This window comes from Salvelinus fontinalis, chromosome 33 (genome assembly GCF_029448725.1).
Source record: "Salvelinus fontinalis isolate EN_2023a chromosome 33, ASM2944872v1, whole genome shotgun sequence".
NCBI lineage: Eukaryota > Metazoa > Chordata > Actinopteri > Salmoniformes > Salmonidae > Salvelinus > Salvelinus fontinalis.
Genome location: NC_074697.1, coordinates 32,894,362 through 33,011,819, shown reverse-complemented (window position 1 = coordinate 33,011,819; position 117,458 = coordinate 32,894,362). Strand labels below are relative to the sequence as shown.

The 117,458-nt window shown below is 44.0% G+C and overlaps 5 protein-coding genes, 1 long non-coding RNA gene and 1 other non-coding gene across 12 annotated transcripts; 4 read left to right on the top strand and 3 right to left on the bottom strand.

The window, feature by feature from the left end:
- The first annotated feature begins 5,671 nt into the window (after positions 1-5,671).
- Positions 5,672-14,982, top strand: LOC129832075 (solute carrier family 13 member 2-like). 5 transcript variants are annotated; one of them, XM_055895819.1, is made up of 13 exons: positions 5,672-5,777; positions 7,837-7,965; positions 8,291-8,427; positions 8,838-9,085; positions 9,364-9,417; positions 9,905-10,085; positions 10,542-10,664; positions 11,013-11,222; positions 11,530-11,624; positions 13,701-13,816; positions 13,926-14,087; positions 14,332-14,469; positions 14,805-14,982. In XM_055895819.1, the coding sequence occupies exons 1-13, from the start codon at positions 5,676-5,678 to the stop codon at positions 14,937-14,939; spliced, it is 1,830 nt and encodes a 609-aa protein (XP_055751794.1). In that variant the 5' UTR covers positions 5,672-5,675; the 3' UTR covers positions 14,940-14,982. The 5 variants fall into 5 exon arrangements, 4 of the variants coding, with proteins under 4 accessions (XP_055751794.1, XP_055751795.1, XP_055751797.1 ...); XR_008755866.1 differs by lacking the exon at positions 14,805-14,982 and having other exon boundaries at positions 13,701-13,829; positions 14,332-14,420; XM_055895820.1 differs by lacking the exon at positions 9,364-9,417.
- A 27,592-nt stretch (positions 14,983-42,574) lies between these two features.
- LOC129831579 (forkhead box protein N1-like) lies at positions 42,575-50,281 on the top strand. The gene is made up of 9 exons (XM_055894933.1): positions 42,575-42,712; positions 43,379-43,747; positions 44,067-44,162; positions 44,908-45,038; positions 47,098-47,194; positions 48,538-48,745; positions 49,177-49,641; positions 49,831-50,097; positions 50,220-50,281. The coding sequence occupies exons 1-9, from the start codon at positions 42,575-42,577 to the stop codon at positions 50,279-50,281; spliced, it is 1,833 nt and encodes a 610-aa protein (XP_055750908.1).
- A 1,090-nt stretch (positions 50,282-51,371) lies between these two features.
- LOC129832073 (protein unc-119 homolog A-like) lies at positions 51,372-84,716 on the bottom strand. Its single transcript, XM_055895815.1, has 5 exons — positions 84,096-84,716; positions 56,713-56,826; positions 56,068-56,161; positions 54,604-54,776; positions 51,372-54,455 (listed from the first exon to the last, which is right to left on the bottom strand). Exons 1-5 carry the CDS (start codon positions 84,382-84,384, stop codon positions 54,343-54,345), a joined length of 783 nt encoding a protein of 260 aa, XP_055751790.1. The 5' UTR covers positions 84,385-84,716; the 3' UTR covers positions 51,372-54,342.
- Positions 84,717-87,735: 3,019 nt separating this feature from the next.
- Positions 87,736-93,520, bottom strand: crybb1l3 (crystallin, beta B1, like 3). Its single transcript, XM_055895814.1, has 6 exons — positions 93,451-93,520; positions 92,338-92,411; positions 92,028-92,146; positions 89,971-90,103; positions 89,611-89,753; positions 87,736-89,500 (listed from the first exon to the last, which is right to left on the bottom strand). The coding sequence occupies exons 2-6, from the start codon at positions 92,401-92,403 to the stop codon at positions 89,332-89,334; spliced, it is 630 nt and encodes a 209-aa protein (XP_055751789.1). The 5' UTR covers positions 92,404-92,411; positions 93,451-93,520; the 3' UTR covers positions 87,736-89,331.
- A 1,774-nt stretch (positions 93,521-95,294) lies between these two features.
- Positions 95,295-95,349, top strand: LOC129832583 (U7 small nuclear RNA). The gene has a single exon (XR_008755967.1). It is a non-coding gene; the product is annotated as a U7 small nuclear RNA (small nuclear RNA).
- A 2,870-nt stretch (positions 95,350-98,219) lies between these two features.
- Positions 98,220-102,779, top strand: LOC129831539 (beta-crystallin A1-2-like). 2 transcript variants are annotated; one of them, XM_055894901.1, is made up of 6 exons: positions 98,220-98,457; positions 99,450-99,513; positions 99,729-99,847; positions 100,394-100,535; positions 101,014-101,156; positions 102,224-102,779. In XM_055894901.1, the coding sequence occupies exons 2-6, from the start codon at positions 99,475-99,477 to the stop codon at positions 102,369-102,371; spliced, it is 591 nt and encodes a 196-aa protein (XP_055750876.1). In that variant the 5' UTR covers positions 98,220-98,457; positions 99,450-99,474; the 3' UTR covers positions 102,372-102,779. The 2 variants fall into 2 exon arrangements, with proteins under 2 accessions (XP_055750876.1, XP_055750877.1); XM_055894902.1 differs by lacking the exon at positions 98,220-98,457 and having other exon boundaries at positions 99,225-99,513.
- Positions 102,780-105,857: 3,078 nt separating this feature from the next.
- LOC129832071 (uncharacterized) lies at positions 105,858-109,828 on the bottom strand. The gene is made up of 3 exons (XR_008755864.1): positions 108,818-109,828; positions 106,302-108,548; positions 105,858-106,180 (listed from the first exon to the last, which is right to left on the bottom strand). It is a non-coding gene; the product is annotated as an uncharacterized LOC129832071 (long non-coding RNA).
- Between the last annotated feature and the right edge of the window lie 7,630 nt (positions 109,829-117,458).

Genomic DNA, 117,458 nt, shown 5'->3' with positions numbered 1-117,458 from the left:
CACACACTATCTGGGAATCTGAGTTATGGAGTTATGGGTGGCATAGAGGATTATTCCTTCATGTTTCTAAACAGTGATGTGGGCACTTTACCCAGAGATGATGTAATGACACCATGTATTGACAGTGGTTAAAGCCATGTAATGACAGTGGTTAAACCCATGTAATGACAGTGGTTAAAGCCATGTAATGGCAGTGGTTAAAGCACCAAACATGCTTAGAAGCTTACATTTTCTAGTCTAATGTGATGTATTCACTTGGAAAACATAGTGGCCTAGGGTTGTTCCAACAACTATTATTCTACTGTACAGCAGACCACCGTTGTTATGGCACAATAAACTGGCATCAACAGAAAAGTGCCATAAAACACAAATTGTTTTTTTAGTTTCCTTGGTTACGGTTATGGATAATAGTCTGTCACTAATCAGATTTATGTCCAACATGTATTATTTTGTACGTGCAGTTTTCCTCCTGTCCAAGATGGATACAATGAAGGACAAGGATGAGCTGTAATTAGATGAATAAACAGTTCTATCTCAGTTTAACTCAGAGAGTATATTTACCTTAAGATCATTTTCATTGGTTTAAATGGAACACACCCACCCACATTCAGTCCTTGAACTGAGCTGCCAAGAGGTGAGAATTCTTGTCTCATCTCATATCTGTTTACACTTTGTATTTTAAAGTATTCACACACATGCACGCCCACACACACTGTCTCTGTCACTCTCTCTCTGGTGAATGTATAGACACCAGTTAGAAAAGGGAAAGATGCAGGGAAATGTCTGTGCCTGCTGCAGTCGGTGATTCATACATATTACATTGAGTAGCTTTATAACGTCTGCTTCCAACTCACACTCTCAAACACGTAGATCCCCTGAACGCAGCTCACTTTCCAGCCCACTTTCCAGCCCACACTCTCAAACACCTAGATCCCCTGAACGCAGCTCACTCTCCAGATCCCAATCACCTGAATTCTGATCACCTGTTCACACACCTATATGTCATTATCACACACTATTTAGTTCAGTTCTTTGCACCCTATCATTGTGAGGTATTGTTTGTTTTGTGACACACTTCTATTCTGAGCTCTGTTTTTCCCATAATCTAATCATCCCGTGTATGATAGTTTTTGCCTGCCTCACTAACTCATGACACCTTTTCCCTGCCTGTACTTTAGCCTATTGGATTTCCTGTTATCTACCTATTGCCTGATCTCCCGGACGATGTTACTAGCCTTTTCCCTGCCTGTACTGTTGCCCTTTTGGACCCCCTCTGTATGACCTTCTGCCTGCCCCTGGACCCAGCTACCTGCCTCCTCCTGTGGTCCTTTTCCCCAGAAACACCTGCTGCACCCTGCGCTTGAAACCAGCTCTCTGTCTCCCATTGTGTTCATTACAAGCTTACAGTTATAGTTGGCTTGCTTAATGTTTAAGTAATGCAAGGTAATACAAAGCCATTTCAGGGGTTACATTTTCATTTGGCTCAACATTTGTTTTGCTTTGGGATCAATCCTTTATAATCTCTTCAAAGAGAGTGAATAGTTTCAAAACATCCAAACCTATCAGAAAAAGTTCATGGTATTTCAAAATCTGTAATTGGCTCTGTCAGAAAAAACGTTTTGTGAGGGGAGGGGTGCTCTTACATGACATTTAAATTATTTATTTTTTTACAATCGCTAGAACCCATTTCTCAATACTTAGGTCACTTTTTCAAAACTCTTCACACAGTGAGCACAACAGCAGTCTATGTGGGCTAAACTGTGTATTATTTTTCATTGCTTTGGCACAAAATGCATTCAATGACTACATCTTTCAAATTTCATGAATTCTTTTCTCACTCAGACACAACCACCACCAAAACTCTATGTACCTACAGGCCAATTTGCACATGTTTGCATACTCTTTTCAAAACTGTTAAACTTAAGTTCAAAACCGAACATAACACACACTTGAATAAGACAGTGATTTGCTACATTTCTGAAGTAATACCGTATTGAAATATATTCCAAATCTAAAAAATGAAATACTATCAAAACAATTAGACCAACCACAGCTGATTCCCATTGTAGCTGAACACTTACCCAGGTGTTAGTCTTTCAATTTCATTACCATCCATACAAAAGGGGACATCTTAGGAATAATGCTGTACTGTAATGTAAACATGGACCCAGACAGAGGGGGAGAAGTGGCTAACAGAGGAAGAAGAGTGGCTGGGAGAGGGAGAGGAGTAAGTATGCGTGGTGGAAGAAGACTGAGAGGACGATCAAGAGCTGTAGTCTCAGATGAGATAAGGGCCACTATAATTGATCATGTAATAAATCATGGTCTATCAATGAGAGAGGCTGGTCTGAGAGTGCAGCCAAATCTGCAACGCTCAACAGTGGCATCTATTATGAGAAATTCCGGCAAAACAACAGGTAATATGTGCATTCTGCAGGGCATCTGATTGAACTGTACATTACAGAAGTAAATTGAGCAAAGCCTCCAAACCGACTTGTGTGTAATTGTTTTTGAATTTCTGCTTAGGACCCAACGGTTACCTCCCACAGGCGGGAGAGGTAGAATTTTCACTGCTGTGCAGGAAACTGCAATTGTTGATATGGTCATCAGAATCTATGGCATAAAACTCACAGAGATTCGGGACAGTGTTGGCAGACAACATTACATTTGGAAATATTCACAATGTAAGCATAACTATTTCTAGAGTCCTGAAACAACATCAAGTCAGGATGAAGTGGTTGTACACTGTCCCCTTTGAGAGGAACTCTGAACGAGTCAAGCAACCCAGGAACCAATACGTCCAGGTAAGATGACTATAAAATACAGAACTGGTTTTGAACAAAACCAAACAGGGCAGCGGCACACAATGGCATATTTTTAGGTATAATGTAAACTACCGAAATAGACTAACTCTTATGTTGCCTTGTGGATTTATTTTAGAGAGTCATGGAGATTGAAGCCAGGCAAACACCCCACATATTCATCTTTGTGGATGAGGCTGGTTTCAACTTGGCCAAAACACGGCGGTGAGGAAGGAATGTGACTGGGAAAAGAGTCACAGTGGATGTCCCGGGCCGGAGGGGTGCCAACATCACAATGTGTGCAGCAACATCCTCTGATGGATTGCTGTTAGACAAACCGCTAATTGGGCCATACAACACCGAGCGTCTCATTTCATTCCTGGATTACCTATATGGAAGGGTTATGCCATGTGAGGAAAGGGTTGCAGTGAGGCAAAATCAGCCAATGTTTTTAATTGTATGGGACAGTGTGGCATTTCCCCACTCCCATGCAGTCACAAAGTGTTTTGCAGCCCGTCCCAGGATGGTGTCACCTTTCCTCCCACCTTACTCTCCATTCCTAAACCCCATAGAGGAATTATTTTCCTCATGGAGGTGGAAGGTTTATGACCACCATTCACATGATCAAATGTCCCTCCTGGGCGCAATGAATGCTGGATGCCTGGACATATCTGCAGAAGATTGCCAGGGATGGACCAGGCATGCCAAAAGATTCTTTCGTACAGTAGCTGTATTGCCCAAGACAACATAAGATGTGATGTGAATGAGAACCTGTGGCCAAATGCAGAAGACAGGGTTGACTAGCATTGCTACTGTATCTGTATCGGTAGATGGTGTATATACAAATTCTTGTATTTTGGAATGACTCAATGCCAAAAAATGACATTAAACATATTGAAGCTGTCACGGCCGTCAAAGGAAGGAGACCAAGGCGCAGCGTGATTTGAATACATTCGTCTTTTATTAACGAAGAACACTTAAACAACCTAACAAAATAACAAAACGAACGTGACGCTAATCAAACGAGTGCTGACATGCAACTACACATAGACAACTACCCACCAATACAGGTGGGAAAAGGCAACCTAATTATGGTTCTCAATCAGAGACAACGATAGACAGCCGCCTCTGATTGAGAACCACACCCGGCCAAACACACAGAAATACAAATCATAGAAAAAGGAACATAGAATGCCCACCCAAATCACACCCTGACCAAACCAAAATAGAGACATAAAAAGATTTCTACGGTCAGGGCGTGGCAATGACGTAATTATGCCAACTCATTGCTGGCCCAGCTACAGTTAATATCCTGCAGACACAACCTCCCTTGACCTCTCCATCGTGGTTACAAAAAGTTACAAAAAAAGGAAAATAAATAAACATAAATATGGGTTGTACTTACAATGGTGTTTGTTCTTCACTGGTTGCCCTTTTCTTGTGGCAACAGATCATAAATATTGCTGCTGTGATGGCACACTGTGGTATTTCACCCAGTAGATATGGGAGTTTATCAAAATTGGGTATGTTTTGTTGAATTCTTTGTGGATCTGTGTAATCTGAGGGAAATTTGTGTCTCTAATATGGGCATGCATTTGGCAGGAGGTTAGGAAGTGCAGCTCAGTTTCCACCTCATTTTGTGGGCAGTGTGCACCTAGCCTGTCTTCTCTTGAGAGCCAGGTCTACCTACTGCAGCCTTTCTCAATAGCAAGGCTATGCTCACTGAGTCTGTACATAGTCAAAGCTTTCCTTAAGTTTAGTCAGTCACAGTGGTCAGGTGTTCTGCCACTGTGTACTCTCTGTTTGTTAATTATTTCCAATGTGTCAAGTAATTATCTTTCTGTTTTCTCATGATTTGGTTGGGTCTAATTGTGCTGCTGTCCTGGGGCTCTGTGGGGTCAGTTTGTGTTTGTGAACAGAGCCCGAGGACCAGCTTGCTTTGGGGACTCTTCTCCAGGTTCATCTCTCTGTAGGTGATGGCTTTCTTAAAGAAAGTTTGCGAATCGTTTCCTTTTAAGTGGTTGTAGAATTTAACGGTTCTTTTCTGGATTTTGATAATTAGCAGGTATCGGCCTAATTCTGCTCTGCATGCATTATTTGATGTTTGACGTTGTACACAGAGGATATTTTTGCAGAATTCTGCATGCAGAGTCTCAATTTGGCATTTGTCCCATTTTGTGAATTCTTGGTTGGTGAGCGGACCCCAGACCTTTTTAACCAGATCCTAATTGGTATGTCGAATTTTATGTTCCTTTTGATGGTATAGAAGGCCCTTCTTGCCTTCTCTCTCTCCTCTCCCTTTCCTCTCTCTCTCTCTCTCTCTCTCTCTCTCTCTCTCTCTCTCTCTCTCTCTCTCTCTCTCTCTCTCTCTCTCGCTCTGCTGGGATGGGGGGCGGGTCATTTCATTTAGCCTTTTCATGCTTTTTCTATCAATCTTAAATATGTTTGGACAAAATAACAGTACACAATATTTCCCAGGATTGTAGAGATTTGTACACTCACACTTTAGAAAACCATGCTCATCCTTATACAGTATATCATGCAATAGGAATCTGTCATTTCAAACTTACACTGGTAAGGTGATCTCACTCACTCACTCACTCACTCACTCACTCACTCACTCACTCACTCACTCACTCACTCACTCACTCACTCACTCACTCAGCCCAGTCACCTCACTCCAAAGTTAATATTTAATTCTCTCTGTGTGATATATATACTGCAACTTTATCTCCTGTTCTCTCTTTTAACAGTGTGGTAGTGTCCTCATTTATCTCGTAACATCTTCCCCGCATTCCAATTAGATTTTCTATTTAATATATCCATTTCTCTTCTCTGTGTACCTGTGCTACTCTCTGGATATCTGGACCAGCCATGGTGGTGTGTCTGACTGGACTATGGAGGTATCGGAATTACCTGATCATATTCCTCATCCCTCTGTTGATTCTACCTTTACCCCTAATAGTTGGGGGACCGGTAAGAGTGTGTGTGTATGCGTGTGTTTGTGTGTATGTGTCTGTTTGTTTGTTTGTGTCTAACTGTGCAGAGGCTGTGGTTTGTTTGCTTTAAACCTCTTGAAAGTTCAGAAGTTATTCTGCAGCATTTCAAGTCCTGGTTGTACACAAATGTAATGCTGAAATTCCTTGAAAACTCTATATGTTTATTGATGCTTCACTGCATGCTTTGGTTACACATCTGTGTGTATTTCCTGATGTGATATTTCTATTGTATTTGTGACATTTTTAATTATTTCAGAATATCCATGAATCTACTGTAGACTGGTAATTTAGTGTGTGTAGACACTGTAGATAAGAATTTCATCAGCCATGCACATCTTTTATCACCAAGGGCTTACCATGTATCATAAATATATTTATAGAAAATCCAAGCCTGTTTTTTCCCTCTAAGAATGTATTTGTTTTATCAAAATGGATATTAAAAGGGCAATCTGCAGTTCATACAACTACCCCCCGTCACTGATTAAAAGCTTTGGTAAACAGCTGAGGGATGGGGCTGGAGAAGTATAACCACTCTCAAATTCATAGACAGAGCTAGGGATGCAAGGACTGACCGTCCACGATATAACAATTCTAAGTTTAACCATGTTTTGAGGCTATACAGTGTTTGTTTACAATGACATTGTTTAGAAACCATGGAGTGAAACAAGCTTATATTTTGGGTTCTGATGGGGTACGACAGTTAAACTAAGCTCATGAGGTAAGTTATATTCTTCAAAAATCAACAGGTACATAATTAATACATAATCCCAAAAAATGGATGTAGCAACTGAGGATTCTAGCTTTAATTGGTTAACTGAAGGGCATCGTAACTAAATGACTGTCACGTTCGTCGCAACGATGAGACCAAGGCGCAGCGTGATTGGAATACATTCTTCTTTATTAAACGAAGAACACTCAAAAAAACTAACAAAATAACAAAACGAACGTGAAACTATAAACAACTAGTGCTGACATGCAACTACACATAGACAACTACCCACCAATACAGGTGGGAAAAGGCAACCTAAGTATGGTTCTCAATCAGAGACAACGATAGACAGCTGCCTCTGATTGAGAACCACACCCGGCCAAACACAAAGAAATACAAATCATAGAAAAAGGAACATAGAATGCCCACCCAAATCACACCCTGACCAAACCAAAATAGAGACATAAAAAGATTTCTACGGTCAGGGCGTGGCAATGACGTAATTATGCCAACTCATTGCTGGCCCAGCTACAGTTAATATCCTGCAGACACAACCTCCCTTGACCTCTCCATCGTGGTTAAAGATTAGGCCTACAACAAAGTGATAATGTTAAGTTACAAGGGAGATACTATGGCCATGGAGAACTGGAGAGAACTGGAGAGAACTAGAGAGAACTAGAGAGAACTAGAGAGAACTGGAGAGAACTGGAGAGAACTAGAGAGAACTGGAGAGAACTGGAGAGAACTAGAGAGAACTAGAGAGAACTAGAGAGAACTGGAGAGAACTGGAGAGAACTGGAGAGAACTAGAGAGAACTGGAGAGAACTAGAGAGAACTGGAGAGAACTAGAGAGAACTAGAGAGAACTAGAGAGAACTAGAGAGAACTAGAGAGAACTAGATAGAACTGGAGAGAACTGGAGAGAACTAGAGAGAACTAGAGAGAACTGGAGAGAACTAGAGAGAACTAGAGAGAACTAGAGAGAACTGGAGAGAACTGGAGAGAACTGGAGAGAACCGGAGAGAACTGGAGCACCTTTAGAAATGACAGTAGTATGAATTTGGGTAGACATGATATTTGTTTTAATTGATTGTTATTAACTATGCATTGCAAGAACTATAACTGACTTATTGAATAGATTTATTGAATTGCACACAAGGACACTTCTTCATGTTCTAAAATCGTTATACAGCTTGTCTGTGCTTTGATGCTGTTAGCTGTTGTCTCAGATGATTGTTTACTAAGAACAAATTGGTCCTGAGAGAGGAATGACTATCCTACCTCAACAACACTCTCACAGTCCCTGTCTATCTCATGTGTGTGTACAGGAGGCTAGTTGTGGCTTTGTAATCATCCTGATGGCCCTGTACTGGTGTACAGAGTGTATGCCTCTGGCTGTGACCGGTCTGCTGCCTGTCATCCTCTTCCCTATGATGGGCATCATGGAGTCAAGCGAGGTACCAACACTGCTACCCTCTCCCCTCTCTACTCAACCACCTCCATACCTAATGACTGGATCTTACCCACCCATTAGACTCAGTAATGGAGACAACAACATTCTGTTTTATGATCAAGATAAACAGGTCAACAGTTGACTAAAATGTGAAATGTAAATCTTTGTTTAGTAGATACAGTGTTGAGGACGTATGAATAAAGTACCTAAGTACTGTTGATAAACTTCTTTCTGTTGATCCCATTATTAGTACATTATGGTAGTTCTAAGCAGAACCTGTCTCAGGCCAGTACACTCGTTCAGAACCCCCCTGTCTGTCTCTCATCCAGGTGTGTAACCAGTACATGAAGGACTCTAACATGCTGTTCATCGGAGGGCTGTTGGTGGCTATAGCTGTGGAATACTGGAACCTTCACAAACGCATCGCCCTCAGAGTACTGCTCCTAGTAGGGGTGAGGCCTGCTCTGTAAGAGACCTGTTTTAATGATTCTATTACAGAGCTGTTTGGTCTAGTGTTCTGATAGCCCAATGTTGTATTCATATTAAGTATTTTATATGTTTCATTTTTAAATGTTTTTTTATCTCCCTCTCTATCCTCCTCACTCTTGCTTTTCCACTCTCCATTCTCTTTCCCTCCCTCCCTCCCTCCCTCCCTCCCTCCCTCCCTCCCTCCCTCGCTCCCTCCCTTCCTCCCTCCCTCCCTCCCTCCCTCCCTCCCTCCCTCCCTCCCTCCCTCCCTCCCTCCCTCCCTCCCTCCCTCCCTCCCTCTCTCTCTCTCTCTATCCCCCCTCTCTCTTTCTCTCTTTCTCTCTCTCTCTCTCTCTCTCTCTCTCTCTCTCTCTCTCTCTCTCTCTCTATTCCCCACTGTCTCTCCAGTCTGATGATGGGCTTCATGGGCACCACAGCCTTCCTGTCCATGTGGATCAGTAACACAGCCTCCACTGCCATGATGCTGCCCATCGCTAACGCCGTGCTGAAGCAGCTGTGTGACACTGAGGCCCAGGCAGAGGAGAGGGAGATGGACCTGATGGCCATCAGGGGGGGCGGGACTGGGACTGGGGTACCTAAGGGCCAGGAAAACCAGGCCTTTGAGATGGGTGACAAGGAAAAAAGTATTACCATAGGTGTGTGTTGTTAGGAGAAAGTGGTGTGTGTGTGTGGGGGGGGGGGGGGGGGGGGGGGGGGGGGGGCATGTGTGTGTGTGTGAGCATTTGTTTTGTGTCCATTAGCCCCAACACCATCCGTCCTAGGTTTCTCAAGCCATTCTCAAACGGGAATACAGCCTGGTACCACAAGATTATGTGTCCATTAGTTTGACCATGAGCTTTCACAATCACAAGCTATTCCACATCTTTCTGTTTTTGTAATAAATTATATCTCTCTTATTTGGCAGATGATGGAGTTGCTGCTAAATATACAAAGGATGTCAAGCCCAGGGAGAATGGGGTCAAGTTAGGTAAGTAGAATACAGTGTGTGTTCTCTCAACATCAGTGTTCCTCAGTCATGGTCCTTGAAACCCACAGGGTGGACAGGCTTTTGTTCCAGCCCAGGAATAACACACCTCATTCATACACCTGTTGTGGGTTCCCTGAAACACCCTTCTGTCAATTATTCAACCATTCATCTTAGTAGAGGAACACAGTTAAGTAAGAGATATGGATAAGTTATTGATATGATAATTCAGGATGTGACCTTATTGATTTTGTCTGTTCGAGACAAGATTGTTTGGACTTATCTGGCTGAGATAGAATACAAAGTACACGGACGCATTGAACATCATGTTCAATATCACCACCAGATACTCTCAATCCCTGCAGACTCCCTGAAAACAAGGTGAAAAATCTTTGCCCTAAACCCTTAGTTACCCTTAGGAAAACTTCTGATAGACTGACCTCTAACCCTGAACATTTTGATTGGCTGACCCATGGTTCTCTCCCTCCAGAGCCCGAGCCAGAGGTGGAGGAGTGCCTGGAGGTAAGGGAGAGGAGGCTGAAGAGGGAGGCTAAGTACCTGAACCTGGATAAAGGTATGAGTCTCAGTGTGTGTTACGCTGCCAGCATCGGAGGAACAGCCACCCTCACTGGCACCACCCCGAACCTCATCCTCAAGGGACAGGTCGACGAGTACGTTTATATGTCTGTTTATAAATGCTTACTATGCGTGAGTAGTATTACAAGTAAATACAGTAAGATACCCATCTGAGTAGCTCTCATTAAACGCTTATTGTGTGTGGATACAGTATTGCAAACCGGTTAAGCAACGGTTCATCTCTGGGAGAACTGTAACTGTAGTCTTCTTTACTTACAGCAGCTAAAGCACAAGGCTGGATACACTGACTGTACAGTAGCTCCTTTGATCATGTTTCCATTCCCTTCCCTGGCTTGGGAGTTAGCTAACATCTTTGTCACTTCCTCCATAGAATTAGAATTCCCTGCTCATTCCCGTTCAAAGCAGTTTTTTGTGGCGAGTGCACCGGCCCGGCGGCCATATTGGGTGTACCTACAGTTGAGTACCCTTTAGAATGTTCATGTAACTAATGCTAGTTCTAATTCTATCATTCTATCATTCCTTCCCCACAGGCTGTTCCCAGGAAATGGAGACATCATCAACTTTGCCAGCTGGTTTGGTTTCTCCTTCCCCAACATGGTTCTGATGCTGATCATCTCCTGGCTGTGGCTGCAGTTTATGTACCTGGGCTGCAAGTGAGTCATTCTTTCCTGTTATGTTTTATCTACAGCCAATAATATTCATAACACCGTCTCGTGGCAGGAAGCCGAAGCAATATGATTGTGTGCCTGCAATCCATGTTGAAAGGTGACACATTCACAAACATTCATAAAAATGCAATATAATGACTATGCATAGTAAAACAATAGAAGGTAATGGTTTATGCTCATGTTTCACTTATATAGATACTTCATTGTCCATTTATGCAAGACATTGCCATATAGACAAAGTAGATAGACGCCTATATAAGACCCAGAGACCTATATGACACAATATAGAGATCTCTGATATGTCTCCGATCTATTTGGCCCATTCACCCACAGCATGAAGAAGTCGTTTGGCTGCGGGATGAATAAAGATGGTGACAAGGAGGCGTACGGGGTGATGAAGAATGAGTATAAGAAGCTGGGCAGTATGTGCTTCGCTGAGGGCTGTGTTCTGGTGCTGTTTGTTCTGCTGGTCCTGCTCTGGTTCACCAGAGAACCAGGCTTCATGCCCGGCTGGGCCACTGTGCTCTTCAACAAGGACAGACCGTGAGTGATAGATGTCAGTACGTTCTGTGTTGTAACTTCTGGGTATTGTGTCTACTAGTCACTCCCTGGGCTTCTTCCTGGTTCTCCCTCACTTTTTATATCTGATAGTTTTCAGCTGTGTATCCCAGTCTTTGCTCTTTCCCACTTTCTTACTCTCATGTAAGTTAACAATTTAGCTATACATATAATGTGGACATAAACTGTAATTACACAGTACATGTCCATGTAACTACCATATCAATACACAGGGACACACTGAGAAATGGGACCAAGAGACATTGTTAATATGCAGATGTCTATGTCCCAGGTACGTCACCGATGGCACGGTGGCCATCCTGATGTCAACACTGTTCTTTATGATCCCAGCCCAACTACCCAGATGTGGCGGGTACTCTGAGGATGGTATGTGTGTGTGTGCACGTTTGTGCATGTATGTGTTTTGTCAATATATCTATGAGTGGTGAGAGTACATAGGTGTGTGATCGAGTGTGTGATCGAGAGAGACGTTGTGTGTGTGTCTACCTGTCTGTCTGTGATACTATTGTATAGAGCAGCCTTTCGAACATGTTAATGGTGGCTCGTGACATCATTTTTGGGGGGGAACTGAGTCTGGGTCTCAACTTACTGTTGAGAGTTAGAATAGTAGAATACACAAGGTGCAATTTTGAAATTTGGTTGTCCATCAGCAGTTTCTCTTGTTGTCAGAATTTTTTTGTTGTACATTTTAGTCATTAACCAGATGCTCTTATCCAGAGCGACTTATAGTAGTGAGTGTATACATTTTCATACTGGTCCCCCATGGGAATCAAACCCACAACACTGCCGTTGCAAGTGCCATGCTCTACCAACTGAGCCACATGGGACAACAGTCTCTGACAGTCACTCAATTAGCCATGTCAGCTAACAATTTTTAGATTAGTAAATTAGTCTAGCCAGCTATCTAAACTTGTAGTAGTCATGGTCGAATACCGACCGGCCAAGCAGGGCACATGCCCAAGGGCCCTGACCTCCACAGGGCCGCCATCACTCTCGCTCAGATATCATATTAACATTGCATAAGTCATGGCAAAATGTGTAGAATTGCAGGAAATTAGCTTTAAAACTTTTCTCTCCGCCGCCAGGAGGGGGGCTATACATTTTTTGCTTGCGAGGAGGGGAGGCCCGTCAAACAAATCTCACTTAGGGCCCCCAAAAGGGGGCATGTTTTCATGAGCTTGGGTCCCAGGAATGACTTATTTTGGTCCCAGGCTGAAAAAGTTTAAGAACCCCTGGTATAGAGATATAATCTTCAGGACTCAGTGCTTTGTTATCGTCCTGATAGCACCCTTACTTCTCAGGGCTCGCACACACACACATGCACACATGCACACACACACACACACACACATGCACACACACACACACACACACACACACACACACACACACACACACACACACACACACACACACACACACACACACACACACACACACACACACACACACACACACACACACACACACACACACACACACACACACACACACACACACACACACTCTCACTCGAGACACATCAGAGGGCTGCATCGTGATAGCGCCAGCCTCAAGGTCAGCCCTGCCCTACACGGCCCTATTCTCTGTTCTGCCCTTTCCCCGAAACGAATAGCTTTCAAATCACTGAATGACTGGCGGACATTTATAAAGGGATATAATTATTTTTTGGATAACCTTATTTTCTATTTATTATGTATAGATTTTTTTATATAAAACATTTAATTCACTCTTTATGCGAACTGCAGAGAACACCGGAACAACAAGAATCACTGAATTTTCACAGTGAATTATTGTAATGTTTGTTTGTTAATTAATGCCATAAGAGATGGGTTGCCAACTGGCGATTTGACACCAAAATAAGATTTCATTCATTCATTCATATAAATACATATGAACTGTTTCTCCCTCTGTAACCTAAACTGAGTTTGGTGTTCTTACTCCTGATAAGGTCCAAAGTCAAAACAAAGTGCTCCAGTAATGCAGCTCCTACCTCAAAACGGCAGCAGCTTAATGTGTTTGGTAAATACATGGGTGTCACAATGATTAAAGGCACTTAGTGAAGAGTTTGAGTTTGGAGTGCGAGGCAGCAGAGTTTGCGAGGCAGACTTTGAGGTGCCTTGTCATGGCTCCTTGACTTCTGGTTTTCCATTCCTGGCATAGAGTGTTTTTGTGGTCATGTTAGTGTCTTGGAGTTATCAATGGCCTTTGCTCCCTGAGATCATAACAGTATAATCTCTGCCCATATAGATTTGGACAGAGATACTGTACACTTTAATAACACTGTACCTTCCTAACTACCATGTAAATACACAGATCTTCGGGACTGTAGTCTTGAGTTACCATACTACCAAGTTCCTGCAGGAGTGCCTGGAATCAAGGCTGTAAGGACCGTGATGGTAAACCTGGTGTCATTCTCCTGTGTGTGTCTTGTCCCTATAGGAAAGCCACTGAAGGCCCCTCCCACCCTGCTGAACTGGGACGTGGTCCAAGAGAAGATGCCGTGGAACATTCTCCTGCTACTGGGAGGAGGCTTCGCTCTGGCCCGGGGAAGCGAGGTACCGTCTGTCTGTAGGTTGGTCAGTCTGTCCGAATCGGTCGGTCTGTGTTTTCTTTTTTTTTTGTTGAAATGATGACAATTGTGGATATGTTTTTCTCTGTGTGCAGGTGTCTGGTCTGTCTCAGTGGCTAGGAGAAAGTCTGGCCCCCCTGCAGTCCATCCCTCCCTTTGCCATTTCCTTCCTCCTGTGTCTACTCACCGCCACATTCACTGAGTGCTCCAGTAATGTAGCTACTACCACACTGTTCCTGCCTATACTGGCCTCTATGGTAAGACAGAATCCCTTAGAAATGTACATACACACACCCAGGCAACACACATGGTAACACACATGTCCACTTAGAAAACCCAGATTAATAATTTTAAGTGGTGCTCCTTTTGGGACTATTCCATTGGTTCCATTTTACCGGGAAAACTAAAGGCCTGCGAGCGGTTTGGTCAGCATATTAGGCATACACTATATGTTAATTTCACTTCTTTGACTCATGTGTGACCCTGTCTGTCTGTTCCCAGGCCGTAGCCATTAAGCTCCACCCACTGTACGTCATGCTGCCCTGCACCATCTGTGCCTCGCTGGCCTTCATGTTGCCGGTGGCCACGCCCCCTAATGCCATCGCCTTCTCTTATGGCAACCTCAAAGTCATGGACATGGTACGACCTATGAACCTTCACCCCTCACCCCTCACCCCTCTCCATACAGTACTTTGTGTAGAGAGTGAAATACTATCCTGGATCCAAACTGAATTGTTCTGTTTCACTGTTTCAGTCTGGGCATCTATTCATTGTAAAAAACACTTTGTGACAATTGCTGATATAAAAATAGTTTTATTCTGTAAATACAGTAAATGTGATTCATTGATTGAATCATTGAAACCAGAAGTGAAACGGAGCAATTCACTTTGGATCTAGGCTAGTAGAATACATGGTTGTGAATCATTCCGTCTCTGACCCATGTTTCTACCTGTTTTTCACCGCGCTGACAACAGGCGAAGGCTGGATTTGTTCTGAACATTGTTGGTGTCATCACCATCAACATCGCACTGAACACCTGGGGAGCAGCCATGTTCAATCTCAACACCTTCCCTGACTGGGCCAATGTTACCACCATACACACTCCCTGATCTGGAGACACTGGCAAGGAAGGAGGGAAGGAGGGAAGGAGGGAAGGAAGGAAGGAGGGAAGGAGGGAAGGAGGGAAGGAAGGAAGGAAGGGGAGAACAAAAAGGAGAGGAGGAAGAGAGCGGAGGGAAGGGAAGAGGGGAGAGATACTGTATGTACACGTCTATCTGGGACAGGCTGTGAACAGAAGACAGTGCTGATGGTCAACCCACTCAGGGTGTTCTAGACTACTACTGTATACACACTCCATATAACAACACAGTATCTGTTTACCGGTCGGACTGGTACTCCTCCTACACTCTGTCTAAGTTTAGATTGATTTGAATTAAATTAATTTAGATTAATCAATGGTTTTTGTACAGCTAAAACATGCAGGTTGTATTTGATCCTTTTTCGGATTGTCAAATCTGTTTAAGCTTAGAGGATCGGACACAAGAGGGAGATCTATGATTACGTTATTATATCATAAACAACAACAAACAAACAAACATCTATTTAATGTGAAAGGCAATCTGTGTTGGAATACAAATGTTATTTTTGGAAAACCATCAGTGGCATATTATTATGAAATGTTGTGCTGTTGGTCCTTAAAGCTGCTGCACAAATGTATATTTTCACTATTGTTTCAGTGTTTATGTATCATGTCTACTGTATTAAATACTGCACACAGAAAAAACTCAACCCCTCGAAATAGGAGAATCTTTTCAAGTGTCCAATCACAGGCCATCTCAAATGAAATCAAAATGTCATTTGGGGGATGTTTTATTATTTGTGTTGGTTATAATTGTATTATAGTTCATGTATGATGATGACATTACTATTTGGTTTGCACATTGATTTCTTGGGTTCATACATTTTGTGGCACTGCTCCCTTCATACCCACTTCCTGTAGGATTGCAGAATATGAATTTGGGCAAAATGATGGGCTCAAATCCCATTGACATCCATAGGATTATGCCCACTGGCGGAGACCTCACCGGGTTTGAACGGAGACAAGGGTACAGAAGGAAAATCTTTTCTATTTCAATGTTATTATTGTTGTTTTCAATTATATAGCTTTCAGATAATTCCGAGTCCTTTCAAAGCAGTAGGTAAAAAATAAAGGAAAATACAGTACAAAATAATAATTGAGGGTAAAGAAGGAAATTAATCAAATTAAATTACAATTTATAGAATTAATTTTGGCATGGGTCCGTGTTCATTAGACAGTAGGACAGGATGACCTTTGGATGACCTTTCCATGACCTAGGGTCATCAGGGCGGCCGGTAATAAAATTAGATTTGGGTTATAATCTGGGTACCATTCTCCCGTGATCATTCCATGGTAATGTCACTCAAAGGCAAACAAACAAGAGAAAGACTCAGTGGTTCCATGCATAATTGGTTGGTAGGGTGGTTCCATGCATAGTCGGGTGGTAGGGTGGCACCATGCATAGTCGGGTGGTAGGGTAGTTCCATGCATAGTCAGGTGGTAGGGTGGTTCCTTGCATAGTCAGGTGGTAGGGTAGTTCCATGCATAGTTGGTTGGTAGGATGGTTCCATGCATAGTCAGGTGGTAGGGTAGTTCCATGCATAGTCAGGTGGTAGGATGGTTCCATGCAAAGTTGGGAGGTAGGATGGTTCCATGCATAGTCGGGTGGTAGGGTGGTTCCATGCATAGTCAGGTGGTAGGGTAGTTCCATGCATAGTCAGGTGGTAGGGTGGTTCCATGCATAGTCAGGTGGTAGGGTGGTTCCATGCATAGTCGGGTGGTAGGGTGGTTCCATGCATAGTCGGGTGGTAGGGTGGTTCCATGCATAGTCGGGTGGTAGGGCGGCACCATGCATAGTCAGGTGGTAGGGTGGTTCCATGCATAGTCGGGTGGTAGGGTGGTTCCATGCATAGTCAGGTGGTAGGGTTGTTCCATGCATAGTCAGGTGGTAGGGTAGTTCCATGCATAGTTGGGTGGTAGGGTGGTTCCATGCATAGTTGGGTGGTAGGGTGGTTCCATGCATAGTCGGGTGGTAGGATGGTTCCATGCATAGTTGGGTGGTAGGGTGGTCCCATGCATAGTCGGGTGGTGGGGTGGTCCCATTTATAGTCAGGTGGTAGGGTGGTTCCATGCATAGTCGGGTGGTAGGGTGGTTCCATGCATAGTCGGGTGGTAGGGCGTCACCATGCATAGTCAGGTGGTAGGGTGGTTCCATGCATAGTCGGGTGGTAGGGTGGTTCCATGCATAGTCAGGTGGTAGGGTTGTTCCATGCATAGTCAGGTGGTAGGGTAGTTCCATGCATAGTCGGGTGGTAGGATGGTTCCATGCATAGTCGGGTGGTAGGATGGTTCCATGCATAGTCGGGTGGTAGGGTGGTTCCTTGCATAGTCGGGTGGTAGGGTGGTTCCATGCATAGTCGGGTAGTAGGGTGGTTCCATGCATAGTCAGGTGGTAGGGTGGTTCCATGCATAGTCGGGTGGTAGGGTAGTTCCATGCATAGTCAGGTGGTAGGGTGGTTCCATGCATAGTCAGGTGGGAGGATGGTTCCATGCATAGTCAGGTGGTAGGGTGGTTCCATGCATAGTCAGGTGGTAGTCAGGTGGTAGGGTAGTTCCATGCATAGTCGGGTGGTAGGGTAGTTCCATGCATAGTCAGGTGGTAGGGTAGTTCCATGCATAGTCAGGTGGTAGGGTAGTTCCATGCATAGTCAGGTGGTAGGGTGGTTCCATGCATAGTCAGGTGGTAGGGTGGTTCCATGCATAGTCAGGTGGTAGGGTGGTTCCATGCATAGTCGGGTGGTAGGATGGTTCCATGCATAGTCGGGTGGTAGGGTGGTTCCTTGCATAGTCGGGTGGTAGGGCGGTTCCATGCATAGTCGGGTAGTAGGGTGGTTCCATGCATAGTCAGGTGGTAGGGTGGTTCCATGCATAGTCGGGTGGTAGGGTAGTTCCATGCATAGTCAGGTGGTAGGGTGGTCCCATGCATAGTCAAGTGGTAGGGTGGTTCCATGCATAGTCGGGTGGTAGGGTGGTTCCATGCATAGTCAGGTGGTAGGGTGGTTCCATGCATAGTCAGGTGGTAGGCTGGTTCCATGCATAGTCAGGTGGTAGGCTGGTTCCATGCATAGTCAGGTGGTAGGCTGGTTCCATGCATAGTCAGGTGGTAGGGTGGTTCCATGCATAGTCAGGTAGTAGGGTGGTTCCATGCATAGTCTGGTGGTAGGATAGTTCCATGCATAGTCAGGTGGTAGATTAGTTCCATGCATAGTCAGGTGGTAGGGTGGTTCCATGCATAGTCAGGTGGGAGGATGGTTCCATGCATAGTCAGGTGGTAGGGTAGTTCCATGCATAGTCAGGTGGTAGGGTGGTTCCATGCATAGTCAGGTGGTAGGGTAGTTCCATGCATAGTCGGGTGGTAGGGTGGTTCCATGCATAGTCTGGTGGTAGGATAGTTCCATGCATAGTCAGGTGGTAGATTAGTTCCATGCATAGTCAGGTGGTAGGGTGGTTCCATGCATAGTCAAGTGGTAGGGTAGTTCCATGCATAGTCAGGTAGTAGGGTGGTTCCATGCATAGTCTGGTGGTAGGATAGTTCCATGCATAGTCAGGTGGTAGATTAGTTCCATGCATAGTCAGGTGGTAGGGTGGTTCCATGCATAGTCAGGTGGGAGGATGGTTCCGTGCATAGTCAGGTGGTAGGGTAGTTCCATGCATAGTCAGGTGGTAGGGTGGTTCCATGCATAGTCAGGTGGTAGGGTAGTTCCATGCATAGTCGGGTGGTAGGGTGGTTCCATGCATAGTCTGGTGGTAGGATAGTTCCATGCATAGTCAGGTGGTAGATTAGTTCCATGCATAGTCAGGTGGTAGGGTGGTTCCATGCATAGTCAAGTGGTAGGGTAGTTCCATGCATAGTCGGGTGGTAGGGCGGCACCATGCATAGTCAGGTGGTAGATTAGTTCCATGCATAGTCGGGTGGTAGGGTGGTTCCATGCACAGTCAGGGGGTAGGGTAGTTCCATGCATAGTCGGGGGGTAGGGTGGTTCCATGCATAGTCAGGTGGTAGGGTGGTTCCATGCATAGTCAGGTGGAAGGGTAGTTCCATGCATAGTCAGGTGGTAGGCTGGTTCCATGCATAGTCAGGTGGTAGGGTAGTTCCATGCATAGTCAGGTGGTAGGGTGGTTCCATGCATAGTTGGGTGGTAGGGTAGTTCCATGCATAGTTGGGTGGTAGGGTGGTTCCATGCATTGTCGGGTGGTAGGGTGGTTCCATGCATAGTCAGGTGGTAGGGTAGTTCCATGCATAGTTGGGTGGTAGGGTGGTTCCATGCATAGTCGGGTGGTAGGGTGGTTCCATGCATAGTCAGGTGGTAGGGTAGTTCCATGCATAGTCGGGTGGTAGGGTGGTCCCATGCATAGTTGGGTGGTAGGGTGGTTCCATGCATCGTTGGGTGGTAGAGTGGTTCCATGCATAGGTGGGTGGTCGTGTGGTTCCATGCATAGTTGGGTGGTAGGGTGGTTCCATGCATAGTCGGGTGGTAGGGTAGTTCCATTCATAGTCGGGTGGTAGGGTAGTTCCATGCATAGTTGTGTAGTAGGGTGGTTCCATGCATAGTCAGGTGGTAGGGTAGTTCCATGCATAGTCAGGTGGTAGGGTAGTTCCATGCATAGTCGGGTGGTAGGGTGGTTCCATGCATAGTCAGGTGGTAGGGTAGTTCTATGCATAGTCGGGTGGTAGGGTGGTTCCATGCATAGTTGGGTGGTAGGGTGGTTCCATGCATAGTTGGGTGGTAGGGTGGTTCCAGGCATAGTCAGGTGGTAGAGTGGTTCCATGCATAGGTGGGTGGTAGGGTGGTTCCATGCATAGTCGGGTGGTAGGGTGGTTCCATGCATAGTCGGGTGGGAGGATGGTTCCATGCATAGTCAGGTGGTAGGGTAGTTCCATGCATAGTCAGGTGGTAGGGTGGTTCCATGCATAGTCAGGTGGTAGGGTAGTTCCATGCATAGTCGGGTGGTAGGGTGGTTCCATGCATAGTCTGGTGGTAGGATAGTTCCATGCATAGTCAGGTGGTAGATTAGTTCCATGCATAGTCAGGTGGTAGGGTGGTTCCATGCATAGTCAAGTGGTAGGGTAGTTCCATGCATAGTCGGGTGGTAGGGCGGCACCATGCATAGTCAGGTGGTAGATTAGTTCCATGCATAGTCGGGTGGTAGGGTGGTTCCATGCACAGTCAGGGGGTAGGGTAGTTCCATGCATAGTCGGGGGGTAGGGTGGTTCCATGCATAGTCAGGTGGTAGGGTGGTTCCATGCATAGTCAGGTGGAAGGGTAGTTCCATGCATAGTCAGGTGGTAGGCTGGTTCCATGCATAGTCAGGTGGTAGGGTAGTTCCATGCATAGTCAGGTGGTAGGGTGGTTCCATGCATAGTTGGGTGGTAGGGTAGTTCCATGCATAGTTGGGTGGTAGGGTGGTTCCATGCATTGTCGGGTGGTAGGGTGGTTCCATGCATAGTCAGGTGGTAGGGTAGTTCCATGCATAGTTGGGTGGTAGGGTGGTTCCATGCATAGTCGGGTGGTAGGGTGGTTCCATGCATAGTCAGGTGGTAGGGTAGTTCCATGCATAGTCGGGTGGTAGGGTGGTCCCATGCATAGTTGGGTGGTAGGGTGGTTCCATGCATCGTTGGGTGGTAGAGTGGTTCCATGCATAGGTGGGTGGTCGTGTGGTTCCATGCATAGTTGGGTGGTAGGGTGGTTCCATGCATAGTCGGGTGGTAGGGTAGTTCCATTCATAGTCGGGTGGTAGGGTAGTTCCATGCATAGTTGTGTAGTAGGGTGGTTCCATGCATAGTCAGGTGGTAGGGTAGTTCCATGCATAGTCAGGTGGTAGGGTAGTTCCATGCATAGTCGGGTGGTAGGGTGGTTCCATGCATAGTCAGGTGGTAGGGTAGTTCTATGCATAGTCGGGTGGTAGGGTGGTTCCATGCATAGTTGGGTGGTAGGGTGGTTCCATGCATAGTTGGGTGGTAGGGTGGTTCCAGGCATAGTCAGGTGGTAGAGTGGTTCCATGCATAGGTGGGTGGTAGGGTGGTTCCATGCATAGTCGGGTGGTAGGGTGGTTCCATGCATAGTCGGGTGGTAGGGTAGTTCCATGCATAGTCGGGTGGTAGGGTAGTTCCATGCATAGTTGTGTAGTAGGGTGGTTCCATGCATAGTTGGGTGGTAGGGTAGTTCCATGCATAGTTGTGTAGTAGGGTGGTTCCATGCATAGTCAGGTGGTAGGGTAGTTCCATGCATAGTCAGGTGGTAGGGTAGTTCCATGCATAGTCAGGTGGTAGGGTAGTTCCATGCATAGTCAGGTGGTAGGGTAGTTCCATGCATAGTTGTGTAGTAGGGTGGTTCCATGCATAGTTGACCGGTAGGGTAGTTCCATGCATAGTTGTGTAGTAGGGTAGTTCCATGCATAGTCAGGTGGTAGGGTAGTTCCATGCATAGTTGGGTGGTAGGGTAGTTCCATGCATAGTCAGGTGGTAGGGTGGTTCCATGCATAGTCAGGTGGTAGGGTAGTTCCATGCATAGTTGGGTGGTAGGGTGGTTCCATGCATTGTCGGGTGGTAGGGTGGTTCCATGCATAGTCAGGTGGTAGGGTAGTTCCATGCATAGTTGTGTAGTAGGGTGGTTCCATGCATAGTTGGGTGGTAGGGTAGTTCCATGCATAGTTGTGTAGTAGGGTGGTTCCATGCATAGTCAGGTGGTAGGGTAGTTCCATGCATAGTCAGGTGGTAGGGTAGTTCCATGCATAGTTGTGTAGTAGGGTGGTTCCATGCATACTTGGTCTGGTAGGGTAGTTCCATGCATATTTGGGTGGTAGGGTAGTTCCATGCATAGTCAGGTGGTAGGGTAGTTCCATGCATAGTCAGGTGGTAGGGTGGTTCCATGCATAGTCAGGTGGTAGGGTAGTTCCATGCATAGTTGGGTGGTAGGGTGGTTCCATGCATTGTCGGGTGGTAGGGTGGTTCCATGCATAGTCAGGTGGTAGGGTAGTTTCATGCATAGTTGGGTGGTAGGGTGGTTCCATGCATAGTCGGGTGGTAGGGTGGTTCCATGCATAGTCAGGTGGTAGGGTAGTTCCATGCATAGTCAGGTGGTAGGGTAGTTCCATGCATAGTCAGGTGGTAGGGTAGTTCCATGCATAGTCAGGTGGTAGGGTAGTTCCATGCATAGTTGGGTGGTAGGGTGGTTCCATGCATAGTTGGGTGGTAGGGTGGTGCCATGCATAGTCAGGTGGTAGAGTGGTTCCATGCATAGGTGGGTGGTAGGGTGGTTCCATGCATAGTTGGGTGGTAGGGTGGTTCCATGCATAGTCGGGTGGTAGGGTAGTTCCATGCATAGTCGGGTGGTAGGGTAGTTCCATGCATAGTTGGGTGGTAGGGTAGTTCCATGCATAGTTGTGTAGTAGGGTAGTTCCATATATAGTCAGGTGGTAGGGTAGTTCCATGCATAGTCAGGTGGTAGGGTAGTTCCATGCATAGTTGGGTGGTAGGGTAGTTCCATGCATAGTCAGGTGGTAGGGTAGTTCCATGCAAAGTTGGGTGGTAGGGTGGTTCCATGCATAGTCGGGTGGTAGGGTAGTTCCATGCATAGTCGGGTGGTAGGGTAGTTCCATTCATAGTCGGGTGGTAGGGTAGTTCCATGCATAGTCGGGTGGTAGGGTAGTTCCATTCATAGTCGGGTGGTAGGGTAGTTCCATGCATAGTTGTGTAGTAGGGTGGTTCCATGCATAGTCAGGTGGTAGGGTAGTTCCATGCATAGTCAGGTGGTAGGGTAGTTCCATGCATAGTCGGGTGGTAGGGTGGTTCCATGCATAGTCAGGTGGTAGGGTAGTTCCATGCATAGTCGGGTGGTAGGGTAGTTCCATGCATAGTTGTGTAGTAGGGTGGTTCCATGCATAGTCAGGTGGTAGGGTAGTTCCATGCATAGTCAGGTGGTAGGGTAGTTCCATGCATAGTCAGGTGGTAGGGTAGTTCCATGCATAGTCAGGTGGTAGGGTAGTTCCATGCATAGTTGTGTAGTAGGGTGGTTCCATGCATAGTTCGTCTGGTAGGGTAGTTCCATGCATAGTTGTGTAGTAGGGTAGTTCCATGCATAGTCAGGTGGTAGGGTAGTTCCATGCATAGTTGGGTGGTAGGGTAGTTCCATGCATAGTCAGGTGGTAGGGTGGTTCCATGCATAGTCAGGTGGTAGGGTAGTTCCATGCATAGTTGGGTGGTAGGGTGGTTCCATGCATTGTCGGGTGGTAGGGTGGTTCCATGCATAGTCAGGTGGTAGGGTAGTTCCATGCATAGTTGTGTAGTAGGGTGGTTCCATGCATAGTTGGGTGGTAGGGTAGTTCCATGCATAGTTGTGTAGTAGGGTAGTTCCATGCATAGTCAGGTGGTAGGGTAGTTCCATGCATAGTTGTGTAGTAGGGTGGTTCCATGCATAGTTGGTCTGGTAGGGTAGTTCCATGCATATTTGGGTGGTAGGGTAGTTCCATGCATAGTCAGGTGGTAGGGTAGTTCCATGCATAGTCGGGTGGTAGGGTAGTTCCATGCATAGTTGTGTAGTAGGGTGGTTCCATGCATAGTTGGGTGGTAGGGTAGTTCCATGCATAGTTGTGTAGTAGGGTGGTTCCATGCATAGTCAGGTGGTAGGGTAGTTCCATGCATAGTCAGGTGGTAGGGTAGTTCCATGCATAGTCAGGTGGTAGGGTAGTTCCATGAATAGTCAGGTGGTAGGGTAGTTCCATGCATAGTTGTGTAGTAGGGTGGTTCCATGCATAGTTGGTCTGGTAGGGTAGTTCCATGCATAGTTGTGTAGTAGGGTAGTTCCATGCATAGTCAGGTGGTAGGGTAGTTCCATGCATAATTGGGTGGTAGGGTAGTTCCATGCATAGTCAGGTGGTAGGGTGGTTCCATGCATAGTCAGGTGGTAGGGTAGTTCCATGCATAGTTGGGTGGTAGGGTGGTTCCATGCATTGTCGGGTGGTAGGGTGGTTCCATGCATAGTCAGGTGGTAGGGTAGTTCCATGCATAGTTGTGTAGTAGGGTGGTTCCATGCATAGTTGGGTGGTAGGGTAGTTCCATGCATAGTTGTGTAGTAGGGTGGTTCCATGCATAGTCAGGTGGTAGGGTAGTTCCATGCATAGTCAGGTGGTAGGGTAGTTCCATGCATAGTTGTGTAGTAGGGTGGTTCCATGCATAGTTGGTCTGGTAGGGTAGTTCCATGCATATTTGGGTGGTAGGGTAGTTCCATGCATAGTCAGGTGGTAGGGTAGTTCCATGCATAGTCAGGTGGTAGGGTGGTTCCATGCATAGTCAGGTGGTAGGGTAGTTCCATGCATAGTTGGGTGGTAGGGTGGTTCCATGCATTGTCGGGTGGTAGGGTGGTTCCATGCATAGTCAGGTGGTAGGGTAGTTTCATGCATAGTTGGGTGGTAGGGTGGTTCCATGCATAGTCGGTTGGTAGGGTGGTTCCATGCATAGTCAGGTGGTAGGGTAGTTCCATGCATAGTCAGGTGGTAGGGTAGTTCCATGCATAGTCAGGTGGTAGGGTAGTTCCATGCATAGTCAGGTGGTAGGGTAGTTCCATGCATAGTTGGGTGGTAGGGTGGTTCCATGCATAGTTGGGTGGTAGGGTGGTGCCATGCATAGTCAGGTGGTAGAGTGGTTCCATGCATAGGTGGGTGGTAGGGTAGTTCCATGCATAGTTGGGTGGTAGGGTGGTTCCATGCATAGTCGGGTGGTAGGGTAGTTCCATGCATAGTCGGGTGGTAGGGTAGTTCCATGCATAGTTGGGCTGTAGGGTAGTTCCATGCATAGTTGTGTAGTAGGGTAGTTCCATATATAGTCAGGTGGTAGGGTAGGTCCATGCATAGTCAGGTGGTAGGGTAGTTCCATGCATAGTTGGGTGGTAGGGTAGTTCCATGCATAGTCAGGTTGTAGGGTAGTTCCATGCAAAGTTGGGTGGTAGGGTGGTTCCATGCATAGTCGGGTGGTAGGGTGGTTCCATGCATAGTCAGGTGGTAGGGTAGTTCCATGCATAGTCGGGTGGTAGGGTAGTTCCATGCATAGTCAGGTGGTAGGGTAGTTCCATGCATAGTTGGGTGGTAGGGTGGTTCCATGCATAGTCAGGTGGTAGGGTGGTTCCACGCATAGTCGGGTGGTAGGGTAGTTCCATGCATAGTTGGGTGGTAGGGTAGTTCCATGCATAGTCAGGTGGTAGGGTGGTTCCATGCATAGTCAGGTGGTAGGGTAGTTCCATGCATAGTCAGGTGGTAGGGTGGTTCCATGCATAGTTGGGTGGTAGGGTAGTTCCATGCATAGTCAGGTGGTAGGATGGTTCCATGCATAGTCAGGTGGTAGGCTGGTTCCATGCATAGTCAGGTGGTAGGGTGGTTCCATGCATAGTCAGGTGGTAGTCAGGTGGTAGGGTAGTTCCATGCATAGTCAGGTGGTAGGGTTGTTCCATGCATAGTCAGGTGGTAGGGTGGTTCCATGCATAGTTGGGTGGTAGGGTAGTTCCATGCATAGTCAGGTGGTAGGGTGGTTCCATGCATAGTCAGGTGGTAGGCTGGTTCCATGCATAGTCAGGTGGTAGGGTGGTTCCTTTGCATAGTCAGGTGGTATGGTGGTTCCATGCATAGTCAGGTGGTAGGCTGGTTCCATGCATAGTTGGGTGGTAGGGTAGTTCCATGCATAGTTGGGTGGTAGGGTAGTTCCATGCATAGATGGGTGGTACTGTAGTTCCATGCATAGTTGGGTGGTAGGGTAGTTCCATGCATATTTGGGTGGTAGGGTAGTTCCATGCATATTTGGGTGGTTCCTTCCAGCAACTCTGTCTTGCGGAGAATTGAGGAGTGTGACGGACGACTAACTACCACAGTTCCCATAACGGGTGAGTCATCATCATAGTCTTTCAGACTCTTTTAGCAGATCTCTCTCTCTCCCTCCTTGTCTCTCTCTCTCTCTCCTTTTCTCTCTCTCTCTCTTTCTCTCTCTCTTTCTCTCTCAATAGATCTCCTACTTTGTTTCCAAAGAGGGGCACTTTGGGTTTATTTCTATACTTTTTGGTCAGTCAGGCCACTAGTAGGCTGGATTACGGTACTTGAAAATGACTTTGTGACAACTGCGGATGTAGAAAGGGCTGTATACATTTGATTGATTGATTCATTTATTCATAAATGAACAAAATATACATTTTAGTTTTAGGTCCACCACACCCCCTTCTGAGTGATGTTTAACTAGCCCTATACTCCTATATGTTTGCAATATATGCAATATATTTTCTCCCTGTCATCTCAGACAGTGCAGGTGTTACTGGAAAGAGCTTATGAAATTAGTCATTGATTGTGGATTGATGATGATTATTGATGGGGTGGCAGGTACCCTAGCTAGAGCATTGTGACAGTAACCGAAAGGTTGCTGGATCGAATCCCCGAGCTGACAAGGTAAAAATCTGTTATTTTCCCCCTGAACAAGGTAGTTAACCCACTTTGTTCTTAACTGACTTTACGGTGTGTTTTTATGCCCAGTTTTCTTTTCAAAGAGAGAGGTAAAATACGAAACCTGCATAATATTGTTCTAATATGTCTGCTGGGTAGACAGCTGCTGTTTAATAGCATATTGTATCTGTCCCAAATGGCACCCTATTTGCTACATTGTACACTCGTTTTGATAGGGCCCAGATCAAAAAGCACATAGGGTGCCACTTTGGATGTTCCCAATGAATCACTGGGAGGGTAAATAAATATATAATTTATATTCCTTTACCATGAGCCAAGAGTGGAATCACTAAGTTATACATCTGTATAGGTTGCCCTGTGGGCTGAGTATGTTCTCTCCAGAGTTTAAAGTCATAAATCATAATATATAAGGACACAATAACTGGAATCTGGAATATGATTTTTCCTCTCTTTCTGAGTAAAGCAGGTCATTAACATGTTGCCTCTCTCACCTGCCTCTCACATTAGCATCAAACATCATCAAGCTACCAATACAGTACCCACAGTCTTGTTCTATAAGAAACATGATGTTTTACATGGATTCTAAACATCACTTTGTAATAACAGTATTGGCAGTTTTCACAACTTTAGCTTCCAGCTCTCTGCCAGGTCACTGGCATCAGGATTGTCTGTAGGCAAGCTACCCTGCCTGACCTGGCTGTGTGTGGCATCTTCACCGAGCATCTCTTACCTAGGTTACCAGCCTAGTGAGAGCAGAGATCTGATTGGCAGCTCTGTATTGTTTCCAGGGCAGCTGTTGTCAGGTTTTCTCAGGTAAGCAGGTGTGTCCTGCACCCCTGTCAGCACCTGAGCCAAATAACCAAAGCAAAAACTCACAGCAATAGAGTCTGTGATTGATTGAAATTTCTCATTCACCCTAGAGAGATGGATATGTAAACATACTGTTCAAAAGTTTGGGGTCACTTAGAAATGTCCTTGTTTTCCATGAAAACATACATGAGTTGCAAAATGAATAGGAAATATAAGGTTATAAATAATGATTTTTAATTGAAATAATAATTGTGTCCTTCATTTGCAGCAATTACAGCCTTGCAGACCTTTGGCATTCTAGTTGTCAATTTGTTGAGGTAATCTGAGGAGATTTCACCCCATGCATCCTGAAGCACCTCCCACAAGTTGGATTGGCTTGATGGGCACTTCTTGCATACCATACAGTCAAGCTGCTCCCACAACAGCTCAATAGGGTTGAGATCTGGTGACTGTGCTGGCCATTCCATTATAGAGAGAATACCAGCTGACTGCTTCTTCCCTAAATAGTTATTGTGTAGTTTGGAGCTGTGCTTTGGGTCATTGTCCTGTTCTAGGTGGAAATTGGCTCCAATTAAGCGCCGTCCACAGGGTATGGCATGGCGTTGCAAAATGGAGTGATAGCTTACCTTCTTCAAGATTCCTTTTACCCTGTAGAAATCTCCCACTTTACCACCACCAAAGCACCCCCAGACATCACATTGCCTCCACCATGCTTCACAGATGGCATCAAGCACTCCTCCAGCATCTTTTTATTTTTTCTGCATTTCATGAATGTTCTTCTTTGAGATCCGAACACCTCAAACTTAGATTTGTCTGTCCATAACAGTTTATTCCAATCTTCCTCTGTCCAGTGTCTGTGTTCTTTTGCCCATCTTAATATTTTATTTTTATTGGCCAGTCTGAGATATGGCTTTCACTTTGCAACTCTGCCTAGAAGGCCAGCATCCCGGAGTCGCCTCTTCACTGTTGACGTTGAGACTGGTGTTTTGCGGGTACTATTTAATGAAGCTGCCAGTTGAGGACTTGTGAGGCACCTGTTTCTCATACTAGACACTCTAATGCACTTGTCCTCTTGCTCAGTTGTGCTCAGTGGGCCTCCCATTTCTCTTTCTATTCTGGTTAGTTTGCGCTGTTCTGTGAATGGAGTTGTACACAGTGTTGAATGAGATCTTCAGTTTCTTGGCAATTTCTCGCATGGAATAGCCTTCATTTATCAGAACAAGAATAGACTGAGTTTCAGAAGAGAGTTATTTGCTTCTGGCCATTTTGAGACTGTAATCGAACCCACAAATGCTGATGCTCCAGATATTCAACTAGTCTAAAGAAGGCCAGTTTTATTGCTTCTTTAATCAGAACAACAGTTTTCAGCTGCGCTAACATAATTGCAAAAGGGTTTTCTAATGATCAATTAGCCTTTTAAATGATGAACTTGGATTATCTAACACAACATGCCATTGGAACACAGGAGTGATGGTTGCTGATAATGTCACGTTCCTGACCTATTTCTGTTAGTTTGTTGTATGTGTTAGTTGGTCAGGACGTGAGTTTGGGTGGGCATTCTATGTTTTCTGCTTCTATGTTGGTTTATGGGTGCCTGGTATGGCTCTTAATTAGAGGCAGGTGTTTGGCGTTCCTCTAATTGAGAGTCATATTTAGGTAGGTTGTTTCACAGTGTTCGTTGTGGGTGGTTGTCTCCTGTGTCAGTGTTTGTCGCACCATACGGGACTGTTCAGTTTGTTTTTGTACATCGTCATTTTGTGTAGTCAATTTTCCCTGTTCGTGCGTTCTTCGTGTTTTATGTTAGTTCCATGTCCAGGTCTGTCTATTCCGTTTTGTTATTTTGTTAATCATCCAAGTGTATTTCGTTTCGTGTTTTTTCCATCTTGTTTATTAAAATTATGTATTCACAACCCGCTGCGCCTTGGTTCCATCACTACTCCTCCTTTTCGGTTGAAGAGGAGGAGGACCACCGTTACAGAACCACCCACCAAATCTCCAGAACCAAGCAGCGGATGTTGGAGCAGGATTATACACAGGACTACTGGACTTGGGAGGACGAGCTGGATGGAAAAGGTCCTTGGGCTCAACCAGGGGAATATCGCCGCCCCAAAGCTGAGCTGGAGGCAGCGAGAGCAGAGAGGCGGCGATATGAGGAGGCAGCAAGGAAGCAAGGCTGGAGACCGGAGAATCAAGCCCATAACCGGCGTTATGAGGGGACGCGTCTTGCACGGAAGCCCGAAAAGCCCGTGAGTACCACCCAAAAATTTCTTGGGGGGGGGGGTGGCTAAGAGGTAGTGGGCCATGGGCAGGTAGGAGACCTGCGCCCACTTACCAGGCTAACCGTGGAGAGCGGGAGTACGGGCAGACACCGTGTTACGCAGTAGAGCGCACGGTGTCCCCTGTACGTGTGCATAGCCCAGTGCGGGTTATTCCACCTCCCCGCACTGGTAGGGCTAGATTGGGCATTGAGCGAAATGTCATGAAGCCGGCTCTACATATCTGTCCACCAGTACGTCTCCTTGGGCCGGCTTACATGGCACCAGCCTTACGCATGGTGTCCCCGGTTCGCCTACATAGCCCGGTGCGGGTTATTCCACCTCCCCGCACTGGTCGGGCGACGGGGAGCATTCAACCAGGTAAGGTTGGGCAGGCTCGGTGCTCAAGGGAGCCAGTACGCCTGCACGGTCCGGTATTTACGGCACTACCTCCCCGCCCCAGCCCAGTACCACCAGTGCCTACACTACGCACCAGGTTTCCAGTGCGTTTTCAGAGCCCTGTTCCTCCTCCACGCACTCTCCCTATGGTGCGTGTCTCCAGCCCAGTGCCTCCAGTTCCGGCACCACGCACTAAGCCACATGTGCGTCTCCAGAGCCCTGTACACACTGTTCCTTCTCCTCGTACTCGTCTTGAGGTGCGTGCACTCAGTCCGGTGCCACCAGTGCCGGTACCACGCACCAGGCATATAGTACGTTTTGAGAATCCAGTGTGCCCTGTCCCTGCTCCCCGCATTAGGCTTGAAGTGCGTGTCCCCAGTCCGGTGCCTCCAGTTCCGGCACCACGCACCAAGCCTACAGTGCGTATCAGCCGGCCAGAGTCTGCCGTCTGCCCAACGGTGCCTGAACTGTCCGTCTGCCAAGCGCCGCATGAACTGCCCGTCTGCCATGAGCCTACAGAGCCTTCCGCCAGACAGGAGCAGCCAAAGCCTTCCGCCAGACAGGAGCAGCCAAAGCCATCCGTCTCCCCAGCGCCGTCTGAGCCATCCGTCTCCCCAGCGCCGTCTGAGCCATCCGTCTCCCCAGCGCCGTCTGAGCCATCCGTCTCCCCAGCGCCGTCTGAGCCATCCGTCTCCCCAGCGCCGTCTGAGCCATCCGTCTCCTCAGCGCCGTCTGAGCCATCCGTCTCCCCAGCGCCGTCTGAGCCATCCGTCTGCCCAGTGCCGTCTGAGTCATCCGTCTGTCCCGAGCCATTAGAGCCGCCCGTCTGTCCCGAGCCGTCAGAGCCGTTAGTCAGTCAGGATCTGCCAGAGCCGCCAACCAGACAGGATCTGCCAGAGCCGCCAACCAGACAGGATCTGCCAGAGCCGCCAACCAGACAGGATCTGCCAGAGCCGCCAACCAGACAGGATCTGCCAGAGCCGCCAACCAGACAGGATCTGCCAGAGCCACCAACCAGACAGGATCTGCCAGAGCCGCCAACCAGACAGGATCTGCCAGAGCCGCCAACCAGACAGGATCTGCCAGAGCCGCCAGCCAGCCATGAGCGTCCAGAGCCGCCAGCCAGCCATGAGCGTCCAGAGCCGTCAGCCAGCCATGAGCGTCCAGAGCCGTCAGCCAGCCATGAGCGTCCAGAGCCGTCAGCCAGCCATGAGCGTCCAGAGCCGTCAGCCAGTCATGAGCTGTCCCTCAGCCCAGAGCGGCTATTTATCCAGAACTGCCCCTCAGTCCAGAGCTGTCTCTCTGTCCGGAGCTGCCTTTAAGTCCGGAGTTGCCCCTCTATCCTGAGCTACCTCTCTATCCTGAGCTACCTCTCTATCCTGAGCTATCCCTCTGTCCTGAGCTATCCCTCTGTCCTGAGCTATCCCTCTATCCCGGTGCTGCCCCTTGTGTCGATGTTACCCAAAAGATTAAGTGGGGGTAATATGAGGGTGGTCATTTGTAGGGGGAGAGGTAAGCTGGGATTGACTATGGTGGGGTGGGGACCTCGCCCTGAGCCTGAGCCACCACCGTGGTCAGATGCCCACCCAGACCCTCCGCTAGACTTTGTGCTGGTGCGCCCGGAGTTCGCACCTTATGGGGGGGGTTATGTCACGTTCCTGACCTATTTCTGTTAGTTTGTTGTATGTGTTAGTTGGTCAGGACGTGAGTTTGGGTGGGCATTCTATGTTTTCTGTTTCTATGTTGGTTTATGGGTTGCCTGGTATGGCTCTTAATTAGAGGCAGGTGTTTGGCGTTCCTCTAATTGAGAGTCATATTTAGGTAGGTTGTTTCACAGTGTTCGTGGTGGGTGGTTGTCTCCTGTGTCAGTGTTTGTCGCACCATACGGGACTGTTCGGTTTGTTTTTGTACATCGTCATTTATGTGTAGGCTATTTTCCCTGTTCGTGCGTTCTTCGTGTTTTATTGCAAGTTCGTATGTCCAGGTCTGTCTACTCCGTTTGTTATTTTGTTTATTAGTCAAGTGTATTTCGTTTTCGTGTTTTCGGTCTTTTCTTTAATAAATATCATGTTTTCACAGTCCGCTGCATTTTGGTTCTGCATTTCGGATGAAGAGGAGGAGGACAACCGTTACAGATAATACGCCTATGTAGATATTCCCTAAAAAATCTGCTGTTTCCAGCTACAATAGTCATTTACAACATTAACAATGTCTACACTGTATTTCTGATCAGTTTGATGTTATTTTAATGGACAAAAAATGTGCTTTTCTTTCAATAACAAGGACATTTCTAAGTGACACAAATCTTTTGAACGGTAGTGTATGTGTGTCTTTTGGAGCGGTTGGGTTAAAAGCGGAAGTCAGATTTTGGTTGGACCTGGTGTGAACCTAAAATGCTCAAGTGATCTTAATAGGGAATTATGAAAATGATCTATGCAGAGCCTCAACCAAACTGGTTTGTTGAACTGATTACACATAAGAGTTCCAGAGGCAGGATGAGTCATTCTGATGACATAGCCCACTTATTCCAACCAATCTCTGTTGCAGAGGCAGCAACCAAGCAACACAACAAGAGATTTAGGTCCCAGTAAGTTCGTCTGTTGTCATTTATCTCCTGTGGGGACAACCATCTGATGGTTTCCTTTCTCTTGTCATGTTCAAGTGGTGTTTGTTGGTATAGCTTGATTTCATCATTGGCACCGACACTACATTGAGAAACATAAAGTGTGGGATACAAAGGAACTATGTGCTGTAGGGATGACATGGAAATGACACAGGCAGGGAAATGTAAACACACATCATTTCAGAGTTAACTGGCAAAACGTTACCCTCAGTAGCCCCTATACCTCTGTAACATACTGTAGATATGTAACACAAGTGGAATCCCATGGTTGATAGAATCCTGATCTAAGGATCTTAGTTGTCTAGGATCTGGTTGATACAATTGTAACAAGGAACAGGGTATAATTCACTTCACAGACATGTCTGTTTCTCTTTAGCACCCACTACACTCTGTTACCATGTAATAACATAACACTTACACATAGGTATATGGAAATTGCAAATTTTGTTACACATTTTGCAACATGAATCATTTCAGAGATTTGCAGGGTCAGTTTGTTTTGATGAGCCTGTCTGGAGCATGTGCCAGGGTGGCTGTCAACGGAGAATGATACAAGACTTGAATTCACTCCACCCCCCCTTCCATTGCCCGAAAAGAGACCATTCTAGTAAAACAACAGCAAACAAGGACACCTCAGTGCTCCAGGACATTTCTTTTACCCAGATGGTAGTGGGTTTTGGTGTCATTTCAATAAAGTGCACTTCAGAACATTTCCCCACATTACACCTCTTCAGAAACCCCTGTTTCTGTCAGGAGGCTCCACCTGCGGCTACTTGACTGTGTTGAGAGGTTGGCTGAGACCTCCCACTGTAACCTAAGAGATTATTCATCAGTAATTTATCCCTCTGTCTATCTATCATTCACCTCAGCCTTGCCCTCCTGATGAGGACATGGTTTGAATAATAAGGTAGCTGAGAGGAGAGGGAGAGAGAGAGAGAGAGAGAGGGAGGGTGCTACTTTCCTGGTTCACTTGAAGGGTAGGATAGGAATTTACCTGTATTGACATACCTCTTCCACTCCTCTCTCTTACTTTCTCTCTCTCTCCCTCTCCCCACCTCTCTCCAGCTCCCTCCCCCCTCCCCCCTCCTCCCCCTCTTTCCCTCTCTAGGCTCAGGTGTGGATCTTGGTCCATCTGTCAGTATAAAAGTTTGGAAGAGGTCTTCAGCGGTTCAGTCCATCATTTCCTTTCTCATTGAGAGGTCTTCTGTCAATGAGAGGCTCAAAGGGTCGACACCTCTCCTCTACCCAGAGCCACTCAGTCTATCTAACCCTTGGCATGTGACCGGCCTCACAGTGTGACACACCTGGCACTTCTTTCTCTGACCCTGTGCCGTCTGCTCAGCACCTGACTGCCTGGCACCTCGTCCGCGACACATCTGGACACACCTGGGTACGTCTAATCCAGTGGTTTCATTACTTAGCTAATGATATTTTATGCAGGTGATAATTTCTTTTATGCAGGTGCATCAAACTGTCAAAAATGTTAAATCTGCAAAAAAAGGATATCAAATAATAATATTTTGCCGTAGAAAATGAGAGCCCTGATGCATTCAAAGAACAGAAGTTAGTGTCAATAGACCAAACTAGCTAATTTAACTAATGTGCTATACAGGCTCTTATGATTGATGCAATTACACAGAGTGAACCAGATCCGATCCTACTGGTCCTCTTGCCGTGGGCGAGCTCTGAAACCAGGGCTGAGTACCAACTCTCTGCCAGTGGATAGGGGATGTGATAAAAGTGTATTTGATGTCCCATTCACACACGTCCCCTTCTTTGAGTCAGGTAAAGAAAGAGAGAAGGAGAGAGAAACAGAAGTGGTGACTTCAGCAGTACAGTAGCTAGGCCTTTGGAACCTGTTGTGACAGGTTTCCTTCTATGTATCTCATAGCGCTCTGCTGGGCTGCCATGGGTTGGCTGAGGGCCAGACAGAAAGAGAGAAAAAGAGAGAGACAGTTAAAGAAGAGAGAGAATGAGCATGAGATTAATGCTCTGAAGGCTGGAACCAGCCCTTCAGCTCTGCTTCCTACTACCACACTCTTCTGACTCAATATCACATCAACAGTATTCTTCAACAGAAGAATCGTTCTGCTGGAAGGTGTTCCAAGTGTATAGGCTAAGCCAGGTGAATTTAATAAATTCTTCTTCTTCATCAGACTGGACTGGAATGATTGATTGACATTACGAGATTTAAAGAAGATACTGTGGCCTACTGTATAAGGCAGAACAAGATTGTTGTCGAGTCAACGAGGGTGAGTTGAGCATCTCTAAATGGTCAAGAATGTGAAAAGGTTGGAAACTTTGGAGCAAGTATGGCGAACCTATGGCATTACACCTGTCTGTGCTTCTAAGCAGCTATTGCTTCTTTATTAAATGTGACATGCCTGTGAAATTACACTGAAAAACCTAATGTACAGCATGTTAAGGCCCACAAGGAGGGGACCTTGTGTGGTGGTTGTGTGTTTGCTGGGGTAACACTAGTGTCAAAAGAAAAGCTGTGTCGTTGAACAACGATGAGTCTTGCCTTCTTACCTGCATCTCTGATGTTTAACGGTTGAAAGGACACTGACTTTTGACTTTAAACGTGCTTTAGTGGCCCACTGGCCCTGTGTCAGCCACAATGGACTGAGTAACTATCCCTACTGTATGATCAACTAACTCATGATAAAATATTTAACAGATATAAGTCATTGCTGTCATCTGTGATTTTCAAATATATGGATTAGGTGTTGTAGAGCCAAATGCTAAATGATAAGCTCTTGTAAGCAAATATATGTATCATGTCAGGGTTAGGGATATATTAACCTCTGCTCCCAGGCTCTGCTACCGATGGTGAGGGGAAAGCCTGTGACAGAGGCTAGGGTTATATAGCATAACAAAGTTAGAGGCAAGGTAATCTAGGTCAGAGGGAGGCGCAGAGACAATCAGGTAATCTAGAGAAGTCCTGAGAGGTTAGAATTGTTAGCATGACAGCTGTCAATAAATCTCCAAGGGGGAAAGGCTATAATGACATCTTTACGACAGATTCCATAATGACATAATGACATAATGACATGGTGCCTGGGAACTGAAGGTTTCTGTAGTTTACAGAGAATAAACATATTTATTATTTTGAAACACTTACATAACATTAATCTTGAGCCTGAAAATGTAATTGGCAAGTAATGTTATGGATGCTTTTTTAGCGGTGAAAATAAGAAATAACAAAAGGTAAGAATACAAACATAAAGCAAATAGCTCAGTAGAATAAAAATTGTAGCATCCTGAAGTGAGGGACATCAAGGAGATTAACATTCAAAAGCTTGTTCATGAGGGAAAATTTGATCATCACAGGAGTTTACAGGTTGTTTATACACAGGACAGGAGTTTACAGGCTGTTTATACACAGGACAGGAGTTTACAGGTTGTTTATACACAGGACAGGAGTTTACAGGCTGTTTATACACAGGACAGGAGTTTACAGGTTGTTTATACACAGGACAGGAGTTTACAGGTTGTTTATACACAGGACAGGAGTTTACAGGCTGTTTATACACAGGACAGGAGTTTACAGGTTGTTTAAACACAGGACAGGATTTTACAGGCTGTTTATACACAGGACAGGAGTTTACAGGTTGTTTATACACAGGACAGGAGTTGAGGTTTTTGTTCCAGCCTTATTCAGCTTATTGTGGTCTAAATTGTAGACGATGAATAGTTGGGGGCAGGAATAAAAACTTGCACACCGTGCAGTACCCTGGGGCAGAAATCACCCACGTCTGTATTTTAGAATGACCGTCATATATTACAATGAGCTGACAATTTTGCATGATAGAGAACAATGTGTGGATCTACTTCTAACATAGTAATGTTGCACACTGCTGAATAAATTCCTGACTAAAGTCCTGTGATAGGGTGATTTTCCTGATGGACGGGAGGTTTCCAAGTTCTTTCCATCTGTCTAGGTGATGGGGTGGGATGTGCTTCAACCTGAGGAGAACAGAGCAGAAACATAAAGCCAAGGGAGGATACATTAACCTCACTGCTCAAATTTCAGTGCTGGTTCAAGTTGCTGAGAACCACAACTACCTTTTTTAATGGGCAATTGCTTTGTAAACAGTGTTACATATTCATAAGCTTGATCAAGATGTCACCGATTTACTGTTAATTTATCATATCATTATTCCACATACATTTTCTTTATATGCAATGGTGAAACACAAGGGGAGGGGAAAGTGACAAGAAGAAAGTTATCTAGCTAGCTAACGTTAGGGAACAGACACTACATGTATGTATTGACTGATCATGTAAGGATGCACAAATAGAATTGGAACTGGAACATTTTCCACCAAGCGGGGACTTCAGTCCGCCATTAATTCAGACGTTTTTGTCATTTTCGCTGTGTCGCAAGGTGTTATGGGATAGCCTCCCTGGCGAAAAGAGCAAAAAAGTATGCTCTCATGTGTACTTTGTTTTCCAGACCTCCCAAGTATGCTCATAGAACTTCCGGTAAACTTAGCACATACTTGTCTTTTCACGTTCTTATGTTTGGAATCGCACTTGAGAAATGACTTCCGTATGATTTCCGTACTCGCTATACGCTCTAGATAGAACACAAGTATGCATTTTGGAACACTGCCAGTGTTTGTTTGACTAAATATTAGTCAAATAAAGACCTAACAGGAGCACTGTGATTTGCATATATTACTGTATCACATGGTTGACAACAGCCCAGCCAGCACATTCACATGCAGGCATAAGAGCCTGTACAGAGAGGAGAGGCTATGGGATTATGTTTTTGCCCGGTTTCATGATCCTACCCAATGGTATGTTTCAATAATGACACTAATTCAGTGATAGGGTTTACCCAGGAAAAACTTTCCCAAAAGGACTAATGCATGGTAAACAGGTTGGAGGAGCACCTTACATATATATACTGTATGTAATGTATATCTGATTCCTCAAGAAAAGCATACAGTTAAGGGGCAGGAAACAGTAGCCAAAGTATTTGCAGGCTTAGGTTCCAGCACAGCTCTAACACACCTGATTCAACAGATCAACTAATCATGATCTTCACCCATGTCTTACTGTCTGTGACATGACATATAGGAGCATAGAGATAATGCACATAAGCTTATAACGTCTGTGATGGAGGACTTCGAATGTCAACAGGTCACAAAACTGTAAGTAAAGTGAACGAGGGTTAAGTCCCTAGTATTTGTTCTTTGAGATAATATTAGCTTTCTCCCCTCATCTCACTGCTGGCACTCTGGGCTTTAGTTATAACAACACAGGAACCGACAGAGCAAAGGATAAGAAAAGAAGGAGATGAAAAGAAGTACTTCCTAATTACATGATGGATGAAAGTGAAAAGGTAGACATTCTTGGTCCATTAGAACTGCCAATCAAATGGTGTAAAGGTGAGGGTTAGTTATGGCAACACCTCAGGACTGGGACCGCAGAAACATGCTCAGAAACAAGCACACCTGGGTTCAAATACTATTTAAAACCTTTGAAATACATTGAGCGTTTGCTCTAGCTTGCCTTGAGTGCCAGATGGGTGGGTTTTGCAGTTTTGGAACTATTCTATTGGTCCATTAAACCAGGCATACTCAATCAAACACAGATAAAGTACCAGTAATTATGCCAAATACTATTTGAACCCAGGTATGTCAGAAACCAACACACCATTCAGCTTTAGAGGAGCTTTAAAGAGGAACTGGACACTTAGAGGAAAACCAACACCACTAAACATTGGTGTATCAAATTATTCACATATATCTTTCTGTCTTTAAATCAGATGGGAACCATTCATTCATACATTTTGGCTTGTAAATTGTGGGAATATCCCCAGGACAAACTGTGGACATTTTAATATCTGATTTTTAAATGGGTAGTTTTTTGTAGAGTTATGATAACATGGCAGAGTTGGCAGACTGGTGCCATTCCTTTTCCCACATGTCAATTCACAGACAATGGCAGCGTTTGTTCATCTGAATGGCACATACATTTGTCAGTATTAGCTTCTGGTTGTGGGGAGCGTTATCAATACACAGTTCCTGGAGTTAAATCATTTTGACATTAAGGTTAATTCTGTGGATGTATTGCAGTATATTGGTTAGTTTCCAACGAATGAGCGTGCTGTTTTTAATTTTAGTTTAGTTTATTTAATATTCGACCATTTAATAAAACAAGCACACATAAAACTTGAAAAAAGCCATACATGCAGATGAGGTGAAGGTGAAGATGTACTTGTTGCATGGCAAGTACACTTCACCTATGCCATGAAGGTCAAAGCCCTTTTGTCAGAGGTCACAGTGCACACACAAACAGGGATGTCACACTATAGTCCTTAACCTCCCACAGATCCCGCTCCACCTTGAATCCAGTTAACCTTCTATGGCCAAAGAAATGACAGCACAGTGTTTTTTTCTCATGATCAACCATTCTTCCTCGTCAGTGCAACTCCAAACGGCCAATCAGAGGTTTGTGTCAAGCAGGTCAAAGGAGCAGTTGCTGCAACAGAACAAAGGCTGTCTCAACTCTGACATTTCACTTACTTTTTTACTTTTGTATGGAATCTCTCTCTCTCTCTCTCTCTCTCTCTCTCTCTCTCTCTCTCTCTCTCTCTCTCGCGTGCGCTCTACTTCTCTAAAACAGGTCACCGTCAATAATGGCTGACCCTGGCCGTGACCCCACTCTCCGAGGGTGTCTCAGGGGGAGTTGGGATATGCAAAAAACACATCTCCATTTCATACCTTTAACACACTTACAGGTTCCCCACATGCAGGTAAACAGGACAAATATTTGACACACACACACACACACACACACACACACACACACACACACACACACACACACACACACACACACACACACACACACACACACACACACACACACACACACACACACACACACACACACACACACACACACACACACACACACAATCACACACACACACACACACACACACAGAGAGAGGGATACACACACACAAGGGTCTTGATTTCAGCCTTCAAACCAACTCAGCAATAGCTGGTTGTGAGTGATCTAATCTTCACGGTTTGTTGCTCATTTTAATGAGCTTTGAGGTGTGTGTGTGTGTGCGTGCGTCTGTGCGTGCATTGATGTGTATAAGTGTGTGTGTATGAGGTCACCCTTCCTGGAACCTCTGCCACGTGTCTCACACCTCTGCTGGGATCTGATAACAGAACTGTAAACTGATGAAGATGGAAAGCACCTTGCCCCTTCCATAGAGCCAACTTACAGTTGAAGTCGGAAGTTTACATACACTTAGGTTGGAGTCATTAAAACGTGTTTTCAACTACTCCACAAATTTCTTGTTAACAAACTAAAATTTTGGCAAGTCGGTTAAGACATCTACTTTGTGCATGACACAAGTCATTTTTCCAACAATTGTTTACAGACAGATTATTTCACTTATAATTAACTGTATCACAATTCCAGTGGGTCAGAAGTTTAAATACACTAAGTTGACTGTGCCTTTAAACAGCTTGGAAAATTGCAGAAAATGATGTCATGGCTTTAGAAGCTTCTGATAGGCTAATTGACATAATTTGAGTCAATTGGAGGTGTACCTGTGGATGTATTTCAAGGCCTACCTTCAAACTCAGTGCCTCTTTGCTTGACATCATGGGAAAATCATAAGAAATCAGCCAAGACCTCAGAAAAGAATTGTAGACCTCCACAAGTCTGGTTCATCCTTGGGAGCAATTTCCAAATGCCAGAAGGTACCACGTTCATCTGTACAAACAATAGTACCAAAGTATAAACACCATGGGGCCACGCAGCCGTCACACCGCTCAGGAAGGAGAAGGGTTCTGTCTCTTAGAGATGAACATACTTTGGTGCGAAAAGTGCCAATCAATCCCAGAACAACAGAACAGGTCCTTGTGAAGATGCTAGAGGAAACAGGTACAAAAGTATCTATATCTACAGTAAAACGAGTCCTATATTGAAATAACCTGAAAGGCCGCTCAGCAAGGAAGAAGCCACTGCTCCAAAACCGCCATAAAAAAGCCAGACTATGGTTTGCAACTGCACATGGAGACAAAGATCATACTTTTTGGAGAAATATCCTCTGGGCTGATGAAACCAAAATAGAACTGTTTGGCCATAATGACCATCGTTATGTTTGGAGGAAAAAGGGGGAGGCTTGCAAACCAAAGAACACCATCCCAACCATGAAGCATGGGGGTGGCAGCATCATGTTGTGGGGTGCTTTGCTGCAGGAGGGACTGGTGCACTTCACAAAATAGATGGCAATAGATGGCATTATGTGGATATATTGAAGCAACATCTCAAGACATCAGTCAGGAACTTAAAGCTTGGTCGCAAATGGATCTTCCAAATGAACAATGACCCCAAGCATACTTCCAAAGTTGTGGCAAAATGGCTTGAGGATAACAAAGTCAAGGTATTGGAGTGGCCATCACAATGCCCTGACCTCAATCCTATAGAAAATTTGTGGGCAGAACTGAAAAAGCGTGTGCGAGCACGGAGGCCTACAAACCTGACTCAGTTACACCAGCTCTGTCAGGAGGAATGGGCCAAAATTCACCCAACTTATTGTGGGAAGCTTGTGGAAAGCTACCCGAAACGTTTGACCCAAGTTAAACAATTTAAAGGCAATGATACCAAATACTAATTGAGTGTATGTAAACTTCTGACCCACTGGGAATGTGATGAAATAAATAAAAGATGAAATTAATCATTCTCTCTACCATTATTCTGACATTTCACATTCTTAAAATAAAGTTGTGATCCTTACTGACCTAAAACAGGGAATTTTTACGAGGATTAAATGTCAGGAATTGTGAAAAACTGAGTTTTAATGTATTTGTGTCTGTAAACAATTGTTGGAAACATTATTTGTGTCATGCACAAAGTAGATGTCCTAACCGACTTGCCAAAACTATAGTTTGTTAACAAGTAATTTGTGGAGTGGTTGAAAAACGAGTTTTAATTGACTCCATCCTACCTTCCGACTTCAACAGTAGTTTTGCGAGCCAATGCTAACTAGCTTAGTAGAAAAATGGCTTATTTGCCAGAATCTCACAGTATCCCTTTAAACCTAGTCCTAGACTAAATGTTTCTCCATTTAAAGTGCTTCTTAGTCAAAGATTCGACTGTTCCATCGAGCCTGCAGTACCCATAACTGTACAACAAAAGATCACATACTGTATAGCCACTAGTCTGTTAACAATGATAACTCAGAGATGCCCAGAAGACCACTGAGATGTTACACTGGGGTTAAATGCTGTAGCCTACCTGAAAGGTACATTCATACTATGAATGACCCAGACTATGAAAGATACAATAAGGATATGATGTAACGCATGGATGGCACTGGCAAGCGTCAACCACACACAGATTAATCATGCAAGCCACTGTGCGTAGAGTACATGTCATGAACCTGTGAAAGCTAGGCATGACACATTTACAATTCCAAATAATATAGGTAAAAAGCACAATAAATGGGATTGTGAATCATAACACACATGTTCAACTACACTGAGTGTACAAAACATGGACAAGAGCAACATGGAATATTACTCTTTCCATGACCAGGTGAATCCAGGTGAAAGCTATGATCCCTTTTTGATGTCACCTGTTAAATCCACTTCAATCTGTGTAGATGGTTAAAGAATGATTTTTAAGCCTTGGGACAATTGAGACATGGATGTGCAAGACAAAATATTTAAGTGCCTTTGAACAGTAGGTGCCAGGTGCACCAGTTTGAGTGTGTCAAGAACTGCAACGCTGCTGGGTTTTTCATGCTCAACAGTTTCTCATGTTTATCAAGAACGTTCCACCATCCAAAGGACATCCAGCCAACATGACACAACTGTGGGTAGCACTGGAGTCAACATGGGCCAGCATCCCTGTGGAGCACTTTCGACACCTTGTAGAGTCCATGCCCCGACCAATTGAGGCTGTCTGAGGGCAAAAGGGGGTGCAACTCAATATTAGGAAGGTGTTCCTAATATTTTATAACCTCAGTGTATACCATGCCCCAAACTCAAACACGTTTCTATTCTTCCCATTTGCAGATTTCCTTATAGGCACATCATCATGTCTACAGAATCTCCCAGCTCCACGTGTACTCACAGTGCCAACAGGTCCCTGACAACCACACCAGCCCCTCAGATCTCCTCCCTACGCACCTGTGAACCTTCAGGGTCCTCCCTCCAGCAGATGGTGCACTCAAAGGTACCACAATCCACTGAAAACAGTTTATTTTACAGTTTCACCCAGAAATACTCCAGATGGAAACACTCCCTCCATTTTGAATCAACCCAAAGCCATGCATGCTTTACCTATCTCATCTCCTTTCCTGCACCTGCATTAGGCTGCTGTTCCTCCAGAGCTAATTCCAGAATCCACATTGTGATCTTAGTGCATAAGCCCATAGCTGTTTGACTAACCAGACCTCGGTTCAAGTAGTATTTTTTGGTTCCATTGGTTGCTTTTCATTGGTAATTTTCATTGTGACAGATACATTATTTGAAAGAAAATGAATACTATTTGAACCCAGGTCTGCTTGCAACATGGAGAGAATCTAAGTGAATCTGAGTGAGTGAATCTAAAAGGATTTATAAACTGGGTGGTTTGAGCCCTGAATGCTGATTGCCCCCCCCCCCCCCCCCCCCCCCTCCGCCAAAACAGGCATGATGTGTTTAAACCCAAATGATGGGTGCGCCCCAAATAGCGCCCTTTAGGATGTCATTTGGGACACAGGCAATGCCAGGAGATAAAATGTATGTGTTTCTTAGCTATTCCCTTGCATTGTTTCATTGTTTCATGCAGATGCCACCCAGGAGATTCTGGATGTTGCTAAATACCCAGCTAACAATTTGTATATTAATCTCTCCTCAGTGTGATGAGAGCAGTTCTGTGTCATTTACCACTGCCCAGCGTGAGAAAGAAAGCGCCACCTACAGACAGAGAAATGCCGCTGCAGAGACCTGCAGGAGGCACAGCATTGATGGAGCCATGGTAACACAGAGTCAAAGGTCAAACTTAGGGTCAGTGTCAGCTGACCGCTTCCACCCCTACCATCGTCAGTTCAGCAATGGTGGGGTTGCCACGGGTTGCCTGGCCCCTGGTCCCCCTGGGTCTCATCCCTTCATCTGTCTCAGAGAGGTGGATGCTCCAGATAGCTTCACAGACACATACACATCTACCAGTGAGGAACAGACATGCTGGGATCCATACAACGGGAGTTTCCAAGCTTCCAGACTGATGGTATGATACAGTGATACTCATACTCTAAATGGCTATTCGTTCATAGTACACGCTAACAGCTGAACTGTAGTACCATACCCAAATGTACATGGCCATTGAGGAGAGCCCCACCCGTAAGCAGCTCCTATACACACACACACACACACACACACACACACACACACACACACACACACACACACACACACACACACACACACACACACACACACACACACACACACACATCACAATGATACCAATGCTGCCAATGAGTTTCCTCAGATTTCATTACTTGTATAATGCATTTATCTTCATTCATTCCCTTTATTCAACACAGCACTCTTACCCAGAACCACTGGCTGCACCCAAGGAACCTTCCTGCTTCCTGTCCCAAGGCTATGCCTCCTACAGCCCGCTAGCCCCACTGAAGCAGGTGAGTGGGCAGGACCAAAGCACAGGGGGAGGGTTTAACTTAAGGGTGAGGTTCTTAGAGGAGCTTAACTCAATAGGGTGGTTTTGGTAGGCTATAGAGCGCAATAGTAATGGTGTCTTTTTGTAGGCACTAACTGAGGGGGTTTTGTAGGATTTTTGGATAAACACAGAAAATAAGGTCTATGGTAACACGGGTGTAGGAGATCTTATAGTATATGTTTTGTTCTATGAGATAATCATAATCTGCTAACGTTAAAAAGTTTGAATTTTGATGCATTTATGTAATCAAAACAAGCACACAAAGCACTTAAAGACTTCATAATTCATAAATGTTCAGTTAACTGACTAATATTCTCTCAAAGAACAAAACTAATTTCTATTTTTAGGACTACAAACTGTTGGTGTGGGTGGAATTTTGGTGCTGTATAGATTGGTTGACAGAAACTACCTACGGTACTGTATATCTTTCCTATTAGGTGTGTATTCTACTGTATATCTTTTCAAGGGTTAGTGCCACTCTGCCAAATAACTTGTCAAACACCTTGCCAAGGAAAATAACCCTTGAAATAACCCTTTGCCAACAGGGCTTGGTTATATCATACCGTGAACTTGTAACAGTATAGGGTTTGCAGAACACAGCTGTGCGGTTTGGAAAAACCTCACTGTGTACTCACTTTGTTGCTAAAGTAATACAAGTTCTGCTGTAACAATGTGTGTATGTATGTATGTGTTTGTGTTCTCTCTAGTTCTCACCAGGTGTGTATTCTACCAGTGGAAAATCCAAAAGTTCTCAGTACTCTCTCCAGGGCCTCTCCACTCCAACCCATCAAGACAGTAGCATGCAGTCCCTCTTCCCCAAGCCCATCTACTCATACAGGTGAACATGCTACTTTGATACTCCATACATGTGCATAAGCACAATCTATTACCAATCAGTACAATCAGGTTTTGGAATTTGGTGTAACATTAATTATATATTAAAGACCTTATTAAATCAAGACCGTATTCAATCAAGACCTTATTCAATCCAGACCTTATTCAATCAAGACCGTATTCAATCAAGACCGTATTCAATCAAGACCTTATTTAATCAAGACCTTATTCAATCAAGACCTTATACAATCAAGACCTTATACAACCAAGACCTTATTTAATCAAGACCTTATTTAATCAAGACCTTAGTCAATCAAACCCATTTCTCAATATTCATTACTCTTATTTCTATGCATGTTTGAAATAATGGTGAAACAAGGTGAAACAAAAGAATTTGAACTGTAAGCATGTCAGTTCTTTAATAACCCCCAAAACCAGTTTACCAGTTTAGATTGAAAGGGAACCAAAGTATATATATTTGGTGTTCAGCTGTGATTTCAGTCAGTTTTCAGTCAGTGAGGTGGATGGAGGGGGTGTGATGTGTGAGGTGGATGGGGGGGGGGGGGGTGAGGTGTGAAGTGGATGGGGGTGTGTGAGGTGTGAGGTGGATGGAGGGGGTGTGAGGTGTGAGGTGGATGGGGGGGTGAGGTGTGAAGTGGATGGGGTGTGTGTCAGGTGTGAGATGGATGGGGGTGTGTGAGGTGTGAGGTGGATGGAGGGGGTGTGAGGTGTGAGGTGGATGGGGTGTGTGTAAGGTGTGAGGTGTGAGGTGTGAGGTGGATGGGGGTGAGGTGGATGGGGGAGTGTGAGGTGTGAGGTGGATGGGGTGTGTGTGAGGTTTGAGATGGATGGGGTGTGTGTAAGGTGTGAGGTGTGAGTTGGATGGGGGGTGAGGTGGATGGGGGAGTGTGAGGTGTGAGGTGGATGGGGTGTGTGTAAGGTGTGAGGTGGATGGGGGGGTGAGGTGTGAGGTGGATGGGGGAGTGAGGTGTGAGGTGGATGGGGTGTGTGTGAGGTGTGAGGTGGATGGGGTGTGTGTGAGTTGTGCGGTGGATGGGGGTGTGTGAGATGTGAGTTGGATGGGGGGGTGTGTAAGGTGTGAGGTGTGAGGTGGATGGGGGGTGTGAGGTGTGAGGTGGATGGGGGCTGCGTGAGGTTTGAGGTGGATGAGGGGTGTGTGAGGTGGATGGAGTGTGTGTGTGAGGTGTGAGGTGGATGGGGTGTGTGTGTGAGGTGGATGGAGTGTATGTGTGAGGTGTGAGGTGGATGGAGTATGTGTGTGAGGTGTGAGGTGGATGGGGTGTGTGTGTGAGGTGTGAGGTGGATGGAGTGTGTGTCTGAGGTGTGAGGTGGATGGAGTGTGTGTGTGTGAGGTGTGAGGTGGATGGGGTGTGTGTGAGGTAGATGGAGTGTGCGTGTGAGGTGTGAGGTGGATGGAGTGTGTGTGCGAGGTGTGAGGTGGATGGAGTGTGCGTGAGGTGGATGGAGTGTGTGTGAGGTGGATGGGGTGTGTGTGAGGTGGATGGAGTGTGTGTGTGAGGTAGCCCATGCCCTAGATCTACATTGGTTCCACGTACATTACCACTGCCTCTTATTCAAATCCACTACAGACTATCTACCATACTTATTTTCTGATGTTTTCCCCAGAGGCTGAGTTAACATGATAATAACAACTTGTTATTAGTGTTTTGTGGATGTCATCATGGATCCTTGTCATGAATGATGTACATTCTTAGAATCTTAGCTATCTGTCCCCATAGGAGAACCCTTTTTGGTTCCAGGTAGAACTCTTTCTACAGGTGGTTCTACATGGAACCCAGAAGGGTTTTACCTGGAACCAAAAAGGGCTCTATCTGGAATCAAAAATGGTTTTACCTGGAACCAAAAAGGGTTCTCCTATGGGGACAATCGATTAACCCTTTTGGAACCCTATTGTAAATGTAATGAATAAATTTCACTGTGATGTTAAATAATATAATATATGTTATCATATACAATAATAATATAATATTGACTACAACTGATTGACTACACTGACTACAATGTTTGTCTTCAATCCATAGCATTCTGATCTTCATGGCTCTGAGGAACAGTAAGACAGGGAGTCTCCCGGTTAGTGAGATCTACAGGTTCATGACTGAACACTTCCCCTACTTCAAGGTACAGCAGGAGGACATTATGTCTTCTCACTGACCCAACAGTCATCTCTGTGTCTTCATAACTCTTTCATTATTCTCATCCTATGTATTTTATCTGTGCAATGTCACAGGCAGAGTTGTTATAACCATTGCTATACATCCTTGTATGAACTTTGCTGATAACTCTGCTGATCTTCAATCCTCTCACATCTGGCGATAAGCCCTTTCTTGAAGGACATGGAGAGGGAGAGAGAGAGAGAAACCATATATTTTCTTTAGAGCCTCCATAGATGAATGATGAATGATACTATAATAGTGTATATAGATCCAACGGTGTGCCAAAGCAGAAGCAGCCTTTGCCGTAGACTAGCCTCATCCCCAGCCGTTTGTTAGGCATCATCAACCCCTACCTATTCTATAGATAATACAGGCGTGGCCTCAAGGACCTAGTCAAAAGTAGTGCACTAGGGAACAGGGTGCTATTTGGAACTCAGCCTGTGTTTATCGAGGCTAGCCGTGGGCCACCCCGGCTGATACCCGTTAGGGCTCGATCTGTGTCTTCCCATCCATCACGATGCTTATAGACCCATGAAGTGGTTGGCTGTTTGTTGGCTGTCAGTCTGGCTGGCTATCTGGCCTGCTGTCTGTCTGTCTGTCTGTCTGTCTGTCTGTCTGTCTGTCTGTCTGTCTGTCTGGCTGGCTGGCTGGCTGGCTGTCTGGCTGGCGTAGGAAGAGGAGGAATGTACAACATGGCACTGCAACAGCTTTGGCTCCTCTTCAGTCGAACATACTGTAAGACCTATGACTGAGAGACTGCCTCTGGGGTGTGTGTGTGTGTTTGTGTGTGTGCGTGTGTGTGTGTGTGTGCAATGTGGCACTACCCCTGCTTTGGTTCCTCTTGACTTTTGACTTGATTTTTAATTACTTTTAACTCCTATTTCAGTAAAAAGCTGAGGGTTGGGGCTGGACAGAGCTATGGATGCAAAGACTGACCATCCATGACATCACATTATTGTTTAAGCTGTATATTGTTTATTTACATTGAATGTTTACAAACAGTGGAGTAAAACAAGCGTATATGTTGGGTTCTGAACTAACTTCTAAGCTATATTCTTCAAGGATGAGTGGGTAAATATCATTAATTGACATGTCAAAAAATGGATGCATCAATCGCAGATAGCCCCTTTAAGAAATTCATAAATATGTTAAATATACTTCAATGTAATTCCTTGATTATTTACATAGCCACAAACTATACAGTAGTATATAAAAATTGAACAATTAAAAATTGGAGGGGAAAAAAGTATTCCATGGAAAATGAAAATACTGTTACTGTACATTTCTCCTCTCCTTTCTGTCTCTCAGACGGCTCCAGATGGATGGAAGAACTCGGTCCGCCACAACCTGTCTCTGAATAAGTGTTTTGAGAAGGTGGAGAATAAGATTGGCAACTCTTCCCGTAAGGGCTGCCTGTGGGCCCTCAACCCAGCCAAGATAGAGAAGATGCAGGAGGAGCTACACAAGTGGCGCCGTAAAGACCCCCTCACTGTCCGCAAGAGCATGGCCAGACCAGGTACTGTAGGTGGTCCATACATCACAGACCAGGACTCCCCTTAGACCTGGGCTATGTTTTATTTGCGCTTCCTCAAAGTTCAGATGCCAGAGTTTTAATGGACTGTAAGCTTGGCAGTCCTCAGGTCCATCATGGGATAAATGACACCCTAAACAAGATGGTTCTATGTTATTCAGAAAGATTCAAGTACAGCTTGTGTTGTTACAGACAGGGCATGTTACCTTGGAGACCGAGCAACACCAGCGTTCTGGTGATTCTATCCACTCAGCCTTTTTGGCAGCTATTACAGGAGATAAATGTAAGGTCATCTCAATTTACCCACAGTCTCTCTCTCTCTCTCTCTCTCTCTCTCTCTCTCTCTCTCTCTCTCTCTCTCTCTCTCTCTCTCTCTCTCTCTCTCTCTCTCTCTCTCTCTCTCTCTCTTTTCTCAGAGGACCTGGATCGCCTGTTGGGGGAAAGACCAGAGAATCTGAAATCTTTACCCTTTTACCACCAGACCCCACTGGCAAGATCCACCACAAACTACGACCCTACCCCTTCCTCCTTCACTTCATCCCAGCCTCCAGAGCCCTGTCGCCCTCTCCAACGTCCCCTCTACCTCCACGTCCCCCCTTCCACCCTGACAGTCAACCAGCACCCCCGCTACATGTCCCCCACCACCCCCCACCCCTTCTCCTTCTACTCCCCCTGCGGACAGCAGCCTCCATCAGGTATCCCTCCCAATGTGGGTACCTTGGGTTCCCCCTTGGCGGGGCAGACACCCTCCAGCTGTAGCGCCACCATACAGGCAGAGTATGACGTTGGGCCCAGGAGCATGCAGGAGCTACAGCTAGAGGGAGATGCTAGTAACGATATTGACATGCTCAACCCCAGCTTGACTGACCTGCAACTCCACGGTGAGAGAGAGAGAGAGAGTGAGAGAGAGAGTGAGAGAGAGAGAGAGAGAGAGAGAGAGAGAGAGAGAGAGAGAGAGAGAGAGAGAGAGAGAGAGAGAGAGAGAGAGAGAGAGAGAGAGAGAGAACCATATTCAGGAATTATTTTTATACAATCTACAAAATGTGCAACCCTGTTCACTCTCCTCTCAGGTTACTTGTGGGAGGAGCTGAGAGAGGACAGCCTGGCTCCTGATTCGCTGGTGGCAATCAGTCCCTCTCCGTCCCTCTCATCTTCCCAGCCGACACACTTCCTCCTGGGGTCAAGTCTGAGGAGCACCTGTCCTGTCAACCAGACATCAGAGTTGATCTCTGTCGGTCTGGGGAAGGAAGAGGAGGAAGATGAGGAGGAGATGGACGGAGGATGTGGAGGTCTATCAGACCTACATATTAATGGACAGTACCACACAGCCTACCCAGGTGTGGAGAGTTTAGCTGGTTACCTCACTTCCATGGGGAACACCCCCATACCTTTGCTTTGAAGGCCAGGAATAGGGCTCCCTTCGTGAAATCTCACCAAGACCTTCCCCCTGGACCTCCAGGACAACTCAAGACTGGGGTTGTGAAGGTCAAGACTTATCACAATGCAGCAATGAAACAGTGACAATATTGTGCACAGTTTGATCACAATCAAACATCATATTTTGCTTTGCTTTGAACCTGTAGAGCTTGTTGGCTCAATTTGTCTACAATTAGCCTGAATTAAATCTGTGAGTGAGTAGGGGTTCAGGTTTTATCACAATTGCGTTAACAATATGTTTTTATTCATATCATTGACTGTGGCTGGGTCAAATTCAAAACTTGACATTCATGAGAATTAATGGATCCAAAAGCTCATGACACATCTTACTGTTCAGTGATTAGGAGTAGAGTGCAGTACCACCTAACTTCACACAAGATGGCAGCAGAGAGCTGTAGGGACTTATTTAATGGAACGTTAGAGTTGTTGATAAAAAATACAGCGCTGGTGACATTTCTTCCTTATTCTACACTACAGAGAATCATATCTGTTCTACACAACACATTTCTATGTTGAACATTTTGTGAAGTCTCTTTCTCCTGAATAAGCCCCCTGTTGTGATATGTTCCCGCTTTTTCAATTTGCATTTTATTCAGTTTATGGCGACAAGAGATGATTCAAGCCATCTGGTTTTAAGCTCAAAGCTAATGAATGTAATTACAAAATGTGTCTTAACATATTGCTGATACGAAACAGGGAACATACTCACTGTTAACTCAATTAATTTTCTTTCTAGAAATAGTTTTCCAAGCTTTCTAGCTAAAATACCATTGAGGATGGAAGTCAATGTCAAGGCAGAGCCGGACAACTGTTCTCAGACCTTCCTCTGGTTCCTATAAGCCCTATCTAATCATTTAGCTTCTATAATTATGAAAAGGAATAAGGTGACATCACCTTACCAGGAACATATTTCGAGAGTGTATTTTAGTCATAGCATGTGTGAAAAGGCCCTTTTTCTTGTATGGAATGACTGAGTGTATAGTAAACTGTCTTTGATTTATAGCGCTTAAACTGATTCATGATTTGATATTCTAGTCTAGACGTCTATCACCATCACAAATCTTTCCAGACATTGTAAAACAACCTTTGTTATAATTGGCTGTTCCCACATATTGTAGCTGGTGTCATTGTTCTACCATCTTGGGTATCAAGTGAAAAAAGACCACAAGTCGCATTTCAAGACTTCCCCAAAAAAATCACATATATTTATTTCTCTGAGTGGCATTTCAACTGTCCAAACTTTACATCATTTTAATTTACAATAACCACATTTCTTATAAATACATCTGCAAATCTCTTGAGACTAAATATGTGCTGGATATCAAAATGAATATCTGGTTTTGAGTTCATATATGACTATCCTTCGCCTACTTTTAACTCGTCAAAGTGGCTACTTAAAAAAATACTTTAGAAGATAAAACTATGAGTATACATAAATAAACACGACTAGGGTTGCAAAATTCCAGTAACTTTCCTAAAATTCCCAGTTTTTCCAAAAATCCATGTTGGAAAATTCCTGGAATCAGGCTGGAATAAGAAATCCAGGAATCCTCCAAAAGGGACTTCAGGAAAACCAGGGAATTTTGGAAAAGCTAGAATTTTTCCAGCCCTAAATACAACACATTCACATTAAAAGAGTACCTGTCCCATTCTACGATGTACTGTACGCTAATGGCATTCAACTGGTTTCTACTGGCATGGTGATCAACAAAGAACCTCATCAAACGGTAGTACTGTTCCTTTCAGGGACAACGTGTCATTCAGAGCTAATGGCTATTTATTAGAAATTCAAGAAACTTTTTTGACTTTCTTTAAGAGTAAAAAAAAGTAGCAGAACCCTAGTAGAAATATATAGGTTCTGCTTGCCTGACTAGAATACATGTTTTGATGATGTCAGAGAATTGTGTGTCTGTGTCACTCGGTAATGCGACAGACAGCTGGTCTGTCTGTCTGTCTGTCTTTCTCTGTTGTTTAAATAGCTACAGTACCAGTCAAAAGTTTGGACACACCTACTCCTTCAAGGTTTTTTCTTAATTTTTTTACTATGTTCTACATTGTAGAATAATAGTGAAGACATCAAAACTATGAAATAACACATGGAATCATGTAGTAACCAAATATATATGATATATTTTAGATTCTTCAAAGTAGCCACCCTTTGCCTTGATGACAGCTTTGCACAGTCTTGGCATTCTCTCAACACGCTTCACCTGGAATACTTTTCCAACAGTCTTGAAGGAGTTCCCACATATTCTGAGCACTTGTTGGCTGCTTTTCCTTCCCTCTGCGGTCCAACTCATCCCAAACCATCTCAATTGGGTTGAGGTTGGGTGATTTTGAAGGCCAGGTCACCTGATGCAGCACTCCATCACTCTTCTTCTTGGTCAAATAGCCCTTACACGGCCTGGAGATGTGTTGGGTCATTGTCCTGTTGAAAAACAAATGATAGTCCCACTAAGTGTAAACCAGATGGGATTGCATATCGCTGCAGAATGCTGTGGTAGCCATGCTGGTTAAGTGTGCCTTGAAATCTAAATAAATCACTGACAGTATCACAGCAAAGCACACCCACACTATCACACCTCCTCCTCCATGCTTCACGGTGGGAAACACATGCGGAGATCATCCATTCACCGACTCTGCGTCTCATAAAGACACGGCGATTGAAACCAAAAATCTCAACATTTGGACTAATCAGACCAAAGGACAAATTTCCACTGGTCTAATGTTCATTGCTCATGTTTGTTGGCCCAAGCAAGTCTCTTCTTATTATTGGTGTCCTTTAGTAGTGGTTTCTTTGCAGCAATTTGACCATGAAGGCCTGATTCACGTAGTCTCCTCTAAACAGTTGATGTTGAGATGTGTCCGTTACTTGAACACTATGAAGCATTTATTTGTGCTGCAATTTCTGAGGCTGGTAACTCTTAAAGAACTCATCCTCTGCAGCAGAGATAACTCTGGGCCTTCCTTTCCTGTGGCGGTCCTCATGAGAGCCAGTTTCATCATAGCACTTGATGGTTTTTGCGAATGCACTTGAAGAAACTTTTCTTGAAATGTTCTGCATGGACTGACCTTCATGTCTTAAAGTAACGATGGAATGTCGTTTCTCTTTGCTTATTTGAGCTGTTCTTGCCATAATATGGACTTGGTCTTCTACCAAATCTTCTGTATACCACCCTTAACTTGTCACAACACAACTGATTGGCTCAAACGCATTAAGAAGGCAAGACATTCTAGAAATGAACTTTTAACAAGGCACACCTGTTAATTGAAATGCATTCCAGGTGACTACATCATGAAGCTGGTTGAGAGAATGCCAAGAGTGTGCAAAGCTGTCATACTGGAAAAGGGTGGCAACTTTTTTAAACACTTTTTTGGTTACTACATGATTCCATGTGTTATTTCATAGTTGTGATGTCTTCACTATTATTCTACAATGTAGAAAATAGTAAAGTAAAACCCTTGAATCAGTAGGTGTGTCCAAACATTTGACTGGTACTGTAAATGTCAATGAGATGAAGTGCAGATAAGCAGACACTCTCTCTATCTCTCTTTCTCGCTCTCTACATTTTTTCTGTCTCTTCTTTTCTCTCTTTCCCTTTCTCTTTTTCTCTTTAGCTGACTGACTGAGAACACACCGACTAGACATTCAATCTCACTCATTGTTACTGGCCCTTATATACTGTACTGGTTGTGCATTTATTTTGTCTAGATCAGGCCACATCAGATGTCTAAATCAGGCCACATCAGTGTCCCATAGCGAAGGTCTGAGTGTGTTTATGTATGCTAGACTGTGTACACATCTATAACACTCTCTATCAGACACAGAAAGTTGAGAGGTCATTGCAAGAGACTGGGGTAGGGGATTGCAACTAAGGGGATAACAAACAATGGGGGAATTCTGATTGGAGAAATAAAGCAGTTGAGAGTGCGAGGCTGTCCATTGGTCCTGTTGCTTGTCACCTGTCAGTCCGTCCATACGTCTCTCCGTTCGTCATGTCTGTCTGTCTGTCTGTCTGTCTGTCTGTCTGTCTGTCTGTCTGTCTCTCTGTCTGTCTGTCTGTCTGTCTGTCCATGGTCCTATGGAGGGGTGGGTTAGAGTTGGAGTTGGAGTGGGTCTAGGTGTCTAGGGAAGTCCTGTGCTCCTACGGACTCCCACTGTAGGAGTAGTCTGCCTTGTTGTGCATAACCAGCTTGTTGTCCACAAAGTAGAAGCTGTCGGACTGCGTTTTGTATGGGTGTAGGATCATCTCACGCACTGAGGAAGAAGAGGAAGGACACGTCAGAGTGTGTGTTTGAGTGAGTGTGTGTGTGTGTGTGTCGAACTGTGTCGTATGGGTACAGGAAGTGCGTGTATGCATGCGTGCTATGTCTGTGTCTCTGTTTCTACGTGTGTCTATACTCACTGATGTCCTCTGATAGAGGGGGGAACTCGTAGATGTGTTCGCAGGTGTTCTTGCTGCTGGGCATACAGAAACCAAACTCAAAATCAAAGCTCTTGAGGAGCCGCTCTCTGAAGTAGTGCCTCTCAATCATCCTGAAGTTGTTGATGGGCATGTCTCCCACTGTGAACTCCACACTGTGTCAGAGAGGACAGGGGGACAGAGCGATCTGATAAACTATTGGAAACACACTTACACATCATTTGTTTGTTATAGTTTGTTGCAGAACCAAAGTGTAATTCCATGTTTCCTCATTTCCCCCTCTACAGTAGCCCTTTCTTGCCTTCAAATGACTAGTGGCCTTGTGTGGAATGTTATTCATATTTTTCATAATTTCATAATAAACATTAATTTAAATAAACAGCAGAAAATCTGGTGCTTCGATGCCAAACTTTTGCTATGTTTCAGTCTTCTGTGATGTATACAAAGTGTAATATTGGGATAAAAACTCCAAATGTGGGCCTCCCGGGTGGCGCAGTGGTCTAGAGCACTGCATCACAGTGCTAACTCTCTGGGTTCGCCCCCAGGCTCTGTCGCAGCCGGCCGCGACCGGGAGGTCCGTGGGGCGACGCACAATTGGGCTAGCGTCGTCCGGGTAAGGGAGGGTTTGGCCGGTAGGGATTTCCTTGTCTCATCGCGCTCCAGCGACTCCTGTGGCGGGCTGGGCGCAGTGCGTGCTAACCAAGGGGGCCAGGTGCACGGTGTTTCCTCCGACACATTGGTGCGGCTGGCTTCCGGGTTGGAGGCGCGCTGTGTTAAAGAAGCAGTGCGGCTTGGTTGGGTTGTGCTTCGGAGGACGCATGACTTTCGACCTTCGTCTCTCCCAAGCCCGTACGGGAGTTGTAGCGATGAGACAAGATAGTAATTACCAGCGATTGGATACCATGAAAATTGGGGAGAAAAGGGGCTAAAAAAAAAAAAAAAAAAAAAAAAAAACTCCAAATGTAAAAACGTAATACATTTCAACTCTATATCTGACATGGTACAGGTGTCTTCTTTTTTTAAGCCCATAACCATGTGTGTGAGGTGTATACGTTGGTTTCAATGTAGATGTGTTTAAGACGACCAATAAACACTCTGTGTGACCCTGATTTAGCCCACTGTAGTAAAAGGTTCATTAATAACAACTGGCCTGACTGTCCTTTTTCTCATCTCTCTTTCTCTCTCTCTTTCTCCCTCACCCTGCCTCCTTTTTTCTCTCCCCCTCTCTCTTTCTCCCCCTACTGTGTAGCCTTCCTGCCTCCTTGGTATCTGTCACACACAAACATGCACGCAAGCACGTAGGCACCCGCACACACACCACCTCTCACTCTCTGAGAATAGCCCTCCCCCATCTGTCTCCTCTCAGAAGAACAGCAGGGCACTGAATGGCCACCGCTCCACCACCCTTACACACCCACACAGGCGGCCATCTTAGCTGTGACTTACGTGGCGCCGACCTGGCGCAGCTGCAGGAAGGCAGGGGTGAACTGGTAACGGACGAAGCGGCCTCCGTTGGGGTCAAAATCCTTCTTTTCGCCCGCTGCCACAGTGTCACAAAAGAGAGCGCGTTAAAGAGCATGCTGTTTTGAAGCACAGTCTCTCTGCTGTGTACCTCTCTGAATAGACACTGTTTCAGAGCCTTAGATGATCAACTCACACAGCGAAATAACACCTTCTCAGTAGAGACCAAGCTAATAGGAGTAATTTGTTCATGAATCATGCATAGTACTGCCTGGGCCTAGTTAACCCAGAGGTATATGCTGCTCACACATACAGTAGGTCCTAAAACCTATTCGTTATCAGAGGCTATGACCTGTATTTTAGTGCCACAAGTCATATATCCTAGGCTCTAATAAGAGAGAATATTGTTAACATGTATATATGAATATGTTAGGGAACACAAATACTAATGGTTATATTTAGCACAGAACAGGCCTATTACTGACCTGGTGCTGTTGGTTTGGTGATCTCAAACAGCACCGTCCCTGTCTCCATGTCTTGATTAAATACATTACCAACATATAGCTCATACACAGTACATGCATCTAATATATGTGCTGTTTAATACGGTAGTTTTGACATAGCCCATACCTGGTACAGGGGGTTTGGTGATCTCAAACAGCACCGTCCCAGTCTCCATGTCTCGGATCTTGAACCGCGTGAAGTCGATCATGTGAACGTTCTCCTCTGGGGAACATAGGTAGTCTGAAACAGAAAGGGGACAGAGCACATTTTAGTCTGAATACAGTTGGGTTACATACTCTACAGAACACATTTTAGTCTGAATACAGGAGGGCTACAGGAGGGCTACATACTGTACAGAACACCTTTCAGTCTGAATACAGGAGGGGTACATACTCTACAGAAAACCTTTCAGTCTGAATACAGGAGGGGTACAAACTCTACAAAATACATTTTAGTCTGAATACAGGAGGGCTACATACTCTACAGAACACATTTTAGTCTGAATACAGGAGGGCTACAGGAGGGCTACATACTCTACAGAACACATTTTAGTCTGAATACAGGAGGGCTACATACTCTACAGAACACCTTTCAGTCTGAATACAGGAGGGCTACAGGGGGCAACATAATGTACAGAACACCTTTCAGTCTGAATACAGGAGGGTTACAGGAGGGCTACATACTCTACAGAACACCTTTCAGTCTGAATACAGGAGGGTTACAGGAGGGCTACATACTCTACAGAACACCTTTCAGTCTGAATACAGGAGGGTTACAGGAGGGCTACATACTGTACAGAACACTTTCAGTCTGAATACAGGAGGGCTACAGGGCTACATACTCTACAGGACACCTTTCAGTCTGAATAAAGGAGGGCAATAGGAGGGCTACATACTCTACAGAACACCTTTCAGTCTGAATACAGGAGGGTTACAGGAGGGCTACATACTGTACAGAACACCTTTCAGTCTGAATAAAGGAGGGCAATAGGAGGGCTACATACTCTACAGAACACCTTTTAGTCTGAATACAGGAGGGCTACATACTCGACAGAACACCTTTCAGTCTGAATACAGGAGGGCTACATACTCTACAGAAAACATTTTAGTCTGAATACAGGAGGGCTACAGGAGGGCTACATACTGTACAGAACACCTTTCAGTCTGAATACAGGAGGGCTATAGGAGGGCTACATACTCTACAGAACACATTTCAGTCTGAATACAGGAGGGCTACAGGAGGGCTACATACTCTACAGAACACATTTTAGTCTGAATACAGGAGGCCTACATACTCTACAGAACACCTTTCAGTCTGAATACAGGAGGCCTACATACTCTACAGAACACCTTTCAGTCTGAATACAGGAGGGCTACAGGAGGGCTACATACTGTACAGAACACCTTTCAGTCTGAATACAGGAGGGCTACAGGAGGGCTACATATTGTACAGAACACCTTTCAGTCCGAAAACAGGAGGGCTATAGGAGGGCTACATACTCTACAGAACACCTTTCAGTCTGAATACAGGAGGGCTACACACTCTACAGAAAACCTTTTAGTCTGAATACAGGAGGGCTACATACTCTACAGAACAGATTTTAGTCTGAATACAGGTGGGCTACACACTCTACAGAAAACCTTTTAGTCTGAATACAGGAGGGCTACAGGAGGGCTCCATACTGTACAGAGTACATTTTAGTCTGAATACAGGAGGGCTACAGGAGGGCTATATACTCTACAGAAAACATTTTAGTCTGAATACAGGAGGGCTACAGGAGGGCTACATACTGTACAGAACACCTTTCAGTCTGAATACAGGAGGGCTACAGGAGGGCAACATACTGTACAGAACACCTTTCAGTCTGAATACAGGAGGGTTACAGGAGGGCTACATTCTCTACAGAACACATTTTAGTCTCAATACAGGAGGGTTATAGGAGGGCCACATTCTCTACAGAACACATTTTAGTCTGAATACAGGGGGGCTACATACTCTACAGAACACATTTTAGTCTGAATACAGGGGGGCTACATACTCTACAGAACACATTTTAGTCTGAATATAGGGGGGCTACATACTCTACAGAACACATTTTAGTCTGAATACAGGAGGGGTACATACTCTACAGAACACATTTTAGTCAAAGGAATGAACAGCAGAAAGACTATATATACTTTTACCGTACTTTTGTTTACATTCATGAACATTCTTGAATTGTCAATCTCTTACATACAAATAAACCAGAAATGTTTAACATATTAGTATAAAAGTTCACTTTCATCAAGTAAAGGAATATAAAAGCATGAAACTTTGTACACTTGTACATCTGGACTACAAGTAATGATATCTATGTTATAAGACAATTATGCAGTTGTTACAGCCTTGTGCACACTGATTCAGCTCTTCCAAAACATGCCCCTTCACTAAGCACTCTGACCCTTCCCCATCCAGCCACTTGGCCAGCCTGTCAGATCCTCACCTAACAGAGAGACAGAAAGAGCTATTTTTACTCCTCTAATCTTTGCATCTGCCAAGATGTGACACTGACAATAACCACAGTCTTATAGTCACTGGAGAAGTTCTCTGTGATAACATGCATGCCCACAGTGTTTTGCGTCACACTAACAGAACTGACAGTTTGGAATCTGAGACACTTCTATAAGGCCCTCTCACAGAACTGACCGTTTGGAATCTGAGACACTTCTATAAGGCCCTCTCACAGAACTGACCGTTTGGAATCTGAGACACTCCTATAAGGCCCTCTCACAGAACTGACCGTTTGGAATCTGAGACACTCCTATAAGGCCCTCTCACAGAACTGACCGTTTGGAATATGTGGGCAGGCAAAACTATTGGGACAGAAATCGAATGTAACAGTCCTGACCTATTTATGTTAGTTTTTATGTGTTTATGGTCAGGGCGTTAGTTTTGGGTGGGCAGTCTATGTTATCTGTTTCTATGTTGTTTTTGGTTTGCCTGGTATGGCTCTTGATTAGAGGCAGGTGGTTTGCGTTTTCCTCTAATCAAGAGTCATATTTAGGTAGGGCATTCTCACTGTTTGTTTGTGGGTGATTGTCTCCTGTGTCCGTATGTTATGTTCGTACCACATGGGACTGTAGCGTTTGTTTGTTTCGTTTTCGTTTCGATGTCGTCTGTTTCCTGTACGTAAGTTTATGTTTAGTTATGTAAGTTTATGTTCAGGTCTCGTCAACGACGTTTTGTTATTTTGTAGTTTTGCAAGTGTTTGTTTCGTTTAGTGTGCCATCGTAATTTTTAATAAAGATGGCTTATTTCCCTGAGCCTGCGTTTTGGTCTGAAGATCCTTCTCTCCTCACCTCTTCCGAGGATGAGGAGAGCGTCACCCGTTACATCGAACACTAACCAACTGGTTCCAATATGGTTCCAATACGGCTCAGTTGGTTGGAACCATGGTGTCGGCAAAACCAGGGCAACACCAGGGTGCCAGCCAACTTAACCTAAGGTTCGGGTCGAGGGTACTGTACGCTGATCCCACACTCTTAGAAAAAATGTTCCAAAAGGGTTCTTCGTCTGTCCCCATAAAATAACCCTTTTTGGTTCCAGGTGGAACCCTTTTTGGTAGAACCCTCTTTGTGGAAATGGTAACACATGAAACCCAAAAGAATTCTACCTGGAACCAAAAAGGGTTCTTCAATGGGTTCTCCTATGGGGAAAGGCTAAGAACCGTTTTAGGTTCTAGATAGCACCGTTTTTGCAGATCTGTGCCAAAGGGACAGCATCTACAGCCCTGTGACACACTCACCCCCCCACAGGCTGTGGATTAAGACTAAGAGGCTTACATTGTTTCACCGTCACATGGACAGATTGGAAGACGCTAAGGGGATTTGGGGAAACTATAGGTTTTACTGTACTGTAACCCCCATTCCCCTGACACCACCCCACAAATTGACCACTGCACCCCTTTCATACGCCCCTCCCTACCTGCATCCTATTAAAAACTACAGGTGGGCACCTGCCTCTAAGCCTCATGAGCTTCATGTCAAACCTGTACTGAGGTAGAATAGTAAGAGCACATTCTAGTAAGACTTTAGTGGGCCCTCACACACACACACACACACACACACACACACACACACACACACACACACACACACACACACACACACACACACACACACACACACACACACACACACACACACACACACACACACACACACACACACACACACACACACATACACACACATACACACACACACACGCGAAACATACACTGTGTGCACAGACACACGTATGCACACACACAAACACTCTCTCCCTCCCTCTCTACTTACCTAAGGGTTAGGAACCAGATGGACCAAACTGGCTAGCCAATGGCCAGGAGATATTTTTAGCCTTCCTGTTACCTAGCTGTGCTACATGGAGAGAGGGGAGGTGTCTGTATGTGTATGTTAGTATGCATGGTTTTGTGTGTGTGTGTGCATATGTGTGTGTGTGTATGTTGGAATCAAAGGGCCTTAACACAAATCTGCTGAGGTCCTGTTCCCTGCTCCGGCCCTGGTGTTGTTAGGGTCATTAATATAATTGACAGTCATTAATATAATTGTGTGTGTGTGCGTGCGTGCGTGCGTGCGTGCGTGCGTGCGTGTGTGCGTGTGTGTGTGTGCTGTGCATATGGCAGTAATTTCCTTGTGAGTTGTGACTGGGTCTCCTGGCTACTTTCCATCTCACCTACTACCCACCTGTCATTATAATTCACACCACAGTACTACTACACCTTCAGATAGATAGTAAAAATTGTGTATACTGTATGTGTGTGTGTGCGGGCGTGTGTATTCTTTACTGGTGGGGCAATGGACATGTTTAATAGGTAAGGCCAGAGGTCTATGTCTAAGGCCAGAAAGGTTATCTCAGGTGAGAGTACAGTTGATGGGAAAGCACTTAGCACTGGGACATAACCGGAAGTCAGTCCAGCCACACCACATCACATGTCTGCTGGAATAACAGGCCAGTCAACAGATTTACTGTACATGTAAGCAGCTCTCCAACTTAAACCAGCAACCACAAACTGTGATTTTTACTTCTGAGGCCAACATACTGTAAACTACGAGGTTTACAGAATAACTCCAACTGATGTGAGGCTTATCTGTACTACTGAACCATGGCAAGTTTCAAGTTTTATTTGTCAAATGCACAAGTACAGTGACATGCTTTACTTGAAATCCCAATCCAACAGTACTGTACTCAATATCAAACTAGTATAAAAACAAACAAAATAAACAACAATAAAAAACACAATAAGACAAAAACAGAAGAATGTCAGCTATATTCAGGGTCAGTGTCAATACCAAATTCACAATGTGCAGGGATACTGGAGTACTGAGGTAGATACACTACATTACCAAAAGTATGTGGACACCTGCTCGTTGAACATCTCATTCCAAATTCATGGGCATTAATATGGAGTTGGTCCCCCCTTTGCTGCTATAACAGCCTCCACTCTTCTGGGAAGGCTTTCCAATAGATGTTGGAACATTGCAGCGGGGACTTGCTTCCATTCAGCCACAAGAGCATTAGTGAGGTTGGGCACTGATGTTGGGCAATTAGGCCAGGCCTAATTGTTGGCATTCCAATTCATTCCAAAGGCGTTCGATGGCGTTGAGGCCAGGGCTCTGTGCAGACCAGTCAAGTTCTTCAAAACTAATCTCAACAAACCATTTCTGTATGGACCTGCTTTGTGCACAGGGGCATTGTCATGCTGAAACAGGAAAGGGCCTTAACCAAACTGTTGCCACAAAGTTGGAAGCACAGAATCGTCTGGAATGTCATTGTATGCTGTAGCGTTAAGATTTCCCTTCACTGGAACTAAGGGGCCGAGCCCGAACCATGACAAACAGCCCCAGACCATTATTCCTCCTCCACCAAACAGTAAAGTTGGCACTATACATTGGGGCAGGTAGTGTTCTCCTGGCATCCGCCAAACCCAGATTTGTTCATTGGACTGCCAGATGCTGAAGCGTGGTTCATCACTCCAGAGAACTCGTTTCCACTGCTCCAGAGTCCAATGGCGGTGAGCTTTACACCACCCAGCCGACGCTTTGCATTGTGCATGGTGATCTTATGTTTGTGGGGCTGCTCGGCCATGGAAACCCATTTCATGAAGCTCCTGACGGACAGTTCTTGTGCTGAAGCTGCTTCCAGAGGTAGTATAGAACTCAGTAGTGAGTGTTGCGGCCGAGGACACACTCCGCGCTTCAGCACTTGGCGGTCCCGTTCTGTGAGTTTGTGTGGCCTACCACTTCGCGGCTGAGCCGTTGGTGCTCCTAGACGTTTCCACTTCACTATACCAGCACTTACAGTTGACCGGGGAAGCTCTAGCAGGGCAGAAATTTGACGAACTGACTTGTTGGAAAGGTGGTATCCTATGACAGTGCCCCGTTGAAAGTCACTGAGCTCTTCAATGAGGCCATTCTAATGCCAATGTTTGTCTATGGAGATTGCATGGCTGTGTGCTCGATTTTATACACCTGTCAGCAACTGGTGTGGCTGAAATAGCCGAATCCGCTAATTTGAAGGCGTGCCTACATACTTTTGTATATATAGTGCACCTGTATGTGAATTAGGGGTAAATGTGGTCAATAAACGGTAGCAATATTGAGGGTTGTACAGTACAGTATATCTTAAATAATTGTCAATGACCATTGAGTTCAAACACTAACTTACAGCACTTAGGCTAACCTTTTGCTCATTTGGCAGCTGTAACGGCTGTAGAAGTCGTTCTCCTCCTCAAACGAGGAGGAGCATGGATCGAACCAACACGCAGCGAGGTATGTAGACATAATGAATTTAATTATAATAACGAATACGAAAATACAAGACAAACTACAAAACAACAAACGACGATAACAGACCTGAAAATGCGAACTAACATAAAACGAAGAACGCATGAACAGACTAAACAAAACGAAACAGTACCGTGTGGTGCACAAACGCACGAACAGACTAAACAAAACGAAACAGTACCGTGTGGTGCACAAACACAGACACAGCAACAATATCCCACAAACAAACAGTGAGAACAGCCTACCTTAATATGGTTCTCAATCAGAGGAAACGTCAAACACCTGCCTCTAATTGAGAACCATATCAGGCAACACATTTAACCCAACATAGAAACACATAACATAGAATGCCCACCCCAACTCACGCCCTGACCAACTAAACACATACAAAAACAACAGAAAACAGGTCAGGAACGTGACAGCAGCACAGGTCATTCAGGTTCAAATAAGTGTAAAATAATACTATTCAAATTCAAAAGTTGCTGTCCCCTCAATAATAAACAAAGAAGTATAGAACAGACCTACAGTGTTAGAATGTAGATATTCATAACAAAACACTATAGACTATTACAGCTCTATAACATTATTGTAGGTCAGTTATGTGTGTAGTGACTGAATGACCTTAATGTGCACTCTGACGCCATATGGTACAGTAGATGTCATCTATCTACCTAACACATTACATCAGAGGCCAAAGCTGTGTCCAGGCATCGGCTAACAAGTGGTAGAGCAGGCTAGTGCGGCCATTAAATCCTCATCAACATACAGTACAACCATGCTGCAACGCAGCGCCATTTAAATTCAGTGTTGGAAAAGTCAAAAGTCAATCTCTGGTAGAAAAAATTATGCCGTGCCGTCCGCAAAATTGTAAGAAATGATGTATTATGACCATTCTATTTCTATAATAAGACGTCCCTTTTCCAATCTGTCAGTCAAACCCAAAGGCTCCACCCACATTTTTACAGCCATGACAACCACAACCACAGTATGTTGGAAAGGAATCTGTTGTTACCCTGGCAACACTGGCAATATGTTCTTGGCACACGGCAGCCTTGCCTTCTTTACTGTGACTGTGATGTCTGATAAGAGTGATGTTCTCAGAACATGAGACGGCTACAGATCAGCTAGCTAAACAGGAGCTCCACGAGCAAATTTATGAGCCCCACTACCCATACTGCAGTGCAAAGGCTGCATCTTAATAGTCGTCCCCACAACCCATAGTACTAAGAAGGACGCATCTCAGTGCCATCCGTTTTGTCACCAAAGCCCCATATACTACCCACCACTGCGACCTTGATGCTCTCGTTGGCTGGCCCTCACTACATATTTGTCGCCAAACCCACTGGCTCCAGGTCATCTATAAGTCTATGCTAGGTAAAGCCCTGCCTTATCTCAGCTCACTGGTCACCATAGTAACACCCACCCATAGCACGCGCTCCAGTAGGTATATTTCACTGGTCATCCCCAAAGCGGTGTGGGAGGGCCAGTAGGAGGCACTCTTTCCTCTGGTCTAAAAAATATCCCAATGCCCCAGGGCAGTGATTGGGGACACTGCCCTGTGTAGGGTGCCGTCTTTCGGATGGGACGTTAAACGGGTGTCCTGACTCTCTGAGGTCATTAAAGATCCCATGGCACTTATCGTAAGAGTAGGGGTGTTAACCCCGGTGTCCTGGCTAAATTCCCAATCTGGCCCTCAAACCATCATGGTCACCTAATAATCCCCAGTTTACAATTGGCTCATTCATCCCCCTCCTCTCCCCTGTAACTATTCCCCAGGTCGTTGCTGCAAATGAGAACGTGTTCTCAGTCAACTTACCTGGTAAAATAACGGTAAAAAAAAAATAAATAAAAAAAATAACAACACCTCTTTGGCCACCTTTCCTTCCAGTTCTCTGCTGCCAATGACTGGAACGAATTGCAAAAATCACTGAAGCTGGAGTCTTATATCTCCCTCTCTAACTTTAAGCATCAGCTGTCAGAGCAGTTTACCGATCACTGTACCTGTACACAGCCAATCTGTAAATAGCACACCCAACTACCTCTTCCCCATATTGTTATTTAACATCTTGCTCTTTTGCACCCCAGTATCTCTACTAGCACATCATCATCTGCACATCTATCACTCCAGTGTTAATGCTGAATGGCAATTATTTCGCCTCTATGGCCTATTTATTGCCTTACCTCCCTAATCTTCTACATTTGCACACACTGTACATAGATTTTTACATTGTGTTATTGACTGTAGGTTTTTTTATGTGTAACTCTGTGCTGTTGTTTTTGTCACACTGCTTTGCTTTATCTTGGCCAGGTCGCAGTTGTAAATAAGATCTTGTTCTCAACTGGCCTACCTGGTTAAATAAAGGTGAAATAAATACAAATAAAAAACAACTGTGGGAGAGGAGGAGAGACTATTGAGACACACCCAAAGTGACCAACACTCCATTGCTCACCACAATAGATGACAATGATAATACCACTACGTTATCTGTACCTACTATTGGTCCAATAGTCATTGAGCCATCTGAAGTAACAGGGTCTGAAATGTTGAAGGCTCAGAGTAAGATAGCATCAGAGACCTTTGTGCAGGCAATGCCAAAAGGCACATGGACAAAAGGACAAAAGACCCTAGCCTGTTCCATCAGAGACGGTCATGACGACTCACTGTCAGGCTTGTATGAGCATGAGCTATTCAATCATTTCAGCTAACATGGCGTGGACCAAATCTATCGGCCACCCCTGATTATTCATGTAGCCTAAATATCGTATTCCCTTCAATACACAATATACTGTACACTGCACATCATATAAGTGATCATACCTACTTCCTCAATGGGAATCCTACTTTCTGATTGATTTCTGTTGTAGTTTTAGCTTTTCCCACTCATCCAGTCCAGTGGGCAGGTAGGTAGGGAGAGAATACACTACATGGCTGCCTAACGTTAAATTGAATCTTTGGCCCCATGAAACGCTGCACTGCAAAATGCGTATGTGATTATAAATCCGAAGCTAACTGGACAGAGGACTGACAGATGCCCTGCAGAGGAAGGATGGCAACACGCCAAGTTACACACACACACACACACACACACACACACACACACACACACACACACACACACACACACACACACACACACACAAACATGCCAAGTCAGCCAGAATTACAGATGGAGAGAGAATGTCATCAAATTTCCCTCATCGTGACACAGACGTTGTGAAAAGTTTCGTAGAAATAAATGTACTCTACGAAACAAATTTCACACCCAACGAGTCACCAAAAAGCCCTGCAATCACGGCTCCTTAATGTCTCTCCATTCTTTCTCCTCACTTGGTAAGGCCTGCATGTAGATAATAGATGGACATACGTCATAGCCGCTGTTAAAATCCTAACAGACCTCATCCGCTGTACTTTTAGGGTGATTTAAATGATCATTGTGTATATTTCATCACAGGGAACGACAACACAAGATTGTGATTTACACCTAAAACATTGAGAGAAGACATGACAAATATGTCATGAATCATCGGATTTAACATGAAGAGGTTCCACTTTCTATTCAGCTGAATGGTTATCCTTGAAGAGGAGAGGAGGAGGAGGATGAGAGGAGAGGAAAGGAGAGAATGAGTGGAGAGGTGGGAGGAGAGGAGGAGAGGAGAGAAGAGGAAGATTATACATTGTAATTGAATGTTAAAACAGTTTTGTTCATTAACCGCATCACAGCAACAACCTGGTCCATGATGACATTTACCACTATTCCCTGGAGTAACTAGGCTAATCAAGCTATGGCTTAATTTACAGAGAAAACCATTAAAAATACATTTCTGCAATCCCACCGGGAGTTGAACTGCATGTTCAATACATATCCGACTCAGTAGAGACAGCCTATTGATATCATTGAGCAAGGTGGCCCAGGTGATCTACGCATCTATGCAGGGTGTACGTGTCTGTTCAGCAGGGTGTGACTGTCCTCTCAGTCTGTGTTCTATGGGCTGCTGCTGCTTCATATGGTGAAGGGGATCTAGTTGTGACTCCTATGTGTGGTTCTGTCTGTGCATGTGTGAGTGTAAGGGACCCTGCTCTATGAATGTTTGAATGTTAATGACTAATATGTGGCCATGCGCTGTGTGTGTATGCGTGTGTGTGTTCCTGCGCGACTGTGTGTGTCTGTGTGTTTGTTCGTTTGTGTGTCAGCGTCACCCAGGTTCCCTCTCTCTCTATCCCTCTCTCTATCCCTCTCTCTCCATCCCTCTTTCACATTCCCTCTTTTTCTCTCCCTCACTCTCCCTGAGAGGAGCACACCTCTTCACTTCCTTTTCCTTTAACAGCATCACCTAGCAACGCTTGTTCTGATGCTGTGCAGGACATTTTGCTTTCTGCTCCACCTCCATCCATCCCTCCCTCTCCCCCTCCATCCACCCCCACACCCCTCCCTCCATCCCTCCCCCACCCCTCCCTCCATTCATCCCTCCCCCCAACTCTCCTCCTGCTCTACCTTTCCTCCCCTCCACCTGCCCACTTTGCATGAACAAAATACAACAAAACATGAAACAAAGCAGAGCAGAACGACTCATGTTAGGGTTAATTCAAATGGTAATGAAACGCTATCAGCTGGCCTCAGATCTGTTAATGCTGTATAGATATGGTCGTTGTCATGAAAAAACAAACAGATCTGGGATCAGGTTGATGAAATGCTACATTACACTGATCTGATAAAGTGGTGTCAGACCACTGGGCCTCCTGCTGTGAGTGTGTGTGAGTGTGTGTGAGTATGTACGCGTGCGTTCGTGCGAGTGTGTCCGCATGTCCGTGTGTCTTTCTCTTTCTGGTACTTAACGGGAGGTAGTCTAGTGGTTAAGAGTGTTGGGCCAGTAACCAAAAGGCTGCTGGTTGGAATCCCTGAGCCACTAGCTGAAAAATCGGTCTGTGCCCTTGAGCAAGGCACTTAACCCTAATTGCTCCTGTAAGTCGCTCTGGATAAGAGCGTCTGACAAAATGTCTCAAATGTAAAAGAAATAGATGAGAAAGACATTTGCCACTCTCAGCCTCAGAAAGCCATTTGGCTGTTACTACCTGAGGCTTCTGCCTGTAATACATTACAGTGTGATGCAGAACACTTTCAGATATGTCTTGGAACAGATGTGTCAACATACAACATGGTACATTGACATGAACTCCACGTAATAGGAATGTGGGTTATATGCAGGTTCTATGCAGGTTCTATGCTTTATGTACAGTCCTTATATTCATACACAGTAGACGACAAGGCTACAGGATATGATAGAGCCTCAGGTTATTCCAAAACTGGACACACAACAGCATGGGCTGACAGTGATCTGCATTTCTTGCCTCTAGTGCTTCAAAGCTCACAGAATTATTGCGGAGGAGTAAAATTAGACTCAGTCTTGAGTCATGCTGTTCTTACAAAACGGACCTGTTTTGACACAAGATGGTCATTCGTGGCATTCATCAACAGCAAGCGACTGGTAGCCATTTATAGCTCCTAATCCCCCAGATTAGCCAGGAGGAGTTAGAAGACTTTTCAGGCACAAGCTTTGTTCACATCTACCCTTTTCTTTATTTTGATTTGAATCGAGCTGTCAATCAATGTGGATAATTAATTCATGTTATTAGGCTATTAAATAGAATAAATAAAATGTGGCCCATAAAATACCCAAGGACACCTGTTTACAGGACATGTCCAAAACATTTGACAGTCTCCCACAGGAACAAATCTACATTTTAAATGGCTGTTAATTTCAGGTTGATAATAGGCTTTTTATTATGCTTCTTCACACAACATGTCTAAAATATGCTGCCTGTAGGCTACTGGCTTGCAGCCTGGCTGACTGTGAGGTTTATTGAAAGGTTGTGTTTTTATTTAACAGCTGAATGCAGATTAGATTTCCTCCCTCCTCTTATCTTCCTCCTCAGCCCCCGCTCAGTCTGCTGTTCGGTCGGAGTGAAAAAGCAGCTTGATTTTTTAAAGGGCATGAGTGAGAGAGCTTGTGTCTGTTTGTGTGCATAAAGGTCTGGGGGAGAGGTATCAGGAGGGTTTACGCCTTAATCACCCTGACAGTGTCATTGCACAAAATGGTACGCAGCATCATCTGAATATGTGTGCAACAATAGGTCAACATTTACCCTCTGCTACCATTTCTGTCAAGCAGCCTACGCATACAGTTTGACGTATACGTTCGATAAATCCAACGTATGCACCACACAGAACGCACTGCAACTGCCTCTGCAACGCAATGCTGTAAGTCAAACGCAGTATTCCATTGAATTGAATGTACTTCTGGTGACCTAAAACACAATGAAGCTGTTGGTGTGACCGAGGCGTTAATGTATGAATTTGAGCTGCAATTGGCTGTGAGAGAAGTGTTGCTGTGTGGTTGCGCTACAGAACACATTAGCTCTGTTCACAAGCCCTGTGAGTGAACACAATGTTCTGTTGTCCTAGGCGCTACATCATGCTAACCACACACACTAGGGTAACCAATCGATAGCCACATCTATAAAAAAAAAGCATTCCAGATGGACCCCAACACAAACACAAACACACCTACACTATCTCACACACACACACACACACACACACACACACACACACACACACACACACACACACACACACACACACACACACACACACACACACACACACACACACACACACACACACACACACACACACACACACACACACACACACACACACACACACACACACACACACATACACACACACACACACACAGATGCATCTTCACCAGACAGTTAACTGTGTCTCACTTCAGAAAAGATAGAGGAAGTGGACCAACTGTGTTTCTACAGTAGCCTATAACAACAATATGTGACGGTAAGATGTTGAATATAAAAATAGTCAAGATAGACCTACTAAGTGATAGAAAATGTCTATCATTTTGTTTTGATTCTAACACACATTCTTATGGTGTTTTGATGAAAGCAGTTTGTTTACTGGTCATAATTTGACGTCCTACATTGGTTTGTATTTAGCAGTCAATCCCTCACCCCCAGAACAAGCTGTAGAAGGGAATGAAACATTGAGAAATAAGTTACATCCTCCTTTATTCATCTGCTTTAGAACGTTGAGAATGAAATCCATTTTATCAGAGGCGGAGCTTTAGAGGCCACAGTATAGACTGCTACAGGTTAATAAACTGCTTCAGCCAACCAGGTGCAAGCACAGACACATACTAGGAAGTGGGGGATCAAAGGAAAGGACCCTCTGACCCTACCCTTAAACTTAAAATAAGCATATTGTAGGGCAAAACAATTGTCACATTATAGCCAAGTTTGACTTTGCAGCTTGGCCATGTAGGCCTAGTTGGAGCCATGTTTCAGGGCCATAGGCAAAATAAACAAAGCCCAGGAAGCTCCAGTAACACTGAAGTAGCACATCTTTCTGACAGCTTTCCTCTGATATCTACCATCTACCACTACAGTACTTCACTGGCCCCCAGGGTCACACTGCTACCAGTTGAGAGAGAAAAGGCCAGCGGCCATTTTAAACTCTGCTCTATGTTGATAGGATTCTGTGCCAAACGTCACAAAGAATGGAGGCAAATGAAATGAACATGGCTGGGTAGAAAGACTGTCTGTTATGTGTTATTGTACCGTAGGGCTGTTTTAGCTTGAATGCGAATCGTCTCAGTTCATCACGTCATCCCATTCAGAGGGTGAACACACGCATGCATGCACACACACATGTTGCACACACACACACACACACACACACGCGCGCGCACGCGCACGCACGCACGCACGCACACACACACACACACACACACACACACACACACACACACACACACACACAAACACACACACACACTTGCCTATCTATTGTGCGGTATGACTAAGCTCATATATTCCTCCAGGCTCTCTTTCCACTATGTGGCATACTGAGTTTACCGGTCTGTCTGGAAACAGATTCCCCTACCCCAGCACTTAAGGCACAGATACATTCAAATATCATGTGAACCTTTTTTCAGACCTGCATCAGAGTAACACATATCATCAGACTGGTATAACAATGGTCTGTCCGACAATAAAGGCTTAGTAATACAGGTTTTTACCACTGTATAAATTACGATAGCATATTGTTTTTTTTTTGTTGCTTATTATTATTATTATTATTATTATTATTACTATTATTATTGCTTATTATTTTGGGGGGTTTTGCTTTTGTAATACATAATGTTGAGGGCCACTTGGAAATGTCATGGTGGGCTGGATACAGACATAGTGTAACGGGTGTCTAGATCTTCCTCCTCCTCGGACGAGGAGAGGAGAGAAGGATCGGAGGACCAAAATGCAGCGGGTTGTGAATACATAATGAATTTATTGAAAGACAACGACGAACACAAAAAACACTTGGAAAATTACAAAACAACAAACGACGTAGACTGACCTAAAACATGAGAACTTACATATAACATGAAGAACGCACGAACAGGTACAGACTACAACTAACGAACGAACAAACCGAAACAGTCCCGTGTGGTGCGCAGACACAGACACGGAAGACAATCACCCACAAACAAACATTGTGAACAGCCAACCTTTATATGCTTCTCAATCAGAGGAAAACGTCAAACACCTGTCCCTGATTGAGAACCATATAAGGCTAATTACAAGTGACCTAAACAAGAAACACAAAACATAGAATGCCCACCCCAACTCACGCCCTGACCAACTAAACACATACAAAAATAACATAAAACAGGTCAGGAACGTGACAGAACCCCCCCCTCAAGGTGCGAACTCCGGACGCACCACCAAAAGTCTAGGGGAGGGTCTGGGTGGGCATCTGTCCAAGGTGGCGGCTCAGGCTCTGGGCGTGGTTCCCATCCCACCATAACAAATCCCCGCTTCTTTATCCCCCTCACAACGACCACCCTCCAAATAACCCCACCTAAATTAAGGGGCATCACCAGGATAAAGAGCAGCACCGGAATGAGGGGCAAAACACCAGAATGACTGGCGGATCCTGGCTGGCTGGCTCTGGCGGATCCTGGCTGGAGGACGGCTCTGGCGGATCCTGGCTGGAGGACGGCTCTGGCTGTTCATGGCTGGATGACGGCTCTGGCTGGTCATGGCTGGATGACGGCTCTGGCTGGTCATGGCTGGATGACGGCTCTGGCTGGTCATGGCTGGATGACGGCTCTGGCTGGTCATGGCTGGATGACGGCTCTGGCTGGTCCTGTCTGGCGGAAGGCTCTGGCTGATCCTGTCTGGCGGAAGGCTCTAGCTGATCCTGTCTGGCGGAAGGCTCTGGCTGATCCTGTCTGGCGGAAGGCTCTGGCTGATCCTGTCTGGCGGAAGGCTCTGGCGGCTCCTGTCTGGCGGAAGGCTCTGGCGGCTCCTGTCTGGCGGAAGGCTCTGGCGGCTCCTGTCTGGCGGAAGGCTCTGGCGGCTCCTGTCTGGCGGACGGCTCTGAAGGCTCATGGCAGACGGGCGGCTTTGCAGGCTCATGGCAGACGGGCGGCTTTGAGGGCTCAGTACAGACGGGCAGTTCATGCGGCGCTTGGCAGACGGACAGTTCAGACAGCGTTGGGCAGACGGACAGTTCAAGCGCCGTTGGGCAGACGGGCCGTTCAGGCGCCGCTGGGCAGACGGCAGACTCTGGCCGGCTGAGACGCACTTTAGGCCTGGTGCGTGGTGCCGGAACTGGAGGTACCGGGCTAAAGACACGCACCTTCAGGCTAGTGCGGGGAACAACAACAGGGCACACTGGACTCTCGATGCGCACTATAGGCCTGGTGCGTGGTACCGGAACTGGAGGTACCGGGCTGAGGGCATGCACCTCAGGGCGAGTGCGGAGAGAAGGAACAGTGCGTACAGGGCTCTGGAGACTCACAGGAGGCTTGGTGCGTGGTGCCGGGACTGGTGGTACTGGGCTGGAGACACGCACCATAGGGCTAGTGCGTGGAGGAGGAACAGGGCTCTGGAGACGCACTGGAAGCCTGGTACGTGGTGTAGGCACTGGTGGTACTGGCCTGGAGCGAGGAGGTGGCGCCCGAAATACCGGACCGTGCAGGCTCCCTTGAGCACTGAGCCTGCCCAACCTTACCTGGTTGTATGCTCCCCATCGCCCGACCAGTGCGGGGAGGTGGAATAACCCGCACCGGGCTATGTAGGCAAACCGGGGACACCATGCGTAAGGCTGGTGCCATGTGAGCCGGCCCGAGGAGACGTACTGGTGGCCAGATATGTAGTGAAAATCACAGGACAGGAGAAGAGAGGAGACGAAAGGACAGGGGAGGGGAGGAGAATAAAAGAGACGACAGGAGAGGACTGTCTTGCCCATTGACATCAGATTAATGACCCCCATAGAACAGTAACTTACCTTGTGACAGATGCAAAGAGCAGATTTAAATTAGGCCAGCCACACAGATCAATTTTAATTAAAGCTCCAGCAATTGTGGTCACAGTCAAGTCCAGAGACTGTAAATACGGTCAGGGGAAAATACAGTTAGAGGGAAAGGTTGTTGTTTATCAGACAGACAGTGATGAAGTGTTTCCCTGGCTTTAATTCAATGTCTCTGTGATAGATGGAGACACCGAGAGACTGTATAGGAGCTGGACGTGAAGTGGGCTGGACTCACTGAATAAGAGATTAATTACTGGAGAGTTAATATACTGCATTAATATACTCACAGTAATGTCTTTCACATGCTCATTTTAAGAAAAGACAATTACACTGCAGACAAATAAACACACACAATGAGTGATGAGGACTGGACAACGAGGTGAGGACTGGACAACAAGGTGAGTAGGTGTAATAAATAACAAGCAATAGCTAATATACAGCATAGTACTGTTCCCTTTTGATGTGGCTCGACAACTACAGAAAGAAGTCAATAAGTGTGAGAAAAAACGCTATAATTCTATTTTTAACATCTCATTATGTCACCTCAGGACAACTGATTGAAATAGCCTGTATTCAGTCAGTCTGAATCTGACGTGGTGAGACGGAGACCTGCCAGTATACAGGCTGGTTCCCCACTTCACCCCACACACAAAGAGCAGCCCAGTCCGCCTGCCAAAAGCCTGGTGTTCTATTGTTTAGCTACCTAGGATGACTTTTCAAGAGTGGCGGTCTATATTCAAGCAATTGCTTGTGGTGAGACACTTCATGCGTGCCAAAAGCCTGTTGGGTTAGTGTTGGCTGACTAGAGTGGAATGAGCTATTCCTGAGGACGGATTCTCCCTGGTGAACAATCTGAAGCAATTATGACTAATACTATCACAACAAAGTCGGCCACCTGACTACATTTGAGTAATAGGATGGCATCCAAGATTGTGTGAACTAGCCACATCAAATGTAAAAAATTTATCTGTTCGATGTGTGCATGTGCCAAAGAGATAATGTGAATCTGTCTCCAGTTTCCTTTAGAGATCGTTACTCATAACGGTATGAAATATACAGTGCCAATCAAAAGTTTAGACACACAGGGGGCCTCCCGGGTGGCGCAGTGGTCTAGGGCACTGCATCGCAGTGCAGTGCTAGCCACCAGAGTCTCTGGGTTTGCGCCCAGGCTCTGTCGCAGCCGGCCGCGACCGGCTGTTCAGAGGAGACTGCGTGAATCAGGCCTTCATGGTCGAATTGCTACAAAGAAACCACTACTAAAGGACACCAATAATAAGAAGAGACTTGGGTCAAGAAACATGAGCAATGGACATTAGACCAGTGGAAATCTGTCCTTTGGTCTGATTAGTCCAAATGTTTGATTTTTGGTTCCAACCGCTGTGTCTTTGTGAAACGCAGATTAGGTGAACATATGATCTTTGCATGTGTGGTTCCCACCGTGAAGCATAGAGGAGGAGGTGTGATGGTGCTTTGCTTGACACAGTCTGTGATTTATTTAGAATTCAAAGCACACTTAACCAGCTTGGTTAGCACAGCATTCTGCAGCGATACGCCATCCCATCTGGTTTGCACTTAGTGGGACAATCATTTGTTTTTCAACAGGACAATGCTCCAACACACCTCCAGGCTATGTAAGGGCTATTTCACCAAGAAGGAGAGTGATGGAGTACTGCATCAGATGACCTGGCCTCCACAATCACCTGACCTCAACCCAATTGAGATGGTTTGGGATGAGTTCGACCGCAGAGTGAAGGAAAAGCAGCCAACAATTGCTCAGCATATGTGGGGAGTCCTTCAACACTGTCGAAAAAGCATTCCAGGTGAAGCTGGTTGAGAGAATACCAAGACTGTGCAAAGCTGTCATCAAGGCAAAGTGTGACTACTTTGAAGAATCTGCAATCTGCACTTTTTGGTTACTACATGATTCCATGTGTTATTTCATAGTTTTGATGTCTTCACTATTATTCTACTATTATTCTACAAAATAAAGAAAAACCCTTGAATGAGTGGATGTTTCTGGTACTGTACATTAAGAGTTTCCAAAACACTATATCCACAAATGTTTCACCTTTGTGTTTTTTCCTCAGAAATGATTGCTTTTGTGTGTGTAAAATATTACAGATCTCAGCTTTTTTATTCATCTATTTTAGATGTGTATGAAAATGTGTTATTTTGCTAAATGCTACAGTGGCAAGAAATAGTTTGTGAACCCTTTGAAATTACCTTGATTTCTGCATAAATTGGTCATAAAATTTGATCTGATCTTCATCTAAGTCACAACAATAGACAAACACAGTCTGCTTAAACTAATAACACACAAACAATTATATGTTTTCATGTCTTTATTGAACACACCGTGTAAACATTCACAGTGTAGGGTGGAAAAATGATGTGAACCCGCTGAAAGGTGCTTCAACAAAGAACCCTTTGGCAGCAATAACCTCAACCAAATGTTTTCTGTAGTTGTGGATCAGACCTGCATAACGGTCAGGAGGAATTTTGGACCATTCATCTTTACAAAACTGTTTCAGTTCAGCAATATTAGGATGTCTGGTGTGAACCGCTCTCGAGGTCATGCCACAGCATTTTCGATCGGGTTGAGGTCAGGACTCTGACTGGGCCACTCCAGAAGGCATATTTTCTTCTGTTGAAGCCATTCTGTTGTTGATTTACTTCTGTGTTTTGGTTCGTTGTCCTGTTGTATTACCCAACTTCTGTTGAGCTTCACTTGGTGGACAGATAGCCTTACATTCTCCTGCAAAATGTCTTGATAAACTTGGAAATTCATTTTTCCGTCGATGATAGCAAGCTGTCCAGGGCCTGAGGCAGCAAAGCAGTGCCAAACCATGATGCTCCCTCCACCATACTTTACAGTTGGGATGGGGTTTTGATGTCAATGTGCTGTGCCTTTTTTTCTCCACACTTAGTGTTGTGTTTCCTTCCAAACAGCTGAACTTTAGTTTAGCCTCATCGAGCATTCTGCACTGTGCTCTTGCAGTCATCTTTGCAGGACGGCCACTCCTAGGGAGAGTAGCAACTGTGCTGAACTTTCTCCATTTATAGACAATTTGTCTTACCGTGGACTGATGAACATCAAGGCTTTTAGAGATACTTTTGTAACCCTTTCCAGCTTCATGCAAGTCAACAATTCTTAATATTAGGTCTTCTGAGATCTCTTTTGTTCGAGGCATGGTTCACATCAGGCAATGCTTCTTGTGAATAGCAAACTCAGATTTTGTGAGTGCTTTTTATAGGGCAGGGATGCTCTAACCAACATCTCCAATCTCGTCTCATTGATTGGACTCCAGGTTAGCTGACTCCTGACTCCAATTAGCTTTTGGAAAAGTCATATGGGTTCACATACTTTTTCCAACCTACACTGTGAATGTTTAAATGATGTATTCAATATAGACAAGAAAAATACAATAATTTGTGTGTTATTAATTTAAAAACTCTTAGGGATCCCTTTAAGCTCGAATCCCGTTACCGGGATAGATTTGACATCATCCGGTGAAATTGCAGAGCGCCAAATTCAAACTACAGAAATATAAATATTTAACAATCATATAAATACAAGTGTAATACGTCAAAATAAAGATTAACTTCTTGTTAATCCAGCCGCTGTGTCAGATTTCAAAAAGGATTTACGGCGAAAGCACACCATGCGATTATCTGAGGACAGCGCCCCGCATACAAAAACATGAAAACCATTTTTCAACCAGGCTAATGCGACACGAAAGTCAGAAATAGCGATATAATAAATGCCTTACCTTTGAAGATCTTCATCTTTTTGCAATCCCAAATGTCTCAGTGACACAATGAATGGTCGTTTTGTTCGATAAATTTCTTCTTTATATCCCCAAAATGTCCATTTATTTGCCGCGTTTGATTCAGAAATACACCGGTTCCAACTCACCCAACATGACTACAAAATATCTAATAAGTTACCTGTAAACTTGGTCTAAACATTTCAAACAACGTTTCTAATCCCACCTCAGGTACCCTAAAATGTAAATAATCGATAAAATTGAAGATAGAATAAACGGTTTCCAATACCGGAGAAAACTAACGAGGAGCGCGCTCCTGTTCACGTGCACCAAAAGACCTGAGTCCATCTGAGTGACACATGGAAAGAATAGGACTACTTCTTCATTTCTCAAAAGAAAAACATCGAACAATTTCTAAAGACTGTTGACATCTAGTGGAAGACATAGGAACTGCAAACTGGGCCCTAATAAATCAGGTTTCCCATAGTATTGGAAAATACAATGACCTGATTTGGCAGGTTTCGCCTGCCAAATCAGTTCTGTTATACTAACATACATCCTTTTAACAGTTTTAGAAACTTTAGAGTGTTTCCTATCCAACAGGCAGTTTACTTTGGGCACGCTTTTCATCCGTACGTGAAAATACTGCCCCCTATCCCGAAAAAGTTTTTAAACATACTGTGTTTGTCTATTGTTGTGACTAAGATGAAGATCAGATCAAATTTTATGACTAATTTATGCAGAAATCCAGGTAATTCCAAAGGGTTCACATACTTTTTCTTGCCACTGTATATGTCAGTTGTTTAGCTGGAATGGAATGCTCGTATCCTGTATATTTGACTGTGACGTGGTTTTCTAACCTAGCGATCTTAACATCAATGCACTTACGTGTTGTTCTGGATAAGTATCAAATGTAAATGTTTTACATACAGATCTCATATTACTGTATTGAATGTTTTAACATTTTTAATATCAATTTCATAAATGTACAAAATCATTAGTATATTCATTTAATAAAAATGCAGTTATTTATTCAATTGACTGTGTAAAAACTAGCAGTACTACTTCTTTCTCTGACAGTGAGGCAGATATACAGTGCATTGGGGAATGTTTTTAGACCCCTTGTCACGTCGTGCATGTAGGTGGCAGGGAAGTCAAGCGTAATAATAAGCGTAATAAGTAATAACTGAAAACATAAACTCCAAAACCAAAGTCCATAATAAAATAAATGTGGGTACAAGAACCCATCGCACACCAATCCATAGAACATGAACATAACAATAAACAATCTCTGACAAGGACACGAGTGGAAACAATTAATGAATGGGATTGGAACCAGGTGTGTAAGAAGACCAGACAAAACCAATGGAAAATGAAACATAGATCAATGATGGCTAGAAGACCGGTGATGTCGATCCCCGAACACCGCTCGAACAAGGAGAGGCATCGACTTCGGCAGAAGTCGTGACACCCCTTCCCTTTTTACACATTTTGTTACGTTACGTTACAATATCCCATAATGGCAAAGCGAAAACAGGTATTTAGAAATGTTTGCACATTTATAAAAAAAATAATAAAAAAAAATACCTTATTTACTTATGTATTCAGACTATGAGACTCGAAATTGAGCTCAGGTGCATCCATTGATCATCCTTGAGATGCTTCTACAACTTGATTGGAATCCACCTGTGGTAAAGTCAATTGATTGGACATGATTTGGAAAGGCACACACCTGTCTATATAAGGTCCCACAGTTAATTTAACAATGCATGTCAGAGCAAAAACCAAGCCATGAGGTCGAATGAATTGTCCGTAGTGCTCTGAGACAGGATTGTGTCGAGGCACAGATCTGGGGAAGTGTACCAAAACATTTCTGCAGCATTGAAAGTCCCCAAGAACACAGTGGCCTCCATCATTGTTAAATGGAAGAAGTTTGGAACCACCAAGACTCTTTCTAGAGCTGGCCGCCCGGACAGGGACAAGAACCTGATGGTCACTCTGACAGAGCTCAGGAGTTCCTCTGTGGAGATGGGAGAACCTTCCAGTAGGACAACCATCTCTGCAGCACTTCACCAAACAGGCCTTTATGGTAGAGTTGCCACACGGAATCCACTCCTCACATAAAAGGCACATGACAGCCCGCTTGGAGTTTGCCAAAAGGCACCTTATGGACTCTCAGACCATGAGAAACAAGATTCTCTGATCTGATGACACCAAGAAGGAACTCTTTGGCCTGAATGCCAAGCGTCACGTCTGGAGGAAATATGGCACCGTCCCTAAGGTGAAGCATGGTGGTGGCAGCATCATGCTGTGGGGATGTTTTTCAGTGGCATGGACTGGGAGACTAGTCAGGATCGGGGGAAAGATGAAAGGAGCAAAGTACAGAGAGATCCTTGATGAAAATCTGCTCCAGAGCCCTCAGGACCTCAGACAGGGGTGAAGGTTAACCTTCCAATAGGACAAAAACCCTAAGCACACAGCCAAGACAATGCAGGAGTGGCTTCGGGACAAGTCTCTGAATGTCCTTGAGTGGCTCAGCCAGAGCATGGACTTGAACCCGATGGAACATCTCTGGAGAGACTTGAAAATAGCTGTGCAGCAACTCTCCCCATTCAACCTGACAGAGCTTGAGAGGATCGGTAGAGACGAATGTGAGAAAATCCCCAAATATAGGTGTGCCAAGCTTGTAACGTCATACGCAAGAAGACTTGAGGCTGTAATCGCTGAAAGGTGCTTCAACAAAGTACTGAGTAAAGGGTCTGAATACTTACAGTTGAAGTCGGAAGTTTACATACACCTTAGTCACATATATTTCAACTAAATTCTTCACAATTCCTGACATTTAATCCTCTTAAAAATTCCCTGTCTTAGGTCAGTTAGGATGATCACTTTATTTTAAGAATGTGAAATGTCAGAATAATATTAGAGAGAATGATTTATTTCAGCTTTTATTTCTTTCATTACATTCCCAGTGGGTCAGAAATGTACATACACACAATTAGTATTTGGTAGCATTGCCTTTAAATTGTTTAACTTGGGTCAAACGTTTCGGGTAGCCTTCCACAAACTTCCCACAATAAGTTGGGTGAATTTTGGCCCATTCCTCCTGACAGAGCTGGTGTAACTGAGTCAGGTTTGCAGGCCTTCTTGCTCACACACGATTTTTCAGTTCTGCCCACAAATGTTCTATAGGATTGAGGTCAGGTCTTTGTAATGGCCACTCCAATACCTTGACTTTGTTGTCCTTAAGCCATTTCGCCACAACTTTGGAATTATGCTTGGGGGTCATTGTCCATTTGGAAGACCCATTTGCGACCAAGCTTTAACTTCCTGACTGATGTCTTGAGATGTTGCTTCAATATATCCACATCATTTTCCTGCCTCATGATGCCATCTATTTTGTGAAGTGCACCAGTCCCTCCTGCAGCAAAGCACCCCCACAACATGATGCTGCCACCCTCGTGCTTCACGGTTGGGAGGGTGTTCTTCGGCTTGCAAGCATCCCCCTTTTTCCTCCAAACATAACGATGGTCATTATTGCCAAACAGTTCTATTTTTATTTCATCAGACCAGAGGACATTTCTCCAAAAAGTACGATCTTTGTCCCCATGTGCAGTTGCAAACCGTTGTCTGGCTTTTTTATGGCGGTTTTGGAGCAGTGGCTTCTTCCTTGCTGAGCGGACTTTCAGGTTATGTTGATATAGGACTCGTTTTACTGTGGATATAGATACTTTTGTACCTGTTTCCTCCAGCATCTTCACAAGGTCCTTTGCTGTTGTTCTGGGATTGATTTGCACTTTCCGCACCAAAGTACGTTCATCTCTAGGAGACAGAACGCGTCTCCTTCCTGAGTGGTATGTCGGCTGCGTGGTCCCATGTTGTTTATACCTGTGTACTATTGTTTGTACAGATGAACGTGGGACCTTCTGGCGTTTGGAAATTGCTCCCAAGGATGAACCAGACTTTTTTTTCTGAGGTCTTGGCTGATTTCTTTTGATTTTCCCATGATGTCAAGCAAAGAGACACTGAGATTTTAGATAGGACTTGAAATACATCGACAGGTACACCTCCAATTTACTCAAATGATGTCAATTAGCCTATCAGAAGCTTCTAAAGCCATGGCGTAATTTTCCAAGCTGTTTAAAGGCACAGTCAACGTAGTGTATGTAAACTTCTGACCCACTGGGATTGTGATACAGTGAATTATAAGTGAAATAATCTGTCTGTAAACAATTGTTGGAAAAATTACTTGTGTCATGCACAAAGTAGTGTCCTAACCGACTTGACAAAACTATAGCTTGTTCACAAGAAATTTGTGGAGTAGTTGAAAAACAAGTGAATGACTCCAACCTAAGTGTATATAAACTACTGCATGCTGAATAAATTCCTGCAGTGAACACTGTATTTGATGTACCTTCTACATAGCTCCCCTATGATCCCTGTTCATTCCCTTATATCATAAGCCACATGCAGCATACATATTTCACAAAACACTCTCTCTCCATGGGCTAGATTACATTTATTTTCCTCATCATGCCTGTCTCAGTGAAACAGTGTGTCTCCCTCTCTTACCAGCTCTGAGCCACTGTGTCTCCCTGCCGCCCCAAAATGGACGCAGTTACCTCCGAAAGCACTGCCATGAAAGTCATTTACACAGCAAGCCTTGTCATTTTCTCCTTCAGTCTTTCACTGGTTATTTATCCTCCATATACTGGCAGTTGAGCAAAACATTTACAAAATGGATCTCTCTATAGTCTTGGTATACATGTAACATTTGTATCGACTGAACAATTCTGATTTTTTTGGTTCATTAATGCTGATACAAAAGGAATAAGGCAACCATAGGACCAAATTCAATACGACTGCATGTCATAAAGGACGGGGTGAAAAAGAGGACACTGATATTCTATACAATGATCAGAAATCAAATAAGAATCATGCCATAGCAGGTGGCTATCGTAAAGCATTTGTGAGAGAAATGCCATTAACGACATTTGATCTATGGTTTCATGAATGTATCCTACACTGCAGCTATGGGGGCTAGAGACCAAAACACAATGTCAGAGACAGTGAACACAGCAAATGTAACACATATAATATCATCTGAACTTGGCTTCTAATCAGAAATGATATGCCCTGTAGACAAATGTCCGGATGCGTTCTTCATTGAGTGTTTTGTTGCATGCTGCTTGACTCTGAAGCATTAATTAACTAGAGTCAATCAGGTCATAGAAGCGCCACATTCCCTTCCTTTCTGACATAATCCAGATTACATGTCAGCGGAGAGCAGAGATTACCACTAGGCAGCCATCATCAGTGATTTCTGTATTATCTCGCCACTGCAGCCCGATGCTGCTCTTCTGCTCTTCCTCTGGAGGTTACAGAACCAAACAGCTAACACTATCGGACAACACCATGGATTAAAGGGATGATGTCGGCGGGCTAGTGTGCCTTTTGGGATGAGTACTGCTCCGGATGATGAGAAATGCCCTTTGCTTATAGCAGAGATAGTAACCAAATCATTCAGACACAAGCCTGTATGTATATTGAAATTGGAAGTTACAACAATTTTTATACAACAACAACAAAACATATATATTTTTCAACCCAAATGGCACCCTATTCCCTTTATAGTGCATTACTTTGACCAGGGCCGTAGTGTTCTGGTACATTGTTTTGCATTATTTAGGTAATAGGGTGTCATTTGAGATGGATCTACTGCGTGACTAGCTGTGTTGTTATGTGCTGTAACAATCTAATGCAGATCTTTAAACAGGTTCTGACTGTCTCAATCTCAGTCGGCAGGCACAGAGCACTGATCACCTGTTACCTAAGAGGAAACAGTTTCTTCAGGTTCGGGAAAGGATTTAGGAAAAGTCTGATTTTCATTTTTTCATCAAGATGGACAACAGGGTGCATTAGAAAGAACAATCACATTAATACCTGCCTGTCTGGTTTAAAATGAATATTTACACACTCTCTCTCTCTTTTGCTTCCTGCAACCTTCTCTCTCTTTATTCCTCTTTCTAGCCCCCCCCCCCCCCTCTCTCTCACACACACACACACAGGGTTGTGTGCATACCTATGTACCGTCTACTAAACCTGTCTGAGCTAAAGGCTGATAACCTACTCTCCTGTCTTATATCATTATCTATTATGCCCAGATTGCCCACACAGAAATATTCAAGTATACATTTCGTTAGACTATAATTCCACTTGCCTATATAATCTGTATTTCCACCCCCACAAATATCCTACTGTAGCCTAATGTCCCTCTAATTCGTTGTCCAATGCACTGGAAGTAAACCCTTGAAAAATGACAAACCTGGCACTAGGGCAACTAATATGCTACTACGTGGATGGATAAATGGATGGATGGCTGCCCGTTAACAATGTAACGTTGTCGCTGTGGACCCGATGCTTCATGCCAGGCAACAGAGCAACAGCAGGTGCGCTGCGGCCAGAACGGTTCAGGTAGCCATGAAGCTACCCTTAATACCAATTAGTAGCCTACTTACTTTCGGTGATCTTCTGTAGCCCAAGTACATCCTCAGGCGATATTACGGGGTTTCTTAGCAACTCGTCTTCACTTGTAACCGGGACCCCGGCATCTGTCGAGTTGCAGCCTTTCTTCACTTTCATGGCCACGAGCGGTTGGGGTTGCGACTGCCGTGAACTAGTGCTGCTGCTGCTCTCGAGACCTTCGCTGCCACGGTTCGTATTATTAGTAGCTGCTTTCCTCGCACTGGCGTTAGGTGCGTCCTGGCTGTTACACACAGCCTCTGTGCTGGTATAATAATAGCTCATTCTCCGTGCCTCCTCCCCCTCCCGATCTGGGTAAGATACAAATCAGTCTCTTTCCCTCCCTCACCCAAGGCTCAACGTCTCTCACACTCGGTATTTAATTTAAATCCTCAGTTCTTTAAACCCGTCGGTCCGTGACTGTTTGTGTGCGGCGGCTGAATAGCCCTTGCGCTTGGAGCGCGCGTGCGGTGGTGATAACGGTTTACATAATGCAGAACGAGAGAGGAAGGAAGGATGCGGTGGGTCGTCAGCGCTCATACGAAAGCATCATAAGCCGTTCATGCAAATACATATCTACTCAATTGAGAGCAAGATATTCTCACAAGCTGAATGCTTTCACCCTGCATGCATGTCTGCTGTGGCCAACCAGCACATGGACATGCGCTCCCGCATTGAACAGCCTATGACTAATGTATTTGTTACTGTAACTTCCAATCGATTTATGACATGATCATTACACGATTACCAGAAACTGTAAAAACGGCCACTTAGCCAGTGTTGGTTATGTCAAGCAGTTTGTCCCTTTTTAATCAGCTCACATCCATTACTATCCACATGTGCATATCCATTTTACATGTTTGAAGGTGAACTATTGCAGTTATTTATAATATCTACAGAAATCAGCGATTCAGATAGCTTTTTGGGCACAATCTTACCATAATTAATTATGTGAATAATGTAACATCCTTATATATCTGGCTCATGTGGTTGTGTATTCTACATCACCATGAATATTTGAAGATATTTCTGGCCATACTACAATTTCATACACAATTTCATACAGGTATGGTCATGCGAAATTGTCCAGTAAGACGCCATTAAGTTGTTTGGCAGCCATATTGGAAAGGGCGTCTGTGGGGTTAGTGAGTGAATTCTGTGATGGCCCTATATGTACAAATCTTTGTAAAACCCTGTTCTAGCTGTATGTGTGCAAGTTGGTGCCTCTATCACCAAAGTTACAATCCAAAAACACACACTACCAGTGAAAAGTTTTAGAAAACCGAATCATTCAAGGGTTTTTCTTTATTTGTTTACTATTTTCTACATTGTAGAATAATAGTGAAGACATCAATACTATGAAATAACACATATGGAATCATGTAGTAACCAAAAAAGTGTTAAACAAATTGAGATTCTTCAAATAGCAACCCTTTGCCTTGATGACAGCTTTGCACACTCTTGACATTCTCTCAACCAGCTTCATGAGTTAGTCACCTGCAATGCATTTCAATTAACAGGTGTGTCATGTTCAAAGTTCATTTGTGGAATTTCTTTCCTTCTTAATGCGTTTGAGCCAATCAGTTGTGTTGTGACAAGGTAGGGGTGGTATACAGAAGATAGCCCTATTTGGTAAAAGACCAAGTCCATATTATGGCAAGAACAGCTCAAATAAGCAAAGAGAAACAACAGTCCATCATTACTTTAAGACATGAAGGTCAGTCAATACGGAACATTTCAAGAACTTTGAAAGTTTCTTCAAGTGCAGTCGCAAAAACCATCAAGCGCTATGATGAAACTGGGTCTCACGAGGACTGCCACAGGAAAGGAAGACCCAGAGTTACCTCTGCTGCAGAGGATAAGTTCATTAGCATTACCAGCCTCAGAAATTGCAGCCCAAATAAATGTTTCACAGAGTTCAAGTAACAGACACATCTCAACATCAACTGTTCAGAGGAGACTGTGTGAATCAGGCCTTCATGGTTTAATTGATGCAAAGAAACCACTACTAAAGGACACCAATGATAAGGAGAGACTTGCTTGGGCTAGGAAACACAAGCAATGGACATTAAACCAGTGGAAATTTGTCCTTTGGTCTGATGAGTCCAAATTGGAGATTTTTGGTTCCAACCGCGTGTCTTTGTGAGACACGTGGGTGAACAGATGATCTCCGCATGTGTATTTCCCACCGTGAAGCATGGAGGAGGAGGTGTTATGGTGTGGGGGTGCTTTGCTGGTGACACTGTCTGTGATTTATTTAGAATTCAAGGCACACTTAACCAGCATGGCTGCCACAGCATTCTGCAGCAATACGCCATCCCATCTGGTTTGGGCTTAGTGAGACTACCATTTGTTTTTTAACAGGACAATGACCCAACACACCTCCAGACTGTGTAATGGCTATTTTACCAAGAAGGAGAGTGATGAAGTGCTGCATCAGATGACCTGGCCTCCACAATCCCCCGACCTCAACCAAATTGAGATGGTTTGGGATGAGTCAGACCGCAGAGTGAAGGAAAAGCAGCCAACAAGTGCTCAGCATATGTGCTGAGCATTCCAGGTGAAGCTGGTTGAGAGAATGCTTAGAGTGTGCAAAGCTGTCATCAAGGAAAATGGTGGCAACTTTGAAGAATCTCAAATATAAAATATATTTTAATTTGTTTAACACTTTTTTGGTTACTACATGATTCCATATGTGTTATTTCATAGTTTTGATGTCTTCATTATTATTCTACAATGTAGAAAACAGTAAAAATAAAGAAACGAATGAAACGAATGAATGAGTAGGTGTTCTAAACTTTTGACCTGTAGTGTAGCTGCCCCATTTCATGGAATTCTATGGCTAAGCTTCCAACATGTCAATGGTACAGCTGATTCTTTCAAAGTTGGTTATATTATATATCATTTGAATGGTAATTTCATGGCCTTTCAGAACCACTTGTCAAACAAAGTTTAAATGTATCATGGATCATGGTTCCTGTTTTAAAGCCATTTATACAGGTAATTCATTCTGATATGTACCCTAGAGGTCAGAGGTCAAATTTCGGTTGACCTGAACTATCTGAAAATGTGTCTGATGGATAACTGTGAATACACTTTCCAATTATATATAAGCGAGAAATAAAAGGGTATAAGCGAGAAATAACTTGTTGTATACTTACATTGTTTGTCATATGGTAAATTCCCAATGGGAAAACAGTTATTGGGATGGAGGGATGAAAGATAGAGTGACAACACACAGAAAGCTACCATTGCTGCACTATCACACATTTTCCAACTCTATGGACATAGACTTTCCAGAAAATCACTATGAGAAATCATCGGCCCAACAAGCCCGACGGCTCAAATTTGGGGGTCTGGCTCATGGACTATTTGTCTGATTGCATGAACATGACATGGTTACAATTTGTCGCTGTTGATGTTGATGCAGGATTGCCTTTGTGAGGATATCTATATTGAGTATAATAATTGTTTGAATGTTCAGTATAGTTTAAATTAAAACGTGGGACAAACACCACAGACAATCATAAAACACACAGGAGAACAAAAAGTCAAACAAGAAACTTGACATGAGCCACTGACTGCATGTCCAGCACTGAGGTTAGGAAGCTTTATCAATTTCATTTCATTTTTTTTATTGGAAAGTTGCTTTCCAGATGCCAGCATCCCTGAGAAATATATAGTGTATATAACAACATTCCTCTGCAACCCCATCATTAAGAGGGGGAGGGGTCTCCGAAAAGGTTGGCATGTCTAGAAAAGCACTACCAGGTGGCCTACAGCAGCCTGTCTCCCAATCATACCCCCTAGCTCACATCCTCCTTCAGACAGCCTCACTGCCTTAAACTGAGTGTGTCATGGGCATAGCTTCACTACCCTAGACTGAGTGGGTCATGAGCATAGTTTCACTGCCCTAGACTGAGTGGGTCATGAGCATAGCTTCACTGCCCTAGACTGAGTGGGTCATGAGCATAGCTTCACTACCCTAGACTGAGTGGGTCATGAGCATAGTTTCACTGCCCTAGACTGAGTGGGTCATGAGCATAGCTTCACTGCCCTAGACTGAGTGGGTCATGAGCATAGCTTCACTACCCTAGACTGAGTGGGTCATGAGCATAGTTTCACTGCCCTAGACTGAGTGGGTCATGAGCATAGCTTCACTGCCCTAGACTGAGTGGGTCATGAGCATAGTTTCACTGCCCTAGACTGAGTGGGTCATGAGCATAGTTTCACTGCCCTAGACTGAGTGGGTCATGAGCATAGTTTCACTGCCCTAGACTGAGTGGGTCATGAGCATAGTTTCACTGCCCTAGACTGAGTGGGTCATGAGCATAGTTTCACTGCCCTAGACTAAGTGGGTCATGAGCATAGCTTCACTGCCCTAGACTGAGTGGGTCATTGGCAAGCTTTACTGCCCTAGACTGAGTGGGTCATGGGCAAAGCTTTGAAGTCTTGAAGGTAGAATGTCATTAGGGAAATTATGGTTGGTGGTGGAATCCCTAGACTAGATGGTGGCCATGGGGAGAGTACATTTGTAAACAGTGTCTCCTTGTGGATGATTGAGCTGACTGTAGGGCACAGACAGAGCACATAGAGCTGGCAGCTGTCCATGGTAGTTGAGGGACTGGCTTGAGTGGAGTGTCTAGTATCTCTACTCTCTAAAATCATTCACAGATTGCAGGAGGGTAGAGCATTGTAATGAACAGGCTTATTTGGCATCATTTGGTATATAGCTAAGAAACAAGTCAGTAAGATGTATAAATTCAATGGGTTTGCAGATATGGAAACAAACAAGTGAACACAAACTAATGAAGCTATATAATCTTTGTTAACTGATTCCCTTTCCCCCATTAAAATCCCCATCATAAATCTTCTCATGATATAATTCTATCAGGTCTTGGAACAGAGAGTACAGCTATCAGTTTCACCAGTATTATTATATTCAGGCATTGTGGAAGTATTCTGCAGGTGAACTGCAGTAACAACCTTTTCCCAGTAGGTGGCAATGTCTTCATTCAGGGATTGTGAATTACAGTACACGCACCCTGAATGTTACAACTAGTAAGTGATTGAGGTGGAGCCAGTGATGTTATGTTATTAGCTGTTAGCTTATGTTGGCTGTGTGGAGATCCAAGATGGAACTCCAGACTCCGGAATGGTTAGCTCCAGGGCTAGCCAGACCCCTTCCCCTCTGTCTTGCTGGCCCACAACCCATCGCCTGCCTGGCCCCTTCTAGACGGTCCACTCAAAGCAGCCTCTGCGATGTGTCTGCATATCCCTCACTCTACGGATGGACTGGATCTGGGGATGGTGGGCGCCCCACTCGTTCCAATGCTTGAAGACACCGCACTCAAACACGTACTGGTAGCCACGGTAACCGGGGTACTGATAGCCAACCCAACTGTCACCCAGAGAGATGGATGGAGAAAATAAGAGAGAGAAATGGAAGTAAACAACACCTTAAATCAAATGGATGGGTAGATTGATTGATAAGTTAATGTGTCAACTCACGTTCCACCAGTGACCTGGATGCTGGCAACACGGTCCTGGAAGCCGTAGGACCACAGACTCGGGATATCCTCATCACAAACTTCCATCTTACGGCCCTCAAAGTTATTACACTCAAATAGGCATATCTTGTGGTCCTGGGTGTCCTGTAGGTATAGAGGGACAGAGAGAGGGATGCCAGCAATAGAGTTCACCCACTTATTCAGCCACAGCCCTCAGATGAGGAGGGGAAGCCACTTAGACTAGAGTATTGATGCAGTGATGGATGGATGGATGGATGGATGGATGGATGGAAGGATGGATGAATGGATAGATGGATGGATGGAACGAGGAATGGATGGATTAATGAATGGATGGACTCACCATGCGAACAGGCCTGACGGACATGAAGCGGTCACACCTGTAGCTGTTGCTCCAGGTATCCCAGCGGGGGTACTCTCCCTTCTCCAGCATGAACATTTCTCCACTCAGGTTCTGCTGCTCATAGCCCACCCAGCTGTATGGGTACATTATAAAAGTGTTACAGCACAACTATAACACACTTATAATGAATTAACACAACTCTCTTATAAACATGATCAAAAGCCTTAAGGCTAGGGATAGCTAAGTGATTTCAAGGTTCTTAGGTGACATCATGTTAGATGTCACATGTTCATTGCAAAAGTCATGATTCATTGGAGATTGCATGTTGTAAATTAACTATGTTTCAGGTGTCTCATTGGACTAAGATAACTTTAATAGTTGTAGTAGTTGTAGGTTTTATTGGTTTCTCGCAGTCATAGACTGAATTGTCAACCAATTTACAATCATAACGTCAATCACATATAATTATCAAATAGTAAAATCCTAAACTTGCAAAACACTTCATATATTAAAATCTTAAAATGTGCAATATACTGTATACAAAACAACAATACTACGACAACAATGTTCGGTCTGGCAGCTTTAGAAAAGGTATCTGTAGAGTTCTTAGGAAGGCATTTCTAATGCCCCTGGGCTATATGATGTGTGCATTGATCAGTTTAGTGAAGTATGGAATGGGAGAGTTCTGATAGTGGTCTGTGCGTGTCATGGGAGTGTTCAGTTTGTGGCTGTTGCGTGTTGCCCGTCCAGTAATCTGCTATCTGGTAGGGGGGACCAGGTCTGCAAACTGGGAATTCTGCAGGGATTTAGCAAATGTCTGGTAGATCTGCTCCCATCTACTGTCCAAGGATATGATTTTGAGGGTTATCGAGGTAGCTGGTGTACAACCGGCTAAGAATGATTCTGCAGGCTTTCTTCTGGACACGCTCCAGCTAACAACTTTACTCTAATGACTCAAATAATACACTACATGACCAAAAGTATATGGACACCTGCTCACTGAAAATCTCATTCCAAAATAATGGGCATTAATATGGAGTTGGTCCCCCTCTGCTGCTATAACAGACACTCTTCTGGGAAGGCTTTCCATTAGATGTTGGAATATTGCTGCGGGGACTTGCTTCCATTCAGCCACAAGAGCATTAGTGAGGTGCTGAATGGAAGCTGAAACCGGAAAGGGCCTTCCCCAAACTGTTGCCACACAGTTGGAAGCACAGAATCGTCTAGAATGTCATTGTATGCTGTAGCATTAAGATTTCCCTTCACTGGAACTAAGGGGCCTAGCCCGAAATATGAAAAACAGCCCCAGACCATTATTCCTTCTCCACCGAACTGTACAGTTGGCACAATGCATTGGGGCAGGTAGTGTTCTCCCGGCATCCACCAAACCCAGATTTGTCCGTTGGACTGCCAGATGGTGAAGAGTGATTCATCACTCCAGAAAACGCATTTCCACTGCTCCAGTCAAATGGTAGCGAGCTTTACACCACTCCAGCTGACGCTTGGCATTGCGCATGGTGATCTTATGCTCCCTACTCGGCCATGGAAACCCATTTCTTGAATCTCCCAACAAAAAGCAGTTTGGAACTCGGCAGTGAGTGTTACAACCGAGGACAGACCATTTTTAATCGCAACGCACTTCATTTGGTGTGGTAGGCCACACAGCTTTGAGATTGTGTGGCCTACCACTTCGCAGCTGAGCTGTTGTTGCTCCTAGACGTTTCCACTTCCCAATAACAGCACTTACAGTTGACTTGGGCAGCTCTAGCAGGGCAGAGATTTGACAAACTGACTTGTTGGAAAGGTGGCATCCTATGACGGTGCCATGTTGAAAGTCACTGAGCTCTTCAGTAAGGCCATTCTACTGCCAATGTTTGTTTATGGAGATTGCATGGCGGTGTGCTCGATTTTATACACCTGTCAGCAACGGGTGTGGCTGAAATAGCCAAATACACTAATTTGAAGTGGTGTCCACATACTTTTGTATATATAGTGTATGAATTCCACTGAATAGTTTCTATCTTCTATGTCAACAGATGCAGTTAGGCATGACGTACGGGCCACACTCCACCCTGATGGAGCCGATCTTCTCGAAGCCCTTCTCACACAGGTTACGGCACTCAGCGGTGCACTCCATCATACGACCCTGGAAGTTCTCAAACTCAAACAGGTACATCTGAAAAGATATACAATATCACAGTATGGTTATTTACTGTAATAAGCTATAATATAACACTGTTAATGATTTGCTATGGATATCATTGATCAAGATGCTTGTTTTGGGCCTTTAAAACAACTGGAAATGCTGTATCTTCGCTAGAGATTGCATTATTAGAGTAGTTTGTAAAAAAAAATGTGAAGACCTACTTTGTGGGTACGCAGCCCCATGGCTGGGTGGCTCCCAATGCTGCCCTGGGCTCCGGAGTGGGACATGATCGAATCTGTGGCCGAACAGGAAGAGATTGAGAGAAATAAAGAGGGAGAGAGGTTAAAGCCAAGCCTCTTGGAAAAACAACTTCATTTGACATCCATATTGTTACACTCATTTTGCAGAAACTCTTATCCAGAGAAACTTATATGAGAAAATAGGCGTAAGTGCTATGCTCAAAGAAACATCAACAGATTTTTCACGTAGTTGGCTCAGGGATTTGAACCAGCAACCTTTCGGTTAATGGCACACTGCCCTTAAACGCTAAGCTACTTGCAACCCACCCCGCATCTGTGTATCTGTTCAACAGGCCCCCGGCCCCCTAGCGTCATATATCTGTACAGCTGAATAGATATCAATGAGAGATTGCAAAGAAGAATGTTTCCTACCAGAGAAAAAAATACCAACCAAATTTCAATATTCGTCTATTGGCAAAAATCCATATTAAACTCACTTATCCACCCAAACTGTTATTAAGAACATAATCTACTTTTGTCTTGTCACTCAAGTATTTAATCTATACTGGTTTAGAGGATTTTTGTCTCTCATTAACTCTTTTCCAAAACACATTTTGATGTTGAAGCCTGTTCTAAGAGACTTGCCTGCACAATTTCCCCCCGCTAAATATTATATATATTCCGTAAATAGCAATTACTATGTGAAAAAATGCAATCTCCAAAGATCCTTTTTAAACAACGTGTTCAAGCATATTTTTCTTACAATTACTAAATTCAGTGGCACTGAGCACACTTTCATCTGCCAGATGCAGGGAGGCTTGTCATGTAATATTACTGAGCTGAAAGGAGATCACAATCAAACATGGCCTCGCATCTCACTGACTGCCATTTCCCCATTAAATGAACCACAGAACAGACAGAATGTCAAAGTAATGCAAAACATCGCTCTCTTGATATAAGATAGAGTATATCCCAGAGTTAATTGAAGTAAAACGCTTTTTGACTGTCCTTGATTTAGGTCAAGGGACGAAGAGACCCCACCTTTGCCCCCCATCTCTCTCGCTGACAACCCCCTTCCCTGAGCGTGAATCTCACCAAGCGGCTGGTTGTCAGGTACAAGGGAGGAACGGACGTCCAGATGGATAAGCCTAAGAGTTGGAATCAGGCCCCCAGAGTAGGGATATATATATACATTTACATCCCCACGCCGACTATTGGGCCGGGATCCCACCTCGTCATTGAATGAGCGGGGTTCTCTTTAGGTGCGGAGGGCAGGTCAGGGGTCATGTATGCTGATCTCCACTGAGCCATGCTGAGTCGGCTGCTCGCTTTGTTGTTCTGCACTACTGTGGGGTCCTGGACACACAGCCACCATCATCAGCAGAATGTACCCAACTACACTCACTCACTCTCTCTCTCTTTCTCTCTCTGTCTCTCTCTCTCTGAGCAAGCAATGTGCTGACCTATTGTGTGTAGTGCGAACGGGTGGGCAGGCTACTGTTCAGTTGGAACCGGCATGCAGGGAGGCAGGCACACACACGCACACACACACACAAACAAACAAACACAAACACACAAACTACACACAGTTAGGTGTTTGCTAGGTTTTGTTTTCTGCTATAGTGTAGGACACCTCAACGGGACGGTAGTGTCTGCCAGACTGCTAACATATTTTACAGTGAGAGGAACACAGCAAAAGGACTTGACACCCATGTCATTTTACAATCCTAGAATGGTTTACAGTAAAACAGGCAGAACCGGTCTGCTGGAGGCATAACATAGCTATTATTTGCCTGGCCTAAGTGGAAATCATCCGGTACAGTATGGTGAAGAAAGCATATTTGGTAAAGGTGTCACATTATATAATAGCTACAGTACATCATATCAAGATAAGTGGTCAAGTGGATTAGGATAAAAATAGGGCTTATTGATAATGATGCTTAATATACTCTAAAAGTCTAAGCCGTTGGGGGGGACGCACTGAATAACACATTCATAAATGGAAATAAAGACAGTAAAACATTTATCATAAGGAATAAGGTTTTGAAGTGTCTGTCCTATATCTAGGAGACATAAGATAGCTCAGGATTTATATATATATTATTTTTTAATAAAAACAACAACATATTTAACCCCTTATTTTTGTTGGAACAAAACTACCTCCATACTTCCATTCATTTGTATGTGTTACCTTCAGACGAGTCTGTGACACTTATGGAGTCATATTAGTTTGTAGCCCAAACGGTTCGATTTTCGGGATGTCTCATGGTCTGACAAACACCGCTGTAGCTCGACCACCTTCCACCGCAGATGTGGATGCGCTGGATTGAGACGAAGCCCATACGGTTCAACTCTACCATTGAAATCGTGATGGTGCCTCTATGTCATCAAAAGGGAGGTGTTCAGTATGAAATACACGCCCTTCTAGATGTGCTGAGTGGTACCACCTCAAGGCTTACTATAAAAGCAGATGACAGCGCGCCTTATATGGCAACGGTCTTGGTAAGCAACCTGGTCTCAGAGCATTTCGTAATATTCTGTACGTAAATCCAAGACACTCCATTTAGTATGATATGCTATGTTTCGTATGCTATGTGTTAATTTGTGGACGTCCATCACCCATTTCATATGATATGTTACGAATTACAATTCATATTATATGTTACGAATATGCAAACGTACAATATGTTACGAATTTGCAAAACGTGATATGTTAAGAATTCTAGCTAGATGGCTAACATTAGCTAGCTGCTAACGTTAGCTAGGCTAGGGTTAAGGTTAGGATTAAGTTTAGGAGTTAGGTTAAAGGGTTACGTTTAGGGTTAGAAGAATTTATGAACAATTCCCCCCACCCACAACTTCTCACCTGAATGCATTTTGTTTTAAATTTGAAGGTGTTTGGCAAAGGATGAAATTGTGGTTGAGAGTTACCCTTTAAGGAACATTTTCTCTTTTAGTATTTCTCCAGTAGGTTTCCTCAAGGAGAAAGCCTGCACTTCCATGTCAAAGATAATAAAACAAAAACACTACAGTAAATACTACAGTATTGTCTGCAAAAATACTACAGTAAATACCATAGTATACTACAGTCAGCAAAAACACTACAGTAAATACTACAGTATACTACAATCTGCAAAAACACTACATTAATTACTATAGTATATACTACAGTTTTTTTTACTACAGTATTCACTGTACTGTTTTGTTAGCAAAAACACTACAGTTGTCACACCTGCTCCCGCTCCCGCTCCCGCTCCCTCTCTCTGGTGCTCGAGGGTGCCAGGTTGCCCATCATTACGCACACCTGTCACCATCGTTACGCGCATCAGCGCTTCATTGGACTCACATGTACTCCATCATGGTTTTGATTGCCTCCCCTATATCTGTCGATTCCTCAGTTTCATCCCCACGTCAGCATTATTGTCGTTATGTTTCCCTTGTCCAGAAGCAGTCCTTGTTTCATTTCATGTCCGTTATTCATTACATGTTCACAACCTGTACTTGCTTCTCGTCTCCCAGCGTCCGTCCTCACAACAGTGAATGGAGCCAGCAGCATACCACCCTGCATCCGACATCTGGCTTGCCTCTCAAGCTAAACAGGAGTGATGCTGGATGGGTGACCAGATGCTGCTGGAAGAGATGTTGCGGGGCGAGTAGGAGACACTCTTCTGGTCAAAAAATAAAATAGAAATCTCAATGCCCCAGGGCAGTGATTGGGGACATTGCCCTGTGTAGGATGCTTTCTTTTGAATGGGACGTTAAATAGGTGTCCTGATTCTCTGTGGTCACTAAAGATCCCATGGCACTTATTGTAAGAGTAGGGGTGTTAACCCTGGTGTGCTGGTTAAATTCCCAATCTGGCCCTCATACCATCATGGCCACCTAATCATCCCCAGCTTCCAATTGACTCATTCATCCCCCTCCTCTCCCCTGTAACTATACATCATATATACATCAATGAAGTCGCTCTTGCTGCTGGTGTGTCTCTGATCCACCTCTACGCAGATGACACCATTCTGTATACTTCTGGCCCTTCTTTGGACACTGTGTTAACTACCCTCCAGACGAGCTTCAATGCCATACAACTCTCCTTCCGTGGCCTCCAACTGCTCTTAAATACAAGTAAAACTAAATGCATGCTCTTCAACCGATCGCTGCCTGCACCTGCCCGCCCGTCCAGCATCACTACTCTGGACGGTTCTGACTTAGAATATGTGGACAACTACAAATACCTAGGTGTCTGGTTAGACTGTACACTCTCTTTCCAGACTCACATCAAACATCTCCAATCCAAAGTTAAATCTAGAATTGGCTTCCTATTTCGCAACAAAGCATCCTTCACTCATGCTGCCAAACATACCCTCGTAAAACATACCCTCTACAAAATAGCCTCCAACACCCTACTTAAAAAAATGGTATGCAGTCTATCACAGTGCCATCCGTGTTGTCACCAAAGCCCCATATACTACCCACCACTACAACCTGTACGCTCTCGTTGGCTGGCCCTCGCTTCATACTCGTCGCCAAACCCACTGGCTCCAGGTCATCTACAAGACCCTGCTAGGTAAAGTCTCCCCTTATCTCAGCTCACTGGTCACCATAGCAGCACCCACCCGTAGCACGCGCTCCAGCAGGTATATCTCTCTGGTCACCCCCAAAGCCAATTCCTCCTTTGGCCGCCTCTCCTTCCAGTTCTCTGCTGCCAATGACTGGAACGAACTACAAAAATCTCTGAAACTGGAGACACTTATCTCCCTCACTAGATTTAAGCACCAGCTGTCAGAGCAGCATACAGATCACTGCACCTGTACATAGCCCATCTATAAATAGCCCTAACAACTACCTCATCCCCTACTGTATTTATTTATTTATTTATCTTGCTCCTTTGCACCCCAGTATTTCTACTTTGCACATTCATCTACTGCACATTCATCTACTGCAAATCTACCATTCTAGTGTTTTAATTGCTATATTGTATTTACCTTGCCACCATGGCCTATTTATTGCCCTACCTCCCTTATCTCACCTCATTTGCTCACATTGTAAATATACTTGTTTTTCTACTGTATTATTGACTGTATGTTTGTTTACTCCATGTGAACTCTGTGTTGTTGTATGTGTCGAACTGCTTTGCTTTATCTTGGCCAGGTCGCAGTTGTAAATGAGAACTTGTTCTCAACTTGCCTACCTGGTTAAATAAAGGTGAAATACATATTTTTTTTTAACTATTCCCCAGGTTGTTGCTGTAGATGAGGATGTGTTCAAACTCAACTTACCTGGTAAAAAAATACTGCAGTAAAGTCAGCAAAAACACTAAAGTGAATACTATAGTATTTATACCATAGTATACTATAGTATTCTTTCATCTGGGAACGGCTTCTGAAGATCGCTTTTAGTGAGTATGAAATGTTTGGTTCACTGGAGATCTTGTTAGTTTATTGAACACACTTGTTTTCTTTAATTATAAAACTTAATATCACTCATCATGAGAGTGTAAGTCATCGGTGCCTCAGAACATCTGATAGGGTATAGCTGAGTTTTTTTGGTATGTGTTTTTATTGAGGCATGATTTTAATCTGATGGTTATGTTCACAGCATTACAAAAACAGTATGTTCAATATTGACCAATTGTCATCCAAAAAAACACATTTTTAAATGGTTCGATTTTTGGTACATCCTCCTTCTGACGTGTGTCCCTTTCTTTTTCCTCAACAGCATATACATTAACTACTGCAAGCATGTTGTGGGTTAGGGGCTGGGCTATGACCAGGGCAGGGCTGGGCCAGGACTGGGTGTAGTCTATGTCTGTATAATCATGGGGTCCGGACAGTTGTCCAGGGGCTTGTGCTAATCGGCACTGGGCACGGTGCCCTGCGTCCAGACCAGTACACCAACACACCGTGGCTTTAGAGAGCATAAAGCCCTGTGGCTCAGTATGGAACAATGGAGGGCCCAGCAATGTGCTGACTCCTAGCCCGTCCTGCAGGCCTGGGCTCCATTCACCACCACTGTGTATAAATAGGCCCGTTTACTCAGGGGTCAGGACATCGTTTTGTGGAGCCCCCCGTGAGAGCTACACAGCTATTTTTTGGGGTAGGTCAGGTAAGCCCTCCATCTTTAGACCGTTCAGCCTATAGCCTTTTGCCAGCATTGTTGTCCATTTACATTGTCCTGTTTTTTTCCTTTGCTGTTTTCTGCTGAGTCTTGGGAATGTATAGAAAGGGTCATACGCTCACAAACACATAGGACACACACACACATACTCTAAATGGACACACCAATCGTCATCACAGTCAACATCATGCATCACACTAGAATGCTACAGTATGTATGCTGTGACGCCATCAACAGCATAGTTTACGTTACACACTCAGAGTGTAACAATGGCATGACTTACAGGCACATGATACAATGGTTCACCATGTAGAATTTATAGCAACTAATAATGCACATCATCATTATCACATATCATTCAGAAATGTTGATGCTTGCTTTGCATTGTACTACTTTGTTTGTGGTATTACATACCGACGTTAGATACCAGACCTATGTATTGAAGAGGAGTTTCAGTATTATACTATAGTATTTGCACTTCTCGGTTGGTATCTGTGTCCTGCTTTCTATCATCGCTCTGGCTTTAGCTAGCTGTTTTTGTGTTGTGCCTCTCTTTAGCTAGCTGTTTTTGTGTTGTGCCTCTCTTTAGCTAGCTGTTTTTGTGTTGTGCCTCTCTTTAGCTAGCTGTTTTTGTGGTGTGCCTCTCTTTAGCTAGCTGTTTTTGTGTTGTGCCTCTCTTTAGCTAGCTGTTTTTGTGGTGTGTCTTTCCTCCCTCACCCCTATGTGCATTGTATTATCATCAGCAACAGCACAGGGCAGTGCTTTGTTTGGGTTTGTCTCTAGCATAGTCTATAGTCCCTACCACATTAGCATAACCATAACATTAATATATTTGGGCATTAGCTGCTGGGCACAGACTGATGCAAGAGCTCGAGATGACTGGAGATGAGGTACATGGTGGTTTAGTCATGTCAGACCTGGTCTCCCTGTAAGACCAAACAGAAATGTGACTGCGTGACTGTGTGCTTTCTGCACTGCAGGTACATTTTTACTGAGATATCAAACATGGCGCTGACTACTCCTAACCCAATGGGACCATGGAAGGTGAGTCAATGTTATGTATACCATGTTTCCACAACAATTTAACTACGTTCCACAACATTTCACATTTTTCATAAAAAGTCGTAAGAGGAAAAAGGAAATCTTTGCACACGGCAGTGCGTTCTCCAGCAGAGACACTGGTTGTGTTAAAAACAGTTTTGAAAAACATCAATAGTGGGTTGGAAAATTGTAAATATGCACTATATCCTCTGTTCTAGATCACAGTCTACGACCAGGAGAACTTCCAGGGAAAGCGTATGGAGTTCACTGCTTCCTGCCAGAACATCATGGAGTGTGGCGCGGACAACATTCGCTCACTGAAGGTCGAGTGTGGAGCGTAAGTCAGCCAGCCCCCCCAAAATACAAAGACATCTACATACTGAAGGATATTTATCTCCCTGACAGGTTACACGTTATCCTTCAGGGGCCAGGGGACTATTGCACAGGCAACCATTTCTAAGGGATACTGATAGACATATACTGTATCATGGACACACACAATTTAAAAAAAAACATGACAAAGTCTTGCCCCAACTTGCATCTATCCACATAAACTGTATATATGTCTGTCTGTCTGTCTGTCTGTCTGTCTGTCTGTCTGTCTGTCTGTCTGTCTGTCTGTCTGTCTGTGTCTGTCTGTCTGTCTGTCTGTGTCTGTCTGTCTGTCTGTCTGTCTGTCTGTCTGTCTGTCTGCGTGTACCATTTGTCTCTCTATCCCTCTCTATGTCTCTCTGTCACTCGTTGTATCTGTTTGTCTCTCTCTCTCTCTCTCTCTCTCTCTCTCTCTCTCTCTCTCTCTCTCTCTCTCTCTCTCTCTCTCTCTCTCTCTCTCTCTCTCTCTCTCTCTCTCTCTCTCTCTCTCTCTCTCTCTCTGTATGTGTAGTTGGGTTGGGTACGAGCACTCCAGCTTCTCTGGGCAGCAGTTTGTGTTGGAGCGTGGAGAGTACCCTCGCTGGGAGTCCTGGAGCGGCAGCAACGCCTACCACATTGAGAGGTTGATGTCCTTCCGCCCAGTCTGCTCTGCCGTGAGTTTACTAGTCAAGCCTACTTCCTGTTCCTGCCAGACCAGGCCAGACACACACTCTCTTCTGTGGACTACGTTCCAATATCCATTGAAGAATTCCGCTTTGAATGCCCAATACATTGATTAATTCACATAATATGCTAGTACAGATAATGGAACAGAGGCCTGATATTGGCCCAGAAGCCCGGGTTCTGGCCTCAGTCCATGTCTCTGGCTCTTGTGACTGACACTGACATAGTCTGGCTCTACTCACTGTTACTGACAGTCATTATTACATTTAACAGATACAAGTAGCTATCCTTGGTAGCCTCTACCAGCGTTATTGAAAGCACTAAATAACAAAGTGAATAAAACACTGTTTTATAAAGATGTTCTACTTTCCCTCATAATTCTACACAGTAAATATTTTGTAAATAGTTCTGAGAGAAACAGGTTAAATGTAACCTGAAATTTCCCACTCCTCTGTCTGAACTGCATAGAACCATAAGGAGTCCAAGATTGTGGTGTTTGAAAGGGAGAACTTCATTGGCAAGCAGTGGGAGATGAACGATGACTACCCCTCCCTGCAGGCCATGGGCTGGGGCAACAACGAGATCGGATCCACGCAGGTCCAGAGTGGAGCGTAAGTAGCAGAGTAGAAGCCCTGGCTTCCTTTTTCACACTACAGAGGACTACGCTCATAACAATCAGAAATAGAGGAATCAGTTGTGTCTAGTGGTCAGAAGACATACTGCTAAAAAGGTGTAATGTGCAGTAAGAACAAAATTCATTGTAATAACTATATAATTAAAATCTATTTTGATAACTAGATAAACTTTGAGAGGATAATCCTTTCTGTCATTGATCATAATAGAACTAAGCGAAAAACAATTTCAGGCCTGAAACGATGAATAACCTAAATGAGTTCCAGTGACCTTACTGACCTCTGACAAATGTGTTAAAGGGACACTATGGTGAAACATTTGAAAGAAATAGCTATTATATGGTGTCCCTGGATATTATACAGAGGACTAACATGTACTGTAGAGGCCAACTCTTTCTGATCTACAAGTGTCTAGACTCTAGAGCAGGGATGGACTACTTTGATGGGTGTGGGGGCCACAAACAAAATCATAACACCATCATGAGGGACCATAGTGGCTGGGGGTTTTGCATACCCACATCCATACCCACACTTTTAGTCAGAGCCGGCCCTTAGTGAAATTTTGTAGCCCCCCCAGCTTGCGAGCAAAACATTTTAGTGGCCTCCTCTTGACAGCGAAGACAAACGTTTTTGAGTTAATTTCCTGTAATTCTACTCATTTTGCCATTGGGCGGAGAGAAAAATGTGCTGTTTTTAATATGATATCTGATGATCAATGGGAGACCACCGGTCAGTAATTTGACCATGATTACTACAAGTTTAAATAGCTGGCCGCTAGAATAACTTACCAATCTAAAAAATGTTAGCTGACATGGGCTAATTGAGTGACTGTCAGTGACTGACATAACAAGAGAAAAACTGCTGAAACTACACCAAATTTTGAAATGGCACTTTCGGTATTTCTTTGATATTTTTGTGGAACTTGATCTGTGGCCATACAAAAGTGGCCACCATTTGCCCCCCCTTGCTCTACAGGGTAAGGGCTCAAGCTTGTTTCTTGGTATTTTATCACTTCACCCTCTTCCTCTCTCCCTCTCCCCCATTAGCTGGGTATGCTACCAGTTCCCCGGTTACCGTGGCTACCAGTACATCATGGAGTGCGACCGTCATGGCGGAGAGTACAAACACTACAGGGAGTGGGGCTCCCACGCTCAGACCTTCCAGGTCCAGTCTCTGCGTCGCATCCAGCAGTGAGAGCTTCCACAGCCTTCTCCCTCTTTCACCTTTCCTCCTCTCCTCTCCCTTCTCCTCCTTCTCCTCCTCTTATCCCTCCTCCACCCTATCATTCCAAGCTTGGCCAGTAGTCTTGTCAGACCTCCAAGACCAACGGTTCCTGATGCTTCTGGTGCTCCACAGCGACAACCATGTTTACAGCACTTTTGTTTTGTTCCATCGCCTAAAGAATAAAAAAAGAGAGAACAAGAGAAGAAGAAAGAAAATAAAAGTGACGAATACGCCCCACAGCGAGTGGAGAGAAGGGTCTCGGGTGGTACGACTCAGGCTTTGATGCTGTTCTTCAGTGTTGTCACGGGGAATTCATAGCCACAGTGATCAATAAAGAGAGAATGAGCAACAAAAATAAACAGCGATACAAGAGTGCTATTAACCTGCTCAAGTGTCTTTACTCTTTTCACTTTTTCTCTCTACTCTCCACTTGCATCTTTTCTCAGCAGTCTCAGCCTTTTCCTCTGTAGGCTACTACTTTGTAATGAAGGCTTCACTATCTGTAATAGAGGTTAGAAGAGTTGGTTATGTCAATATGCACCTGCCTACCATATAAAAGGGCTATAATCTACTGGTTCACGTTCAGCATCAGGTTTTCCGGTCACTATAAACTGGAGTCAAATTGGCAGTGGTGTAAAGTACTTAAGTAAAAATACTTTAAAGTACTACCTAAGTAGTTTTTTGGGGTATCTGTACTTTACTATTTATATTTCTTACAACTTTTACGTTTACTCCACTACATTCCTAAAGAAAATAATGTACTTTCTACTCCATACATTTACCCTGACACCCAAAGGTACTCATTACATTTTGAATGCTTAACATTAAGTAAAAGTCTAAAAGTTTTTGGTTTTAAATATACTTAAGTATCAAAAGTAAACATAATTGCTAAAATATACTTAAGTATCAAAGGTAAAAGTAAAAGTATATATCTTTTCAAATTTCTTATTTAAAGCAAACCAGGTGGCATAATTTTCTTGTTTTTTAAATTCACGGATAGCCAGGGGCACGCTCCAACACTCAGACATCATTTACAAATGAAGCATGTGTTTCGTGAGTCTGCAAGATCAGAGGCAGTAGCGATGACCAGGGATGTTCTCTTCATAAGTGTGTGAATTTTTCTGTCCCGCTAACCATTCAAAATATAACAAGTACTTTTGGGTGTCAGGGAAAAGATTTGGAGTAAAAAAGTACATCATTTTGTTTAGGGATGTAGTGAAGTAAAAGTAAAAGTAGTCAAAAATATAAATAGTAAAGTAAAGTACAGATACCCCCAAAAAATACTTAAGTAGTACTTTCAAGTATTTTTACTTAAGTACTTTACACCACTGCCGTCTGGTGCTTAATATAAGGAATTAGAAATTATTTATCCTTTTTCTTTTACTTTTGATACTTAAGTATATTTTAGCAATTCATTTACTTTTGATACTTAAGTATATTTAAAACCAAATACTTTAAAACTTTTACTCAAGTAGGATTTTACTGGGTGACGTTCACTTTTACTTGAGTCATTTTCTATTAAGATATCTTTACTTTTACTCAAGTATGATAATTGGGTACTTTTTCCACCACTGCAAATTGGGCTGGAGTTACACCACAGCATTCCACCACTTCTAGGCCTACCCTTACAAGCCTACAGTGGCAGACAAGTAGCTATAACTCTTAGTTGAAATGGCCATATAATGCCAGTTAATTTTATGTGCAGTAGTCTCATCACCTTGAACAAACCAATTTCACTCTTGATTATAAGAAATATACAGTAGGAAATATAAATATCAAGTGTCTACTAAATGGACCTTCATACTGAAAGCAAACGGACACATATTATACCCCTTATTACACCCTATACCACAGCACACAATTACAAATTCCAGAAATTTCAACGTATTTTTGCCATAATGCAAAAGACAATAGAAAGCTTCAATCATGAGTGGAATTATATACATGGTGTATTGTAAAATGTTTCAATTAAACCTAGCTCCATTAAGAAGTCATGAAGTGTTGATCCAACACAGCCCTCTCAGGCAACACTAAAAAAACGAGTCTGTCTCAATTCAGTACCATTCTCCATCTGAAATATTGACCATTATGGGAAAATCTTGCTTAAATGCATGGTGTCTGTCAGGGCTATCCCATGCAATTTGGTAGCAATAGCCTATACTGTATGAGGAATATGTTTGGGAAATTGAGACAATGGTAATATTGAGACAACAATGGCAATTTACAGCCTACCACGTTTCAGAAATATTCATACAATGCATTGCACTTTTTAAAATGTTTTGCATATTATATTACTGACTAATGTTGACAGATATCATTGTACAAAACTTAAATACTGTACACTGTACTACTGTATATGCAGTCTCAAATTCTAGCTTCTTCAAGTCACCTTAAAAAGAAGGTCAGTGCTATCCGAGCTCCTTGGGACGTCCCTACCCTAAAACGGGTAGGGACTTCCCACTCTGCTGTCCATAACATCCCAAACCATCTCAATTGGGCTGAGGTTGGGTGTTTGTGGAGGCCAGGCCATCTGATGCAGCACTCCATCAATCTCCTTCTTGGTCAAATAACCCTTACACAGCCTGGAGGTGTGTTGGGTCATTGTCCTGTTGAAAAACAAATGATTGTCCAACTAAGCACGAAACAGATGGGATGGCGTATCGCTGCAGAATGGTGTGGTAGCCATGCTGGTTAAGTGTGCCTTGAATTATGAGTATTTCTGTAAATTGATGTGGCTCTCTGCAAAATCACCAGATGTTTTGGAACTACTGAACATAACGCGCCAATGTAAACTGAGATTTTTGGATATAAATATTAACTTGATCGAACAAAACATACATTTATTGTGTAACATGTTGTCCCGGGAGTGTCATCTGATGAAGAATATCAAAGGTTAGTGATTCATTTCTCTATTTCTGCTTTTAGTGACTCCTCTCTTTGGTTGGAAAATGGCTGTATGCTTTCTGTGACTAGTTGCTGACCTGATGTTGTGCTTTCGCCGAAAAGCCTTTTTGAAAAATCGGACACTGTGTTTGGATTAACGAAAAGTTTATCTTTAAAATGGTGTCTAATACTTGTATGTTTGAGAAATTTGAATTATGAGATTTCTGTTGATTGAATTTGGCGCCCTGCAATTTCATTGGCTGTTGGCGAGGGTTTCCGCTATCCATTCCTAGACAGGTTAACCATTGTAACTAATAGACTAGAAACAGAATTTAACTAGTTAAAGGTTGATTTGTAATTCATATATACAGAAATAGAATTTAAAAAAACAGTACACTACACTTCCTATGCATCATGTAAATACTCTAAAACCGGTTCATCTCCATATCTAATGCCCTTCATCTGCATTGGTCTGATAAACACAGGATAGGTGTAGTATTTCATCAAATGAGAGACTTAATTTCAACCAGAGAATGTGAAACACTTTATTGAAAGGAGTTCATTATCCAAGTAATATAAATACATGCATTATACATATTATAATTGTAATATTATAAGTTCAATCTGTACTTCTATGCACATCTGATGTGCATTATAAAAACAAAGGAAGAAAGAGGTGGCGAGAGAGGTGTAAAAGACAAAAAGGGAAAGAGGTAAGGACATAGGAGCAGGGAAGGCAGCATATGTTTAATGAATCACAGTGCTACCCTAATATTCTCTCAGTTCATCACAATTACATAATAGTGTCTCTAGTCGGCCCGAAGGTTATCTTAAAAGCGGGTGAAGTGGCGATGATGGGCCTGGGGGTTGGCATCCTCTCTCACATCAAAACATATCTGCAGACAAGAGACAGATGGAGAGAGAGGGAGATAAGCATGTTTAAGCCTTGTGTTTTTATTTTTTATTCTAACATTGTTAGTCATCATAATAATCAGAAGGTGAAATGGCAAAACTGACCTTGGGTCATTAACTCTGGGACTACTGCATCACTATCTGCATTTCAATGTAAAGCATCTCTTTAATAATACTTCCTGTTGACCTGACACCTCTGATCATGCTGTGCCCTCTATGTAGTCAGTGGAGATGCGGGAGGGGTTCACCGACACAGCTGATATAACCTAGAGGATTTAACGAGAAGAGGAGAGAGAGATGAAGTGAAGGAGAGAGACTGTTTTTGAGAAAATAAGGTAGTTAAAGAGAGTGTTCAACAGGAATCTCTGTGTGTGGCCTCACCTGGTGTCCACACTAAGTGGCTGCAGAGTACTTTATGCTGAAAAACATGAACGGATACACGAGGACAAACAATATAGCGTAGTTATAGAAATAATGAAGTGTCTTACTATTCTCCATGGTTGGCCATCTTACCTATTCTTTGAAGGTGGAAAGAGTCACAGATATACACATGAGCCTGCTTACTGCACAACACAATCCATCAATCAGATTGATACATGAGTGTGTAGGTGTGGGTTGTTGGGTGTCTAATTGTTCTACATTTTTTCAATATGGGTGATTTAAGTTAGGTCAACATTAAACCACAATAAGCACAGCCATTTTTCCAGCCAAAGATAGCAGTCAGAAAAAGCAGAAATAGAGATAAAATTAATCACTAACCTTTGATTATCTTCATCAGATGACACTCATAGGACTTCATGTTACACAATACATGCATGCTTTGTTTGATAAAGTTCATATTTATAACAGAAAATCTGAGTTTACAATGGCGCGTTACATTCACTAGTTCCAAAAACATCAAGTGATTTTGCATAGCCACATCGTTTCAACAGAAATACTCATCATAAATGTAGATGATAATACAAGTTATACACATGGAATTATAGATATACCTCTCCTTAATGCAACCGCTGTGTCAGATTTCAAAAAAACTTTACGGAAAAAGCAAATCATGCAATAATCTGAGACAGAGCTCAGAACAATAGCCAAATTCGCCGCCATGTTGGGGTCAACAGAAACCAGAAAATACATGATAAATGTTTCCTTACCTTTGATGAACTTCATCAGAATGCAGTCCTAGGAATCCCAGGTCCACAATAAATGCTTGATTTGTTCGATAATGCCCGTTATTTATGTCCAATTAGCTACTTTGGCTAATGCGTTGGTAAACAATTCAAAAGTCACAAAGCGCGTCCACTATAACGTGACGAAATGTCCAAAAGTTCCATAACAGTCAGTAGAAACATGTCAAATGATGTACTGAATCAATCTTTAGAATGTTGTTAACATACATCTTGAATAACGTTCCAACCGGAGAATTAGATTGACTTCAGATGAGCAGTGGAACGGAGGTCCTCCTCACGTGAATGCGCATGTGAAAGCATGGTCAGCTCGTGGCAGTGATTACTCATTCCTGTCTCCTTCGGCCCCCCTTTACATTAGAGTCATCAGACAAAGTTCTAGTGACTGTTGACATCTAGTGGAAGCCATAGGAAGTGAAAACTCATCAATATCTCGCTGTAATTTCAATGAGAGCTTGGTTGAAAATCTGCCACCTCAGAAAAAAAAAAAAAAAGTTATGTTATACTCACAGACATAATTCAAACAGTTTTAGAAACTTCAGAGTGTTTTCTATCCAATACGAATAATAATATGCATATATTAGCAACTGGGACTAAGGAGCAGGCAGTTTACTATGGGCACCTCTGTGCACCTTTCATCCAAGCTACCCAATACTGCCCCTGCAGCCATAAGAAGTTAAAATAGCCTGTTTTGTTTCTGTACAGACATCACACCCTTACCTAAACAGCACCCTCACCTGAGAAGTATAAATCAAAGGGAGAAACTGGGAATTGAATAACTCCAGTTGACATAGCTAAGTAAATGGAAGAATAGAGCCTTTGGTTGTGCATAGTGAAATCTATGGTGTTGCCAGGGAACAGCACCTTCTTCGAAGAAGTAGGAGGTGAAGATCTCCCGCACACGGATTGCCTCTCTTGCTGCATTGTTGGACCCCATCCTTGAAACATCCTGCAGAGCAGCAGACTTCTCCTCTGGCACACAGTGGCAAGCTGCAGATCCCCTCCTGGTCCTCGTGTCCATCCTCATGAAGTTATGCAGGACACAGGTAGCCTTCACACACCTGCATTCCTCTAGGAGGCAGTCCCAGATGGCTCTGGTCACCCAACCTTGCAGTGCTCTACACGTTAACTGTAGGCAATCGTTTTGAAGGAATCTCCAGTTAAAAGGTATCTGTAGGAATATGGAAGATAATGTAATTTAGACTTTTACATCACCAGGTCATTGTGAATTACTAAAGTATAATATCCCTTATAACAAATCATGATAACATTGGATTGATAGATGCATGGGCACACATGTGCATGTGTAGCATGTGACAATAGCAGGATCATATCAAGGATAGCATCACAAATGAATACATAAATACTACTTGAAGCTTGAGGATGAGTTGATCATTTGAATCAGCTGCGCAGTGCTAAGGCAAAAACAAAAATGTGCACCCCTTTGAGTCCCCAGGACCAGGACTGAGAACCACTGCTCTTCATTGGGACCTCTTCATATGTAGACAGGCTATCATAGCGCTCTTTATCTGAGGACAGAAAACCTCACAAGAAATAGACTTCATTATAGTCAAATTACACCGCACTGAATATTATGTTACTATTATCTCCGTCCTCACTTCTAGGGACAGGAACTACACAAAAGTACCTGCCCTATACAGAATAGCCTACTCTCTCACTTTGGCAGTTGGGGCTACTATCCGTTCACCCTCCTCCATGGCTGTTAGCTAGCTACCTACAAATGCATTTGAAGTTTGTTTTTTACAGTGATAAATACATCAAGATAGCTAGCTAATATGAAGTTAGCTAGCTAAGTGAATTAAATATCACCAGCTACCTATCTATACAGTATGTGAAGTTGGTTCGATAGCTAGCTCATTTTGCAGCTCATTTGAGTTAGCCTGCACTGTAGCTAGTTAGCTAATAATGCATTGTTTTTTTTACATTTTCAAAATGTATTTACTTACTTGAATAGGTTCTCTTAGCCATGTGGACAATTGGAAATAGAGCAGCAAAGTTTGTTTGTCACCAGAGTGTTTTAGAGGATATTACTATTTAACCATGTACCCATTTAATAACCAGACCTTCATACAAATTGCTATGCTGAATTCTTGACGTACAATTGAACGTGCTGCTATATACTGCCAACTCGCCCACAAACGAGTCACAATGGGCGGCCTAAGCGGCACGCTGCAATTTACCGCTATCTAGTGTACATGCACCGTTACATGGGAGCGGACAGTACACACTATAACATAATGTTCTGAATAATGGCTAAGTCTACCTCGCTCTTTAATTGACTAAATCGCTTAGGAGTAACAAACACAAGTCCAACATCTATCATAAAGTGCTAAACTACCTGTTCACTACTCTCCTGCTCTCCATGGATGTGCACCTCAACCCTGGGCCTAACATCACCGAGCCAGCGATACTCACCGGAGTGGAAAGCAGTGGATGGCCAGGTCCTCAAATCATCGCCAGGTCCTCAAATCATCGCCGCCGCGGAAGTGGGTGAGTGTTATGCACATTTGTGGCCTGCTGGAGTTCATTTTGCAGGGCTCTGGCAGTGCACCTCCTGGCACAAAGGCGGAGGTAGCGGTCCTGCTGCTGGGTCGTTGCCCTCCTACGGCCTCCTCCACGTCTCCTGATGTACTGGCCTGTCTCCTGGTAGCACCTCCATGCTCTGGACACTACGCTGACAGTCACAGCAAACCTTTTTGCCACAGCTCGCATTGATGTGCCATCCTGGATGAACTGCACTACCTGAGCCACTTGTGTGGGTTGTAGACTCCATCTCATGCTACCACTAGAGTGAGAGCACCGCCAGCATTCAAAAGTGACCAAAACATCAGCCAGGAAGCATAGGAACTGAGAAGTTGTCTGTGGTCACCACCTGCAGAATCACTCCTTTTTGGGGGGTGTCTTGCTAATTGCCTATAATTTCCACCTTTTGTCTATTCCATTTGCACAACAGCATGTGAAATTTATTGTCAATCAGTGTTGCTTCCTAATTGGACAGTTTGATTTCACAGAAGTGTGATTGACTTGGAGTTACATTGTGTTGTTTAAGTGTTCCCTTTATTTTTTTGAGCAGTGTATATATAGATGTGTGCCTTTCCAAATCATGTCCAATCAATTGAATTTACCACAGGTGGACTCCAATCAAGTTGTAGAAACATCTCAAGGTTGATTAATGGAAACAGAATGCACCTGAGCTCAATTTCAAGTCTCATAGCAAAGGGTCTGAATACTTATGTAAATATGGGATATCTGTTTTTTATTTGTAATACATTTGCAAAAAATTCGGAACCTGTTTTTGCTTTGTCGTTATGGAGTATTGTGTCACAATCGTCGTAACTTTGAATAGAGGACCAAGGCTCAGCGTGATAGAAAGACATCTTCTTTATTATGAAGACGAACAAACGAACAAAAACAACAAACAGACGACCGTGAAGCTATTCAAAGAAAAATAGTGCTGACACTAAACACTACACATAGACAATTACCCACAATAGCCTACTGCCTATGGCTGCCTTAAATATGGCTCCCAATCAGAGACAATGAATGACAGCTGTCTCTGATTGAGAACCATTCAGGCAACCATAGACTTACCTAGACACCTACACTCAACACAAACCCATACACTCTACCAAAACCCCCTATACCATACAACCACCCCAGATGAGACAAATACACACAAACATCCCCCCTGTCATACCCTGACCTAACCAAAATATTACAGAAAACAAAGATAACTAAGGCCAGGGCGTGACATATTGTGTGTAGATTGATGAGGTAAAACATTTATTTAATCCATTTTAGAATAAGGCTGTAACGTAACAAAATGTGGAAAAAGTCAAGGGGTCTGAATACTTTCCAAATGCACTGTATGTGTATGCAAAGAGCAGACAAGCTGCACAAAAACTCACTACTGTAATGGTTCATGTTACAAAGTGGCTCAGTGACTCATGTTTGCATCTCAATGTGAGAAAAACTGTCTGCAAGTATGCTCTCTGTGAGAGCTGCCCAAGTCTTGCACCACCTATCACACCTTTACATAAAACATAAAGATATGGCTAAAGGACAATCAGACTTGTGAACATAATCCCTAGCTGTGTATTGTCACTTTCCATGTTATCTGTTGTCTGTAGCTTGTGAGGTGTTGAAACACTGTGTTGCCTTTATGTATTTTGTTTTGTTGCTTTTTGTGCTATTGCTCTGTCTGCGTCCTACGTGTTGCTTGTCCTATGTAGCTCCGCATGTGCTCACTGCTCATTGTTTGTCTGTATTGTTGTTGTAATTGTTTTTAATAACATGCCCAGGGACTGAGGTTGAAAATTAGCTGGATGGCTAAAATCGTCACTTTTACTAAAACGTGGATTAATGGAATTTAAAAATGAAAATAAACTCAAACTAATTGTCCATCCTCAGTTTTCACCCATCACAGCCATTGAACTCTGTAGCTGTTTTAAAATCACCAATGGCCTCATGGTGACATCCCTGAGCAGTTGTCTTCCTGTCCTACAGCTCAGTTCAGAACAATGACTGTCTGTGATTTGTCTGGGTAGTTTAATACATCATCCACAGCATAATTATTAACTTGACCATGCTTAAAGTGATATTCAATGTCTGATTTGTTATTGTTACCCATCTACCAATTATTGCCTTTCTTTATGAGGCATTTGAAAAGCTCCCTGGGCTTTGCTGTTGGATCTGTGCTATAAATTTAATACTTGACTGAGGGACCTTACAGATGTTGTATGTATGGGGTACAGAAGAGATGTTAGTCCTAGAAAAATGGCGACCCCTATTGTTACACATGGAGTGAGTCCATGGAGCTTATTATGTGATTTGTAAGCCACGTTTTACTTCTGAACTAATTTAGGGTTGCATAAAGAAAGCGGGTGAATACTTATGAAACAGCAATTGTTTAATTTCATTTTTATTAATTTGGATACATTTGTTTTCACTTTGACATTTAGTATATTGTGTAGCTCAATGACCAACAAAAATCACAATTAAATCCATTTCAAAACCACTGTCACGTTCTGACCTTAGTTCCTTTATTTTGTCTTTTGTTTTAGTTGGTCAAGGCGTGAGTTGGGTGGGTAATCTATGTTTTCTATTTCTGTGTTGGTTTTCTGTGTTTAGCCTGATATGGTTCTCAATCAGAGGCAGCTGTCAATCGTTGTCCCTGATTGGGAACCATATTTAGGTAGCCTGTTTTCTGTTGGGTTTTGTGGTTGGTTGTCTTCAGTCTTTGTGTGTCTGCACCAGATAGAACTGTTTCGGTTTTCACTTTTGTTGTTTTTGTATTTGAAGTGTTCAGTTTTGGATTTATTAAATTAAGATGAACACTAACCACGCTGCGCTTTGGTCCTCTCCTTCCACCGACGAAAGCCGTTACAACCACTTTGTAACGCAACAAAATGTGGAAAAAATCCAAAGGGGTGAATATTTATAATACCCACTATATGTGGCCTCACGTACAGACATTTCTGAAGGCCTGGTTGCTCCAGCTCTACACTGGGTGTTATACGAAGTAGGGTTGTTTTCCTAAAAGCCAGATAAGGTACCCTGTATTCATAGGCCTAGCAGCTTTATGTGTCTGTAGCTTTTGTCTGGATTCTGGAATGAATCAATTCTTTACTGGCGAATGAGAACAGGCTAGTTGAGCAAAGCAATAGTAGGCCTAATGTTACAAACATTCATGCAAAGAGACAGAGAACTAGATATGGGATGGTAGTATGATGAGGCCAATTCTGTGGAATTTCTATGTTTATTATTTTGTTCGGATAATCTGTTCCCATTTGTGTTGTGAGTCTTGTAGTGGGTTTGGTAGAAAGCCTGAACCCTCTTATGATTATCAAAGTTAGTCAATTATCTACTCGGGCTATGAAGTTAATGTACAAAATCTCCCTGGGAGGCTATTGGACAATAGGCCTAACTATGTTTTGTTATGCATTATGGCTATATTTTTACTAGCATTGGAAAATGTATCAATTGAAGCTCAAATCAAGTTGAGTGTTTGAAAGAACCCAGAACTGGTTCACACTCACAAGTTTCGGAACCAGAATGTCCGAAAACCTACAAACCACTACAAGGGCTTATAACAGTAGTGTTACATGAATTCCTGTTCGCCTATCTCTCTGTCCACTACCACTTCAAAGCCTGTGGTTGTAAAAAGAAAGTAGGCCTAACAGGCTTAGTGTATTTGCATGTAACCCCAGACAACCTCTATCTCCTTCCCTTCTTATATTATGTAAAGATCTTACCTGTGAAAGCTGGGGGCTTTGCCCGGGGCTTGTATCAGGTCAGGTTATGGGCCCCGAGGTTACCGAAGAACAGAGGATGGTGTGTCATTATCACGCTGTGTGTGTACATGTCACGATCGTCATGGGAAGAAGTGGACCAAAGCGCAGCGTGGTACGTGTTCATTCTATTTATTTATTAACTGAACTGATCAACAAAACAAAATACGAACGTGACGTTCTGCAGGGCAAAATAACAACCTGTGCAAAATTAAGAACCCACAAATGAAAGAGGGAAAAAGGACTGCCTAAGTATGATTCCCAATCAGAGACAATGATAGACAGCTGCCTCTGATTGGGAACCAGACTCGGCCAAAAACAAAGAAATAGAAAACATAGAAATAAAGAAACTAGAATGCCCACCCTAGTCACACCCTGGCCTAAGGGTGTGACAGTACAGTGCTGTAAAAAGGTTTGACCCCTTTCTAATTTTCTCTACTTTTTCATATTTTTGATACTGAATGTTATCAGATCTTCAACCATCTAATATTAGATAAAGGGAACCTGAGTTTACAAATAACAAAAAAATGGATACTTATTTATTTAAGTTATGCAACATCCAAATCCCATGTGGAAATAGTAGTTGCCCCCTTAAACTTAATAGCTGGTTGTTCCACCTTTAGCTGCAATGACTGCAACCAAATGCTTCTTGTAGTTTTTGATCGGTCTATTACATCTCTGTGGAGGAATTTTGGCCCACTCTTCCATGCAGAACTGCTTTAAATCAGCGACATTTGTGAGTTTTCAAGCATGAACTGCCCATTTCAAGTCCTGCCGTTACATGTGAATTGGGATTAGGTCTGGACTTTGACTAGGTCATTACAAAACATTAAATTAGTTGCTTCTTAGACATGTTCATGTACAGTCGTGGCCAAAGATTTTGAGAATGACACAAATATTAATTATCACAAAGTCTGCTACCTCAGTTTGTATGATGGCAATTTGCACTTACTCCAGAATGTTATGAGAGTGATCAGATAAATTGCAATTAATTGCAAAGTCCCTCTTTGCCGGGCAAATGAACTGAATCCCCCCAAAACATTTCCACTGCATTTCAGCCCTGCCACAAAAGGACCAGCTGACATCATGCCAGCGATTCTCTCGTTAACACAGGTGTGAGTGTTGACGAGGACAAAGCTGGAGATCACTCTGTCATGCTGATTGAGTTCGAATAACAGACTGGAAGCTTCAAAAGGAGGGTGGTGCTTGGAATCATTGTTCTTCCTCTCTCAACCATGGTTACCTGCAAGGAAACACGTGCCGTCATCATTGCTTTGCACAAAAAAAGGTTTTCACAGGCAAGGATACTGCTGCCAGTTGATTGCACCTAAATCAACCATTTATCGTATAATCAAGAACTTCAAGGAGAGCGGTTAAATTGTTGTGAAGAAGGCTTCAGGGCACCCAAGAAAGTCCATCAAGCGCCAGGACCGTCTCCTAAAGTTGATTCAGCTGCGGGATCGGGGCACCACCAGTACGGAGCTTGTTGAGGAATGGCAGCAGGCAGGTGTGAGTGCATCTGCACGCACAGTGAGGCAAAGACTTTTGGAGGATGGCCTGGTGTCAAGAAGGGCAGAAAAGAAGCCACTTCTCTCCAGGAAAAACATCAGGAACAGACTGATATTCTGCAAAAGGTACAGGGATTGGACTGCTGAGGACTGGGGTAAAGTCATTTTCTCTGATGAATCCCCTTTCCGATTGTTTGGGGCATCTGGAAAAAAGCTTGCCCGGAGAAGACAAGGTGAGCGCTACCATCAGTCCTGTGTCATGCCAACAGTAAAGCATCATGAGACCATTCATGTGTGGGGTTGCTTCTCAGCCAAGGGAGTGGGCTCACTCACAATTTTGCATAAGAACACAGCCATGAATGAAGAATGGTACCAACACATCCTCCGAGAGCAACTTCTCCCAACCATCCAGGAACAGTTTGGTGACGAACAATGCCTTTTCCAGCATGATTGAGCACCTTGCCATAAGGCAAAAGTGATAACTAAGTGGCTCAGGGGAACAAAACATTGATATTTTGGGTCCATGGCCAGGAAACTCCCCAGATCTTAATCCCATTGAGAACTTGTGATCAATTCTCAAGAGGCGGGTGGACAAACAAAAACCCACAAATTCTGACAAACTCCAAGCATTGATTATGCAAGAATGGGCTGCCACCAGTGAGGATGTGGCCCAGAAGTTAATTGACAGCATGCCAGGGCGGATTGCAGAGGTCTTGAAAAAGAAGGATCAACACTGCTAATATTGACTCTTTGCATCAACTTCATGTAATTGTCAATAAAAGCCTTTGACACTTATGAAATGCTTGTAATTGTACTTCAGTATTCCATAGTAACATCTGACAAAAATATCTAAAGACAGTGAAGCAGCACACTTTGTGGAAATTAATATTTGTGTCATTCTCAAAATTTTTGGCCACGTCTGTAGACTTGATTGTGTGTTTTGGATCATTGTCTTGCTGCATGACCCTGCTGCGCTTCAGCTTCAGCTCACAGACGGATGGCCTGACATTCTCCTGTAGAATTCTCTGATACAGAGCACAATTCATGGTTACTTCTATTAAGGCAAGTCGTCCAGGTCCTGAGGCAGCAAAGCATCTCCAAACCATCACATTACCATCATGCTTGACCATTGGTATGAGGCTCTTTCGCAAGGCATAATGGGACCCAAGTCATCCAAAAAGTTGACTCAAGTTTGCCAAAAAGCACCTGGATGATCAACAAGACTCTTGGAAAGAATTCTCTATGGAAAGAACATGATTCAAAAGTATAACTTTTTGGATGACATGGGTCACATTATGCCTGGCAAAAACCAAACACTGCATTCCACAGTAAGAACCTCATACCAACGGTCAAGTGGTGGCAGTGTGATGGTTTGCGGATGTTTTGCTGCCAAAGGACCTGGATGACTTGCCTTAATATAAGGAAGGGGGAAAATCCTTTTTCACGGCCTGGTTGAGTTCTGACGGGACCTCTAGCCTTTGTTTGGAGGATGTTTGCTGCCAGGTTGTCATAAGCACATCACATACTGTAGCTGCTGGGTGAAGGCTTAAACAAGAACTTCAGACTACATGTACATTTGAGTCATTTAGCAGACACTCTCATCCAGAGCAACTTACAGTTAGTACATGCATCTTATGTTACATGAGACAACCACATATCACAATCATAGTAAGTACATTTTTTCTCATAAATTAGTTATCAGCAAAGGCAACTATTATTAGGAGCATAACAGTCAGTCACGCACTGCACAGCAGACCTATTTTATTATGTCAAGTTTTTATTGTTACATAGACTGGATAGGTGCAGTGAAATGTGTTGTTTTACAGGGTCAGCCATAGTAGGATGATGCTCCCAGAGCAAATGTTTTTCTTTTCGGCTCAGTTATTGGAACCAGCGACCAACGTGCTAACCGCTAGGCCAGTGGTTCTCTAACCTCTCCTCGGGGATCCCCAGCCGTTTCACAGTTCTGTTGTAGCCCTGAAATAACTAACTAACCTGATTCACCTAGTCAAGGGCTTGATGATTAGTTGACGATTTGAATTGGGTGGGCTAACTGTGGAATAATTTATATAATATACTAGCCTAAACAAGATATACTGACAAAAGCATATATCACAGCATACTACAGGTCGTGGAGAGACCAACAACTTTTTGGACTTTTTGCCCATCTGCATTTACCCAATTGGATTAACTATTAGCTAGATCAGAAACTATTAGTTAGACCACGAATTGTGTTGCTACATATAGTTAGCAACATATTGA

Bases quoted from the DNA above. Each gene is read 5' to 3' on its own strand.
- LOC129832075 (XM_055895819.1), top strand. From the start codon at position 5,676: ATGGTGGTGTGTCTGACTGGACTATGGAGGTATCGGAATTACCTGATC. The intron at 9,418-9,904 runs GTAAGTAGAATA...CTCTCCCTCCAG, and splicing joins GGAGAATGGGGTCAAGTTAG to AGCCCGAGCCAGAGGTGGAG. The intron at 10,086-10,541 runs GTACGTTTATAT...CCTTCCCCACAG, and splicing joins CTCAAGGGACAGGTCGACGA to GCTGTTCCCAGGAAATGGAG.
- LOC129831579 (XM_055894933.1), top strand. From the start codon at position 42,575: ATGTCTACAGAATCTCCCAGCTCCACGTGTACTCACAGTGCCAACAGG. The intron at 44,163-44,907 runs GTGAGTGGGCAG...TGTTCTCTCTAG, and splicing joins CGCTAGCCCCACTGAAGCAG to TTCTCACCAGGTGTGTATTC. The intron at 45,039-47,097 runs GTGAACATGCTA...TTCAATCCATAG, and splicing joins AAGCCCATCTACTCATACAG to CATTCTGATCTTCATGGCTC.
- LOC129832073 (XM_055895815.1), bottom strand. From the start codon at position 84,384: ATGAGCTATTATTATACCAGCACAGAGGCTGTGTGTAACAGCCAGGAC. The intron at 56,162-56,712 runs GTATGGGCTATG...ACACTGTGGCAG, and splicing joins CACCAAACCCCCTGTACCAG to CGGGCGAAAAGAAGGATTTT. The intron at 54,456-54,603 runs GTGAGTATAGAC...CTTCTTCCTCAG, and splicing joins CCCTCTATCAGAGGACATCA to TGCGTGAGATGATCCTACAC.
- crybb1l3 (XM_055895814.1), bottom strand. From the start codon at position 92,403: ATGTCCCACTCCGGAGCCCAGGGCAGCATTGGGAGCCACCCAGCCATG. The intron at 92,147-92,337 runs GTAGGTCTTCAC...ATATCTTTTCAG, and splicing joins TGGGGCTGCGTACCCACAAA to ATGTACCTGTTTGAGTTTGA. The intron at 89,754-89,970 runs GTGAGTCCATCC...CTATACCTACAG, and splicing joins CCGTCAGGCCTGTTCGCATG to GACACCCAGGACCACAAGAT.
- LOC129831539 (XM_055894901.1), top strand. From the start codon at position 99,475: ATGGCGCTGACTACTCCTAACCCAATGGGACCATGGAAG. The intron at 99,514-99,728 runs GTGAGTCAATGT...CCTCTGTTCTAG, and splicing joins ACCCAATGGGACCATGGAAG to ATCACAGTCTACGACCAGGA. The intron at 100,536-101,013 runs GTGAGTTTACTA...TGAACTGCATAG, and splicing joins TCCGCCCAGTCTGCTCTGCC to AACCATAAGGAGTCCAAGAT.